Source organism: Bacillus rossius, chromosome 7, assembly GCF_032445375.1.
Source record: "Bacillus rossius redtenbacheri isolate Brsri chromosome 7, Brsri_v3, whole genome shotgun sequence".
Lineage (NCBI taxonomy): Eukaryota > Metazoa > Arthropoda > Insecta > Phasmatodea > Bacillidae > Bacillus > Bacillus rossius.
In genome coordinates this window covers 52,872,475-53,016,653 of record NC_086335.1, presented here as the reverse complement: position 1 = coordinate 53,016,653, position 144,179 = coordinate 52,872,475, and the positions used below count along the sequence as shown (strand labels likewise).

General features: G+C 40.4%; 2 protein-coding genes across 2 annotated transcripts; one reads left to right on the top strand and one right to left on the bottom strand.

The window, feature by feature from the left end:
• Positions 1–29,223: 29,223 nt before the first annotated feature.
• On the top strand, positions 29,224–80,889 carry LOC134534028 (tyrosine 3-monooxygenase). Its single transcript, XM_063371971.1, has 11 exons — positions 29,224–29,718; positions 58,068–58,179; positions 59,651–59,737; positions 61,414–61,554; positions 65,705–65,850; positions 66,074–66,417; positions 67,147–67,343; positions 68,012–68,147; positions 71,880–72,006; positions 77,938–78,167; positions 79,045–80,889. The coding sequence occupies exons 1-11, from the start codon at positions 29,650–29,652 to the stop codon at positions 79,223–79,225; spliced, it is 1,770 nt and encodes a 589-aa protein (XP_063228041.1). The 5' UTR covers positions 29,224–29,649; the 3' UTR covers positions 79,226–80,889.
• An 8,509-nt stretch (positions 80,890–89,398) lies between these two features.
• Positions 89,399–143,302, bottom strand: LOC134534026 (ras-related and estrogen-regulated growth inhibitor). The gene is made up of 6 exons (XM_063371970.1): positions 143,086–143,302; positions 132,235–132,417; positions 99,778–99,834; positions 96,934–97,007; positions 94,056–94,248; positions 89,399–89,853 (listed from the first exon to the last, which is right to left on the bottom strand). The coding sequence occupies exons 2-6, from the start codon at positions 132,329–132,331 to the stop codon at positions 89,633–89,635; spliced, it is 642 nt and encodes a 213-aa protein (XP_063228040.1). The 5' UTR covers positions 132,332–132,417; positions 143,086–143,302; the 3' UTR covers positions 89,399–89,632.
• Between the last annotated feature and the right edge of the window lie 877 nt (positions 143,303–144,179).

Genomic DNA, 144,179 nt, shown 5'->3' with positions numbered 1-144,179 from the left:
GAAATGGCGTCAGTGGTTACATCGTCAACTGCGGAGGAGCGAATAGCTGAGGTAGGTCGGAGAGATACATTCGGAGGGGATGGTGTAAGTTCGCTGAAAATTCTGTAGCCTACCGACCGTGCGGATTCGAGAAGAATTTTTTTGCAGGGATACGGTTGGGAAGTTTCTGGAGCAACCACCGTAAAGCCCGGACCTGACAACCTCCGATGAACACCTGTTTGGACCACGAAGAAGATCCCAGGCGGTGACAAGCCCAACTCTGGCGACGGACTCGAACGGGCCGCGAGAGAATGTGTCTCTTCTCGCAGCCGACGTAATTTACAGACTGGTCCATCGTTGGCACAAATGCTCGACATGCATGGAAGTTGTGTGGAAAAGTAATAAATGGTTAATACTTTCATTTGTTGCTCATATTGTCATTAATTGCTTTTTCTTTTTACATTATGTACGCTACTTATTGATACCGTCTCGTATTTATAACGAAAACTAAGGCTCAGCTTGTATTCAAACCTGGAGTAACGTTACTGCGTGCTTCCTTCTCGAAAAAAAAAAGGAAAATACTTTATCTAGCAAAGACAACAGCCAATTAACGGTTAACTCTCCGTCCAATTAATGGAGCTCTTGTAGCGTAACCCTTATTTACGCAAGAAAATGTTTGATGTAGCAGAGATTATACAACTCTCTCAAGGACGGACACTGTGTCGGTCTTTGTTACGAAATGATTCACGGCCAGGCTAATAATAAAAAAAAAATCGCAATTTCTGACTGTCGATGTTTCCGCCCGTCTTTTTCCTTACGCTTCCCATCCTTCACCACCGCTCGTGATCCAGTCTTTTTATTTATTTTTTCCTTCTAAATTGTGGTTTCTCACGGAACTACCGACGTCAATATTCTGGAACATTGTGGGTGGTTTTTTCTAAGAAAACGTGGTATTGGTCAGTCGTTCAAGAGGAAGGGGAATCTAATTTCGTTAAAAAACTACTTCTTTCCGAGCTCGTATAACTCTTGTGATTCTTTTCTTTCAACTTCCAACTTCTTACAAATTGGCATTGTTTATTTGTATTTAGCCAATGCGACGTGGTAAATACTTGCAAGATAATTTATGGCGAATGACAAAATGCATTAAGAAAAAAAATATATAGTTTGACTTTCTTTCATTTGCGAGACAATTCTTCAAGTTAAAACCAAATAGTCCAGTTAAAAAGTTTTTAAAAAAAATTCGACTCAAGTTTCTAATCTTAATAGCACAGTTAAAAATATTTAAAAAATTATTAATTGGTAACATAATGTTTTAAAAAGTATCCTGATAATAAAAATGAACAAGAAACCTTATAAAGTTACAAAAGTTGGTTATGAAGCAGTTCCTACATATTCTGATTTATTATTCAGAATTCTATATGCTCGTTGGTATAGTCTGTGTCACGTAACATGTATCAAATATGACAGCTCTCAAAAGTGCACGAACACACAGTACATGTGTGCATTGAATGATGTATCACGACGGGACTTTATTTATTTAATAGTAAAGTTTCTTTGTGAATATTGAAAATTCTAATTCTTTTTATGGTTGTTCCATAAATACTCATCTCGAAAAAAGTAATTCATGTACTCTAAAATGACCACAGTCACGTGTTGTTCAAAGTTACAATATAGTTCTTGTAGCATTACAACTTATTTATTGGAAACCTGTTTCCAAAGGAATATTTTTTTGAAAGTACAAATCTTTTTTTTTTAGTGTGTAAGCAACAGATTTTAGTTAAATTCTTTACTAAAATATATCCCCACGAGCTCTTCAAAGGCCAAACAAAGGTGCATGAAAGGAACTGGAGGCGAATCGTCCTTTCACGAAAGACTGTAATCGGTGATTATTCAAGGATCTTTACAACTGTTCGTAAGGTTCGCATAAACGGTTGACAACCTTTAAGATCCTTCAGGCTGGACGGTCCTGTAAGGAGGTGTTCGGAAATGGTTTTAAAGTCTTCAATCGGCACCCGTTTTATAGAGTACGTTTCTCGGGTCCACGCAGATCAAACCGTCCGTAAACGAAAATTTTACGGGACAAGGAAATACAGCGAGCGGTAAGGCGGCGTCGGTCGTCGCGGCGTTACGTAATCAGGAGAACACCTTCGTAGCTCCCGTGGGAAGGCGCGACCAATGGGGCTGCGTCCTTCGAGGCGCCGAGTTGTCTCTGGGACGCCGAGCGGTTCTCGGCGCGCGGTTGTTAAGTACCTAACGTAGGCACGCAACTGCAAGAGTGCGTGAACGCCACAGCTGCGCTTCGCAATTTGCTGTAATTATTTTCGCAGCGTTCCAGAAGGTCGCGAGAGAATCAATTAAGAGCCTAGCCTTAGACACTCGCGACGGTAACATGGGAGTTATTCGAGGCCGCACCTGGTCGCCACACCTGGGACAGTACTTATACTGTAAAAAAAAATGTACTCGCCAGAGATGTGTAACATCTAATCTCGGTATCGAGCAATAAATCCGTGTGATCTCATGTTGAAAATACGTTTATAATACGATACTCAAACACGAAAATTTAACGTAGAATTCTTGAAAAATTAATGCCGTACGTGATAAATATAAACGCAAATTTATTGACGCGAATCACACGTAGTTTCCGCACCCGCCGCTAGAATTCGCTGCCGCCGCACACTGGTCCCAAATCCCGAAAAGCTGGCCAAAAGTCGAGAAAAAAAAAAGTTCGTTCTAGGAACATTTGACTGTTTTAATAGTACTAGTGGTACGTCTAGCACGTATTAACACCATTAGGGATGGGTAAGGGTCCCTACCTGGCTCAGGAATTCAGTTTGTTTCGAAGCGTTTCGAGCTTGTTAGTGTGTGACGCACCCAAAAATTCCTCAAGTTCAAACACGTATAGAAAAGTGAAAAGTGAACCGATTAGGATTCTGCAAAATGTATTATTCTCCGGAACGTAAGTAAATTTCAGATGTGTTGCCCTTAATTATTATTATTCATTATATTAATAAAAAATCAATAATAAATGATAACTATATCACTTTTGAAGAAGTTTTTAATAAAAGGCATAAGTTAAAAGTCCCACAAGATCCCACTCTGAAACCAAATGGCATTTGTATATCATTAATATTTTTATAACATGTCAAAAAATTAGCTGCAGCTAGCTGCAGCTTTGGCTTCTGTTATGATTTTATACGATGATATGGATGCGCTTTTAAACCCGAATTTTTCACATTCAGTTTTATGTGGTTTGTATGAAATATTATTTACCATAAATTGGTAAAAATATTTTTAATAACTTTTAATTCTTAATTTTTAGAATCTGCAAACGAAACCAAAGAAATTTCTTGCACGAGAAAGAATTTTTTTTTTGTGAAAACTGTATTAAATGAAAATATTAACATGGTGAATTAAATTGTTGAAACAGAGGTATAGAAAAAGTTTAGACATAAATACATTTTGCCACAAAATTTAAAAGATGTCATTGCGAAATTGGTATCGAAGTTTAGAAAAAAGTGGAAACAGATTAATAGAATTGAAAGAAAATTCTTGGAAAAATTCGATATTTGGCTCAATATTCCTGTATATTTCACAGTTGAAAATAATAACGAATACATCGTCGAGTATGCGTTGCTACCTTTGTCAAGCTACATCCAAAAAATATAATGACATCGACAGTATTGTACAAAAACCCATCAATGAGGATCACTTCGAATTCGGAATATCGCCACTGCATGCTTAGATACGGTTTTTTGAATGTTGATTGCACGTGTTACAAATTATAAATAGAAAAGTGGCAAGGACGCAAGGACGATAAGGAAAGTGTTGAGAGAAGAAAAAAATACATACAACAAGGTTTTCGTGACAAATTAGAACTTATTGTTGATCAACCAAAACAAGGATATGGAAATTAAAGTGACGGAAATACAGCTCGGCGTTTTTTCGAAAATTCTAAAATTTCAGCTTCAATAACGGGAATTGATGAAGAATTGATAATCGATTTCATGTTATATTGCAAGCTATTTCTTGTGGTTTTGAAATCAGTGTACAAAAGTTTCAGAACTACACTGAAGATACTGCACGTAAATTTGTCGAACTCTATCCATGGTATTTTATGCCTACAACACTCCATAAAATTCTTATTCACGGTCACAAAATTATAGATTCTTTGATTATTCCTATCGGAAAAATGTCTGAAGAAGCTCAAGAGTCGTGTAACAAGTACATTAAAAGATTCAGAGAAGATTTTGCGCCAAAATGTGACCGAACCAAAAACATGGAAGACGTTTTTTGCAAGCTTTTGGTAACGTCAGATCCACTGAGCTTCAGTTTGCGGAAACTTTCTCCAAACAAACTTAAATCATTATCCCCACACGAAATTTAACTTTTGGATTCACCATCATTGGCAGAATAAAGTATTCATAGCGACGATGGTGATGGTGGTGATGAAAATGAATCTTTAAAACATTCGTCGGATAGCGACTGAGAAAAGGTAACATTTTAATGGAAATATTGTTAATTATCATTGTAATAGTTATTAGTTATTAATTACTTTATTCTAGTAATCTCTTTTCTCGACCTTAATATCTAAAGTATTACAATTTGCATTTATTTTACTAATTATCATATTTATCAAACGCATTTTATTATTTTTAAGTTCATTTTCGTTATCAGCAACCTTTGAACCTCTTACACACTGAATTTCTTGTCCAGAGAGTGACGTTTTTCCGAATTTTTTTGTCTATATAACGTTTGCTATTTTTTTTTTAAATTTATGATTCGTGTCAGCGACTCTTGACAATATATATATGTATGTATAATATTCATGTGAGAAACAATTTCTGAGCTATGATACAGTCGCCATTTTGATTTTTTTTCTTAATTCTACTTTGGATTTATAATCAGGACCTTTAAAACCCCCATATACGAATTATCATCGAAATTGATAAAGGCATTGACTTTTGGCCGGCATTTTAGGATTTGGGACCAGTGAGCGCCGTAGCAGCAACGTCGACTATCGAATCATTCGATTTGAAGACCGAGATTTTTAACTGTATAATGAAACGGCTCCGATAAAAGCGAAAAAGGCTTCAAAAAATACTATACCCCAGCTTTGAACCTGATAGAACTTCGGTTCGCGCCATCCACCACAGGTGGCAGCACCGCGGTTGTTCACACATTTCCGTTTCTAGACTTCCGTCGCGTTCACAAAATTACTCCTACCAAATGCCGTATACCGATAGAAACGTGTTACGAATCAAAAATTTGTTTGGTTACATACACATGGCTTTAGTAATTTTCATTTTTTTCTAGTTATTTTGAAAAAAATACATTTGGTGTAATTTTACACAAAAGTTTCTCGAAAACGGAATTGTGCTACAAGCTTCGAGAAAAATACACTAATGTTATTCTTGTATTACCATAACTTAAGTGTTAGATTACACATCTGGATGTATAGATGAAATTACACTTACATCAAGTGTTAAATTATTCAGTATTCTTTTTTTTTGTCTGTACACTGTACTTGTATGCACTCATATACGTCATTGTGAAAGTGAAAAATATTGGTCTGAATATATTTACTACTAACAAGGAACTGCAAAAAATATAATGTACTTTGCAGTCTATTCTGATAACACCCTTTTTAATTTACATTTTATTAAAAAGTGATATTCCTAATACTCTGTAAGTGTGCTCGGTGGTAAAGAGGTTAAGGCGGTCGTGAGTTTGATACCCCTCTGTTTCATTCACATTGATAGAAGTATTAACTTGAACAATTAATTGTGATAAATTTTAAACTCGTTCGAAAGTAAATATAATCAACAGCTATAAGCTACGTGCAATGAAAGTAGTACGAAAATAACTTATTCATAGTTAATGTGATTTTTCTCGCCAATGCAGTAAAATTAACTGACAGTTGTAGTAAAAAATACACATGCATGCATAAGTAGATTGAAATATCACATAGTAGAATCACACCAGCAGCCATGACATATTTATCGAAATATAGCAATAGTTAATAATGTTCGCAGGCTTTCACGGCCATTGTCCGAAGTAGCTTGGATTCTGGGTTGTAGCCGTGTCCTTGGCGAATAATTATTCGCCAAGGATACGGCTACAACCAAGAAGCCAAGCTACTTCATAGCAATAGTTGTACTTATGCATTTTTGATAGTAATTACTTTTACTTGAACACGAGAGTAAAAATGCACAAACATATGATGGTGTAAAATTACACCAACAATGGCAGAGACTCTGCTGGCAAAAATGCAGTTTTGTATAAAAACACTGAGTTTGTTTTTCAGTGTAGCTCTGGATTGTAGCATGACGTCACCGAGCGAACGATACAAGTGATTAGAAGCGCGAGTCACGCGCGCTAAACTGGATCACAGTCGGAGCGGCGCATTCCGTCATCGGGGCGAGCAGCTAGCTGCCTCTAGTCTCCGCGTCACAAATATGGACAAGCTCAGCGCTACCAGGTGTCCGGGAGCTCTCATTGGTGGCCTCGACGACCACCTGATCACCATGTTGTCTCACCTGCGCTGTTCCGGGGTCCGTTCACGGCGGGGATCAAACCCGGATCTCTCGCGAGTTAATTTAAAAAAAAAATGTCGAACGTTTCCGAGAACCGATTGGGTTTTTTTTTTCTGGGAGTCCTTCCGTTTCCACCCACCGCTCATCTGACTGAATTCTTGGCATATTAATTTCAAGCTGTGTGTTTTTTTTATATATATTTCTAAAAAAATTACGCCTCCATTTTAATGTCGTCTTCTCACTATTCACAGTTAAAATTGTTTGTTTCTTCCCGTTAGCAGAAGAATACAAAAAAAAATATCAGAAAGAAGAAACGAAGAAGGTATCTCATAGAGTTATTTTTTTTTTCTTCTAACCATGCGCTAACTACGAAACTTGTTCTGGTCAGTTATACATTTTGAATTATATCTGTTCTAATATTTGACGACAATCTTAAGTGAAAATTATTTGTATAGTTTAAGGATCGTTTTCATTAGATCTCGAGCTATTTTCCATGCCTTGAAGGACTAAAAGCCAATGGTAAACTCAATATATATTATATGTATATATATCAACAAATAATGTGCAATCCTGGGAGAAGATTAAATGTGGAAATTCTTCGACTGGATTAGGCACACGTTTGTGGATAGTAGCCTATGCAAGTCTGCGACAATGGTAGATGTTTTGCAATATTGGAAACTCGATGCAATTTTTTCTTGGATGAGAAATCAGCCTTCCTCATTCCATTCGCAGGAAATTAACCTTCCTGTGCAGCTTCTTCGCGTTTAACTGTCGGAGCCAGCAACGAGCTTATCTTGAGACGGAGGGGATTCGGGAAGCCTACAATTCACTCGTCCTTCTGGCAAGCATTCTTTCAACAGACGAGAGAGCCAAACTCCCGATCGTGAATATTCGTTTTTTTTTTTGTTTTTTTTTTGTTCCTTGTAAATAAATATAAAATTCATGATAACTAATGGTCAATTAGGTTAGGTTGGCTACATTATAAATACTTTAAAACATTGTGGACGGTTGATTTGGTTATCATAGCTACATTGAAGATACTGTGAAATCATGTAAACGGTTTCCCCCAAATAAATACACCTGTTGTGGTACCGAAAAAAAAAATCTAGCATGAACTTCAGGGAACTTCGGGTATGGCTCTCTCGTCTGTGAAAAGAAGGCTTGCCAACGTGAGTATTCGGGTATGTCCAGAAGGACGAGTGAATCGTAGGCTTCCCGAGGGGATTCACCACGACGTGCACGCACGCGCAGTGTGGGCAACCTTCCAGGAACAAGAGAGGAAGATACCAGTCCTTTTCCGCCCGGCCGCCTACGTTCACCTGTGCACCCGCATCATTTCTCCTCTTGCACATGTGGCCGCGAGACGAGGGTTGCTGTCATAACACAGAACAACACACACGATGAGAATGTTCCAATTTATGCCTGTTCTAAGTTGTGTGTTTGTACGTTATGTTTGAAAGTTATATGGTTCGGCATTTGTGTTTCTAAGTTGCGTGTTTATAATTTATGTGGTTCGGCATTGTGTGTTTCTAAGTTATGTGTTTCTAGATTATGAAAAAAATAAGTTTATTTTCCTAAGTTATGATTATTCTAAGTTGTTTGGTCCGGCTTTGTATGTTTACAAGTTACATGTTCCTAACTAATGACCGTTCTAATTTGTGTGTTTGTAAGTTGTGATATTTCTATGATATGTGTTTCTAAGTTCTGTGGTTTGACTTTGTACACTGGTCACAGAAATACTCATGTAAAATTACCGATACTTGTAAATATGTACATTTACTTGCAAACAACTGTATCACTACTAAATAGTGTTCACAGTGATACTGCGTTCGAATTATTCCCGGGAATTTATAATTTCAAATAAAATATAATATATGCGCCTGTATTCCATAAAGTATCCAATCCGAATTCCAGTAATGAAACAAATCGGCAACCGTTTTAATAAACGGTGCCCTGCGCGAGGCTATAAACTGGTTTCAACGCACCCTAGCGGACGTTTTGCAACCATCGATACAAATCTTACGGCTAAAATCCTAGAGATAGCAGCACCATAGCACAAAAATAGACACGTTATTTATAATTTTCTCTAGAATTGTTTAAAATTTAGATTATTTCTTGTTATGATCATTAAAGTGTACAAAATGTATTCAAAGACAAGTTTCGCTATCGCAAAGTAGGTATCATTCGCCACATCAACACGCTTGGTACGTCTGCCGATTATCACTAAAATAACTAAGTTACGAGTTAATGGCGCCGGACTAGGATACGACATCTGGACGAGATTAACGGGGGAAAAAAAAAGCGAGCTCTGCGCATGTGCGGAATTCTGGCAACAGATCGGCAACGTTCCCTAAAAAAAATTGGTTGTCTGTAAAGTCGTTTTACGGACGATAGTTTAACGTGACGTCATAACAAAACATTGATGAAATGATTGCATACTTTCATGAATAAAATTGAATCATTTTATTGAATTATCACTATTTTGTATGGATACAAAGAAGGAGTGAAATTAAATCTACAATTTAATTGATAAATTTACTTTTATTTGCACTCATTAATTCAAATATGTTTATTACTTTCACGAACAGATTATTTTAACTATAACTTTTATACATGTTTGCTATTTAACTCCTTCCAATCTGTGTTATTCTGTTAAGGATAGGACGATGATAGGAAAAGTAGGAAACGAATGGGAGTGTTTCAAGTTTAACGTGCCTCGATAAAGTCAAACCGATGGTTGTTCCAATCGAGTGGAAGAGAGATAGATGCGGCGCAAGCGTACAATGAGCGTAACACGGGACACAACGTAACGGGACAATGTGCGCAACGGGACACTTTTTTTCGTGCGTGTGCAGCCGGCGTTCATCGATTTATTAGACGTTGTCACGTCAAAAACAAAGAGACCGGCCGTGTCTGCTATCGTGCGCTGCTGCAGGTGCGCCTCAGCGGCCCACGACGGACGCCTCCGCCGACTCCTTGAACGTTGGGGGGGGGGGGGGGGGGGAGTTCAGACTCTCGACGAGGCTCTAATGGCGGCCACTCTGGGCAGGCGGCCGGCCTCCCGCGAGGGAGATTAATGCGGCGACCACCAGAGTGGCCGCTGTCCTCTGTCGACGGCCTGATTGATGGAGCCCGCGTGCTCGGGAATATTCACCCACGCAGAAAAAAAAAAAAAAAACCAGTTCTGTATTTCTAACAAAAGATTCCTTCGGAAATATCTTGTAAATACTCCAAGAAAAAAAAATACATATATAGTTAGAGACCTGTAAAATTCGCGGATTCATTTCGCGATGGGATAGGGTCCAAATACTTTTGGCATTATTTTGCTTCAGTGATCGGGCCACAGTTTATCTGAAGGACTCTGGGCCAATGAAAAATATTTAACAGAAGAATTAGCGAATCACGATCATTCCAGTCAACAGGTGTTACGAGTCGGTAACCAATCAGCAGATGTAATTTGCACGAGTGCATGTGTAGAGGATCATGGAGTCTATCCTTTAGGGATTTGAAATCGCGAATTTTACAGGTCTCTATATATGGTAAAGTTTTACGACACATGTCTGTGGTTATTTTTTTTGCATAGGCCTATAGTAATTACGTTTATCGGAATAATACCAGGTATTTGAAAGTGCGTACTTTTTGCACTCGCATGCATCTGTCCTCGGAACCTTGCACATTTGTGCACGTGTTTGCTGTCCCTCTGTCCATGAAGAGTCACTTCTAGCGCGCGTGAAAGCCATTTGTGTCTTGTTTGTTTTAGGAAGCAGCTATCGTCGGATGGACAGCGATTTTTTTGTCGTTTTTTGTTTTTGAGTTCCGGCAGGATCTCTGGGGCAACTCCGAGGTCGTTCACCCATGCAGAAAAAAAAGGGGTGGGTGTTGGTTGGTTGGGGGGGGGGGATAAGATGGTGGCCTTGGAATAACGATTGACCGTCGGTCAGTTTAACAATCTCCGGTGACTAAGAGCTCTCTTGGTCACGTTCTGAGCTCCCCGGCTGGCGAGCGTCCGTCTCAATGCTACCAAAACTTCCACTGCAATTATCGTATCGGGGAAGCTACGATTGTCGTACGGGTGTTCTCGTAGATACATGAATATTCAGTACAGCGTGTGTAAGTATAGGATGTTCATAAAATAATTTCACAGTTTTAATGGTATGAAATTTTAATTCAGACTACTTACAACAAATCATACATCAATTTAAAGGTTTCCTATCCTTGTTTTGCTTAAAAATGTTACAAATGTTCATCAAGTGCATTGTTAGTTATACGACATACATCCAAACTTAAGTCCCATTCTTCCCACACTTTGGTTAACAAGTACAGATTAATGGAAGCAATAGCCTCTTCAATTGTGTGTCTCAACTCTGGTAGCTGGGGAACGTTAACACGATACTTTATAAAGACCCAAAAGAAAAAAATTGCATGGTGCAAAACGCTTTACGCTTAGGAGTCGCCATTTTGCGTAAGTGGCGCTTCAAGCGAGAAAACAACAAAGCAGTACTCGCGTATGCGCTTGTCTAAAACTTTTTGATTTACTCTTTAATTGTGACCTTTAACCAACACTGTACAACGCTCACAGTTGATACTAATAAAATTTGTACCTGGGACATACCTTTATGGACATATACTGTATTACGTGATACGATAACAGTCTCTCAGTTGTACGCCGAGGCGCAAAGAGACAGGACTTCCATAGTCATAGCGGGCTCAGAATTTTTTTTGGCTTAACCGACACTATACTCCAGGCGCGTAGGAAGCAAATATTTAATGGGGGGGCAAAGGAGAGTATCATTATAAGTGGTGGATTTAACAGAGGGGGTGTCCGGGGGCTCGCCCCGGGAGAAAAAAAATTGCTTTCTAAGGAGAAAAATGGTGCTATTTAAGCATCTTTAGTACATAAAAATAGAATGTACTACTAGCAGACATTTAAACTTTTTTTATAACAAATTTACTTAAGGCTCGGCATCACAAAACAGTGTTCACTTTTCAGTTTTCGCCTCGTAGAATTCATTTTAAAGGCAATTTGTTGAATTTTCCCACTGCACAGAGTACATAAATTACAAGCACCTTCAAATTTAGTCCCCAGATATCATCAAGTTATCTAGAGCTGTAGAAAAGGCAAAGATGTATTTATAATTAAAAATATGTTTGACTAATTGCATAATAATTACATGACGGTGGTTGAAGATTAATATTTGTAGTGTGAGATAATATATTTTGCCAACTGTCTATAGCTATAGTTATATTTTCTTAATATGTGCTAACAAACAACTGAAATAATCAAAACAAGCTATAATCAAATATTTAAGTGAGGCTGAGCCTTGAGTAAACAATTTAACAAAGATGTCATTATCCCACTCATTGCCCACTCTTAAGTAAATTAATTTGCATATCAGGACAGGAGAACTCTTAATATTACAAACCTCTGATTAAATATTCTTAGATGATGCCAATATTCAGAATGTATTGACACAAGCATATGGTGTACCTAGTGTCCACTGAATATTAATTTAAAACGTGACAGAAAAACTGTTTTACCATTAATAAATCTCAAAATCTAAATATCTTATGATAAGTTATATGACAAAATAACACATTCAAATTGATAAAGTCGTTTTTTTATTATTTTAATTTTTACTGTCAGACTTCATAAATCAAGGTCAATACAGGAAAGGTCTATACATCAACCAAATGTGAATTAAGGCTGTAAAGTTTTGAAAATTTACTATTCGTTATATTTTTTATTGAAAGGAGTACTATAAAGTATTTACATTTTATTCAGAAAGGTCAAAATATTTTTTTTTAGCATTTAAAATTAAAAAGACACAAAATTAATTTTTCAAAAAATGCAGTTCAACTTTAAAAAATAAAAAATTAAAGATGGAAAAAAGTCTTTTGCAATAACACTCATATCATTTTATTCAGGAAAGTCGAAATTTTATTTTGGTATTAAAAATTAAAAAAGTCAATATTTTAATTTTTTTTTACTGTCAGACTCCCCTTAAGAATAAGTTAAAAATGCGAACCCCACAGAATAGGCGAGTGAAGATGCTTAAAAATAACTGCAAATCTGCTTGATAAATTCTTGTTCAATGATTTGTAGTTTCAAAGAAATTTTTTTATTACTCGATGGAATAATCACGAGCGACGAGCGAAAAAAAATAATGTACCGACATAAACTGCGCAAAAGTAATACCTGGGTTAAAGGAATCCAACTCTTATTTAGGATCTTTGTCTTCACAGGCATTACAGCCTAATGTGCATTGCTTTTTAGGCGGTGGTTGTGATGAACTGCAGGACTGTGCAGAACGGTTGTTGAAGAAAAAGTTGATGCTTTTCTGAGTCATTGTACGCCGAAAAATTAAAAAAAAATGTTATAAGTTTTCTCCTTAAACCCAAAATGTTTTTCATCACTGCCATTCCGCACTACTCACTCACGATACTACAGATAAATAAGTTTATTCTTAACAGTTCTGTAGTACGGCTCACAAAGTTTATTGGACTTAAAAGCAGACGTACAGCTGTTGAATGATGACTGATCTGGAAAGCTCTCTGCACGTCAGGTCGTTACCGTTAGGAAGAAACGAGGCGGGGTGAATGCAAGGGTCTGAAGGTCAGGTAGACGAGGGTGGACAAAAAAGGAGCGTAAGCTACTGCAACGAGCGGAAACATTTACTGGTCTTATATCCCACAATAATATTTCCGCTATCAGCACTGTGAAACGTGAATATTTAGAAGAAGTCGTATTTATTGTGCCTGAACACTTATTGAAAAGTCTTAATTTATTTAAAGAATAAAGTAAAGCACAGACAAGAAAATCCCACAACACCACTAAGCATTGCAATGAAGACAATGCCTCTTGTTCATCTGATGCAATGGCCGGGCAAAACCAACACTTTGCCCGGCCATGAAATGTTATGGCCGGGCAGTCGCCTGGGTCGCCCCCCCCCGGTTCCTACGCGCCTGCTATACTCGTAGATTTAACACTGTCTGGACTCGGCCCATGAAACCTCGGGTCATAAGCGCTCACGGTCATCTAAAACTATCCTTTCGACTAAACTGGAGGTGTCCATCAGTGGTTTTTAGACCGTGAGTGGGGCGCGTCCATAATCGCTACACGCCTAACCGGATTTGCAACGGCGCCTCGCTACCCCTCTCCCCACGAAATAATGTTTTTTTATGAACACTGTATTCTGACAGCATTGTGCTGTCGTTGCGCTGACAGCGTAATCTCACAACATTCTTCTCCTCGCTCCACCTCTTCCCCCACACAACCATAAACACTGTGGTCTGACCAAGATCATTATCCCCCCCCCCCCTTTTTTTCACGGACGTCCTGGAGAGGGAAAAACCAGAACAAAACACTCTGTGGCCCAACTGGAAGAAAACAACGACATCCTAGTGGCCGCACCTGGCGACAGCCGTCACTGACTTCATGAAAATGACCAGCACATTTCCACGGGGGGAAACCTGACAACTACTTCCACGACCAGCTGAACTCCCGAGCGAGTTCAGTTCTTCGAATGACGGCGCGGTCATTGGTGAAGAGACTGCGAGAAGAAAGGCTGCCTTAGGTATGATGATGGCAGTGGCGTAGCCAGGATTTGTGTATGGGGGGTGTTAAGAAGCATGGCCCCCCTGTATTAAAGCGGGGGACCCCGGAAAAATTTGGATTTTAGGGTGTAAAATAGTGCTATTTTAGCAGTTTTCGGTTCTTAAATTTAAATATTGTAATGGTAAAATTTTTATTTATTTTAATATGAAATTTGTTTGAGTGATGAATAAGAAATTAATTAAAGATTTCGTGCTAAGGGGGGGGGGGGGTTTGAACCCCTAACCCCCCCCCCCTGGCTGCGCCCCTGGATGATGGAATCGGAAGTACACGGGAAGAAGGCCTCAAGTAAAATGTGGAAAGAGCAGGCAGTGAACAGTATAGGAAAGGTCGCGTCGTTCACGTATGACAATAATACAAAACACGATCATCGATTTTAAACTACGTGATAGAATTTGATGGGGTTGTTTTTTTTCCGGCAAGATACTTTCATTAAGGAGACCTTACTGTACGGAAGTAGTCAATAGTGTAAAGCGTTAATAAAAAATAATTGTAAACTGTTTTTCATAAAATAAGGACTTGGAACCCAAAAATAAACAAACGTAAAAAAAACCTTGGCTTGAATATTATTAAAATAACAAAGAAAAGCCTCTATCAGAACCAAATCTAAAAAACGAAATATGTATATTAAAATTTCAAGCTAACTTTAAAATGTTTTATTTAAACATTATTTTATGCAATTGTAATGACGATTTGTTTATTATAGAGATTACAGCCAATTTTTTTTTCATATTTTTTTTTGGTTTCAAACCCTTATTTTATGAAAAACAGTTTGCATTTTTTTAAAGCTATACACTGTATTTACTATTTCTGTACCTTCAGGTCCACGCAATGAACATATCTAGCCTTCAAAACCAACCCCATCGAATTCTGTCAAGTCGCTCAGATTCTATTATTTTTTTTTATTCTCGTCATTCATGCACGATGAGACCTTTCCTATCATCTTTAAGTATGGAGAGAGGAAAAGTATTCAACCGACTGAAGGGGGAGGAATGGGGTAGGGATAGATGAAGATCGAGGCATTTTACTTTGTGGATCCGGCCGCAGGTTGTAAACAGGTGATGATGAATGATTCTTGTAATGGGGAAATTTGATTTAAAACCTTTTTTACATACGCTATTGCTAGTTTATACTGTAGCTATGTCACAGAAAAACCTCAAGAGTGTATAAAGGTATGACTACAACAGAGACTGTTAGAGCCGATGACGGGATATATCAGTTTCCGAAACGTCGCAGCTGTTTTGTCTTACGAACCCCTCTGTGTTCGACTGTGCTGACGTCAATGTGTTGTCCAGAATATCTGTTTAGTTTTATCGTTGGGTTCGTTTGTTTTTCACTGTGTTGTCCAAGATAAGTTTTTGTCTGTATTTACCCTCTTCGTTGTCACCCCACAGTGTTCGTATGTTCTGTGATATTTTCCTGACTAATTCCTTCAACGGAATTCTCTGTACTTTCTATGCATTCAACGTTTGACATCAGCTGAATTTGACTTGTATTTCTTTGTGTTTGTGTACTCAGCTCTTTATCCGTTCTTGAGGTTTCTATATTTCATAGAGTGTAAACCAGGATTGTAATACGTTCAAAAACCAATACGTTTTAACTCGTGTAAATTTCATTTTATAAAAAATCATTAGTGTTGATCAACTTTCAATCAGTGCAGGCCAATCAAAAATGTTTAAATATATTACCGGCTCAATTTTTACAATGTTAGCATGATCTTGATTGTGTTAACAATCAATAACACCCCTCCTTTCCTTTATGCTGATTGTAGGTCATTTTTGTTTGTGACAGACATGGCTGGGCTAAACCGGGAAAACCCAGTCCTTTTAGTTTTTAGTTTCGTTGACAACCACATGGGAGTTATTGGGAAAAGAAAATAATAATAATTTTTCCACCATGCAATTTAGAGTGATTCGTGTTAGAAAACTTTTTTTAAGATTTTAGAGCCTCATATAATGACACGATTTTACCGGAGTTTGAAAATCAGAGAATAATTTATCAGGAAAGAATACAAAAAAAAAATATCTTTTTAGATGAATGAGCGAAACCATTGTAAATATTTTAGTTCCAGATTTGCTTAAAAATACTTTTTTTGAAACAGTTTTGTTTTTCAAATTTTCCGGAGGAGAGCTTGGGAGATATAACATACCGCTCTCTTCAAAATATTATTATACTCCCGTAACAGCAAAGGGCCCATTGTCCTGCGAAGTCTACGAATGCTGATGATAGAGCAGCGGAGCATTTTATATCAATAAAACCACTGAACTTAGGTATATATAATGTAAAGTAAGGTTTGCAAATTACAATATAGGATGTTCATAAAAGAATATCCCATTTTCAGTGGTATATTATAAAAGTTTAATCTAAACCATCATCAAAACATCAAATCGAAGGTAAATTAACTTATTTTTTCTTACAAATGTCCAATACGCGCACCTTCAGTTGTATGGCACACATCCAATCTAAAGTCAAATTCTTCCCACACTTTGGTTAACACGTCCGGAGGTAATGGAAGCTTTAGCTTCTTCAGTTCTGTGTCACAGCGTAGACACGATCTCTTGTAAAGCCCCAAAAGGAGGGGGGGGGGGGGGGGGGAACGCATGGCGTTATGTCAGGTGAACGTGGAGGTCAGCGAAAAAAGAGCTCTATCATCGCGACCATATCAGCGGATGTTCTGGCCACATGGGGGATCACAATTAAACTTAAAACGAAACGCGTTGAACTGATATTACAGACGCACTCTTAGCAAATAGCAAAACACAAAATTCTTTACGCTCAAGGAGTCGCCATTTTGCGTAGTTAGCCCTTCAAGCGAAAAACAACAAAATGAGTACTCGCGATGCGCTTGTCTAAAACTTAATTTACTCTTCAACATTGTGACCTTGAACCAAAACTCTACAATGCTTACATTCATAACAGGGGCATTCTTTTATGGACATACTTTATATGTTAACACCGACAGGGGGACTGGTGGAGTCGGTAAAACGTTAGTCATGTGGAGTAGCAGCTCTGGATTTTCATGGAGCTTGATAACATTTTATTTAGCTGACGTAACAACGCGAGATTGACTTAAAGCACATCGATGTAGGTTAGTTTTTCTGCCGTTATGGGGTTGCACGCACAGAACATATCACATTTGCTCGGATTTCACAAAACAAATATTCCTGTAATTAAATAAATTTCGTTGCAGCAAACAAGCTATGTTGGTTTTGCCGGGTTTCAACATGTGCCACACTTGATAAAATATTAAAATAAAACACTGAATATCATTATTTAAAAAGATTAACAATTCGAGACTTTCATAAAGTTGAAAATAAGTAAAATAAATTTTAATGGAAAAATGTAAATTTTTACAGTGGCTTCAAAAGTTTATTTTTGTTTGCTTTTTGAGGTGGGATTCAGCGTATAGCGAATGGAAACAAACTGGCTTCGCATCATTGAGTGTCCACATACCAACATTAAATAAGTAAATTCGTCTCGGTGCAAAATTTTGTTTGTTTTTTTCTGGAAGAGAAATATTCATGTAAAAGTACAGATATTTGTAAACCGTTCCCTGAACAGCTTTCCAATATTAACTGCGCACATTAATAAGCATAATAAAAAAGTATAAGTTTCAATTTTGAATAATCGTTTAGCTTTTCCATAGTTAAAAGAATAACTCTTGAATGAAAAATTATTTAAAATATAAAATTATGGGACAATTTTCTTAATAAATACTCATTCTTATCTTGAAAAACCTTTTCCTTTATCTACAAAAATAACCGCAGCCATGTGTTGTTCAAAAACTACAATATATTTCTTGTAGTGTTACAAACTATTTCTAGGCAAGTGGTCTCCAAAGGAATATTTTATAAATGTAGATTAATTTTTTTTTCCTGTGCGATGGTCACTGCTGCTGCATAGTCGTGAGGGGGTGAATTAGGGTTTGGAAAGGGGGAAGGGTGGGTTCGGGAACACGTGTCGATCCGATGCGACGCACCCCGCTGGGGCACGAGTGTGCGGTCCCCCCCTCTCTTCATCGACGTCACCCGGCGTCGGGGCAGCCGTCACAACAATGACGCCGGACGTCCCGCCCTTCTGCCCGTGACGTATAGTGCCCCAACCCGTCCCCCAACCCGCCCCTGCGGTCCCCTCAAGGCCTCTTTTGTCTTCGCGCGCGACCCCGTGGTCTGATCTGTCTGTCCGCGTTGACGTGCCCGCTGCGCATGCGTCACCCCTTCTCTGTGCCTTAGTTCTGTGTGGCCTCTCGAGTCCAATGAGCACAATTACCTACTTCAGGGCACGACCTTTCGACTCGCTGCATAGAAATGGAAACGTTCCCTGTTTCGCTCCTCAATAGGCAATGATCAGAACACAACACATAACATTAACTCTTGGATTGCTCCAACTACAGGCGCAAATCTGTTAGATATTATTCGAAAGGAACTGCAAAGGAAGTGGGTGGGAGGAGTTAAGAGACTCAGCAGCACAGTGTTTTATTTTTTGCGTGTATTTAACAGACACAAGTCATCTCTGAATAGGGGAGCTTTTATGTTGTATAATGCCTTCATTTGAAAAAGAAATAATAATTCTCAAATGCATTGTGTTTACTTGTCAAAGAGTGCTTAGTAGTGTATTGTTACAAGTAGGGTTATTGGTATGGAAGGATAGCCAGAATAATTAACTTGTGTTTTATTTATTAATAACTACTAAGTACACTTTTTTCCTTATATTACAACAATCTAAGGGACTCTCCTCAAACTGATCACACTTAAATAAGTCCACTATTCACTCTCTTGCCACGCTCCTGGGTACAACACACAGCTTCGCTCTACACGTCCGCCGCGCCGTGACACCGTACCCGATGCTCAGATCTTCGCACACGAAGCACGTCGCTCGTCGCCCGCTATCGCTCGCCAAGGGATCACACTCACTCGATCTCTTCGCTTCACTCTTGTATCGCTCCGTGGGTTCGCCAGGTGTGGCCACCAGTCTCCGCAACACAGCCGCAGGTCGGCGTCGCCTCATGCAGCTCCGAGTCCCGCCCTGTTTAAGGTCTTTTAGTCCTCAGAATATTCGCGTCATCAAAGCCCACGACCTAACACTCGAAGCTTCCAGAACAATGGCGTCCTAGAGGGGCTCTCGGGACCCGTAGAACCCTCCAGAGGAGACATAACGTTGCCTGGACTCAGCGGGACAGAATGAGGCCCATTAATTGTAGAGGGGGGAGGGTAGTTCCATGTACTGGCATTGGAAGGGGGAGGGACGGACGTTACCTGTGTCGCGGTGGGGTTTCCCTAGAGCAGACATGGGCAAACTTTTTAAGCAGACGGCCAGATTTAAAAAAAATATATATATATCTAGGCGTGGCGAAAAATTTTTTTAACAAAACACATTTTTTTTAATCAATGACAAACTTTAATTTTGATTTTCGCATCACACACAACTTACATTATATGCTACATTGTTAAAAAAAACTTTGAAAAAAATATTGGTTGTCTGTAAAGTCGGTTTACGGACGATAGTTTAACGTAACAACGTCATAACAAAACATTGATGAAATGATTGCATACTTTTATGAATAAAATTGAATAATTTTTATTGAATTATCACTATTTTGTATGGATACAAAGAACGAGTGAAATAAAATCTACAATTTAATTGATGAATTTTCTTTTATTTGCACTCATTAATTAAAATATGTTTATTACTTTAACGAACAGATTATTTTAACTATAACTTTTATACGTGTTTGCTATTTAACTTCTTACAATCTGTGTTATTCTGTCAAGGATAGGACGATGATAGGAAAAGTAGGAAACGAATGGGTGTGTTTCAAGTTTAATGTACCTCGAAAAAGTCAAATCGATGGTTGTTACAATCGATAGGAAGAGAGATAGATGCGGCGCAAGCGTACAATGAGCGTAACGGGACAAAGCGTAACGGGAAAATGTGTGTAACGGAACAATGAGTCATCCTTTTTCGTGCGTGCAGCCGGCGTTCATCGATTTATTAGACGTCACGTCAAAAAAAATATCGGGGGGTGGCGAAAAAAAATTGATCAAAACACATTTTTTTTTATCAATCATAAACTTTCATTTTGATTTTCGCATCACACACTACTTATATTATATGCTACATTGTTAAAAACTTTGAAAAAAAAGGTTACAAAAATTAATTATTCTTTAGAAAGAGTGTGAAGGCGTGTGTGACAGATGACTGTGACTGAGCTTCTGAAAGTTGTTCATAATCTGGTGGAAACTGTGGAAACTGGGATGAGCTGATATACAACGGCACTACGCCCTACGTGAGGTTGCGTGCAATCTCAGTTAATATCAGATGCGATAATACCGTACTTAAAAACTCGATGAGAAGAAACCCGTTATTCTATTCTAGCTACGCAGAAAATACGTTTTGTCTAATATGTGATTGTAGGGATTTTCAAAACCATATCGTGGGCTGGATTGACTAGTCCGAAGGTCGCACTTTGCCCATGAATGCTTTAGAGACCAGCATGCTGCTCCAATCATCTCTGACAGCCTCATAACAATATGTTTTTTTTTATTATTAAAAATTAGTAGGGTCGTGCAGTTTTCGAGAAACGTTACAGATAAACTTGTAGACTTTTTCAATTGTTTAACTTTCACGAAATGAAAAATATATACAGCGCATACTTTTTGTATAATTAGCTGCCAAAGTTACATTTTTGACGTTTTTGGGTTGTACAAATAAGGAGAATTTAATTTATTGCAGAACTGAAACTTTTTTAGGTTTAACTGCAATGCCACTGGCTACTTGATGATATGATTTGCATTTCGATCAAAAAAACTAACTAGTTTCATGTTTCTCGGCTGTCAAAATTGTAACAAATTTGAGAATTTTGAAATGCCAGGTAAAATTAATTAGTATTTTCTGAAATTTTTTGGAGAAAATGAACAATTTTTTCACTCAGAAATTTTCCCGTCTAACTCATGTAAAATCGAGACTTCTCTGGAGGTCACCTGCTCCCTCTTGGTCTCCAACTTAACGAGTTAGACAGTAGCGTCACAAGAAAAATAAATATGACGATTGCTGAACTTACGCTAAGCAATTAGATATTACAAAATGAAACTGGATAGATTGATAAAAAAAATTATCACGTTAGAAGTTAGGATATTTTAGTCTGAAATTAGAGGATTTTAAAATATGTTTGGGGGGAAACAATTTCCTGCCAGTTGGCATCACTGGACCAGGCTTGTAGTAAGTCTGGTACTCCGGTGGGTACAGTGGGGAGGCGGGAACTAAGTCGATGAGCCTCGGGGGGTTTCGGGTTCGAATCCCTGACGGAAGCAGTTACGTCCGCGCGCTGCCCGTCGTGAGAGTCGCGAGGTGCTGTCGACGGCTGTCTTGAGCAGTTGGATGAGTGGGGGCGGGGGAAAGGAAGTGGGACGACGCACGCCCCGCCAGAACGGGAATGCGACACGACCTCCCAACGCCGACGGGGCCGATAAAGCCCGGCAGACGTCGACGCGCGCGCGAACCCCACGCGGCGAGGCGCAGAAGAATGTCCGCAATGAGTGGACAAGCGGCCGGGAACGTGAATCACTCCAGACGCGGCCTCGCTCCCAAGGACGAACTATCAGACCGAGAAAGATCGCCGGCGTGCAGTTTTTGGGCCGCTCTAGCAGTGAACTAGTTTCAGCTTCAACATTTTTTTGTTGGCGCACGTGACCACGCACATTTTCGGCCTCTTGTTGCCGCTTTTACGCACAGCAATCTCTCCGGCAGCACACAGAACAATTTTTGACGTGACAACGTCTAATAAATCGATGAACGCCGGCGGCACCCACGAAAAAGTGTCCCATTACGCACATTGTCCCGTTACGCTGTGTCCCATTACGCTCATTGTACGTGTGCGCCGCATCTATTTCTCTTCCACTCGATTGGAACAACCATGATTTGACTTTTTCGAGGCACATTAAACTTGAAACACTCCCATTCGTTTCTTACTTTTCCTATCAACGTCCTATCCTTAACAGAATAACACAGATTGGAAGAAGTTAAATAGCAAACATGTATAAAAGTTATAGTTAAAATAATCTCTTCGTTAAACTAATAAACATACTTGAATTAATGAGTGCAAATAAAAGTACATTTATCAATCAAATTGTAGATTTCATTTCACTCCTTCTTTGTATCCATACAAAATAGTAATAATTCAATAAAAATGATTCAATTTTATTCATAAAAGTATGCAATCATTTCAACATTTTTTGTTATGACGTCACATTAAACTATCGTCCGTAAACCGACTTTACAGACCTTTTTTTTTCTGTACTTTTATTACAGAAGTTTCCTTCGGAAACCACCTGTCTAGAAATAGTTTTATGTACTACAAGAAAGTTATCGTAACTTTGTTGAACACGTGGCTATGGTTATATTTTTGCATGTATGAAATTGTTTTTTTTCGAAATGATAATGAGTATTTCTTACGAAAATTGGCGTATAATTTTATATTTAAATTGCTGTTTCATTCAAACATATATATTTTTTAACCATGGAAAATATAATCGATAGGGGCAGGCATTTTTCGCGAAAAGATCTGAACACTTATTAGACTGCAACAAGGTACACCCGCACCTGTGGTTCCTTCCTTGTGATTGGCGGCCGTCTAGCGAGAGAAGTCGTTACCTTATTCGACCGAGCCACTCAGGACGGGTTTACTTGCGCACTGAATTACTTTGATTGGTTATGAAACGATCGACATAAATAGGAAATAAACTACCCAATCACGAAACACAGATGATGCTACAGTGTTTTAACTTTCAACTGGTCTCGAAATCTTTTCGCGAAATCTGCATGCCCCTATAATAATAGAATATTCAACATTTTGTTTTATTTTGTTGTATCGTCTTTATTATACTGGAGGGCTAGTCAGGGAGCGGTTTACAAATAACTTTAACTTTCGGAGTTACTGGGACAACACAAAGCATAAATGCCCGGGTAATAATCCGGACCCAGTATTACAGCGAACTCTTTTTTTGTAGTGATACAGTTTTTTTATGAAAATGTACAGATTTGCAAATATCTGTAATTTTACATTAGTTTTTCCGATCCATTTTTTAAAAAAAATTACCGTGCACTCTTCATAATGGGTGAGACACGAGATTCTCACCTTCGGGGTTTTCTTGACCGTAAAGGTAGACACTATTAGCATCAGTAAATGAATCTGTTGTGAAAATGCGGGCGTCAGCAACAGGACTGAGTTGAGTGTTGACCAAGACTTGGGAGCGCTTTGTTAACTCGCCACTCCATCAGAGATATGTATGTTTCACCGAGGACACGTAATTTTCGCGAGAAATGTTTCAAGATCAGCCTTGTGTTCAATACATACTCCGTAGCATTGCCTGTGTGTGTTTTCGTGATCGGCTGAGTTTTTTTTTAAGTCACGCATATCATGTCCCGCACACGAATCACAGAAAATTTTGCGCCCAAGCGAACGCCTGTACGAATAAACGAATGGCTTCTCTTGCAGTCGTCCACTTAGTCTTTTACAAATTAAGAAACCTTTGGCGCAGCATTCTTTATTGTAGTGTAATGGACGTTCTTATTTTGTTGTTGTTGTGAAAAATGATTGACTCTGCACTGTTAGAACTCACAGTAAATTTACGGACTTTTAAAAGAACAAATAACCTAAAATAAATGAATAGTTCTTCATAATAATCTGATAAATATGTATTCGTAGAAACAACGCATGAAAAAAATATGTTTTTTTGTAGACTCAACCAGGTTTGGAGTGTTTCATTAATATAAAAAGATTATTGTTGTTTTTTCATTTTAAAAGTAATTGAACTGAACGCCCTTAAACGTACCAAAAGATCCGCAAATTGGCGAAGATCCCTGGAACCATCGTTCTTCGTGAATTTAAGGTAAACATTTTTAAGAGTTAATAATTTTTTTGGGTTTTGAAATGCGCGTTTGGAGGTAAAAGTGGAATAGGGCGTATAAACAAGGTAACTCATTTCCGAAAGAAAGAAAAATGTGTTTGATCAGTTTAATTATTGTAGTATTGATTTATTTTCAACAATTATATGCTTTCTCACTTTGCCTGTCAGTGTAACTAGTGCTAAGACATCGTTCAGCAGCCTTCAACTTGTAAAATCATGGCAAATAACACGAATGGGATAGGTAAGGTTATGTGACTTGCGTCTGTTATTTGTCTACTGTGATATAAATGGTGACATGAAAGAGTTATAGAACGTATGAATAATGTATGCATATAATTTACATTTCACAGTTTCGATTTGGAAAGCAAAAGTGAGACCTTATCAGAGGGGGGCTTTTTTTCCAGAGTAGGGGGAATGTCTGGAACCTCAAATTTCCTTGGCATCTAGGTACATGCCTCGCAGTTTATTGTGCAGGTAGAATTGTATTTGCCCGGAATGTCTGCTAAACATAACTTTTATAATCAAAGTTATTTTTGATGAGTACAAAAACTGTATTATTTGTTTGACAGTGTCTATAGGTAATATGTAGAGACCTGCAAAATTCGCGGTTTATATGGCCTTCAGGATATACTGCACATACCCCTGTACACTCGGGTAAATAACGCAAGTTCATTGGCTGCCGACTTGTAAGTCGTCTCAGCTGGTTTGTCTGTGATTCGATATTTCTTTGGTTGAGGGTTTATAACTGGTTGAGATTCGTCCAGATGAACAGTAAGCCAATAGCACAATTATCTAAGAGGTATATGTGTTTGAATTCTAGCCTATCACCGAATGAATCCGCGAATTTTGCAGGTCTTTAGTAATGTGTTTCATTAAGAACAATTTTTTTTTACAGAGCCACTCTTCGCTAAAACCCAGTTACAATTCAACATTGAAATACAGCAGTCGCATCGGTAAAATAAAAGCTGGTTCGGTGTCAAAATAATAAAATTTTCAAAGATATTACCTTCGCTCGACCTACAATATGCCACTGCTAGAGTGAAAATTTACAACCGGCATGCCTTTGACGAAAGTTGGACAGCAGTTGCAACGCATGTTGAGTTGGACTTTGGAAATGGACATAGCCCAGCGTGACTCGAGCTCAGCGAGTGCATCTCTACGACCCTCGTCGACAAACACGCTTGGCTTATGTAAGAAGAACCTTCCCACGCGCATTTCGCAGGAGCTCTCCTTCCAGCGAGACCCACTGGTGTTTGTCCCGAAGACTGGCGGGGCAAAGGTCTTCAAACAGAAGCAGTGGCTCAAAGGCCCTGTCACGCTGTAAAATTTTCGTCTCATGCTGTATCTGACAACGAAGTTGGAGGGGTACAATGCTGCACGAAATACGGCGTTCAATTTCTCTATCAAATTAAGTTGGTCAAACACCTCAAACATGTTTTAAATTCTGTCAAGTCGCCAAAGTTTATTATTGGACTGATTTAGGCCAAATTTTTCAATTTTGATCAATTTTCTAAAATCATAAGGGGGGAAAAAAAAGCACCACACAATGGATGGAAAAATATTCCTTGTTCAAATATAAAGCGTTTGTTAACTTTTAAAATATGTGAAAAATTAAACCGTATAAATACTTAACGGTCACATGAAAAATTTCATGTTCTTTGTTTTTTAAGTTATTTATCAACACACATTTTTAATTTTTCAGGTAGATTTCTTTTTACTTTAGAAATTTATATTAAAATTATTTCAGTCATTTTATTTTCATAAGATCTTTAGTCACCCGCGAGTCTGCCATTTCCGATTGGCTCTTCCGTTAAACATGGAAGAAATCCTACAGCCAGTTCTGTATACAAAATATGTTCTGGAACTTGGCAAAAAAAACCACATGGATGCGCCACTAACGTATTCGGTGTAATCATAAAGCTCCAACAATGTTCGACCAACTTTATTAGAAAATGCGGGACGTGCAAGTTTGACAGTTAGACATTTAAGAGTGGTGTAAATGGACCACACAAAAATAACAAAATTAAATTGAGATCCGAGTTCCCACTTGTCATAAATGTAAAAATAGAGTTCTTTGCAAGCGACATCTTATAGAACAAGCAGATGGGTTCGAACGAAATGTTTTTTTATTCTCTTTAGGTTTTGTACGTTGTTAAAATGAAAGACGCTTGAAATTTGCCTTTCGGTGAAATTCATCAGAAGGGGCATGCATTTTTCCCAAAATAATCTCTCACTTATTAGACAGCAAAAATGTTTGCCCGTGCTAGCTGTTGTTTCCTTGTAACTGGCAGCCGTCTGCAAGAAAAGCCATTGCCCTTTTTGGAAGGCCATTCAGGACGCGTTTGCTTCCACAATGAATGACTGTGATTGGTTGCTGACAGTATACATGCACCTGGAAGAAACCCAGCCAACCACGCAACACAAAACAATGCAGTCACGTTTTTAACACGCACTTGTTCCGTAAATCTTTTCGCGAAAACAGCATGTCCCTATTCATCAGTAGGGACTGAAAAAATTCGCATTGTTCAATGACCGTCAGGATGGACTACAAAGTCCTCTGGGTACTCGAAAAATAACGCCAATTCATATGCTGCAAACCTGTGAGTGAGTCCGTCTTAACTGGTTTGCCTGTGATTCAATACTTCTTTGGTAGAAGGGTTCCCATTTATCTACAGTCCTCTAGATGAACAGTGAAGCGATAGTAAAAGCAGCTTACTTAACGGTGTATGTATGTGAATTTTAGTATATCATGAAATGAACCCGCGTTTTTTTTCGGTCTTAATTCATCAGTAGGAAAAAAAACTGCCAAAATTCGCATTTAATTTCATGGTGCCAGGTTAATATCCATAAACGTGTCCATAATCAAGTCGATGTCATGTGTTCATTAGCTGCTGCCTCAGTTCACTTTCTATCCGGGTCGCGCGTTATTCGTATAGACCGGAAAAATTTGCCTATTCATTTCGCGATAGGCTAGAATCCAAACTCTTTCACAATTAATGCTGCTTTAGTGATTGGACCACACTTTACCTGAAGGATGCTAGAAGTATCGAATCACAAGCACCCCGGTTAACAGGTGTCATGAGAACTAAGCAGCTGTTATTTTTTCAAGTACGTAACGATCGTGGAGTTTATCCTACAGATAATTGAAAATGCGAATTTTTCCAGACCCTAGTTATTCGGTAAGATGATTTCATGTGTGTATGTCGATGGTTTATAGTTCTCCGTGGCGTGGAAAATAACTCGTTATCCAACGACATGGGTACATCAAATGTTCAAACATTTGCAATATACTCTGTCGTAAAATTAAAAAGAAAAATAATAATTTTTTTTAAAGCTTTTATATCTGTAAATGCTATTTACAAAACAGTTCTCTTCTAAGCACTCATTGCAGAAAAATTTCTTCAAATATAAATACCGTGATGATGGTTGAACTTAAAGGTTCTAGAATGACATTTGTAATACCTATTTTACATTAGTTAGAATCCTCCCAAAACTGTCTCCAGCTCATAGTTCGCAGACTCGCCGTGCCTTAGGCACTGCAGGCAATAGAAATAACTGCACTAAGGATGCCGTCTAAAGTTGTTCACGTGTTTTCGTCACTAAGTGTGAAACCGAGTAACACTGTCGGCTTGCCTCTCAGAGACTTCGGAGCGGTGGCTCTAATAAAGTTGTAACGCATGTCACTCCGTGTTAAAAAAAAATGCTACACAGTCTTTTACCATTTCCCTCTAAAAAAAAAAAAAATTAACACACAAATACGAGTGGTACGAATAATGCCATCATTCTTACGCGGATCGCTAAACGGCATTCATTAATTAAAAATAAATAGTTCAACGTTCAAGATTTATAAATTACATCTTCTTTAGAAAAGCATAGACAATTTTTGACGTCAGAATGTTGTTTTTATTCGCATCTCTAATTTATTATGCAATTTGAGGAGACGAAAATGGCTAAAAAGGATGTTTTTAAAATACATGTTAGGTTGAACATCTTGAAAGCACCACAGAGACTTAAGACTACATCACTATCGTTAACTTTATTTCCTCGGCGTGAAAATTTCAAAACTTGCACCGCACCTTTTTTATTTAATTTATAATTACATGAAATATGCTTTAGAGGTCCCGTAGCCGACGCGACGCGACGGTCACGTCGGACTATCCCGGAGAACGTCGCACTCGTCATGTCGTCTCACCAACACCGAACGCACCACCGAGCCGTGAACCGGACAGCACTCGGAACCCTCAGCAATGCACGTGATCGTGTCCCCTTCCAGACGTCGCGCGGCGTCGTCTTCCCTTAGAGCATGCGGCTCCCCGTTCCTGCGGCGGCGGCTACGGCGCGTTCTCCCGACGCGACGAGGTGGCGGCGACCTGCCTCTCGGACGCCTCGGAGGAAACTCCGCGAAGGAGTCATGTTGGTTCGCCCCGCTTCCGCAAAGGCGGCTCGCGCGGGGGTCGACTGGAGGGGGAGGGTTTCGGAAAAATGTCCACGTGTACCGAGAAAAGAAAAAAAAAAACGAGAAATGACAATCCTGGAAGGAACGGGGTGTAAAAAGCGAGGGCGTGAGCGACACAACCTCCGGTTAGGCGCGCCAAGGTTCACCCCCTTACCCCCCTTCACCCCGGTGAGACGGGAGATTCCCGCGCCGCGCGCGCCGCCGGGTGACGGAGTGACGGGGAATTAGATTGGAACGCCGCGCGGGGCCGTTCGGAAAACCCGGCCTCTAAAACGAGTATTGTCCCTTTCCCTCCTCCTCTCCAACCCTACCCCCTTCCCCGCTCCCGCCGCGCTGAATCATGCGAAGTCCGCGTCTTCCACCTGCGGCCAAAGTGCACGCGCGCATGCGCCCCCGAAGCTTTCTGGTTCATTCTCGCAGCTGGGGCGCGTATCGCACCGTCTCTCTCCAGGCCCCCCTTCCCCTCCCGTCATTGGCCGCCCGCGGCGACCAATAGCGGCACATGGCGCGGACGGAACGTTGTCGGCCGGAGGAGGGGGGGACACGCGGACCTTTTTCCCTCCGGGCTGTCCGGGAGTCGAAGGAGGCTTCGGGCGCGCGCGATCAACTCTCGCGGTCGGCGGAGGGGGAAGGGGGGGGGGGGAATTTTTGCGCCAGGGCGCGCGCGCGTCGCGTGCGCGGGAAACACACGCGGTGGCTTGGGTGGGGGAAGGGGGAGTCACGGTGAGAGGGAGAACCCCTTCTCCCCCCCCTCCTCCGGCGGCAGGCCACGTCGAAAGGGAAGGAATGGCGCAGTCGGTATTAAAAGCCGCGGGTCCGCCGAGGCTGAGGTGCACTCGCTGGTCGGTCATCGTCGGCGGTCCTTCAGTCCCGAGGAGTTGAAGCCTAGGACTTGTGTGAGCGGCGGTTTTGAAGACATCGCAGCAGCGAAACTTTGCACACGGCGAACGATCGACTTCGCCAGGGAACCGCCGCGCATCTCGAGCTCAGGAGTTCAACTCGCTCCTCTCTGAACGCCCGCCGTCGTCGCGCCGCCCTGCGAAGACCGCCCACCCCCACTTGGTCGAGGTCCGTTGACGGAGACCCCCCCGCACAGCGCTGGAGTTCGCGGCGTTCGGCGTCCTCAGCCACAGCTACCGCAGCCAGCCGACAGCAGCTCCCGCCATGATGGCCGTGGCCGCAGCGCAGAAGAACCGCGAGATGTTCGCCATCAAGAAGTCGTACAGCATCGAGGTAAGCCCTCTTGCGCCGACCCCACGGTGTGCGACCGACCTCTTGACAAGCCGTTCCGCTGCATGCTCCAACAGCTCAGGTTAAAAAGGATAGGAAAGGTCGCATCGTGCATGAATGACGACAATAATTTCATTAGGTTTGTTTTGTCGTCTAGATATTTTCCATTAACGGAGACCTGTAATTACACTAATAGTCAATAGATTTTAATGTTGAAAAAAGCAAACAGTTTTTTTATAAATATAAAATAAAGGCTTGAAACTCAAAAATAAACAAATTTTAGAATATTTGGCAGTAAAATTATTAAATTTACATAGCCGTAGAGTACACCATAGACAAAGAGAAGGTTAAAGCTTATGCACACTAGGTCAAATAGGTTTTTATTTTCCAATTCTAGGCGATGGTTAATTCTGATACCAATTATGAGAAAGAATTAATGTGAGACATTTACCATGTTTCTGACACTTTATTTTCATGTTAGTTGATTGGAGACGTCGTTTTTGATTCCGAAATGCGAATGCAAAATAAAATAATGATTTTTTAAAGAATTATGTTGGTATATACCTACATATTTTTAAACAGTTCGTTCCTCGACGTTTCTAATTTACAGTAAGCATGCTTCATGCTGGTTGCTAAAGCGAACCTGTCGCCTCTTTGTAGGCACGGGATTGTAGTTGGCCACAAAAATTCGGGATTGCGCAGATCACTTCGCTCTCTTCCTCTATTTTCTCTCTACGGTCCGCGTCCTTTTTGTCGCGTTACAGTGTGCGACGGTCCTCGCTCTGCTACTCCAACAACCGCTAGATACTCCACGCGGCAGACTTCATTCACACCTATGCCACTCCACCTAAAAAAAAAATTTATCCGGCGCAGTTTCACGAGACGTATAATCGATAACAACGCAATGCTAAAAAACGCATTACGGGTTCATTTATGTGGTATTCTACTTTGCAAACCGATGCAGCCAACATAAAACCTGCGGTTTTTATCGACTTCTTACAATAAACCTTGATTTGGCTCGCATGGTGTGTCATATCCTTCGATTAAATCACAGTTTCTTTTAGCGCCGGTCTCTATTTTGACAGATTTATACACATATAGATTTGCAAAAAAAAAAAAAAAAACAGTGATCTCAAAAGTACGAAGTAAATACAAGCCTTTCAAAACTATGCGCGAGTTTTTTTTTTTTTTTTTTTTACCATTCGAAACTGTATCTTAAACGTAAAAATTGCATCAGTTTGCGTGATGGTATAAATAATGTTGCTGGTGTTATTAATTAGTTTCTGGTATGACAGTATTATTAATCGATTATGAAACGATGATATATCTTATATTACAAATGTTACGTTATTGTAGTACCTTTGAAACACTAATAGATCAAACTGTACCCTTATGAAAAAAGCACATTACTAGAAAGGATTTTTGATTCCTAAATATATTATTTTTAAAATATAATAATATAAGCAAATCATTTGCCTTGCTAAAGTCTATAGAAAAAATTCAAAAAAGTTAAAATTTCAAGTGATTTGTTTTATGATAAACTAAGCTGATGATTGCCCACAAAAAATTGTAAATATGTACTTATTCCTTAAGAACTATAAAGAGGGTTTTCAACTAATGTGGCACGTTTAAAAACAATAAATCAGCGCAATTTAACCAGCAGGCCTTACGTATCAATGACCTCGTTTTTGTGCTTCGGGCCCAACTAGCTCCCTAAAAAAAATATACGTTTTGAACCTATGACGTAATCGGTGCACACAACGTTTAACTTGGGTTCCATTCTAGGACCTCTCGTATGTTGAGAACCTTGAAACTTACCATGCCAGTGCAGTGTTTGATTTTACTTAATAGTTCTTTTTTTTAAATTTGATTACATGTATCCTGAGCGTGGTTAGATACTGTCGCAAATGTTTCTGGCTAGTCGGTGGATTCATGTCATATCGCCTGTGGCCAATCACAAGTGGATAGAGCAGCGAGAAGAAGAGTCGCCCAGAAGAATCATTATTGCCTGAGTCAAAGCCTTTTAACAAAACACAGCAAGTCTGCTACAGGCCATTTAAGCTAGAATCTTTCGATGCCGAGTGGCCAACTAAAAAAGCCCGGTTAGGTAAACACATTGTTAACAAACACCCTGCCAAAAATCATGTGATGACAACAAAGTAATCTTGAAGTCCAAAAAAAAATTTGTTATTGACAACAAAATTTTGCTATCAGTAATAAACCCCGTCGTGTGCACTTCAAATTTTTCTTGTAATCACAAAATATTTGGTAAGGTGTATACCGAATGCATTTTTTTTTACCCAGTTCTGGCGTGAATAAAAACTCACAAAAAAACTAATATTAAAATATTCCAGTATTTAAGTATGCCCTTCTTGTCAGCGTACACAAAACAATTTGTTTATATACTTTTACCAGAAAGTTCTTTAGAAACCTGTTGCCAAGCATAATTTTGTAATGCAATAAGTAAAATATTGTCAATTCGTATGATTCTTATCGCGCTTACAAACATTGGTGCATTGGTAATTTTTAAAATTTGATTGTTATTTTATACAAGGAAAAATAATCTTAACTAAAAAAAATTTGGACTATATTTTGTTTTGTTAGGCTTATTAAAGTTTACATTAATACTGGAAAGCCCTGTATTACAGCGGTACGGTATATTTGATATAAATTTCCAATATTACAGGTTTAGAAAATATTTCTTGGAATTACAAACGTCAGTAATTTTACGTGATTATTTAAGTTATAATTACAAAAAGGTTTTACTTTGTATATGATTTTTTATTTTTTTTTGACGTGACAACGTCTAATAAATCGATGAAATTGATGATAGATATTTCATTACCGTTTATTTATATGAAAACGCGTTCTTAATTATATTTAAACTTTATATCTAAACGCCAGTTTTTTAAATTAATTACAAGTCATTTACACGTGAACTGTTTCGTCGACTGTTTATAAAGTGAAGTGAAAAGTTAATGTGCTTTTCATTGCTTAATTACAACAACAATTTCGGCAATAAAGATTAATTATTCTTGCATTTTAAAAATCTGATTACTAGTATAATTTGAAGTAATTTTTCTTTTATTATTAAAATAAAAATGATTCAATGTTATTCATAAAAGTATGCAATCGTTTCATCAATGTTTTGTTGTGACGTTGTCACGTTAAACTATCGTCCGTAAACCGACTTTACAGACAACCAATTTTTTTTTAACGCGACTCTTCTACGTCCAACGTATTTAACTCCCCTGTCGATGGTTTCGAAAGCCATCGCGTTTCCACGGACCGTTTCAACACAGCCGGTCGTCCTTCCAGGCGCTCGCCGTCAGAGTGACAGACGTGGCAACAGCTGAGGCAGAGCTCCACATAACAGTTTACCGGTCAGAAATAAAACGCATTAGGCAAACGTGGAACGTGGAGGGGGCGCAACTCGTTTCTCTTGACCCACTGGTGCGCCTCATTCGAGATCTCTGATGAAAATAAATACATATTTGTTTTGTTTACGTCCTTCTTTAGTTTTTTCCCCCGTAAAATGTATTATTTTTTATAAAATAACAACGTTTAAATAATAAGTCGGCTCATTTTGGTTTTGGTAGAAAGAACCTTCATGACAGCCCCATTGCATTACAAAATAGTCAACTGTCAAATTTCTATATAAATAAACATTTATGTATAGAATCGTCATGTGATACAATCTCTGGAAGTATACAGTACCTACTAAAGTCCCTTACTACAGTATGATTTTAATTAATGAAACAGAGAATCAAAACACTACGTGTGATAAATAAAAAATCATTAAAAAGTTATTTTGTCAAAAATTTTATAATTCAAGCTAAATCCAAAATTTGAGTCAGAAATACTTATACTGCGAATAAAAAAATCTGCTTAGTTAAGGTAGAAGTTAAATAAATATATAAAATTAAAAAAACTTACCTCTCCTGAACAATTTAGTTTTTGTGACATATTGTCTTATACCTCTAATGTATGTATGTTAGTATAAATATGTATGAACTAACGATGCAATACGTTTATTGGTAAAATCCTTAGGCCGCGGCGTATTTTTTTTAGCTTAAAATTCTTTGGACCGCTTTTATAAGAGTAAACAATATAGGTCTCATACGAAAGCACTAATTAAATTCATCATAATCGAACATGTAAACAATGATCTAGAAGGAATCGCCAAGTCGAGACTGGTAACGGCTCTGGTTAAACCTCAGAGTGACACCGGCCTAAAAACTGTAGATATCTAAATATTAACCATCGTATCTTTTGGCGCATAAATTTTCATTCGGAACGAACGAGAAAGGTGAAACCACGAAAGAAAAAAAAAACCTGACGTACAGAAGAGCGTGGTTTCGAACATCAGACACGGCCATCGTTGAATGTCAGTTAATAAATTAACTCGCGTTCGTTAAATACAATCACGCCCCTAAAGTAAGTTTCAAACTCATTAGCCTAGGTTCAGAAACCATATTGGCCTACTCTGAACATTACTTCACGGAGAGCCTCAGGCGTTTGTGCAGAACAAAAAAAAAAAATAATTTGTTTAAAAAAAAACACGAAATTCAATCTGAAGTCAAACTAACTGCGGAATCTAATTTGTTAGGCGAGACTATAATTATTTCTCATTACACACAACAAATAAATACCGAAGGTTTCGTAAATTTGCATACCAATGGTCACATCGATAGAAAATCGTGGCCCTTAGAAAAATTCACCACAACTAATAAGTAATGCGTACTTACATTATCTTATCAGGATGATACACAAGTTTTACATTTTTTCTACTTTAAGGTAAATCAAGAAACATATTTAATTGATTTTTAAGTTTTGTTTCTAGTGCATGTGCGGGTGTAGACATATATTTATCTGCAACTCAAGGGTATAAAGAACTATGTCGTAAAAACCATATATTTTAAGAGAGCCTTTTAAATAATTCTAATTAATACCTCACTTATTTATTCAACTATTTTTTCACCCAAAAGTATCAGTTTAAGAAATATCCTGGATCTTCTAATTGTATGCCAGTAGAAAGAACGACAAATGGTGGTCAAGGTTATGGTTAATGTTTATATACATATGTATGTGTGTGTTGTTTATTGCATACTATCATAATTTCGCTCTGATTCCATACAAACTACGACGAGGTTGGCACAAAGGTTACTCGTCTGTCCCAGTGTGTCTAAAAACCTTGGTTCGAAACCACGCGCTGGTAAACAGAATAACTTTTCAGGCTGTAATCTCCTTGTGGTGTTTGTTGGTACTGACAGTTCTCGTGGTATACTTCCTCGTTCAACTCCTGGGGGTGACATTGGACATTTAATTTTTTAAGCCACGGTGAATTTCGTTTCCTCGTCTGAGGACTGGTTTATGTTTTTTTTTAATTCTTTGAACCTTGATTACCGCCGAGACGAGGACAAACCACTGCGGGTGCATCCAGCATCACTGGGCCCTGGACCCGCGCCACGCACGCCGTGGTCGGCGAGGTTAACGCGGCAACTGCGTCAGCAACGCCCTCCGTCTGTACGACTGCGACTTACCCAGTTTCGAATCTTTCGAAGGGCGAATGAAGGAGGAAATTGGGTGGCATGGAATATACATATCCCCGTTTAGCGAGAAACCCCCCAACAATTTGATAAAAAACCGCCTCTCAATGAAAGGCTATTTTAACTCCTTTCTAACATCTTTATATTTGCGGAAAAAACTTCGGGATAGGCTAGAATCCAAACTTGCTCACAACCATGTTGCTTCAGTGATTCGATAAAAATTTTCCTCGAAGGACTCTGAGCCAATGAAAAAAAAAAAAAATTAAAAGTAGTATCTAATCACAAGCATCCCGGAAAACAGGTGTCATTGAGTTAGCAGCCAATGAGCAGGCGTTTTTCCCCCAATTACAGGATCTTGGAGTCCATCCTAAAGATAATTGAAAACGTGAATTTTTCCATTCTCTTTTTTATAATTCATAGGGGCATGCATATTTCTCGAAAAGATTCCCAGACTAGCTGAAAGTTAAAATACTGTAGCTTCGTCTGTGGTTCGTTATTAGGTGAGTTTTTTTTTAAAGGTACGTGTCGATTGTTACAACACCAATCAAAGTAAGTCAGCCCGGAAGCAAACGCGTCCTTAGTGGCTCGGTCAAACAAGGCAACGACTTCTCTCGCAGACGGCCGCCAATCACAAGGAAGAAACCGCTGGAGCAGGTATACATTGTTGCAGTCTAATAGGCGTTCAGATATAGTTTTTTTGCGAAACACACCTGTCCCTAATAGTTCATTCTCGAAGATATTATCATGCGTATTTGTTTTTATCGCTACAGTTTGTTTTTACAGATGGGGGTTTATGCGGGGATAATGGGACATGATTTTCCTCCCATCACTTATTCGATAGACCCTGTGTCTGCAATTGCAGCCTAATTGAGTTGTGGTGTCTGAAATCCTTAAATTCTGCACCCGCCATGAAACCAGTTTCAACTCTTGTCCTCACCTACACTGTTTGTTCCAGTAAACAGCGGAAAAATTGTTTGGATTCTAGTCTATCACGAAATCAACCCGCTAATTTTTCCTGTCTCTATTTATGGGTGGTACGTATAAGAATACTTCCCAGTTAAATGAGGAAAGGAAAAATGTGAAAATTAACACCCCATTAGGTTATTTATACGCCTTTCTGACGTCTAGCCGAGTCTTTTTTTATTTAATATCGGTACAGCGGAGGTATAAGACACTTCATCCACTTTTGAAAAAAATGCACATTTAACCATAAACTTGACCACCTTTTGACGGTCTTTCTATTGGCATACAACACTATGATCCTACGATATGTCAAATATCCACATGTTTCGGGTATAAAATAGTTGAGTATGTAAGTGAGTTACTAATTAAAATTCTTTAAACTGCATCTCTTGAAAAATGTTGTTTTTGTGACATAGTGTATTATGCCTCCGAGGTGCAGATATATAGGGACCGGAAAAATTCGCGGTTTCAATGACCTCTAGGATAGACTCTACAGTCCTCTACACACTTGAGCAAACATCCCCTGCTTATTGGCTGCTGACTCGAGAGTTGTCTAGACTGGGTTACCCGTGATTAGACACTTCTTTGGCTGAGAGTCTCTCTCATTGGCCCAGAGTCTTCCAGGCGAACCGTGCGCCAACGGTAGAAGGATCGTAAACGTTTAAGTATTTGAATTTTAACCTATCGCGAAATGAACTTGCTAATTTTTCCGGTCTCTACAGATATATATCTCCAATATTTCGTTAGTTCTGGAGGGTTATGGAAAAAAGAGGGGGAAATAAGGGTGAGCGCTTCCACCCCCCACCCCACGTGACGCCGCTCTCGCCGCAGAAGAACCTACTAGGACGAACGGGCCTCTTGGCAAGCGCTGCGTCGCGTCAGAAGACACGTTTACGTAATCGCAGGCGTCATCAACGTGGAAGAAAGTGACCGTTTCGCCCAGCTGTTTCTCTCTATCTCCGTCTCTCTCTCTCTCTCTCTCTCTCTGCAAAAGCGACTGACCCCATACTCCGGCCTTGGCGCGGAACCTGTTCCGAATGCGAGCCACTTCTTCCCGCGCGGGGATCTTCCAGTCCCGCCGGATTCGCGCGTCTCCTGTCCTAGTTTCTCCGTCCGGGCGTCATCCGCGGAGATTGGCGATTCGTCCGCCGACGCACGAGTCGGCCTTGCGCCAGTGGCGGCCCTCTCCCCCCCCCCCCTCCCCCCCCACAATCCCGCCAAATATTTGCCATAAACCTCTAAGAACTTAAAAGAAAAGAAAAAAAAAACCTAATCCACTCTAGTCCGTACCTGAACTTTGAAGTCGGTTTATTTGTATTTGTAAAATTCATTATTTTACATGTTTAAACCTACTGTGGGCTTATAAAATATTTTTAATTAAAATTAAAAATTATATAATAACACAAATGAATTTTCAAGTAGTCAGAAACACGTTAAAAAAAACCTTTAAGGGAGTTTTTTTTTTTAAACTTTTCGACCACCTTTTCAACTCTAAATATATTTCATGCCACTAATCCTCCGTTCGTAAGTAGATACCGGAAAAATACGCGGATTCATTTCGCGGTATAGGCTAGAACCCAAACTCGTTCACATCCATGCTGCTTCAGTGATTGGGCCGAAATCCACCAGAAGGACCCTGAGCCAATGGAAAACCCTCAACGAAAGCGGTATCAAACCACCGAGCACGTCCGGTTATTCAGGAGCTGCGATGCAGTCAGTAGCCAACGAGCAGGTGTTGCTTGCCCGAGTGCGTGTATAGCATAATGGAGTCTATCCTGTAGGTCCACCGAAAAAAAAAAACGTGGATTTATCCGGTCCCTGGCCGTAAGTTTTTTTCCAAACTTCGGAAGTGGCCTCGCTTAGGCACTGCGGGAAGCCGATGCCCCGGCGAACAGACGAAGAGACGCATTAGCGCACGCGAGGGTGAGTGAAAACAAAAGGATAGGGAACCTCTCTTATCGCATGGAATCGTGACCTTCGTTGTGCTTCTCCTTTTTTTTTCGTCCGGCATTTGTTTTTGTTTGTACACACTGCGCAAAGGAAAAGGGGGGGGGGGGGGGGGGGGATAGAGAAAAGAAATTCACGACGCCGTCGCAACACGGGAAGCCTTTGTCGCACGATGCAACTCTGCGCGCGCTCAAATAAATGAGTAGGGACCGGAAAAATTCGCGGGTTCAATGACCTGCAGGATGAACTCCATAGTTCTACGTACACTCGCTCAAATGTCACCCACTCTTTGGCTGCTGTCGTGTGAGACGTCCCAACGTAGCAGCCTGTGATTCGATAAAGCTTTGGTTGGGTGTTTCTCATTAGCCCAGCGTCATCCAGGTGAGTTGTGAGCCAATAGCAGAGGCAGCACTGAGGTATAACTATTTGTATTTTAGCCTATCGCGAAATGAATTCGCGAATTTTTCCGGTCTCTATAAATGAGCAGAAGGAAGGATAGCAGAGGAGTTCTGTAACGGTTTTTACTAGCTGTAGCAGTCAACCAAACTTCAGTATGAGAAACATAACAATAACTCGCACACGGGACATTTTAAAACCACGGTTTATATAAGCGTTTGACTATCAACTTGAGCATGTGGCGAAGACTGCCCGGGCTATGAACTTTCTTTAACGCCCAATTTAATGTTAATAATTTTATTATAATATTTTTATATTGCATTATTTAAGATTGTATAGATTTAGTCATTATTTTTTAACGATAAATGTGTTAGACAGGCACATTTCGAGAGAATTTTGAACGCCCATTAAATTGAAATTTGGTATGCCCACTGTTTATTACTTGCAAATTGGCGGTCGTCTGCAAGAGGGGCCATTGCCTTATTAGGCCTTGTAATTCAAGACGCGTTTGTTTCCGCGCTGAATGGCTGTGATTCGGGTTTCAGCAATAAACATGTACCTGAAAGTAACTCGCCCCAAACACAAAACACACACGATGCTACAGTGTTTCAACTCTCAGTCTCGAAATCTTAATCGCCATAAAATACATGCCCCTGTGTATAACAATCCAAGTTCTGCGGTAACAGTTTCATGGTACCATATGCATGAGATTACTGTTCCTGGTTCATAAAACCATAGAGTTTTTCTCGATGCGCCTAGTGAACTCGTTGGAGAAAATTTTTATTTTGAGAATTTTTTATACTTTAACAAGATCCGTGACTATTACTGCCCATTCAAATTTACACTTAAAGGTTTCATTGGTAATGTCACAACTTTGTAGTTATCCTGCAAAAATAGTCAGTCAGCTTTACATTAGCCAATGTGCTGTTTTCTATACGATTTCAAAGCACCGTCACACAGCTCGAAGCAACAAATATCTCAGTGTTAAGTCAGTTATTTTTAGCATATTTTAATGATAAAACAAATTGTCTTTAAACTTTACATATCCAGTTAAAAACACATGAAGCGTGTGTGTGCATATGTGTGTGTGTGTGTGTGTGCAGTGCATTCAAGATGCCAGGGTTGAAACAGACTCCCGTTATTTACTCGTGTATAAATTCCACGGTCTTGAAAAACGGTGGGCTCATTACATGAAATAATTTTCTAACGATATTTTCCTTTTTTTCCGTCATGACCGCTATTTTCCTTTGTAAAAAATAGTCTAAATTGATACTATACAATTTTATTTAATTATCTTATCTATGTAGTCTAATGGTTTCTACCACATGCAGTATCCTAAATAATTATCTACAATAGAAGATGTTTTTCTACGCCAAAAAGTTATAACAACTGTTGTCTTTCATGAGGTTTTCTAGACAAAAATTAAACTGACTGTTTGATGACTTTAGCTCTTAACCTTAAAATAAGCTCTTGTCTTGGCCGACCAGATTTCTCATAAAGTTAACTTTCTCCTGTAATTAATGTCCGTTACTCGGCCGTCAGCTCTCTTGACGAACATTACGTACGTCTCGGCCCTGTCGCTTAGTCGGAGAAGACTCACCTCTCACTCTGATACACGTTACCCAGCTACACAGCAAAGTCCCAGCTTCTGTTTCAATTCCGAGCACCACCTCTTCCGCGTAGGAGGGTAAATGATACTGGAATTGTAACTTTCAGCAGACATACTTTCAATCAACGAAAGTTGTAGTTACTAGAAATATGTAGCGCCATGCGTATATCGCGAAAAGATTTCTAGAATAGTTATAAGTTCAAACACTGTAACATCGTCTGTGTATTGTGACAGTGTGTGAATCTTTCAGGTACGTGTCGCTTGTTACAAAAACACCAATAAAAGTAGTTCAGTGCGGAAGCAAACGCGTCCTGAGTGGTTCGGTCAAACAAGGCAACGACTCCTCTCGCAGACTGCCGCCAATCACGGGGAAGAGAAAGCGGTGCTGCAAGTATACCTTGTTGCAGTCTAACAGGCGTTCGGATTTATTCGCGAAAAAATGCCTACCCCTAGAAATGTGCAAATTTTGCATGGCGACAGTTTTAGATTGCAAATTCTTTGTAGCCATGAATAAGAGAGAACGGAGATTTAATTTGCTAGAGGGGGAGAGGGTTGTGACCCACTTTCCTCGCTGTTTGCTTTCAAATTCTTTAATTTTGTGGGTGTATCCTTGCGCATGGCACCTGCTGTCGATGGAGGACAATTTATTTGCCACATCCTGAAGGACTCGAAACAAGTGACAAAAAAAATTCTTATAGAACCATGTGCGACCCGGAGAGAAGGTGAAAAATGGCAGCAGCCAATGAACACTTCACATCGACTTGATTACGCACATGTTCATGGATTCTAACGTGGTACAAAAAATTTTTTTTCGCGGTATTTCTAATCATTATGGTCCAAAACAATTTCGCGGATTCATTTCGCGATAGGCAAAACTGCAAACTCGTTCACATTTATGCTGTCTTAGTGTTTGGACCAAAATTTACCCCAGTGACTCAGAGCCAATAAATAATCCTCGACAACAGAAAATATCGAATCACAAGTACACCCGGTTAACAGGCGTCGTGGGTTAGCAGCCAATGAGCAGGTGTTATTTACCCAAGAATGTAAAGAATCTTGGAGTCTATCCTAGAGATCGTTGAAACCGCGAAATTTTCCAATCCCAATGCATAGGGACCGAAAAAATTCGCGAATTCATTTCGTAATATGCTAAAATACAAGTGCGTATACCTTTATGCTTCTTTTGTTATTGGCTCACAGTTAGCATGGAGTACTCTGGGTGAATGAGAATAAGGAAATATGTGTACTTTTCCTACCCCTATATTTTGACAAGATTTAATGAGGTATTTTTATTTTTATTTTTTTCCTTCTCCAGAAAATGTATGGTATTTTAAAACCCGATATTGGAAAGAGAATTCATGAGGGATCTAACTTTCTATTTCTGTTACAACCGCGGAAGGTTTTCAAGGGAACAGTGTTTTCACGAGCATGACTTTCAAACCGGTTGCGCCTCATTCAAGTACACGCGAGTGTCGAAGCCTTTTTCTCTTCCCACGCAGTCGTCTACTAAATAATAATAATAATTGTAAGATTTTAACGTGGAAAATGAAAATGAGAATCTTAGCCAAACGTCAAAAAAATATATATACTTTTCTCAGTATCTAAGCTAGTCTATTGAAAGATTCGCTTTGAAAGGTCAACCGTAATCGAGCGTGGTATGAAAGTGTGAAATATTTATTACGTAGAGACCGTAAAAATCGCGTGTTCATTTCGCGATAGGCTAGAATCCAAACTTGTTCACATTCAAGCTGCTTTAGTTATTGGACCAAAATTCACCCAAAAGGATCCTGAGCCAATGAAAATAATACCTCAACTCTCTGATACCAGGGTTCATGAGTTAGTAGCAGGTATTATTTGTCCAAGTACGTATAGTATTGTGGAGTCAATCCTAGAGGTCACCTACACATTTACCTTCTTCTCCGGGTGGTACATGATTCGGTCTGGTGTTTTTTTTTAGGAGTTTCATTTCTTGTCCTTTGGGAGTTTTAAAATACTCGTGATCCAACATCTAGGGTCCTCCAAGCGTACCAACATTTGCAATCTAGACTGTCGCCAAATAGTGACGCGAATGCCGCGCGTCTCTGTGAACTAATTTAATGAAAGCCCCTACTTTTGTTCCACAAGAGTACCTCGTCACGAGGAACTGCGGAAAGAGACTGAAAGGGTTCGATGCTTGACTTGCTTATCGCCTGCCAAGCGAACGTCGATAGCTAATTAACGACCGCAACCCATCCCCCCGGTCCTAGAAGAGGCACTCGCTAAAATGTTGTGACGACACTTCATTAGTGCCGGGCAATCAGGCTGTCAGACATCGTGTGCGCCTCGCTGTTTCGGGCAAACCCCCCCCCCCCCCCCCCCCCCCCCCTTCTCTTCAACACGATGCTCTGGGCTACCGAAAACAAAAATTGCGGCATGATGCACCCCGGGATTCATTAGTTGGCCCTGCGGTGTGATATCTTTATTAAATAGCGTAAAAAAAAAAAAAAAAGTCGCTATCAGCTTCTGTCTGTTCGCTTACTTCTAAACTACACAGTGGATTTTGAGGCGGTTTTCACCATCAGTCAGAAGATTTCTTCCGAACGGTTTACGTGTGTAATGCATTCATATTTAATTTTAAGATAGTGGAGCAGTCTCGATGTTTGTAATCAAGTCGTAAACAGACGCTTTTAGGGCGTTTACATATCTTACGCTGACTTATGCATGACTGATACTGTGATACATCAAATTAATGTACTGCAGATTTGTAGGTCTCAAAAAGATCTATAGAAAAGTTCGCGGCAGCATATGTCTATCTTCTAAGGATGATTTACAATAACCATTTTTATATATTTAAAAATTTATACAAAAATAATGAGTTAATTTTGAAGCTATTTTGACCGACATAATATTAATTCTTAACCAAATTAATATGTTAGCTACCTCAGGCATTTAATTCAGATCAAATTTGGACTTACATTTCATATGCTACTCATAAGTACTTACTTATTAAATCTAAATGACGCTACATTAGTATATCGCAACCTTTCTAAGCCGTAGCGTGTTGGCCGCATTCCTAGAGATTCATTTCGCGATAGGCTAGAATCCAAACTCGTTCACATTCATGTTGCTTTAGTGATCGGACCAAAATTGACTTGGACTGTGAGCCAATCACAGGCATCCATGTCAACAGGTGTCACGAGTCAGTAGCCAACGAGCAGGTGTTCATTGGCCGAAGCACGTATAGGATCGCTGAGTCCATCCTAGAGGTCATTGAAAAAGGGAAGATATCATGCATGTAGTGCGACACCCGCCTTAGTTTGCAGCCGTCACAAGATAATTTATTCCTAGAGACCTGCAAAATTCGCGGATTCATTGACCTTTAGGATAGACTCCACAGTCCTTTAAATACTCGCAGAAATGACACCTGTTCATTGGCTACTGACGTGTGAGACGTCTCAACTAGGCTGTCCGTAATTCGGCACTTTCTTGATTTAGTGTTTCCCATTGGCTCACAGTTCCCCGGATAAAATGTGGGCCAATCGCCGAAGCGGTACGAAGGTATAGTTGTTTTGATGCTAGCCTATCGCGAAATGAATCCGCGAATTTTGCATGTCTCTATATTCCTCTCCTCCCCCCCCCCCCCAAAGCCATCACCACCGTACGCGAAAACATTTCTCGGCTGCGCGTCGAATGGGGCTAGTGTTGCGTCACGTCACGTGTCCCTCCTCGCTCCTGACATTTCCCCCTCCCTCTTCACGGTGCTTCCCCTTTTACCGCGCGCCTGTTGGCCCGCGATGGGCGCGCGCCTTGACGGATGGTTGCGCCACATGGCGCCACCCAGCACTGCCACCTGCGCTGGTGACGTCACGCCCCCCTCTCCCGTCGTACTTCCATTCCGAACAGCGCGGCGTGTTCTCGATGTCCCGGCAGCCCCAGTGCGCGGACTCTGACGGTGGATATGTATGAGCAGGCGATTTTCGCGAAAAAAAAAAACCCGAACGTCTATTAGACTGCAACAAGGTATACCCGCACCAGCGGTTTCTTCCTTGTGATTGGCGGCCGTCTGCGAGAGAGGTCGTCACCTTGTTTTACCGAGCCACTCAGGACGCGTTTGATTCCGCACTGACTTCATGTGATTGGTGTTGTCACAATCGACATGTGCTTGAAAGAAACTCACCCAGTCACGAAACACATACGATGCTACAGTGTTTTAACTTTCAGATGGTCTGGGAATCTTTTCGCGAAATATGCATGGCCCTAGGGATATGTGTGGATCGCGAACGTTCGCTGACAAATTAAAAAAAAGCGTCACGAGTCTTTTATTATTCGCCAGAGATGTGAACTTCGGCAACGTTCAAAATCCATGTGTTCTCGTGTTGCAAATTCACTGGCAATACGAAATTAAAAACAATGCCTGGCGTGATGGATGTACGCAAAAATTTGTGTTTTCGAGTACGTTTCTGGACGCGAATCACGCGTATTTTCCACTCCCACCGCTAGAGTTCACTGTCGGAATCGTAAAAGTGGCTTGCCACCATCACGCACAGAGAGCAGCACGTTCGCTATGTCGACAATAGAACCATTCGATTAGCATAAAGAAATTTTTTAACTGTTATGGAACGACTCCGATAAAAGCGAAAAAGACTTAAAAAAAATAAACCCTGGCTTTGGGAACCTAATTTTCGAAAAGGAATTACTTCCTATCTTGTTTAAATTCTTCAAACAGTTAATGCGATAATTTTTCCCTTTGTCAGTGGGAACTTTGGTTCGCGCCATAATTAAGTTGTCATGTGTTCATTTGGCTTCTACTACATTTCACATTCTATCCGGTCGCGCATTATTAGTAGGTCATACGTTGTTAATGGTGTTTTTCACTGGCTTCTAGTCCATCAAGGGATAAATCGTGATCTAACAAGAGTCATTCGTGTACAAAAACATTTTCAATCTAGAATGTCACAAATAATGCGAATTTTGCAGGTCTATACCTACATAGTGTACCTATTCCAGATACTCCGTACAGTTTGGAATTTTCTTCTGACAGTCATTCTTCCGTCAACCAAAATTTACAAAAAGCAACCCATAAGTAGCCTGTCACACGCCTGTTCCAACTGATGTCATGCTATGACAAGCCGTTTAACATCTTAACGCATTTCGTCTTGACAATAAGTTTAGGCTGTGTCCGAAGCCACAAGAAGTATACTGCCTATGCTTGTATGTACTTGTCCCCGGAAAGAAATATCTCGAGGGCTGCCCGAACTGGAAGATAATTATTAAGGAATATAAAGTAAACGAATGTGGGTACATCTTAGCGTATTTTCAGTTGAGGATGCATCTTTATTTTGAAGTGTAATATAAATTACATTTGATTAAACACTTAAGTTATTACATCATTCGTTGAATAATCTTCTCTTCATATCTTGTAAGAATCAAAGAAACTAAATACACAAACAAATATTTGTAACAAATTTATAAATAAGTTTCAACAGTTAAAGGCACATATACCCACCGTTCGCAACTCACGTAAAAACGTAGAAAATGAAGTATATTGTCATATTTTCACGAGCTTGTTATTAAGTGTAAAATTGTAAAAATTTCTGATGATTTATTTTTGTTGGGATGAATTTTATTTATTAAAAAATAATTATGTGTTTGGCTAGCTAATAAATACAATTTTGTAGCAGTCACGTAATATTGCACTATTTCAGTCCAAGGGAAAGTAAACAACTGTACGTTCAAGCACGTATACGTGTATTTTAATTCGGACACAGTAGAAAAAAAAATTTTTGATCAGATACCCTGGGATGCACCCGGCCAAGAGCCGGTGCCAACAAGCGGGATGCATCTTGGCGGCTGGACTGCATCGAGGGGCACGAGGGAGGGAGACGAGGAGACTGTCCCGTTCCTCGCTGGACATGGAGAGACGTGGAGAGACGTGGAGAGACGTGGAGAGACATGGAGAGAGACGGAGCGGCGGCCTTGGGCGCAGCGCCGTCACGCTGCACTGGGCCCGCCCGTCACACGCGCTCGCTCGCGGGGTTCGCCGCTTGAGCAAGCATCGAGCTCACCTTATCTACCTCCCGGTTGTTTTCTTTTTCTTTCTGTTCTTCGTCTTGCTACACCAACGCCTGCACCCCGGTCATGGCCAATTGAGCTTTTTTTTTTTTTTTTTTTTTGCGTTCCGTTGAACTCCGATGAAGTTTTTGCACGTAGACACGTGCGAAATCCACGTTATAAATTTGACGTCAGTCTGGATTGCAACTAATTTACACTTTATAGAATTTTTGTCACTCCCTGAAGGATTAGAATCCAATGAAAAAAAATCCTAAAAAAACGTCTGACTGAATTATTTGTTATCCGAGGAGAAGGCGAAGTGTTGCAACAGCAGATGAACACATGAAATAGACTCGATTACGAACAGACGACATCAGTTCGAGCGTGAAGACTGTGGTCACTGAACCCGCGAATTTTTCCTGTCTCTAGGCGCAGTTTGACAAACCATTTCCCTCTCCCTTTAAAAAAAAAGAAACATGGTTAATAACCGATATTCCTATGATCTAACCATCTGCTATATTGGAGAGAAGGTAAAATTTCGTAGCAATCAAAGAACAGACTGTACTGAATTGTTTGTGTACAAGTGCGCGGAGTCTAGCCTCGAGCAGGAAAATAGCGTGAGTTTTTATAGGTTTCTAGTCAAGACCGTTTCGTTCACGATCATTTATTTATTTACCTTGCGATCCACCGCGCAATGAGCTGTAAATGCCTCGCAATACCAGAAGGAAGCAAGTTTGTCGAGGCGCGGAAAGGTGTGTTGTTTTTGTGTGCGCGTGAAAGAACGGATGGGTTGGTTGGAGGGGGAGGGGGGGGGGGACAGGACGGGTTTGAAGGACGTCTCTTCCAGAGGATAAAAAAATAATACACACATATCTCGCCAAGCAGGCTAGCGTTGACGCGACGGAACAGACAAAGAAAAGAATAAAAAAAATAACACGTTCGTTCTTGCAGCCAATTACTTTAGTGGTTTCCCTTGCGAAGCCGTAAGGAGAACATGTGTTGGTAAACGGAGCTGAGCTGAAGGAGTTGGAGAGGGGTGGTAGGGGAAGGAAAAATAAAAAAAAAGGATTTCGGTATTTCCAAGGTTCTTCCGGCCTCGTTGCGCCGAAACCCAGCGCGTCGACCTCGTTGTTTGTTTTTACGTGTTCATTTGTTTTCCCCGTTCGCGGGCCGCCGGGCTACCCGCCTCGACGCGCTCGACCAATCACCGCCAAGGTAATTAACGGTCCGGTAACGATAGCGTTTGGGGAGAATTCGCCCAAGGTGATCAGACCCGCGGCGAAGTTTTTCAAACGCTGCGGGCAAAATAATAATAATAATAATAATAATACGCCATCTATGTTTCCACATTTTATTTTGGCATAAAAGTTTTCAACCTTTGAGTTTTTAAAATTTTGAATTTTTAAAGGCATAGTATAACATTTAGTGGAATACTTGTGGCTGGATGCTGCAAATTGTTTCTCCTGTGAAGGCACAAACATTTAGTATTTAATTAATTTGTAGTAATGACTCCTAGAAACTATGCTATGGTCTTTGAAAATATCTTAATGTGTCATCTATGTATGCTTGAAAAAAAAAGAGGCAAATTTTCAAAGCTAAACTAGAAAAAAATGGTTATGACATATAGAAAATTAAATCAATATGTAGGGCCATTTCTACTCTAATGTATATGTACACGTATACTTGTCAGCGCGCCGATAATAGCCATCCAGTGCGGAAGCTAACACGTCCTGAACGGCTCGGCCAAATAGGGCAAGACTTCTCTTGCAGACGGCCGCCAATTACAAGGAAACAGTCGCTAGAGCGGGCATTCATTTTTTTTTTTTTTTTTTAGCAGTGTAAGGATCGTTCAGATTTATTCCAGGGGACTACTGACCTCTACCAATATGGCATATTTCAGCTCTTATATCTCCCCCTTAAGACGTTTAATAGATGCACGTGTGGTTATTAACGGATGAATATCAGGGTAATAAAAGACGATGGGAGATGATGAGATGACAATTGTTCATTGGTAGGAGTACCCCGAGAAAAACCAAAGACTCACCGAAATTACTGTAATGTTTCCCTCATACGGAAAAAAAATTATGGGGTTGACGATAATCCTACAAATATTCTTACGTTGGCTGACTCTATATTTGAATCGCTCTGAGAGTTTCCGTTTTCTTCTTCTTTCGTTTACGCATTTTTCGTCGCGCTAATATGATGTCGCCTCGTCTGACGCTTCCGGCTGGACAGCTGATTGACTTCAGAAGCCGGGCGATTTTTATTTCGCGGGAGCGGCTCGCGTGACTTCAACGGGCCCACGTGACGTAGGCTGGCGGGAGGGGGGGGGGGAGGCGTGTAGCCAAAACCAGTCGCGAAGCAGCGGAAGTTTCGTATACATACGTCTCGCAGCTTGGCTACCTTGGCGCCGCGATAGAGAAGGGGGGGTGGGGGGGTGGAGGCGGAGAAGGACTTGCAACCTGTATGCCCACCTCGTCGAAAAAAAAAAAACTTGCACCCAAGGCCGCGCTCCCATCAGGAAGCCAGATTCTGGTTGCCATGATGAATCACCTTGTTAACTAGCGAAATCTAGTATATTTTTGAAAAAAATTTAGCGGGATTTTCTCTCGTCAAACGAAGACGTGCGGTGGTATTATCTATCCACGTGCGCCCCCTCCCCCCACCCTACTCCCAGGGCGACGAAATGTGTCCGATAAAAAAAAAACGGGAATCCTACGATTCATTGACCCTCGGTAAGTACCGAAGATGTGCGGAGTTCGCCAGCAGCAGCTTCGCGTTTTGACTTTTAAAAAAAAAATAATTTTAGACGATTTTATAGTATTTTTAATGTCGTTGACCCTACTTGCATTTAAGTTCAGTTTCGTTCATCTAGACGTGCGGAAACCCTTCCTGAAAAAAAAATAATGAATTAATTTTGCGATGATTAATTGCGCGGAGATTTATTTATGGACTCGAAGGTTGACGGTCTCGCCGAAATCCCAGGAAGGCGGACACCGGGGTCTAAGACGGGGCGTCGCGCCGTCGACGGAGTGTTGAACAACCCCCCGGGGGTGCCACTTGCCAGCCGCCTCACGCCCGACCTGGCGACACGGATATTCCATTTAGGAGTCCCCGCGCGCCGGTCCGTAAAAACAACTGAGGGGGAGGGATGACGTTAGAGCTCCACATTCCGCGAATATTTATCACCGGATATCCTGCGAGAGTGTGGCCTCGTCGATCATGCCCTCAGCTCGTAAAAAATGAAAAAAAAAAAAAAAAAAATCTTTCTCCCATAATTTTTTTGGACTCAGTAAAACTCTGGAATTGCTAGAACCGGGAATTTTTCTCCAGACAGGCTCGTGGTGCGTGGCGGGAATGTTAGGTTTGAGATGAATGTCGTGGGCGATGTTCCCAGCCATGGGGTCGACCACGCCTGCATTGCTACCAGGACACCGCGTGGAGACGCTTTTCGTCTGATGGTTGACGGTTCATTCCCGTGTCTGCGCAGCGCCCGCAAACATTGGGTGAGGCGGAGGTGTTTTTTCAATGTGTGAAACTGGTTTTAACGACGGACAATCCTGAAACATACTTGCAGCCCACCGTCGGGCGTGGTCGGGGCAACATTTATGCAAATGTTTTGGGTGTCGCAACACGGTAAAAAGTGACTTCAAACAAGAACCCGTCAATACTTTAGGTACCTTTTACGAAATTCGCATGAAACGTTCCTATCCTTAAACATTTTTTGCAATCTTTTGGAACACATCTTTCCACGGTTTTTTTCTTCAAGAAATTTTTATTTATAAATTTTAAATTTTAAAAATAGTTTTAATAGTTTACAGATATAAAATTTTGAAAGTTTTTCCAAAGTAGAATTTTGGTGCATTTAATTATGTGGAAAAATATGTACACACACAAATTTTTCTGTTACCTTGGCGTTATAAAACCCTCATGATATGTAATTCAACGAAAGATTAAAACAATGACGGCAAGATAAGCAAAGTACATTTTTTAAAAATAATTTTGAAATTTACTTTTGAGGAAAAATCAATCTTGAGAAACTACCAGCTTCCCTCTGCGATGACCCATATTTCTAAATGGAGAGAAGCGATGGCGCAATAAGGGTGTTAATTTTTATTGTTTCATTTCTGTGGCATGCTAAGCACGTACTTTTATCGACACAATCTTGAACGGCTTGTTTGCAAAAAAAAATTTGTTAGTAACTGATGTCATGTTGGCATTTTCATGTCAATGTAAAAATGCACTGTATGAAAATTGATACTTAAGGTTTAAGTGTTTTTTTTTTATAGGAAAAACACGGAATTTTTGACAATCATACTGCCAGATCCGTAAACCAATGACGGAGTCATGCGCAGCGAAAGGACAAAATCTGTCCACGCAGTCTTTGGTCACGGTCAGCTCAGGGCTCCCGCTGAAACCAGCCCGTGAGGTTTTCGACGGGGCAATATTTGCCCGGGAGGGAGTCACCTCGCGGATGTTTGCGCCCGGGTTGGGGCTTCCTGGAGTTGGTCAGTCGCTTCCCGTGAAGCCAGGGGGAGGGGGAGGGGGGCAGGGGTGCTGGTCCGAGTCTCCACTTCCATCGACCCCCCCTCCCTTCCCCCCCTTCCCCTTACCCCGCCACGTCACGTCACTTCTTTGAGATACGAACTTATGTCGACACGCTCTGCCCGGGAAAGCGATGTCAGGGATTTCCTCTATCTCCCCTCCCCCCTCCCCCTCCTCTCGCCAACCCACTGATGACTTAACGGTCGAAAAATCGATTATCGCGGAGCGCGATCGGTTATTCTCACGCGAAGCCAAGCACGTGTTGATTGCATTCAACCCTCGCCATGTGAGGACGGTAATTGAGTTACTTGCAAGTTAAGTTTTTGAAACTTAAACAGTAACGAATAATTTTTTTTTAAAGTATTCTTTAAAGTAAAGCTGCTTATTTGAAATTAATTTTATTGTTTGTTATGAAAATAAATAAATTTAATATTTTTTTGGACCTGCTATTATTATTTCTTAATTAAAAAAATAAAATTTTCAGCACTATTTCGCGTTTTAATGATCAAAAATAAAGGTTTTGAAATGATATTTCAAACAATAGGAGCTTAAAAATTTGTTTCATAAAAATAAACTAACGACTTTATCCCCACTACGCAGCTCCCTCATTATATTATGTAACTGTTTTTGAAAGGTACTAGTCAACGTAGTCTGTAATAGAATTCAAAGTTGCATATTTCTTTTTGCAAAACCCGTTTGTGGTCTTCAGAGCTTTCACGTCCTGCTGAGAAAGTAACCTCTGTAACATAGCGGTCCTGGGCACTTTTAACAATACCGCCTGTGATGAAACCGGTTATGCAACCTGCTATACGTACACGTAAAAATAGATGTCTAGACGACAGGGATATCAAGATCGACGTTTATCAAATATGTATATAAGCCAATTAAAGTTGTATTGACAAGCACGTTTATAAAATATATACTTAACTCTGAAATTTAATTTATTTACTAGACAGTGATAAAATGTTTATAATCGCATGTAAGCTCAAACATAGCTGTGTTACAGAATACCATTTTCACCTCCTTCCTGTTATTTGAAGGAAAAAAAAATGTATTTGGCTTTGTGAATAATATACTTAAATAACATTCGAATGTCATGAGTAACAAACAAATTTAATTTACTTGGATCTTTAGTACCTAACAATTCTATTGCCTAATGTGCAGGCAGCTCTGGTTAGGCTTTCATTGCCTAAGATTTATTTGCACAAACTTTATAATTATATTTAATTAATATCAGTGGTCGCTACTTCGTTCGAGTTGACCAAAAAATTCGCTTTGATATTAACATATAAAAGATCGACACTATTTTGTTTGTTTTTTTACTTAATATAATATTATATTATTTTGTATCAAATTAAAAATGGACGCAACATGTTTTAAAATAATGTGTTTATGAGCACACTCGCAAAGGAGTTATATATATTAAATAAAATGCAGTGAATTTATATTTCCACGTTGAAATGTTTAACTGAAATCAATTTTACGTTTATGATTATCATCATATTATCGGAACAGTTTGTTTTTTTACAGTAAAATAAAATGACTATTTAATCCTGTGCTTACCTTATAGAATTTGTTTGAATTTCAAGTCAGTAACATTAATAATTTGTGCGTTTAAAATTTTTCGTACGGACAGAAAAAAAAAAATTTGATTTTGTTTGCCTTTCTTATTTACCAAAAAGAAAGAAAAATATTTATTATGTAATAATTGTGTAATCGTGGGCACAAAAAAAATGGATTTCATTTATTTGTATTGACGTACTGCCTCTTGCAACAGCACCGCAGGGGCAAGTCTGAAAGAGGTTTAACTTCCTTGTAAAGCAATTACCCCCGCTGCTAATTCCTCCTTGCGTCCCTCGGTGGGAAGAAGGAGGGGGGGGGGGGTAGGTGGGTCACATGACGTGGCGGGCGCGCGGTAATTGGCTGGTGGGTTGCGCCGTGGGTGATAGGGGGCAGGGGAGGAGGGGAACGCTTCACAAAGACGCCGAGGGGTGACAGGGAGGGGAAGGAGAAAGAAGTGCACAAAGTGGCTACGGAAGTGCCCCCCCCCCCCCTCCTTTTCCACTTCAGATACGCCCAGCTCTCGGTTGGACGCGGGGAACTGGCAAAGTGCTGGTCGCCACTTCATTGTCGCACCAAGGCGGATGGCTTGGTCGATGGGAAAGGGAGGGGGGGGGGGGGGGGTAGCGCGACGAGTTCTGTCGCCGATGGAGTCGGCGGCGCTACGCTTGATTTCTCATCCATCCCGAAGTCATCCCCCCCCCCCTCGTGAAGTCTGAGAGGAGGCGGGAGTGAGGTTAGGATCGGCCATTTCCCCCACTTCGGTCCTCCTCGACAGAGGAACTATCTCTCTCGGGTGCCCGCCGAACAAATCGGCCCAAGAGCTGGAAATTCCAACGAGATATCGGAAAAATCGTAGAGGCGGCGGGAGGGGACGGACTTGAAAATGTCACGTTATTTCGCGGTGATAAAAAAAAAATATTCTTTAACCCTTCTCCAACTCCTTATTTTTTTTTAAAAAAATCCCTTTGACGTACTAACGTCCCGTGCCGTAAAAAAAAACCACACTCTGAAACTAAACCTGGAATACAATACTTAGTTTCCATCTAAATATCGATTCAATTAACGTCTGACTGAAGATGTCTTTTTTTTAACCTAGAATGATACGTAATTTTTTTTTAAAAATTACGTGTTAGTTATCTGACCCCAGTACGCCTAATTTATACGTCCAAATTAAATTTTATACATTTATATTTAAAAATTTATAAATATGTATATGAATCCATAATCAAGTATGTATTTATAGTTCAGATATGCACGCTTGAGTAGGTAAAAATGTTTGATTTTTTTATTTGTGAGTTTCTTGCATTTCTTTTAAATTAATTTTCAATGCAGTTCACGTGCTGTAGCGCTCTTAGTTATTCTTAGGAGCTGGTTTATCGGTAATAAATAAAACTGTTCACTAGACTGCAGTAAGGTATGCCTGCGCTAGCGATTGTTCCTTTGTAACCGGCGGCCGTCTGCAAGAGAAGCCAGTGTCATGTTCGACCTGGACATTCAGGACGCGCTTGCTTCTGCATTGGACAGTAGACACGCACCAGGAATAAACCCCAAGCCAACCACGAAACACAGACAAAGCTACAGCAGTTTGTCCGGACACGGCCCTAGATACCCGCCGTGAACGCCCAGCCTGTAGCAGTAGGAAAGAAGATGCGAGCCCACGTCATGTTTGCGCCGGTTCGACTAAGCTCTTCCTTCCTGAGGAGAGAAACCCGGAGGGGCTATAAATCGTGTGTGACGGGGCCTGGAGAGTAACCTCCCCGCTCGAAGCGCTATCTGGGCGGCGGGTCTCGGGGATGCGATTGTCTTTTGTTTCCATAGCCCCAGCATCCGCCCCGGGACGACGGAGGAGATAGGTCACACACGCCGTCGATCGTCCCGTTGAGCCCGCGAGAGAACATATCAACAGCCTTAGCTCGGGAACTACAATCGCTAGTGATTGGAGAGAGAAGCCACGCTTGATCTTGTTCCCGCGTCTCAATACGAATTTTTTTTTCTCTCAAATATTTTATTCTCACGGCTTATATAATACATTTCCTACAAACATATTATGAAAATAAGTTTCGGACTCTTGCTGTTTAGGGCCCCGCCTGCCCGGGCACACACACGGTGTGCTGAGAATCAGAAGGAAAAAAAAACCACGCGATTTGAAAACTACTCAAGATACATGAGTACCAAAAACATTTTTGGAATTCGCTGAGGGCCGATAAGAAGTTTTGTTCCCGAATTAAGTTTTTAAACATAGTTAAAATGGCTAAAAGGCGTGTTTTCAGAGTAATTTCTAGGCATCAAACAACCGGCTCAGAGTCTTTGAAAACATCACACCTTCATCTTCGTTTCTCCGCCGTATGATGTTATAGTCACCGCCCGGACTTTAGAGGCGCTTAGAGGCCATGAGGCGTGTGATGTGCGAGCCAGTGTCGTCCTTAGCGCCGCCGCGCCCGGCCGGGCGACCGCCGCAAGCCGATGTCGGCTCCACGGGCGGAAGACGGGAACCTGTCTGCATCATGACCCGGGGCTCGCACGGCAAGGGCTAGGAACCTCGGAGAGAGAGAGAGAGAGAGAGAGAGGGAGAGAGAGAGGGAGAGAGAGAGTCTCGGCAAGGAAATGAGAACGCGCCAACCTGCCAGATGCAAGAAGCAGGGCGCGAGCGTCGCCTTGGCTTGTCTCGCGAACGCCGACACCCCTCCAGCCCCGCCCTTCATGTCCGCGGGGGAGGTGAACGAGTTTCCGCCAAATAATGGGACCGAGTAAACACATAGACAGAAATTAATAAATAAATATCTGGATATCAGAGTCAAAGGGATAAGTTTCCGTGGGTGCCGACGGGATTATAGCGCGCTTGAATGAACTCTTTTCCTTCCATCGAGTTTCCCCACTCAGTATTGTGACGTGCTGGGAAATTAAATAATTTATTTTGTCATTAAAATAATACTTTTAAAACTATTTAAAAAATATTAATAAAACTCTGTGGGAACGATTCAAATCAGATTTTAAAAGCCATAAATGTTACTACCATTGTGATAGAATTTACATGATGTTATGACAAACTAACAGACGAACGAATAATTCTCAAAGTTGTTGTTTTGGCCTTTATATTACTTTTTAAAAGAAATCTACCATTATTTCGGTAATATTTGTACACAATTTGCAGACATGGTTTGTTAAATGTACAGGTAAAAGTATTCGTACCAAATGAACATTAAAATCCAGCAACTGTCATTTTGGTGCAGGATTGCACGATTGCAACTCCAGTTGTGAAACGTCCCGTAAGATGTACGAACGCGGAATAGTGTGGAGTCTGACTCGGGGTATGTGAGTAACGTGGGTTGTGTTGGGATTGAGGAGGGTGAACGAGGATTGGGGGCAATGGAGGAGGAGAGGGGAGGACGATGCACGAGCAGTAATCTGGAGAAGCGGCCCTCGGGACGGGATCAGGGTCTGTCGGTTCTCTTCTGGCAGTGCAGGCGCGCCCTCTCCGCTTCATCATCGCTAACTCCCCGCGGCGCGCCCGTCCGGGTAGGCTATCCTCTTCGCGCGCACCTGCCGGCTCTGCAACCACGCCGTCTCCCACTGGTCCAAGTAGCCTATCAACAGGCGTTTTCATTGCCCTTCTAGGATACCCTCCGCGGTCTTATAAGTGATTGGTAGAGACCGGAAAAATTCGCGAATTCATTTCGCGATAGGCTAAAATACAAACCGTTATACCTCAGTGCTGCCTCTGCTATTGGTTCACAACTCACCTGGATGACTCTGGGCCAATGAGAAACACCCAACCTAAGCTTTATCGAATCACACAGGCTGCTACGCTGGAACGTCTCACAATACAGCAGCCAATGAGTGGGTGGCATTTTATCGAGTGTACGTAGAAATATGGAGTTCATCCTACAGGTCATTCAACCCGCGAATTTTTCCGGTCCCTAGTGATTGGTAGAGACCTGTAAAATTCGTGATTTCAAATCCCTAAAAGATAGGCTCCATGATCCTCTATGCACTCGTGCAAATTACATCTGCTGATTGGTTACCGACTCGTAACACCTGTAGACTGGAATTATTGTGATTCGATAATTCTTCTGTTAAAGATTTTTCATTGGCCCAGAGTCCTTCAGATAAACTGTGGCCCAATCACCGAAGCAAAATAATGTCAAAAGTATTTGGACTCTATTCTACCGCGAAATGAATCCGTAAATTTTACAGGTCTCTAGTGATTGGGCAAATAACACCTTCTCACTGGCTACCAAGTACCAACTCGTGACACCTGTCAACCGGGGTGCTTGTGACTCGATGCTTCTTTTGTTGAGGGTTTTTCCATTGGCTCAGAGTCATCCGGGTGTATTTTGGTCCGGTGACTAAAGCGTTTGGATTCTAGCCTATCGCGAAATGTTCCGCGAATTTTTTTTCCGGTCTCCATCAATCAATATGTACTATAGTTATTCTCCCGACTTGATGGATCACATTTGTAACATTCAAAGATACCACAAATAATTTTACGTAAAACTTTCGTGTGTCGGCATGAACTAAACTTAACAATCGTACTCTCATATCAGTTGCAAAGTATCTTCGTAACACATTGGAATTATTGCTAATGGTTTTATATCAATTAAAAATGAGCTTAAATATTAGGGAAAAATCACCTGTATATAGATGTGTAACATCTTAGCTCTCGTTATACGGCATTTGGTAGGATTCGTGAATAGAATGGAAGTCGGGAGTGTGTAACCACGGCGCTGCCATCTGTGGCGGACTGCGCGAAACAATGTTCATAAAGCAAAAGGGAAACTTTAACTGTTTAATGAATTTTAACAAGATGGACAGTACTTTAGTGAAATTCCTTGTCGAAAATCAGGTCCAAAGCTGAGGTTTAGCATTTTTTCCAAGTCTGTTTCGCTTTTATTGGAGCTGTTTTCATTACACAGTTTAAAATTTCGCTCTGCAAATTGAATGATTTAATGGTCAAAGTCGCGGGTGTGGAAACTACGTGATGTTCACGTCCAGAAAAAATGTAGTTGAAAGCACAAACATATACGCTCGCCGTTATTATTTTAATAATTATACGTTAAAATTTTGTGTCCGAGTTTCGTATTTTAAGGGTATTTGCAAAATAAGTACACATGAATTTGCTCGTTACCGAGGTTAGATGTTACACGTCTCTGGCGAGTGCTGAAAGTGTTAATTTTTTTGACGTGACAACGTCTAATAAATCGATAAACGCCGGCTGCACGCATGAAAAAGTGTCCCGTAACACACATTGTCCCGTTACGCTGTGTCCCGTTACGCTCATTGTACGCTTGCGCCGCATCTATATCTCTTCCACTCGATTGGAACAACCATCGATTTTACTTTTTCGAGGCACATTAAACTTGTAACACTCCCATTCGTTTCCTACTTTTCCTATCATCGTCCTATCCTTAACAGAATAACACAGATTGTAAGAAGTTAAATAGCAAACATGTATAAAAGTTATAGTTAAAATAATATGTTCGTAAAGTAATAAACATTTTTGATTTAATGAGTGCAAATAAAAGTAAATTTATCAATTAAATTGTAGATTTCATTTCACTCCTTTGTATCCATACAAAATAGTGATAATTCGATAAAAATGATTCAATTTTATTCATAAACGTATGCAATCATTTCATCGATGTTTTGTTATGACGTTGTCACGTTAAACTATCGTCCGTAAACCGACTTTACAGGCAACCAACTTTTTTTAATGGTGACTTATGTTTGGTTGTTTTTGCTCGGTGTTGCAGAACGGGTACCCCGCCCGCAGGAGGTCGCTGGTGGACGACGCGCGCTTCGAGACCCTGGTGGTCAAGCAGACCAAGCAGTGCGTGCTGGAGGAGGCCCGCCAGAGGTCCAACGGTGAGTCTCTCCCCGCCAGCCTCCGCGGTCGATCGATCCCAATCGAGAGTCGCTGCACAGATCGATCGACCTCACGACGCAGGATCGAAACTCCTGCTGCTTTCTAAGGTGCTTTCCGAACAGCAAGGATGTGTCAGTTACAAACGCAGCCCTTAGCAAAGGATCCAAGAGTTTCAAGACCGCATTCTGCGGGAAACTAGCTGTTAAGTTATATCCTTCTCTCCCCGTGAGCCTCCGCGGTCGATCCATTCCAATCGAGAGTCGCTGCAGAGATCGACCTTACGACGCAGGATCGAAACTCATGCTTTCTAAGGTGCTTTCCGAACAGCAAGGATGTGTCAGTTACAAACGCAGCCCTTAGCAAAGGATCCAAGAGTTTCAAGACCGCATTCTGCGGGAAACTAGCTGTTAAGTTATATCCTTCTCTCCCCGTGAGCCTCCGCGGTCGATCCATTCCAATCGAGAGTCGCTGCAGAGATCGACCTTACGACGCAGGATCGAAACTCATGCTTTCTAAGGTGCTTTCCGAACAGCAAGGATGTGTCCGTTACAAACGCAGCCCTTAACAAACGATCCAAGAGTTTCAAGACTGCATTCTGCGGGAAACTAGCTGTTAAAGGATATCCTTATTCTTTCGACGCTTACATAACCTAGTGTAAAAAATAATAGCTTTTATTACATACATTTGTTTACAAAATTTTTCTTGCTTTATTTTCAGGCAATTTTAAATTTTTACACTTGCAAGTTAAACATCGTAGGGTAAAAGAGAAACATTAAATTATGTAGATAGCAGTTAAATGTCTAAACAACATTACATTTTTACTAAAACCACAATGATGCATTAAGAACGTAAGTGGTCCTTTCACGAAAGGCTGGATCGTTGTTTCTGTAGTAATCCTTGCAACTATTTGTAAGGTAAAAAAATGCTTACCTTTTAACATGGATTTTTCAATAACCGTTTAGGTTAAAAGGGTCTTTCAAGGAGGTATTTGGAAACAGCCGTAATTTATTTTTTCATTTGTCAAGGTTTATTTTTAGTTTGTTTTCTCCAGTTATTATTAATAGTTTTAGTTAAAACTTTTTTTATAAACACGAGACCAGTTTTAAAATAATGGTGCATGTTCTTAAAATAGCACAGTTTATCAGTTGTTAATTGTTTTAATGTCTGGAATTTTTCCCTGACCTACAGTAAGAATTTGCCATTACTAAATTTCGTCCGCTGTTCAATAGGCTGCCGAATACAAATTATTCTGGCCAAATGTCATGAAATATTAACATTTTTTTACTCAAATCAAGGAGCGTTTTGCAAGTAAGTAACCAAAATTTTATTTTGTGTTCTACCCCAGCGCATTTCCCTCTTAGCATGTTTATGTGCCAATAAGCTGTAGAGCTTTTGTTATTGTACTTGTGTTGTAGTTGATGTGGTAGTTGTGGCATGCAGCATGTGTGGTTTATGTCGTGTGTGGCACAGATGTGGCAGTTGAAGATAAGGTACCCGAGAATCTGCCCGCACCTGTTTTGGAGGTCAAGGTCACGCCACAGGAAGAAGTTTTTACAGGTAAAAATTTGTATTTTCGTGGTCTTTTAAAATGCATGATACCTCCGCTCTACGTTAGTGGACAAGCACGGCAATATCTTGCATTTAGTTGAAAATACATCTGATTTTCTACGCTATCTTCCCTGTCAGTATTTATCTCCCGTTCATGTTTTAAAATAACAAGATAGCTTTAGCAACTTAATGTTGTTTGAAATAGGTGCATCTGTTTCATATTAAATGTTGAGTCACTAGCATATTTCCGGTGTTCGTTTAGCATTAATGTGTTGATTCCACTAGGGATTTTAAATAATTGTTTTGTTAGAACTATTTCAGCATATTTCATTAAAATTTGACGTCAATAAAGGGAATTATCAAGTCTCTAGACATAAGAATGCAAAGTATCCTAATTTTTTAAAATTGCCTTAAAATTATAATATAGAAAATGCTTAATCTGACATATTTTACTGTAACCACCCTATATGCGTTTCAGAATGTATAAATAAATTTATAGCATAATTTAAAACCATTACAACACATAGTCTTTTAAAGCAATACTAAAAAAAAAGGCTACACAGGGTCTTGAGAAAAAGCGTACATTTGGTTAGAATTATCTGCACCTCAAAAAGACTGGTGAAAAAACATTTATAAAGACGTGAGAGTCACACTTAAGTATTTTTCTTCCACTTAAAGAAACACATTACGACATTTTCTGCTAAGCGATTTTTTTCTTAACTGTTTAAAAAGTTAGCTTTTGGGCCGAGTGAACATAAACGCTTCTCAAGGCGGAAAATTCACGAAATTTGCCTAGTTGCGTTAACATACTCGATATGGATTCTGCTCTATCACGAAATGTATTTAAAACCTAATGGACAATCGTTAAGTTCAGATTTAAAAACCACCGGTTTACCTCCAGCAGTAGCTTTGAATGATCAATCAGAAATTTTACAAAAAAATTCTTGTGGAGTAAATATAATTTGGAATATTAAAATTATTTATGTTTATAAATGTGTAACGCTGCTGAATGAACAAGGAGGAACGCGAGCGCGCTGGTAGAACATTTAAAATTCAAGGCACTTACAGCTGACTGTATAGGATACTTATATCGATTTTCCGAAACATTCGCATGCGCACCCCCTTTGCCTTATTCTTTCGTTCACCTCTCTCTCGGTTCTATTTTTTTGGAGGGACGGGGTGGGGGACGAATTATCGCACAAAGAGGAGAACGAAAACGAGCACAGCAATGTATATGGCATAGTTAGAGACCGGAAAAATTCGCGGGTTCAATAACCTTCAGGATAGACTCCAATATCCACTACACACTCGGGAAAATGCCAACTGTCCATTGGCTGCTGACTTGTGAGTCGTCTCGACCGGGTGGCCGGCGATTCGACACGTCTATGAGTGAGGGTCTCTAATTGGCCCCCCAGTCCTCCAGATTAACAGTGGACCAATGGCAGAAGCAGCTCTAAGGTGTAATTATTTGAAATTCAGCATAACACGAAATGAATCCGCGAATTATTCAGGTCTCTAGGCATAGTGCATCCCTGCCCTTTCCGCGTCAGAAACGTTTCGCGACGACCGGACGGAACACCTCTCCTGCTGCGCATGCATGATGCTGTGTCACGTAGTCGTAGTTCACTGCCGCTAGCGGAATGGCTTCGGTGTGTCCTGCACGCGTGTTGTTGCTGTCGGAACAGACTCTCGCACGGTGACCGTGAACGGCCACGACGACGCCCAAGCGACGGACGAGGTCGACGACCACTCCGGTTCCGACGTGGACGACGACGTGTTGGCCGGGGACGAACAGCTGACCAACGGCCACGAAGAGTCCGATGAAGGTCAGTGTTTCCCTCCCACTCAGCTGTCGACCCATCAGCAGGCTGCTTCAACTATCAGCCATCCTTTGGGGATTTTTGGAAGACGTACCCTCTGCGTATAAGTACGCTGTTGGATATTACAGTATACTAGCTGCAGTACCCGGCGTTGCCCGGGCTGAACACACGGAGCTTTAATTGTCTGCGAGTTAAAGCAAACTGGATAGCGCTATATTTATGACAGTGTGTTGGACGTAGAGAAATGTCACACAATTACTGTTTGTATGTTTATGATCTATGATTTTTTTGTTTACCCATGGCGATCGGTTATTTATTATTTATTATTAATTATAAATTATTAATACCATTAATTGAAATAAAAACTATCCTATCTCTCAAGTTGGAAAAAAATTACACATAAATGCCAATTTTCATCGAAATCGGTTGACTTGGTGAAGAGTTCACTGGAAACAAATATCAGGACACTGGATTTATATATCACAGTATATATTTACGGACTTTTCAACGAAGAATAATTCAAATCGGATAAACGAAGAGTTGTTCGTGTTTTCGACTTCCGAGTTGTACGTTTCGTTCTAAACAAAGTCAAACACACGCGTGGACAAAATAAGAGTGTTCTTACTGTAGACTTCCACAGTTGGTGAAGGTTTTGTTAAAATTCCAAGGATATTCTTTTGACTCATGTTCAAAGTAAATGAAGTCAGTGTCCATCAATTTACGAAGATAGCCGTAAATTTATGAAGAACCCTGGATAATTTGTAACTAGAGTTCTTTGTATATTTAAGGTGAAAATGTTTTAACTTTGTAGTTTCTTTTATCGTCATCTTCATTATAATATTCTTCATTATTATTTCGGTGTACTTAATTTAATCAATTTCAGTCGAATTTTTGCTAATGTTGTTCAACGAATCAGTTTCGTCTTGAAAGCGCATTCGCATGTTACGCTTTATATGTTCTTTTCTGACCAACTTTTAGCTCAGCAATATACCCATACGGTAAGTCCGACTTTCTTACCACCACCCGCAAGGTAGCCTCGAGAAATGTAGATGTTAAGGACGTGTCTGTTTTATTTAATCATCCAAGGATAAATGACTGTGGTTATTACTTATTTTTACTCAACATTCAGTTATTAATTTAATTCTTTACTCAGGCATGAACCAAACTAACTAAAGCCATTTTTTTTTCATAGATGGTTTATTAACATGCATGCTTTAAAACACACGAAGTAACAAGGCAAAATTGTTTATGTACATGACGCCACTAAACATATTTACCAAAAAAAAATATTTTATTAGTAATAGTGAGACTAGCGTGCTGAAATGCGGCAATGTAAGAAATCAAATCGTATTATGAAGGGAAAGTTCGCAGTCTTTTTTCTTCGTTTTTTTTTCAAGTAATTTTCGAAGATCAATCGAGGAGTGGATGTAAAAGGCTCTCTCGCTGAGAATGCTTCCCTCTTCTAGTTCAGAAGTGGCGACCCCCGCCTTTCTCGACCCTTTCCACCCACGTCACCTTTTAGCCGCATTTTCTCGCTCCTCCGCTGTCGAAAGGAGAATTACCGCCCACCGCTGTTCTTTGAGAGACACTTCGCGCAATTAGAGAGGGTGAGTTGCGAGTGTGTCGACTTTGGGGGGGGGGGGGGGGGCGCACTACCATTGTGCGCTGCGCCCACCTTAATTGCACTGCGCGGATTTTTAATTCGAAAATTTACACCTTACGGTAATCGCATCCTATGCGTTCAGTGTAAGACATTTTTGGGTAGGAAATGGAAGCATCTAACATATGGGAAACTTACAATTCAAATATAGTACATTTCCCATGCATTTAACCTTCTTCTCAATAACTATACTAGAGATGACTTTATTTTATCGTGACTTTGAAAATCCTGTATCACTTAATTACTTAATATAGTAAGGGTGATATCGCTAGTCCGCATAAAAAACAAAAATAAGGGATTATGGAGCGCCAAGTTAAGCGGAGAAATGTCCAGGACATGATAAAAATTTTACGGCACATTTTCCATGCGATTGTGAAGGTTAAAATAATACGGTACATATTCATGAACATTATAGAAAAAAAAATTATAAAGTGTAGGAATTTTTTTTTTTCAGTGTCATAGACCTCTGTGCTAGACTAAACACGCTATAGCATACTCGGGACAATATTTTCTGTTTGTAAACTGTCTACCAGTACAAAGTATGGTACTTCATCAGTTGAGGGTCTGTTTTCGGCTCATGGCCCTGAAAGTAGTAGGTACTGTGTAGCTCGAGGATAGATGAAGCAGCTCGAATATTCAAGTGCTTGGAGTTCATGTCGTTTGTGAAAATTCATTCGTGAAATTCTACTGTCCCTGCCTAAATGGCGAGGTATAAAACGACATAAAAAAATTTATAATCTCGAGTACAGCTTGTAGGATTCACAGACATTCGTGGACATGAAACAAGCCCTTGTAAAAAAGCAGTGACGGAGCTCAGGTGGAGTGAACGAGAGAACCCAACTGGTAGTAACCACAGCCATACAGTTTTCCCCACAATCCATAAACAGAGTTTCTCCCCACCGATAACTGAGCTTGGTTTTCCGAGGTGGGAAGTGAGTTCCAGTGATATGAGCTTCTTGTGTACCCCCCTAAAACATTTTGCCACACATGCACGTTCGTGTGATAATGAAAATACGACAGTTACCGTAATGTTGAATTAATTTTTTATGTCATTAAATTCAGAAATTTTTTAATCATTATTTGCAGTGACGTAACATTTGAGCAACGCCGTAGAATTGGGCCAGATTCCTTAAAAGTCCTTTTCGGAAGGTTGGAAGACCGAACGAGGTAAAGTAAATACAATGCTTGGATGAGAGAAGACGAGGAAAAAAAATAATTCGCTATCTGGATCCATCTGTCTGGCGACCAACTCGATTTGTGCGCAAAGCGTCCCCCGAATCCACTTTTCTGAACAAAGTTACCCGGGACACTCAACGATCCCTTCCAGCCTGATTCACTTTGGAAGTCTGTGAAAAAAAGATAGCAAGAGAATGTGACACTAGATACGTCGATGTTCTAAAATGTCGTTCTCTTTGTACACATTCGAAAAATGTATATGCATTTAAAACTGACTAACACACAGCTGCTGTTCGAACACAGATGTTTCTGCAATTAGATTGTTCTGACCCGATACCTCTTAAAGATGTCCTTGGTAAAACCTTAAGCAAAGCAAGCACAATATGTGTAACTTATCTCCATTTTCGCTATGTTGTTTTCCATAAACGTCCTTCGATATTGAAGTTTAAGACATTTTAGATTAAAGCTGATGTTTATAGCCGTTGAAAAATCGTGTTCAACTACAGAATTGCTTTTCATTTTCTTCAGCTTAGTAAAATCATAAATTTTCCTATAGAAAATTTGCTTCTAAAAGCATAATCTGTAATGTTAATGTGATACTGTTAAACCCTTTTGTGAAGACTGACACCTAACGTAACATTTTGTGATCATTTGTGTCTGATCAAACAAATTTTCTGATCGGTTCCGGCGAATCTCTCATTCGGTGGTTGGAGATCTGCGATTTGACATATTTTCGGTCATCTGGTCTTTTGCGTTTTCGAACTTTGGTCCAGGTACTTGGTCTACATAGGGTTCACCTTGGTCATTGTTGTTCGTTTGGTGCGTGCCAAACTTCTTGAACATGCCCCGGAATTCGATGGCGTGCAGCGGGAGAAGTTGAGTCTTCCGACTGGGAGAGGACATCGCTCCTTCCAGTAGCCGCGTCGGGCATTAGGACCATTCACAGTTCTCTCAGCTTGGCGTAGGTTCGAACCTGCGCAACCCAACCGACAAGTTGTTTCGGGCCGAAGCCCGGCTGAGCCTCACCACCTCCTCCTCCTGGAACTGAACCCGTTTGGGTATACCAGGAGCACTACTTTGTTTGTTCGTCCAGATGTCAACCGATGGTTTGCTGGCATCTGGACGATTGGCCTCAGTTGTGCCATATGCCAATATTTAGAATGGTATGAACCATTCTTTTGCCTCGACCAGAAACAACTTATCCATTCTGTTTTAGCCGCCGTGCCTGCAGCCAGAATATAGCTTTGTCAAATTTTAAGGTTTTCCTTGTCCAAGCGACAGTCGGGTTCTGACGGGGAGGGCGCCGCCTCGCTGTTGCAGACGCGGGGATGACGGAGGAGGAGGTGATCCTGGCGAACGCGGCTGCCGAGAGCCCTGAGGCCGAGGAGTCCGTCCAGAAGGCGGTGCTCGTTCTGCGCATGCGCGAGGGAGTCGGCTCCTTGGCGAGGATGTTGAAGACCATCGAGGTGAGTCCTTGGAAATTACGTTGGAAACTTCATTGTTTAATCATATTCATTCGTATCACGTTAATAATCTTTTTAAAATATTAAAAAGAAAAAAATATATATATTTCCTAGAGACCAGTAGCACTCTACGCAAAAGCTTTCTTGTGTGAAATTGTGTCAAAATGGAACGTAGATGATATCGTGTAGTTATTATAAAGAGCTGTGTGTGTGTGTGTGGCGGCAGAACTTCAGGGGCGCCGTGACGCACCTGGAGACGCGGCCGTCCAAGCAGGCGGGCTCGCAGCTGGACGCCATGGTGAAGGTGGACATGCCCCGCCGCGCCCTGCTGCTGCTGGTCAAGTCCCTGCGCCAGAGCGCCGCGCTGGGGGGGATCACCTTGCTCGCGGAGCAGGACAGCGTGAGCGTGAAGGACCCCTGGTTCCCGCGCCACGCCTCCGAGCTCGACAACTGCAACCACCTCATGACCAAGTACGAGCCCGAGCTCGACATGAACCACCCGGGCTTCGCCGACAAGGTGTACCGCCAGCGGCGCAAGGAGATCGCCAGCATCGCCTTCTCCTACAAGTAGTGAGTGCTCTCCTTCTCTTACAAGTAGTGAGTGCTCGCCTTCTCTTACAAGTAGTGAGTGCTCTCCTTCTCCTACAAGTAGTGAGTGCTCTCCTTCTCCTACAAGTAGTGAGTGCTCTCCTTCTCCTACAAGTAGTGAGTGCTCTCCTTCTCTAGCAAGTAGCGGGTGTTCGCCCGTTTCGGACGTAGTCCTCTTTGGTCCACGCCAGCGAACCGCAATGCTGGCATACGAATTATTAATAGCCGTGTTCAAGAGTCAGCAAAATTCAGAAACGATTGTACACTGCAATTGAGAGATTTCATTTCTGGTGGTTCTACATTTTTTTTTTTTTTTTGCCATTTTTCCCCCAGGGTTACGCACTGAATCGCCCACGAGTTTTATTTTCATTTCCAAGAAATAATTTCAATATTTTTAATACTACAGAGAAATATATATAATATATATTAAATAGATAAATTTAGACATGTATCTAGTTGAAACCGAGGTCATTGTAGAAATGGTGAAGTGGAGAAGCAACTGAATTGAAGGTCAGGGGAAACAAAAGTACTCCGAGAAAACTTAAACGGCCTACTGCAACATTCTAACATGTTTCCTAGAGCGGAGTAATCTGACCAGTCTAAATTGTGTAGTGGTGGAAGGCAGGTGATCTGGCCAGTCTAAATTGTGGAGTGGTGGGAGGCAGATGATCGGGCGAGTCTAAACGGTGCCACGTTGTTTGTTTTTCTCAGCGGAGACCCCATCCCGCGCATCGACTACACGGAGAGCGAGGTGTCCACCTGGTCGGCCGTGTTCAACACTGTGTTGGAGCTGTGCCCCAAGCACGCATGCGTTGAGTACCAGCGCGTGTTCACGCTGCTCCAGAAGGAGGGCATCTTCCGGCCGGACTGCATCCCGCAGCTCGAGGACATGTCCAACTTCATGAGGAGTGAGTGGTTCTACTGTGCCTTGTGTCACTCTGTCCCTAACTGGTTCCTGTTTCTTAGTTCAACACGTTACAAGCGAACATTCTGGTGTTAGCATTTCTTTAACTAGTGTCATATCTACTAATACACACTGGTTGTTTCGCCCAAATTCATAAGAGTGAATGGTTTTTGCTGTTAATACCTATAAATTTGATAATTTTTTTCTGTACTAACTCTATTAGTTTATTTGGTTTTAAACATTTCATTACTTTTTATTAAATTGTATTGTATTCTAGTTATGAACATATGTCCGATATCTGGCGCATAGGTTAACAAATTAAAAATTTCTGTACCTCGGAGGCATAAGACACTGTGTCCACTTTTGGGCAAAATACACTTTTAACCAGAAACTTAATCACCGTTTGACAGTTCTTCTGGTGGCATACAACACAAATATCTACGATACGTCAAAAACTCAGATATTTTGGATTATAACATAGTTGAGTTATATAAGTGAAGTTCAAACTGATCTCATGAAAAAATGTGGTTGTTGTGCCTTCAAGGTAAGAGGTTTAGCAAGTGGTGACAGTGTATTATGCCTTGGAGGTAAGTGCAGTAAAGCCCAAGTGATGACGCGGGAGGAGCCTAGAAAGGGTTGTGACCGAGCTCTTTGTTTCGCGTGCCCGCGCAGAGCACACCGGCTTCACGCTGCGCCCGGCGGCCGGACTCCTCACCGCCAGGGACTTCCTGGCGAGCCTCGCCTTCAGAGTGTTCCAGAGCACGCAGTACGTGCGCCACACCTCATCGCCCTACCACACGCCCGAGCCGTGAGTACCGCACACACCCACACACGCATGCACGATGGTCCAGGTCACGTGGTGTAGCTTTGTCTCCCGGATCTGGGGGGGTCCTCGAGTGCCACCACCCTGTTAGTGCCTGTGGTTCCTTCAACACTGGTTGCGGACAGACCACGTGCGGTGTTTTGGGGGAACTGAGTCAATGGCGAATCCAGAGGTGCAGATGCCCCACTTCCTTTCGCATTTAAACACGAGCAAATATGTAACTTATTCTCACACAATATTGCGCTAGAGAATATTAATTCTACCTCTGCAAATAATGAATACGATTCTCAAGGGGAAAAAAATCGGTACATTTGCTTTACTGTTGGCTAAGACTCAAAGTTCTGAATCACAAAACTATCTTCCTGAAAACTTAATTTGTAAATTGTACTTAATAACCATAAATTAATGCTCTATATAAGATACAATTGCATCGTGTTAGTATGAACTTAATCTAATGTTTAATTATATTATAGCATTGGCACCGCAGACCCTCCTCCCCCCCCCCCCCCCCAATGAAAGAAGTTGAATCACCCAAGCTCAGTTTTGAGCTAGATACACGTTCGATGCAACTTGGTGCAGCATACTTTTTGTGAACTGTCAGTTTTGAGACAAGACTACAGCTAGCAAATATGATGTAGAGGAAAAAAAATCTGTTGAAGTACTGGAACCGTTATTTCCTTTTTTTTTCTTTTTTTTGCAATGCTAGTTCAGTGGTGCTGACCGCCGGCTTTCGATGCGAAGGGATCAGGGTTTCGAGTACCGGAAGTCACGTAGACAGAGAAGTTTAAAATTACAATTTTATGTCAATTTTGTCAAGAATTAGTTATAGAAAATACACTGAGCTTCCCATCAAGGCGACACGGAATCTATTCTCGGCGAGGTCAAGCCCGGAATTTTTTTCCTCCCAAATGTGGGACCCTGACGGACGTTGCCATGAGCCGGTTGGTTTTCTTGGGGTTTTTTTCCGTTTCCCCCACCTATGAATTCCGCCACTGTTCCATTCTCTTCTCATAACTTATCGCCGTCTCTTACGAACCCGAGGTGGAACAGACGTTAAGCCATAAGTTATTCATTTAATAATTCATTAAACGTCTATTTCTCGTACCAATTGTTTAAAAGGGATCCAATATTCCCTTTTTTCAAGGTCCAAAGAAATTTTTTTTAACACATCATATATATTTTTATTTACATTTAAACATCACTCTTAGGTTTTAGAGCTGCATAATTCTAACAGTTGTCTCATAATCTTCGAAAAATTTATTGAATATATAATGAGTTTTTTCAATGGATGTCGTTTATACAAAAGTAATTGCTCGCATCAGAATTACTCTTTTAAACCCTAGTGGTTCAAAAAAATTACTGTAATAATATTATAGAAAAGACTAAACTGAAATTTCTATTAACTCAGTGTTGACATCCAATTTAAAAAAGCATTAAAAAAAAATTAGGTACCTCTTTATCATAGAATGAATGCCTAGTAATTTTAAAAAAATAAAAGTGTCTAAAGACAAAAAAAGTAAACCTTGAATAAGAACTTATATGCATATGCACTTATATGTATAGGTTATAAGAGCGCTATAATTTTCACGGAGGAGACTGTACCTGATCTTAGGAGCTACTGTCGAATCGACGGCAAATTAAAAACTGATGTCCTTCGATTCCTACGTATTTATGTTCATACCTTTACCCCTCTCCCACTTCATCCTTTCCATAACGGAATGTAATCCGGTAGGAGCCTTCAGGAGGCTGAAGAGCTTAATCCTCTTTCTTAATTTACCTGTCCCCTGGGACACGGAAACCACACTCTTCGGAGCAGAATCTCATTTCCAAGAGTACAGGCAGTAACACAACCACAATGCAACCAAACGGCGATAACTTTATACTCGCATTCTCATGGACCCAGGCTGGAATCAGAAATAACTCCAGCATTGACCCCAATAAAAGTTATCACGCCACACAATTATTCTGTTCTGCCATTCACTTACACAAAGCAAATCAGTCCATATAGGTAACTATTTAGATGATGATATTTTTGCAGGTGCACGACTCACGTTTGGCCATCTTTTTTTTTTTTTTTAGCTAATTACAAGCAATCATAGGTAGGCATATAGTTCTGAAATACTTGCAAAACCTGTTTAGTTTGAATGAGAAATAATCCCGATCGGAACATGTTGAGAATACATGTAACCAATTGTTGAGTTCAACATATTCCAATGAAGTATGTATCACTACAAAATAGTGTCCGTAGTAATATACTTGGTTTGGATTCTTACCTGGGCTTTTATGCTTTGTGTTGTCCCAGTACCTCCAATAGTCATAGTTAAATCGTTCCCTGAACATCTTTCAGTATTAACCGCGCAAATAATAGGCTTGTTATAATAAAATGAAGTCAAATTGTTGAATATTCGATTATCATTTTTTTATTGTTTGAACAAGTTATGCTTGATAATAATCAGTTTTATCTCGAAGAACGTATTTCATAATGCAAAAATAACCATAGCCCATGTGTCGCACAAAGTTACATTATCTTTCTTGGCAACTTGTTTCCAGTGGCGGATCCAAGATTTTGGTTTGGGAGGGGCTTGACCCAGCTGAGGCTAGGCTTTATCAAGGCAAACACTAAAACAATAGTGGACCCAGATGCTTTTGGAGGGGGCTTGAGCCCCTTAGCCCCCCCTCTGGATCCGTTACTGCTTGTTTCCAAAGGAATCTTGTGGAAGAAAAGGTTGTCGTGTGCGCGTGGCGATCGCCTCGCCGCCTCGTCGGCGTGGCCTCGCCTGACCGGCGCCCATCACACAGCCCGGGCTAAGTTAGTTAGCGCCGTCATAACAGGCAATATGCCAGCCCCTGCCCCGTCGAACCCCCTGACGCGGCTCGATTAGCGAGCAAGCTCCCCCGAGCTAACGTCGTTAGTCGGCAGTCTCCCTTGCCCCGGCAGTCGGGACGACGACGAAACAAGGAACGAGGGGAGAGGAAACAATTTTTTTTTTAAGTTTAAGAGGAAGGGTCCATGATGTGTCGCAAACGAAAATTATTCCTGTGCTTTCAATCCTGTGTTAATTTCTTTCTCGCCTGTTGATGTTCCACTATCAAAAAAAAAATCACCCAATTCAGCCCAGCGAAGAGTTCGTAAAAACTTCACTTCATTGCAGTCGTCGTGCACCAGAACAAATTTCGTTAATGCGTTGGCTTTTAACAGCTGACCATAGTTCGAAATACTGCTCGATTACACTCCATATGTGCCTTTAGCCGCAAAGTTGCGCCACCTGTGTCTTTACAGAAGTTGCTTCTTGCAAGCGGCATATGTCTCTGTCGTAAATTTTGGTGTTTTACCAAGACCTGTTTTTTCGAACACCTGGTTTCGTTACGAGAATATGATATTTCTCCTTAATCTATAAGTGTTCCTCACTAACGACTCTTAGTTCAAGCTGTTGACAGCTGACAGCATGTGAAGTAATCGCTTCAGTAGCTTACTTCCCCGATTTTCTTCAAATCCTCTCCTTCTCCTTGGTTGCCTGCTTGGATAAATAATTGTTAAGGAACTCACTCAAACTCTTCAGTTTGTTACCTATTTCTAAATTAACCTTCATAAAATCGATCACTTCCTGATACTGGGTAGTTGTGTGTGTGTTGTGGCGTTAATTTGAAGTGTATGGTCACGATATGAATTGTACTTCAAGGGTGTCCATTTCTAATTCAATTTTTTTTTGTTTGCAGGGATTGCATCCACGAACTTCTTGGACACATGCCACTCCTCGCTGACCCCAGCTTCGCCCAGTTCTCCCAGGAGATCGGCCTGGCTTCTCTGGGAGCTTCTGACGACGAGATCGAGAAACTGTCAACTGTAAGCATATCAGCATGTTCTGGCACCGAGCACGCTCGTATGTCTGTGATCGATCAACTGTGGGTGAAAATGTTAACTAGCTCAATTTACGGGATGGCTGAGATAAAGATAAATAGACTTGGAAGATATTTCCCCACCTATACTTAAAATAATGCCAGGATTTTTAACTTAGAGGGACTTTAAATAGGTTTTCAGAGAGGTAGGCCCAAATTTAAAAGTGAAAAAAAAAATCCTGGTTTTCAATCTGCCTTTGGGATCGACATATTCATGGAAATTAAAAAAGTTCCTCGTCTTCTTAAAATAAAAAAAAAGAGCTGATATTGTTAATTCAGGATTTTAAAAGCTCAGTTGATGCACGCAAACATTTCAAACAATAAATTCATCAATCTATGTCCTCGTAAAATGGTTGGCCGTAAGTTGCTGTGTCAAAGCAAAGAATATATTTGACTGGAATGCCTGAAGTAACTGGTTGCTACACTTAGTTTCCCTTGTGAATTTATCTGTGTTTAAAATCGAATGAAATTTTTGGGGAACTACTACATTCTAATAATTTTGTCAAGAGATACTGTGTTATGGTACCTGAAAAATCTCTGCCTTAATGAAAGCAAAATTTACATATGTTAAAAAATGATTATAGCATGAGAATTGTCAAAACAATTATGGCGCCTTTCAGTTTTTATCCCTCCTCGTTCACCCCATGTCGCACAAGATCTTCTGGATACACTTCATAAATGTCACGTTAACTATACGAAAAATTGTAATGCTAAGAGTGACAGAGAATACCATAGTTGTTGACATCGAGCACATGGGATATTGCAGGCGTACTGATTCACATAAATATGTCTGAAACGTTTGTGCTGTTTGGCTTAGCGGAATAATCGTGACCTGCTGGATTAAAGCGTCAGATTTTGTACAGCTCATATATACACTTGGTACTACCAAACTATGTGGTGGTGCCCGATTTTTGGGTCCGCCATCTTGAAATACGACGCCATTTTGGTTTTATCCCAAATTTTTCGTCACTCGTTAAAAAACTGCTGAATATCGCCCTAACTGTCGGGTTTTTGGCAAAACATGTAGGCATATGTATTATTAACAATTCAATTTGATACAATTTGAGCCCAAGAACGTCTATGTAGGTTGAATATTTGGCGACAAATAAATTGTTTAACTTTAATTTAGTTTTAAAATTTTTGTCATTCGTCCAAAAATAGCTGTATAGCACCCAAACTGTTGGGTTTATGGCAAAATGTGTAAGCATATGTTTTTATTAACAATTAAATTTGCTGCAATATGAGTCCACTACCATTTTTGTAGGTTGAATAGTTTGTGAGTAACAAATTTTCAAACTTTTATTTCATTGTCAGTTTTTTTACTTGCACCGAAAAATAACACCAACAGTTCATGGTACTAACAACTTTTTAATTTTGATTAAATATTCAAAATTGATGTGTTTAATTGCTTATAATATTTAAAATTTTCAATACTTTCTTAAAATTTTGCGCTAAACATTTTGTAAGATACAAGTTTCTAATAAAAATGTCTAATACTGACTGTCTTTTTTGTAAGTGTCCCATACAACATCTATTCTGGAACAGTCATTAAGTTGATTATGGATCCATGGTAAGAATACGATATCACAATAGTCTCCAAAAGTATTTGCCTCATATCTAGGAAGTGCATTTAAAATGCAAGGTCCATAAAATATTTTGACATCAAACTTAGGTGGTTCAAGATTTTTGCTAGGAGGAAGGCAAGACAGCAAATCTGACTTATCGCTTGTAAGTCTCAAATTTCCATGTTTACTTATAGATGGAGGCCATGAGTGGTTTTCGTGAGAAAAGAACTCGGAAAGATCACTTTGACGCACTTGGCATTCTACAAACAGTTGAGCGAAAAGTCCATAGTCACTTTTCAAGTCAGTGCTCAGATCACATCTATTTCGTTGTGCACTACGTCCAGGTTGCTGAAAGAGTGTTACATGATTCTTTTTAAGTGGTCTGTTTATTGAAACTATCCTATCGATGATAACATCTTTTACATATGCTGAATATTGGTTTGTTGCAGTATACAGCATTGTGCGTAGCTCGCTTACCATTTCCTTTCCGACACAGTCGTAAATGTTGATTAGTTCGTCACATTCAAGGAAGGGGTTGATTTTTGATGTGATACATTCAACTAAATTGTTGACTTGAACTTTGACTGTCTTTTGTGTAGAAAAGCCCTGTTCATGATTTTTATCATCGGTGTTGGACTCTTCTGTGATGTCTTCAAATTCATTCAAAATATGTGACATTTCAGGACCCGAAACCATCCACCTTCTAAAAGCATCTCGATTCTCCATCAGGCCAACTGCACCACCTGCAACTTTGACCATCTTGTTATTTTGTTCGTGTGCCTGGTCCAAAGGCATGCTTGAAAATGCCCTGCTGGTCTTCGGAAAAGACCAACAGCTATGAAACTGATCTTTGATGACATCTGGAATATACTTCATATCTCTAATGTGAATGGGAAGCCAACGGGCATAATTTATGTGATATAAAATGAAAAACCAAGGGACTAATTGTTCCATAACTTCAACATAAAGAGGGAAGTTTCTCTGATGGTGTGAACGTACAAACATCAAAACTTTGAGTTCTAGTTCCAAAATCAGATTCCAGAACTCAAATGTAGGGTTTCTTCCAATCATGTCTTTCTTCCACTGTACAAAAGCCTCGTCATCATGTGGTCCAGGTAAAGATTTGAATGCTTTGTCCTGAAGCACTGCCAAGAAAAGAGCTGTTACTTGATGTGCGTGTCTTGTTCTAGTAAGATGCGATGTCGTTAAGAAAGAATTGGTCATTCCGGATGATGCAAATTTGGCTTCAGTAAGAAATTCTATCCATCCAGAATCCTGCAGCAGATCACCAACCATACTCCACATAGCCATCTCAATATGAAGCCCACCCATCATTACAACATACTTATCTTCTCCATACATTTCTGGCCAACGCCACTGAACATACTTAGCTAAGGCGAATAGTGGTTGATCGACGGCAATGACTGGAACCTGGCTCGGATTGCAGCTTTCGGTAATAGCTCTAACAATATCCATGCCGTGTTTTACCATGGTTATGCTTGCAGCTTTTTCTTCGAACAAAGGTAAAAGGGATGTTATACCAGGTATAACATTAGCCTCAGTTTGACGAGATGCTTGATAAGCATCCCAGGCCACTTCATCATCAGTTTCTGTCTTTACTTTCTGGAGGATGGGAATACTATTTTTGATCCACTGTAGTTCCTTTTTCATAGCCTTTTCACACTGTTCTTCCATATTCGGCATGGGCATGTCTGGTACTTTTAGGCTTCCTGTATGGCAAACCACAGCTGGAACAATATGGTAGCTATCGGGTAGTGTTGGCTTCGTGTGGCATTCAGCAACTGGAACAATAATCTTAGGTCTTGGTATGCCAGGGTTCATAACACTTGAAAACTGAAACATACTTATGATGGTTCCATGAAAAGACCCTATAGAAGATGTTGAAGAAGGGTTATGGTCAATATTGTCCAGAGCACCTACTGTAAATATTTACTTACGGAGTTGAGTGGGACACACTAAATCATCATCCTTGTAACGTTGGCAGGCAGATGTTGTGAGCAAGTCCTGAACTTCTAACACCCGGTCGTAGCTGCCACTAATCCCAAATTCATAAAGTTGTGTTACCAGTGCCTTGTTTCTTGTGTGAGCATGGACATAAAGGCCTAAATATAATTGCAGAGGAGGTTCTTTAGACTTTGTGTGTCGCATATGTTGTGTAGATGCTGGTGTCCTAACCTTGCTATTGAACACTATCAACTGACATATGGTAAGGCATGCTTTACTAACTTTAATACTCTCTTCTTTTATATTTGGCTCATATAGAAGCATCGATACAAAAAATGTTTAAGTTTGCTGGCATTGAGTGCTCTTGACAGTTTGGCACAAAAGAACCTACGAATTTAGGAATGACTGCATTAGAAATTTCTGTTCGCAGTAATTTGGAAACCCGAGCCATCGATAGGGCTTCTTGGTCAAAATCGTGTGAAAGCATAGCATCTTTCAGTAGTTTCTGGAGACCTTCATTGAAAACCAGAAGTACGTATTTACCATCAGATTGCTCTTGACAGTCACCAAGAAAGTGTTCAAGTAGCTTTTTCTTGAGTCTTGATTTGTTGACTTTCTTCGGAAAGCCCATAACCCTTAGCCGATTTTCATATAAAATATGTAAATCAGAGAGTTTGAAAATGTAATTGCCTTCTTCCACAGATGATTCTAAATGAAGGACAAGCTCCACAAACACCCGGGATTCTGCCATTGTGTCAATATAACTGTTATCAGACGACACAGAGTTTATTCTTTTCTCCATACTTCTGTGGCGATTTTTGAAATATGTTAAACATTTATTGTGATACTTTGCTTCTATGGATATCAAATCTCCACCAGTGATTCGTGATAATAGTTCTGTATCTTGTAATTCGCAAGCCATGTTTCTCACACTCCTGTCAAGAGTTAACGTTGAACAATTATGAAGAACACCTTTCATACAGAATATGCACGTTTCGTCATTTTTCCTTTGTGACGATGGCAGCATCGTTGACTGACGTGTGAACTTTCGGCCATGATCATTCAACTCATGTTTACGCCTACGTTTTTTTTCAGTCGCTCTTTTGTTCGGTCGAGTTTTGACTGAGAAAACATTAGTCTGCACTGTTTGTGCCACTTGGCACTGTTTTCCAATAAAGTATTGGTATTACCACATTCTATAAACTCATATGGCGAACACTCGAGTTCTTCAAAATCCGCTACAAGTTGTAAAAAGTCGTCATACCTTTTCCTTGCTTCTTCGGGCAATATATGACATGGACACCACAAGTCTCCACCTTCATTATGGCAAATAATACACTTGTTCCAAGCCATTATGTTTCTCATTTTTTCCTTTTATCAAAAATCTGATACAAACAAATAAAGTTTCTTAAAAGACCTTTCCAAAAAGATTACATATTAGACATTTTTACTAGAAACTTGTATCTTACAAAATGTTAAGCGCAAAATTTTAAGAAAGGATTGGAAATTTTAAATATTATAAGCAATTAAACACATCAATTTTGAATATTTAATCAAAATTAAAAAGTTGTTATTACCATGAACTGTTGGTGTTATTTTTCGGTGCAAGTAAAAAAAAAAAAAATACTGACAATGAAATAAAAGTTTGAAAATTTGTTTCTCACAAACTATTCAACCTAAAAAGATGGTAGTGGACTCATATTGCAGCAAATGTAATTGGTAATAAAACACATGCTTACACGTTTTGCCATAAACCCAAAAGTTTGGGTGCTATACAGCTATTTTTGGACGAATGACAAAAATTTTAAAACTAAATTAAAGTTAAAAAATTTATTTGTCGCCAAATATTCAACCTAGAAAGACGTTCTTGGGCTCAAATTGTAGCAAATTGAATTGTTAATAAAACATATGCCTACATGTTTTGCCAAAAACCCGACAGTTAGGGCGATATTCAGCAGTTTTTTAACGAGTGACGAAAAATTTGGGATAAAACCAAAATGACGTCGTATTTCAAGATGACGGACCCAAAAATCGGGCACCACCACATAGTTTGATAGTACCAAGTGTATATATGAGCTGTACAAAATCTGACGCTTTAATCCAGCAGGTCACGATTCTGCCTAATATTGGCTCTAAGCCACCACACTATTACTGAGGGTTAAGAGTGGTGAGGAATCTCGTGGTTGCTGACATCTAACATGTGGGATATTGTAGGCGCAGTGGTTCACATAAATACGTCTGAAACGTTTGTGCTGTTTGGGACTTAATGAGGGCGGAGAGTGATGGATAGAGAATCCCGTGATTGCCGACGACGATCACATACATGGACGATCACGTGGATGTTGCAGGTGTACTGGTTCACTGTGGAGTTTGGCCTGTGCAAGGAGCACGGGGAGGTGAAGGCCTACGGCGCCGGCCTGCTGTCCAGCTACGGCGAGCTGCTGCACGCCATCTCCGACAAGCCGGAGCTCAGGCCCTTCGAGCCGGCCTCCACGGCGGTGCAGCCCTACCAGGACCAGGAGTACCAGCCCATCTACTACGTGGCCGAGAGCTTCGAGGACGCCAAGGAGAAGTTCAGGTAAGGACACCGTGCGAGCATCGACTCTGCTCGTCATCGGCATTGTGTAATGTTAGCAGCCTGACATGATTCGAGAAATCCTTTACCTCGGTGCTCGACCAGTATTAACCTCATACTGTCCATTCCTCAACTGATGTGAGAGCAAAGAGGAAAGTGAGGACCAAGGGAGTTTATTACCAGGTGGCATCAGCTCCTGCTGTGTCCCCCGTCATATGTTTATACTTATCTGAAATAGATTCAAAGCATTAATTTTAGTTGGAATGTTATATACCTATATTAGTCTCACCATCGAACTATAGAGACTTATGGAGTGGTATTATGTGCACAGAAAAGGAACCAAGTAAAATCTATGGATAGATATCAGGTGTTTCAGCAACATTTTTTTCACAATAGGGTTATAATATTAGTCAATGTTGGATTATTTTTTGACTACTTAGTTTACGAGCTTTAAAATGCAGAAATAAATTTAATGTTTGCTTATTAAGAATATATAAAATACTGAATCCTCTGCAATTCAGCACGAAACTTAATTAGTGACTATTAATATTCTCTGCGTGTTCATAATTCGCATATTTATTTTACAGTCTGCTTTGAGTTTTGTGAACATTCTGGTCATGTTCAGCTGTGGCCATTAAACACAGTCTAATATCGTTCTCATTTCACAATTTCCTCTTCTTTGTAGAAGTAAAACAATGCTCGCTTTTAAGGTATGGTCCATGGGATTTAATTACCCATGATTTACATTCAGCACACACTGTGCTATGTGACTGTGATACTTGTGACTATGGCTCAAAGGGACTTTCATATTTGAAGCTTCATCTAAATGTTTCCCTTGGAACCAACAAGTGTTACGAACACGGCGGACTCTGGTTTGCAGGAAGTGGGTGTCAGCGGGGATGAAGCGGCCCTACGAGGTCCGGTACAACCCGCACACGCAGAGGGTCGAGGTGCTGGACTCGGTGGAGCGACTGGAGAACGCGCTCAGCCAGCTCAACCTCGAGATGATGCACCTCACCAACGCGCTGCTCAAGATGCGGTCAAAGCACTCGTCGTCCTAAAACCCTGCCCACACTCTTTGGCTTTGTGTTTTCACCCAAATAATTTTTTTTCCACCGCCGCTCGCTCGGTAAGCCTGACGCGCGCTGCCTGCTCCTACTCAATTTTTTGGGGGGACTGTGTCCGTCTTTTTGGAGCGCCGCGCAGGAAGTCCTCGCATCCTCAGGGTCCCTTCCTCCCCGAACCGGGAGGACGACTTGACTTTCGGACGAGGTGTTCCGCGCGGCTCGCCAAAGACACTGATAACCCCCGCGGCGAGTCCCCGTGTGCCCCTGGTCACCAACCAGCGTGTGGAGACCGGCGACCCGATTCTGTCCATGTGCCCGGATGGTAGCAGGCCCCCGAAGGGAAAAAAAAGGGGCACCAACCGGCACGCGACTTAGCGGATGCCCATATTGTCCACGCGCTCGATGGTAGAGCGTCCGGTGCGCGCAGGGGCGAGCCCCGGGACCCACAGAAGGCAGTGCCCCTGGTAATTCTGGGTGGGCACTTCGCATCCACTCTCCGCCTCGAGAATCTTTGCACTTGGGACGCACTCCTTGATGATTAGGTCTACAAACCATTGGCGTACGAAAAGGGAAGGGATCGATGGGCCAGAACCCCCTTACTTTCTCTACTTAAATTTGATCAAACATGAATTATAATACTCCGGGAAAATACATACCTACCTTCATTTCAGCACACGATTGTGAAACTTATTTAAATATTAATTACATTCAACTATATAAATTATTAATTAAAATTCCTCTTTAGGTAAATGTTACGTACGCCACTTCCATAAACTATCTCCTATAATTTTCTAATACTGTTCGGAATATCAAATCATGAAGAAAAAAAAGGTTTGTTGCTTGCCTAATCAGCAAGGACTCTTAAGCACCTGTGTATACTATTCCTAAGCTATGAGTGTGAGTATGTATGAGTACATTTAAGATGTGTTCCTCACGTGAAATTCTCATACCAAATAGTTGTTACGTCTTCTAATTTAAAAGTATTTCGCTAGTTTTGTCCAAAAATGAAATAATCTTCTCTTCGACTACTGACTGAAAGTATGTGATATGTTTGTGAATAAGTGTAACTTTTATTGTAGCGCTAGTTAATTATTTTTTATATTGTTATGATATGTACAGTATCTGTATCGTTCGTCCACTTTGTCAGTAGTGTGGGTTGGTTGACGACGCACAGGCATCGGATTGTCCATGTGTGATCTTTAGCATAGAAATGATGTCGACTCGATGTCGAAAAATGTCGACGTGACAGGGTCGATAGATCTAAGCGATGATGTTTCCAAAGACATAGAAATGACTTAAAGTGCAGTTGGCATTTTGTTCTGAATGCGAATAGTGATGAAGCAATACTACTTTGTCCTTCATTTAATGTATGTTGAAATGTTGTTTAAACTTTGTTGGGATACAAGGGGATTACTTTCATAATTGTTTTGTGTATTTATATAGACATTCCACCAAAGTAGATTATCTTTAAAATGGTTAAATTTATATTTAATTCCATATGATTATGACAATTGTCAAATTCACTGCTGTTTATTTTTTTTCCTACACTACTCAAATGTATGTATCAATAAAACAAAATATTGTAACTTTAAATTATATAAAAATCCAGCTATGTACATTGAAAAATGAAAAATACAAAAACAACTGCACTGAAAATATATATTATTGTTTTATTTACAACCCACTTAAACCTTCTGCGAATCACTACAGACTAGTTAAAAATGCTCTTCTGAAATAATTTAATTAAAAATTTGTTAAATTATTCTGTAACAAAACCTCACTCATTTAAAGTGATAAACACAGATTATTATTGGATTTATGAACTTTTGTCTCTTGTTCTTACCTCATATCACTTGATCACTAGTCGGTAGCAGCCTATTAACTTTATTTTAACTGGAAAAAAAAAGTGTTGCAATGATTGAATCTCTACAATCATGTTTTTATATGGGCACGAGCTTATTTTAATTTGATGTGTAAATAAAAAAAATATGACAATGAATACTTCCTACGTGATGAGTTGACCTGAATGTGAATAGATGATTCATTTGATAACTCATTTACTTGTTTAATTTTCTGAACAGTTACTAAAATAAAACGTACAGATTAAATCACTCTTTGAAAGGAAAAAAAAGGATGAAAGTTTAAAATTGTGAAACTAACACTCCAATTTATCCATCATTCACATGCACTTAATGCAAAGAATTGTAAGTGTTGAAGTAGCTTAGTTTCTGTATTGTAGCCGTGTCTAAGGCGAATATATCACCGACGTTTCGGTCGACATTTCAGTCGCCATCATCAAGGTAGAGTTACCTAATGAGGTTATTACAAGTTCTTCCACCTTTAATATTCTCGCCTGAGAGTAGTGTTTCCCGATTGGCTGCAGCTGTGGACCAATCACAGCCTTCCTTTCGTCTATTTGGCCTGTATGTACATAGGATGTGATTGGCCCAAAGCTGCAGAACATGCTTGAATCGAGATCAATATCACAAACTTTAATCACGATCAATATCATAAGCTTGCACAGCATGTGCTGAATGGGAAGAATCCTTGAATACATATTTATGTTAACAGAAGCCAACTCTGATGACAAGTATTAGGAGAAAGTGCTTTTTCCATATGATAGATGTCATGCTAGAATCAATAAATTTATATTATTGGAGAGAGAATGTTGCAGTTTTAAACTAACATGCACTTTTCATTATTTTTCTAAACATGCCATAAACTAATAGATTAACTGTGACTTTTGGGAATATAAGTAGATATAGGAAATGTTTAAATCTTTTATTAATTTTAAATGTAAACAAATTTTTGAATCCCAATGTTTTCAAAGGAAAATTGCAGGTAACTTCTATCAGTTTCAGGCATTACACTAAATAATGTGAAATTTTTTTAAAGAAAACAAATAATTTCTTCTCACCCTTTCAAACGTTGTGTATGTTTCATGGAGAATACTTGATCCGATAGTGCCACACAAGGATTAATTTTAATGTGTCAATTGATAATCAGTTTAAACCATTTTTGTGAGAGATATCCATTACACAATTTAGGGCGATAACTCCAAAGTACCCATATAATCTGCTAATGAAAAAAAAATGTTTTTAGCTATTAAATTTTGTCACAGTTACTAAAAAATATAAAACAGGTTTTTTTTTGGTATAAAATAGTTTTTAAAATATTAAAATAAATGTATTTTTGTATCACTTGTTTGAAGAGCGTGTAACACTTCAAATATACTTTTTATGATCGTTTATCGTTTATATTTTCTCTATCATTCATTAAGTAAATTCACCTTACAAATTTTTTTATCATGTGATCAGAGATCATCTGTAATCCAGAAAAATTATTTTAATACTGTAACAATACTGAAGATAGAACTAATGCCATTACTATAAAATAAAAGAAATATATAAAACCATGAAAAATAATAATGTATTACTGTTAGTTACTAAGAGTAGTACATCGTACATTATTAAAGTAGTTTGAAATGAAGTTAAGATAAGAAAAAAAGTTTTTTTAATGTTACGTAAATAAATAAACTTAAATACCTGAGCAAAATTATTATTTATGAAAATATTAAAATCAAAAATAGCATTAAGATGTTTCGTGAGAGTGCAGTTGTTTAAAATGGTTATTCAGCTGTAAAAAAAAAAAAAAAAAATGCTTAAAATTATTTGTTAACTAATTTAATTTTTTTTAACCAACATAAACTCCCACTGTTATAAATTATAGTTCACTTAAGCCCTTCCTAATAAAAAAATCAGTCTCTATAGTAGAAGTTATAAATATTCAAGTTCGTACCACTCACAAAATTTGCTATAAACGACAGTATCGCCTAAGACATTAAAAAGGTTTCATGAATGTACATGTATTATTCAAAATAGTTTTATAAATTTTCTATCGTATATGTTTTTATTGCATAGTTTGACAATTTTCACTGTGTGTTTCATTTAAATCACTTGTTAATTTAAAAAAAATGAAATTAAAAATTCTAAATTAAATTGTTTGTAAAAACATAACTGATGAAATCTTTATTTTAATTCTTATTAAATTTGTTATCAAAAATGTCCCACATAAAGTTGAGCTGCAGTACAATATAGGGTAGTAGACTGAACACATCACACTCGCTCAAAACAAAGGGAATAAATACAAACAAACGGAATGTAATACTATTATCAAAAATTATGTTTTTTTAATAAGCACGTGAAGATTAATAATGGGAATCAAGCTAAATACATTAGCAATGTGTTCAATACACTTTTTCTCATATCCTAATTTCGTATTCGATTTTTTTTAAATGCCTTAAATACGAGTATATATTTCCAGAGTCAGAAATAAAATAATAGATGAGCAAAAAACAGTTATCTAAGTTTTGAAAAGTAAACAAACATATTAAAATTTATATTTTTAAAATTAATAAAGTACACTGATATGTTTAGGATACAGACAATTTCTTTTTGTGTTAAAAATATTTCCTGAAATGCATTACTATAAACATTTCCAGACAACGTAGATGATGGCTACAGTGCAAACATTTCTTTAATTGCTTGTGGTAGTTTAATTTCTGAATTCTCATTTCATGAATATTTTCCTTTAAATATTTTACCCTAAACATAAAATAATTCAAACTATAAATATAAAATTAACCAAACGTCTCCAACTTTACAACCACATAATTAATAAATCAATAACTTAAAAATAAAAAAAGTAATTTTATATAACTTGAAGCTGCAAAAAATTATTTTAATTGTTTATTATTAAATATTAAGTAAAATTATATTTAACATTATTTGCTTAAAAATTACATACATTTGAAGATTCAGTCGTTTATTTTTGACAAATATTTAGAACTTTGATGAAGACCACAAGTTTAAAAACAATTTTTTGTTTCATGATAACAATAACATACGAATTTGAACTTATGAAATAAATCCCTCTATCCAAGATATTTTAAATAGCAGTTATTTCAATCGTTTCACATTCGTGCATTTTTTTTTGTTTTGGACAAAACACCTTTCAATAAATACAAAAAAATAGATAAAAAAAACTTGTATTTCAAAAAATACACAATTTTCCAACTTTCTTCAAAACCACTGACACAATAATCTTGCAAATCATACAAAATTATCATGATAATCGGTTTAATCAAATACAAAATATCAGCACTGAATCAAAGAAAATTTGCCACAACTCAGTTTCAGCAGGACAATAGCGTTACAAAAACTTATGCAAATATTCCTTGACCAAAAGTCTTAGATATATGTAACTTGACGGATAGTACACATCTTCAAAATCTTAAGTGTGGCGAGTTTCATGGGAAAGTTCGTTACTGTACAGAAAACAAATAAAATCTCAATTTCAGCAATATACACCTTCGAAAACAGGCTGCAGTACATTACAATGATTTTTGAAACTCCAAGAAAAGATTATTCGTATAAAATTTATATGAAACTAGCAGAACACAACAGACGTTGCCCTGCCAGTGTTTTTATTTATTTACCTCTATCTTATATATCTCAAATGTATGATTTGTATGTAATCTAGAATCTATAAGTGTTTGAAATGGTATTAAATTTTTATTTCACTCGCCCAATACTAATCACAGTCACAATCACTATTTTTTTTTATTGAGGATTAAGGAAAGTAAAAATCACAATATGCCAAATATGTACGCGGTTATACGAACAATGAACCCTTTCTATCAGTTCAGTCAGTAAAATATTTAAGCTATAACAACGTACTCTTCGTCCACAAATGTTAAGGCATGTTCACCATGGGTATTTGTAATTTGGCTAGGACTGTTCAAAGGAGTCTTTCAATGATGGAAGTTGCATGATGCTGTAGTGTAGGCTTGTAACTTGATAGTGCACTGGAAGGGGAGAGAGAATGTCCATGTCACAGCACCACAAGAAACTTGATTCAGCTTTGACAAAGGTGCTTGAGTTCATGTTCATTACAAGCAGCATCGAGATTTTCCGTGCGTCAATCTGGTCACACCGGTCCAATAGAAGTCAGAAGATATCTGCAGTAACATCATCGTATGCATTTGTATAAAATATACGATGCCAAAATTATGGTAGTCTAAACACTGTTATGTACTTCTGAAACTTGATGGCAGGTGAAGAACAATTCTGACACGTCGCACTGGAATGCGATATCAATTTAACCTCGTTTAGGCAGTGAAATGGAACTGCTATTTCGTCACGATAGATTCATTTTATGGGTACCGAGAACAGTCTTACGACAAGCCTTGAATAAAAAAATAACGTCAGTCACAAATCTATCCCGAAACTTACTAACAAATACGAGCAAGTATTCATAAATGTCGAAAGGATGGTTCACATGGACCTACTGGATGGAGAAACTAAATACTTATCGCCATTTGCCACGATTACTTCTTCTGAAGTCCTAGCAGTTTTTTTTTAATCTGTGTATCGCGATTCATTATTTTCACACAAAATGTTCCAATACCGCCTGCCATTCGCCCAAGGCTATATAATCTTAGATTCACAACCTCTCCCAAAACCTCCCGTCTCCTGAAAGCCTATAAACGTTCACGTCTTCGCCTCAGAAAGAAACAAAAATCAGATAACCGCCTTCTTTCTGGTCAATCACTGGAGCCACCACAATATGATTCGAAAAGTCGTAATACTGGGCAATTCAAGAGAAATTACCGCCACTCATAGGACATATTCCTCATATCATTTGGAGCAAAATATGGGATATGAATGGGTGTCATATTCTCAATGTTGGAGAAGTTATTTCACCAAGTTGTAAATGCCTCACATTGCGTATGGGGATAGGAGGCCGTACTAACGCGTACCGTATATGCGGCTACATTAATCGAAAACAGTCGAGTGCATCCACGTAAGGCAACACTTGCGATACACGCGAATCCGGCCAAGTGTGTATAAGTAGACAGAAACATTTTCTAACATAATTTTTTAAAATCTTGTTATGCGTAATTGTGATGTAAAAATTACCATCTTATAAAACACAACTCAGTTCACTTTGAACTTGGTTATTATTGTAATTCACAATTTCGATTTTGTTTCCAATTGGAAATACAGCCTACATTTAGCTATAAATGATGCAAGGAATACGCGAGAGATACGCGAGAAACGCGAAAACGCATCACGTAACACGTTTTCACTTGCCGAACTATCACACAGTGAAAGAATATGGCAGAATTAGATTAAAAAATATTAATATTATCTCACATTTACGTGGTTGAGGAGGGGGAAATTAGTTGTGAAAAGAAGGATCATGGAAAGAGATTTCGATTTGTAACTTGCGTGTTGTTGCACTCATGCATTTATTGTCAAGTTTACGAGCCGGAACCAGGTCGTGGGAGTAGCGGCGACTCCTCGTGGATCAGCCCGTGACGGTTACGGCAGTCCGAGGTGGGGTCGTGGGAGCGGCGGCGACTCCTCGTGGATCAGCCCGTGACGGTTACGGCAGTCCGAGGTGGGGTCGTGGGAGTGGCGGCGACTCCTCGTGGATCAGCCCGTGACGGTTACGGCAGTCCGAGGTGGGGTCGTGGGAGTGGCGGCGACTCCTCGTGGATCAGCCCGTGACGGTTACGGCAGTCCGAGGTGGGGTCGTGGGAGCGGCGGCGACTCCTCGTGGATCAGCCCGTGACAGTTACGGCAGTCCGAGGTGGGGTCGTGGGAGCGGCGGCGACTCCTCGTGGATCAGCCCGTGACGGTTACGGCAGTCCGAGGTGGGGTCGTGGGAGTGGCGGCGACTCCTCGTGGATCAGCCCGTGACGGTTACGGCAGTCCGAGGTGGGGTCGTGGGAGCGGCGGCGACTCCTCGTGGATCAGCCCGTGACGGTTACGGCAGTCCGAGGTGGGGTCGTGGGAGCGGCGGCGACTCCTCGTGGATCAGCCCGTGACGGTTACGGCAGTCCGAGGTGGGGTCGTGGGAGTAGCGGCGACTCCTCGTGGATCAGCCCGTGACGGTTACGGCAGTCCGAGGTGGGGTCGTGGGAGCGGCGGCGACTCCTCGTGGATCAGCCCGTGACGGTTACGGCAGTCCGAGGTGGGGTCGTGGGAGTGGCGGCGACTCCTCGTGGATCAGCCCGTGACGGTTACGGCAGTCCGAGGTGGGGTCGTGGGAGTGGCGGCGACTCCTCGTGGATCAGGCTGTGACGGTTACGGCAGTCCGAGGTGGGGTCGTGGGAGCGGCGGCGACTCCTCGTGGATCAGCCCGTGACGGTTACGGCAGTCCGAGGTGGGGTCGTGGGAGCGGCGGCGACTCCTCGTGGATCAGCCCGTGACGGCTACGGCAGTCCGAGGTGGGGTCGTGGGAGCGGCGGCGACTCCTCGTGGATCAGCCCGTGACGGTTACGGCAGTCCGAGGTGGGGTCGTGGGAGCGGCGGCGACTCCTCGTGGATCAGCCCGTGACGGCTACGGCAGTCCGAGGTGGGGTCGTGGGAGCGGCGGCGACTCCCTGTGGATCAGCCCGTGACGGTTACGGCAGTCCGAGGTGGGGTCGTGGGAGCGGCGGCGACTCCTCGTGGATCAGCCCGTGACGGTTACGGCAGTCCGAGGTGGGGTCGTGGGAGCGGCGGCGACTCCTCGTGGATCAGCCCGTGACGGTTACGGCAGTCCGAGGTGGGGTCGTGGGAGTGGCGGCGACTCCTCGTGGATCAGCCCGTGACGGTTACGGCAGTCCGAGGTGGGGTCGTGGGAGTGGCAGCGACTCCTCGTGGATCAGCCCGTGACGGTTACGGCAGTCCGAGGTGGGGTCGTGGGAGTGGCGGCGACTCCTCGTGGATCAGCCCGTGACGGTTACGGCAGTCCGAGGTGGGGTCGTGGGAGCGGCGGCGACTCCTCGTGGATCAGCCCGTGACGGTTACGGCAGTCCGAGGTGGGGTCGTGGGAGCGGCGGCGACTCCTCGTGGATCAGCCCGTGACGGTTACGGCAGTCCGAGGTGGGGTCGTGGGAGTAGCGGAGACTCCTCGTGGATCAGCCCGTGACGGTTACGGCAGTCCGAGGTGGGATCGTGGGAGCGGCGGCGACTCCTCGTGGATTAGCCCGTGACGGTTACGGCAGTCCGAGGTGGGGTCGTGGGAGTAGCGGAGACTCCTCGTGGATCAGCCCGTGACGGTTACGGCAGTCCGAGGTGGGATCGTGGGAGCGGCGGCGACTCCTCGTGGATCAGCCCGTGACGGTTACGGCAGTCCGAGGAGGGGTCGTGGGAGCGGCGGCGACTCCTCGTGGCTCAGCCCGTGATGGTTACGGCAGTCCGAGGTGGGGTCGTGGGAGCGGCGGCGACTCCTCGTGGATCAGCCCGTGACGGTTACGGCAGTCCGAGGTGGGATCGTGGGAGCGGCGGCGACTCCTCGTGGATCAGCCCGTGACGGTTACGGCAGTCCGAGGAGGGGTCGTGGGAGCGGCGGCGACTCCTCGTGGCTCAGCCCGTGATGGTTACGGCAGTCCGAGGTGGGGTCGTGGGAGCGGCGGCGACTCCTCGTGGATCAGCCCGTGACGGTTACGGCAGTCCGAGGTGGGGTCGTGGGAGCGGCGGCGACTCCTCGTGGATCAGCCCGTGACGGTTACGGCAGTCCGAGGTGGGGTCGTGGGAGCGGCGGCGACTCCTAGTGGATCAGCCCGTGACGGTTACGGCAGTCCGAGGTGGGGTCGTGGGAGCGGCGGCGACTCCTCGTGGATCAGCCCGTGACGGTTACGGCAGTCCGAGGTGGGGTCGTGGGAGCGGCGGCGACTCCTCGTGGATCAGCCCGTGACGGTTACGGCAGTCCGAGGTGGGGTCGTGGGAGTGGCGGCGACTCCTCGTGGCTCAGCCCGTGATGGTTACGGCAGTCCGAGGTGGGGTCGTGGGAGCGGCGGCGACTCCTCGTGGATCAGCCCGTGACGGTTACGGCAGTCCGAGGTGGGGTCGTGGGAGCGGCGGCGACTCCTCGTGGATCAGCCCGTGACGGTTACGGCAGTCCGAGGTGGGGTCGTGGGAGCGGCGGCGACTCCTAGTGGATCAGCCCGTGACGGTTACGGCAGTCCGAGGTGGGGTCGTGGGAGCGGCGGCGACTCCTCGTGGATCAGCCCGTGACGGTTACGGCAGTCCGAGGTGGGGTCGTGGGAGCGGCGGCGACTCCTCGTGGATCAGCCCGTGACGGTTACGGCAGTCCGAGGTGGGGTCGTGGGAGTGGCGGCGACTCCTCGTGGATCAGCCCGTGACGGTTACGGCAGTCCGAGGTGGGGTCGAGGGAGTGGTGGCGACTCCTCGCGGATCAGGCTGTGACGGTTACGGCAGTCCGAGGTGGGGTCGTGGGAGCGGCGGCGACTCCTCGTGGATCAGCCCGTGACGGTTACGGCAGTCCGAGGTGGGGTCGAGGGAGTGGTGGCGACTCCTCGCGGATCAGCCCGAGGCGGGGATCGCGCTAGTCCTTGGGCAGCGCGCTGTCGCTCTTGCCGCGCGAGTAGGCGCGGGCCGCGGCGCCCTTGCTGCCCAGCATGCGGTCCAGCAGGGACTGCTTGTTGCGGCGGCGCGCGCCCAGCACCTCGCGGCACAGCTCGTGGAAGGCCTCTGCCACCTGGGCCACCTGCTCGGCGGCCGCCACCTCGTTGAACCAGCACTCGTAGTCCTTGGCCAGGATCTCGCCTGCGCACACCACCCGCACGCTCGTCGGCGCTCGCCCCGGGCCGTAGGCTCGGGAGTGTTACACAACTCGAGTGCAAGGCGAGCTCTATGTTCTTAACCATTAATTGGGGGTCACACACAGGGGCACAACAACAAGGGGGGGAAGGGTATTTGCCCCCCCCCCTCTGAAACCTTTAAGTGGGGGCAAACAGGGGGCAAAGAAAGTGCTGTGTAATCAATTTTCAGATAATAAAACTGCTTAAATAGCACCATTTTCCACCTTGAAATACAAATTTTCCCGGGGGAGGACCCCTGGACCTCCCCGCTTCAATAGGGAGGGGATCGATGATTCTTTATAAAATGGTAAATTGCCCCCCCCCCCCCCCTCCCTTTGGAAATCTAATTGTTGCTTTCCTGGTCACACAACGTGAGATTATTATGGACCGGAAAAAATCGCGGATTCAATCACCTCTAGGATAGCCTCCATTATCCTCTGCACTTCTCAAAGTAAACGCGCGTGTTCATCGGTTACTAAATTGTGAGTCGTCTCCACTGGAAAGCTTGTGATTTCGACGCTTCTTTGGTCGATAGTCTCTCATTGGCCCAGAGAGCTCCAGTGAAACCGCGAGCCAATAGCAGAACCAGCAGAATTATACACATGTTTGAATTTCAGCCTATCACTAAATGAATCCGCGAATTTTTCCGGTCTATAGAGATTATATACATAGATTAATAAATTATTATTTTTAGAAAAATTAAATAATACATTTTTTAAATAAAAAACATACCTCAAATAATTTTCGTGTTCCATCGAAACAAATGACACATAAAAATTACATATAATATGATTTTTTTAATTAATTAAGATTTTAATAATGATTTCTTTAATGAAAGGATAAGAACAATAAATATACTAAACTGTTACTATCGAGCACGTTATTGAATTTTTTTTTTAAAGAAATTAATACACGACGTCACTCAGCATGCCCCTCCAGAAGTACCCGAAAATTAAATTAAATACAATGAAATTCTCCTCAGTGGCTTAGCGGTCAGATCACTTGCCTTCGCATTAAGGCCACCGGGGCGTGTTAGATACCAGGACTCTACCCGAGCAGGCTGTGTGTTCTCTCTCGGGCTATGCCCGTTCCACCCAGAGTTCCATTCCGTCGCTACTCCAAATCCACTGTTACACCTCCTGAATCGCCTCTGACGGTCTCCAAGTCTTGGCGCGTTAAGGTGGTGTTTCACACGCCATGTTGATTTTTTTTTTTTAATTTTCTGTCAATTTAATACTAAAACCTATTTTCATTGGTTTTTTCTGTTACAAATTTTTTCCTTAGATATTTTCTAAGTGTTGTACATGATTTCCATAACAAAATGTCATAGTTTCAATGGTAGAACCCTTCTCTGAATAGCTTTCCAGTATTAACTGCTTACATAAATAAGCATAATAAAACCAAATAAAGTCCAACTATTAATATTCTATTGACTTTTCCGTTATATTCTTTTTTAATGAAACATCAAATTATATATTAAATTATGTGCCAATTTTCGTAAGAAATACTCGGTATTATCTCAAAAAACGTACTTTATATATGCAAAAAATTCCTAGCAATGTGCTGTGCAAAGTGACATAATCTTTCTTGTAGTAGGTATTACAAACTATTTCTCGGAAACTGGTTTTCAAAGGCATACTTTGTAAAAGTACAGAAAAATTTTATTTCTGTGTATGAATAAATATAAAAATCCTTACAACAATTTTTAATGTCATGTTTTTTTTCCTCGTGTGAAGACGCGCTTTGAGATCATGAAACGGTGACCGAAGAATGACTGCTAGTTGTTCACGGTTGGTTTGATAGTTTCCTATAGATCGCTGGAGGTTCGTTGTGAAAATAATTTCAACTAAAGTTTCGGCTCGCAAATCTATAAGCACTTTTACCCGTAAGAAATATCTGTGAAAAATATTTGTGATAGAACAACAAATACAAACTAATTATAATGTTAATTTTAATTAAGTAGTCCTTAACAAGTGGTAATGACGAAAAAACAATTATTTTGTACACCCGACGATTTTAGTTATCACATTTCCATGATATTTTACCTAGGACACATTCTACTGATGTTTCACCATATAAGAGTTGCATTTTGTTGTATATGACATGTTGTGTGGCAAAAATATACGCTGCTTGTAATTTGCTATTTGTAAAAAATTACTAACTAACCTGAGAAATTTCGCCGTTGTCGCTCAAAGCCATTTTTTTTTTTTTTCTGATTTTTTCCACAGCTTTGTAATACAAACAAAATTACTTCTGTAAACTCATTTAATAAATATTTATTCATAATAATGATACTTAGAAAAAAAATTCAACATGGTGACTGGAGTAAAACCTTAAACATTAACACATAAACTGATAATCCTAGCCTGGGCTGCTTCTAACTCCTCGCTAAGATATTAGAAAATTATGCACATGGAAAAATTTATGCCTGACGCTAAGCCGCTCTTTTTCGACAAGGTTTCCTAGTACTAAAATTGCAATCGTTTGTTTACAACTGTTTGAGCTGTTTCGCCCTTTTTTTATCTTATAATTTTTGTGATTAATGATCTTCACAACTAAATTGAACATAAAATGTATATTTTCAAAAATTATTTTTTTTGTATTGATAAGATCTAAAATACACATTGAAGAGCTCGAAATACACCGATGTTACCGCAGTCCAGAACACACCGTCAAAAAGTTTCAGCCTTCAATTTACGAAGAACGCTGTTTACAAATTATCCAGAGATTTTCGTACATTTACAGTTACCTTCATAGATTTACAGACACTGAGTTTACTTACTTTGAACACGATTTCGAAACAATATTATTCGTACAATAACAAAACATTCAAAAACTGGTTACGTCTACAGTAAGAACATTACTTTTGTCCAAGTGAGTGTTCACCGTTGTAACGAAACATACAACTCGGAAGTCGTAAAAAGGGCGTATTTTCTGCGAAGATTCAATTATTTGAAATTACGAAACACTCTTCATTTATTTGAGTTAAATTCTTCGTTAAGAATACCGTAAATTTACTGTAATTTCTAACAGAGCAGCTTCACGACTGTAAACAAACGATTTTTTTTTCTGATATCGGCATCTTGTTAACTCATTTCCTCTTGAAACCCAGTTGACACATTCAAAACTGGAAACACTGTTCACTCATTCCCCTTGTACACCCTATGCACTCGTTTCCCCTGGACACCCTGTTCACTCAGTCCACTGTATACCCATTTCACTCACATCCCCTGGGTCACCCTGTTCACTCAAACCAAACTAGACAACCTGTTCAGTCATTCTTCTTGGACAATGTTAACTCACTAACCCTGAAAACATGGTTCAATTATTCTCCCTGAACACCATGTTTAGTTGTTATTTCCCCAGTAGACCTTCGTCACTCATTTCCCCTGGACACCCTATTCACTGATTCCCCTCAGGACCCATGCTCATTTACTACCCATGGACACTATATTCACCGATTCCCGCAGGACCCATTATAATTTACTACCAATGGCCTCCCTATTCGCCGATACCCGCAGGACACTTGTTAATTTACTACCCATTGCCACCCTATTCACTGCTCACTCATCACTAGAGACCGGAAAAATTCGCGGGTTCAATGACCTTCAGGATTGACTCCAATATCCACTACACACTCGGGCAAATGCCAACTGTTCATTGGCTGCTGACTTGTGAGTCGTCTCGACTGGGCGGCCTGTGATTCGACACGTCTATGAGTGAGAGTCTCTAATTGGCCCTCAGTCCTCCAGTTTAACAGGGAATAAATGGCAGAAGCAGCTCTAAGGTATAATTATTTGAATTTTTAGCATAACACGAAATGAATCCCCGAATTTTTCAGGTCTCTACTCATCAATAGAGACCTATAAAATCCGCGGATACATTTCTCGATATGATAGAGTCCAAATACTTTTGACATTATTTTGCTTCAGTGATTAGGCCACAGTTTATCTGAAGGACTCTGGGCCATTGAAAAATCTTTAACGGAAGAATTAGCGAATCACGATCATTCCAGTCAACAGGTGTTACGAGTCGGTAACCAATCAGCAGATGTAGTTAGCACAAGTGCATAGAAGATCATGGAGTCTATACTTTAGGGATATGAAATCGCGAATTTTTTCACGTCTCTACGTCGTCACACACGAGCACATCACCCAGGTGCCTGACCTTCCTCCGTGCTGACCTGGCGCAGGTGCACCATGTCGCCCTTGTTGCCGACCAGCGCGAGCGGCACGTCGGCGGCCAGCGCCTGCTTGACGCGCCGCACGTAGTTGAAGGTGCGGCGGTCCGTGATGGCGTACACGAGCAGCAGGCCGTCCGCCCAGCCCAGGGTGTCGCTGCTCGGCAGGTCGTCCACCGTCTGCGCCCATCACACTCGTGCTCTCGACCCGACCGCAGCGCCACTTCCCTCCTGTCTGTTCGTGGGACGCATGGATTCATCCACACACCTCCGTGCTCTCGACCTGACCGCAGCGCTACAGCGAACCAACCACGCCCGGCCGGGAGGGAAGCAAGCGAACTACGAGGAAAAAAAATACTACTTATGACTAGGGACACCTGTATCTCGCGATTTCATTTCATGTCAATGTATTTCACAAAACACTGTAGCTTTTTCTAAGAGTTATGGCTAGAGACCTTTAAATTTCGCGGATTATTTCGGTGATAGGCTAGAATTCAAACACATATACCTCTTAGATAATTTTGCAATTGGCTTACTGTTCATTTGGACGAATCTCAACCAGTTATAAACCCTCAAACAAAGAAGGATCGAATCACAGACAAACCAGCTAAGACGCCTTACAAGTCGGCAGCCAATGAACTTGCGTTATTTGCCCGAGTGTACAGGGGTATGTGCATTCTATCCTGAAGGCCATCGAAACCGCGAATTTTGCAGGTCTCTAGTCATGGAAAATTGTGAGGGTGCAGCAGTACGGTGACCACATTCTCATTGGCCCCGTCAAGAGCGGGACGACACCTCTCACCGACCTCAGCCAATAACCACAGGAGAAAAGCTACAGTATTTTGTGAAATACCTTGACACAAAATGTATTCGCGGAATACTGGTGTACCTACTTATGACAGTTGTTCCCAAAAATTTTCAGCTGGCGACCCACCTTTCCTTATAGGAATACCTCCACCGTCTATCGGTCCATGGTGGAGTAAAAAACCTTATTTGTATCGTATCCCTTCCTTATGTATATATAATTTACCATCAAATATTGCAAATATTTATATATGTGCTTTTTTTAAGATACCGATTGATTGTTGATAGACAATTTGTGTTCTGATTTGAAAAATGGTTGACAAAATATACATAAGCACTTTGCAGCAAAACAGTTATTTATTTAACAAAAGATATGTGTTTTCACACAATTCGATTTGTTTCGATTTTTCTTATCTTTTCTGATGGTTTATTCGATGGTTTCTGATAGTTTTAGGACCCACCTGTAACCTTTCCGCGACCCACTAGTGGTTTGGGAACTTATGGGGGAAGAAACGAACATTAGTAGAGAAAAAACACAACCCAAACAAATTCGCCAAATTTCCGGTCTGCTAAGGGTCCTAACACGCCCTGAGCTAGAGACCAGGAAATTTTGGCGAATTCGTTTGGCCTCAGGGTATAATTTAAAATCGTAGGTGCGCTCAACCCATGTTTTGCTTTCCCGTTGGTTGATTGTGTAGCGAGAACAATGGCAATTCCTACTCGCTTTCGCCGGGCATCGTTCGTTAGAGGGGCGTGTCCAAATAGCTGCGGTCCAATTATGAACACGGTGCGAGAGCGTGGAGGTTTTCATTCTAACTTCCGAGTAAATGAATGCGCGAAATTTTCATATCTGCATCCTGAGCCAAGTTATAAACAAGGAGGAGAAGTGGTTACCCAATCACATCTAACCTGTCAAACGTTGTGACCTGGTTATCGACCAATGAGCTTTCTTGAGGCTTGATCACGCATATGTAAGTTGAGTCTAGCCTGGAGTAAGATGAATCCATGATATAACTGTGGCTCAAGTACGACCCGGGGAACTTTTAAAACTTTTGAAATGCGCATTTAGTAATGCATAAATCTTCTACATTATAACTGCAATAAATAACGTGTACGTATAGAGGTAAAAACGTTTCAAATTGCACAACACACAATTAATTCCACTTGGCATGAAAATAGTATGAATTTATTTATATTAACACTTCACAAAAACGTAGGTTCAAACTTAGTCCGCTCATCCTGATCCAAGTTTTCTATGGATTTCCCGAAATTCCCTCCAAGCGAAGACTGGGATAGTTCCCAACCTAGGCCGATTAGTTCCTCAGTTTCCTCTTGCTGTGTTGTTGGTTGTGTCTGTCTCTTGTAAGGTTAGTACGGAAAAGTGGTGTCTGTTCAGAACTACCCCCCTGGTTTCACCTAATACTAGACTCCTTTTATGTAGGGACCGGAAAAATTCGCGGATTCATTTCGCGATGGGATAAAATGAGCCCAAAACCCGATATTCAAAGACAGTTTATAGGGAACACTCCTTGGCCAATGAGGGGACCTCAACCAGAAGATTTACCGAATCATTAGAGACCGGAAAAATTCACGGGTTCAATGACCTTCAGGATAGACTCCAATATCCACTACACACTCGGGCAAATGCCAACTGCTCATTGGCTGCTGACTTGTGAGTCGTCTCGACTGGGTGGCCTGTGATTCGACACGTCTATGAGTAATGGTCTCTAATTGGCCCTCAGTCCTCCAGATCAACAGTGAACCAATGGCAGAAGCAGCTCTAAGGTATAATTATTTGAATTTTAGCATAGCACGAAATGAATCCACGAATTTTTCAGGTCTCTACGAATCATAGGCTACCAAGATGAGGCGTATCACAACAACAGTCGACAGCCAACGAACAGATGGCATGAGCCAGAATATACAGAGAAGTGATCGGAGAGGAAAAATCGAAAACGCGAATTGTTGCGGTCTCCGCACGCGTGTGTTCCGAAATGTGATCGCGCCGTCATTGTGCCGCCGCCTGAGCGGACCAGGAATAGCGGCCGTCTTTATATTTACCTTCGGGCAGGTGTCCAGGATTTCGAAAAGCACCGGCTCGCCGTCCACCAGCACTTCATGCTTGTAGCGGTTCTCTGTAAACAAGCAAGCCGTCACCACCAAACAGTGCGCGCGCTCTTCCGCCGTGTGACATCGCCTTCTCGCCCGACGGTAAACACTGCCCCCTGCTGAACTTGGCGAGTGCACGCGGTAGCTCATCCCGAAGAACGCCGATGCCATTAACAAAGCGCCCCCCGAAGCGCAGCAAATTCCCGGAACAGCTTTCGCCTTTGGACTACTTCAGTGGAATGTGTTTGAACTCAGCAACTGGTTGTATGTTTCCTAAGCATGCTTCAATCTGAGCTATGAGAAGTCATGCTGAACTTGGCGAATGCACGCGGTAGCTCATCCCAAAGAACGCCGATGCCGTTAACGAAGCGCCCCCAGAAGCGCAGCAAATTCCCGGAACAGCTTTCGCCTTTGAACTACTTCGGTAAAATGTGTTTGAACTCAGCAACTGGTTGTATGTTTCCTAAGCATGCTTCAACCTAGGCTATTTTTTTTTTCATTATAACTAAAAATGATTCCCAGACACTTATGTCATATCTTATATGCTTGCTTGTGATCGGCTGGCTTAAAGTCAACAAACGATGGCTAAAAGAAAAAAAAAGGACAAACCCGAGTAATGCAGCAGAATAAAATCAACAAGTACATAACATTTTTTTGGTCTGATTTTATTTTTTGTGAAAGTGAATAGAAGAACAGAACAATGGTGATGGCTTTAAGCATCTTAAGCTGTTAACAATCGCTTCTCGTGAAACCTGACAAGAACCTTCTTATCAATAAAGTTGGACTAGTTTAGACGTGTCGTGTAATCGTTCTCTTAAAGTGTTATTAATTTAGTTAAATTAGTCTTGGACTTTCTGCCTCAAACCTTTAATGGTGTAAGAAATTCTGTTATTTCATTACAGGTTAAATGTGTTCAGTAATAGCTTAGTTTTTTTAAACTGTGTAACCATCAGTTTAACCTAATTATGTGTAATTAACGTACTCATAATTAACGTGAATTTTTAATGAGGGATAAAGACGTTTCAAAACCGATTAGTCATTAATCTTCGTAACGGAGACCAGCTCTGAACATAAAATGACTTGCTATTCTTTAAATAATATCTGTTGATGAAAGCTATTAGACATTGCTTATTAGACACGCGTGTAATCGTGCACGAAAACTAAGTACGATTAAATAAAAGTTTCATTATTTTAAGGTTACAGTTTAACTTACTTATCAACTACGGATCTACTAAGGTACATGCTCTTTATAACTCGAACTATTCAACAAGTGTTTACTTTATATGTTTCTCATAATTTTTTTTCCCGTCAAGCATTGCTTCCGGAAGTTTGTAAATCTAGTTAAGGTACATATCTTGTGATTCACGTGGACAATTAAGAGATCTCTGTAAATATATGCAGTTTAGTGGCAGACTTCCGGTGATATGGTCTTGCGGGAGATCAAATAACGAAAGTGTGATAACTATGATATACTTAATTGCTATACTTAATTGCAGACATTTAATTATTTTTCACTTAAAATGAGTGTCTTAAAATAAGAGTCGTAACGTGTCATAAAAATAGTTTTAAAATTTTTAATTAAATACGTAATTCAGGCATAATACGGTGACAAATATTTAATGATTTTTTTTGTCATTTCTCTAACTTAGGACACTACGTCCTAAAAAGAGAACAGAAACACTGCCTCATGCCACGAATATTTTTAAAAATCTTATTTCCAATAATTTCCACATACTTTGCTTCTTACTGGACTAAGAACTGGTCAGACAAATTAGCTTCATCGCTATTAAATTATCATTTAGTAGCACAATAGTGACTTAAAATTAACTTTCAGCTTAAAGTTCTAGTGTGTGTATATATATGATAAAAGGCTGATTTAAAAACTACCTTAAGTGTATTACAATAAACCTGAATATTTTATAATAAAAATTTACAATCAAACCTGTCAATAACTGGAAAAAGTTTAACTTGAACATGGTCTGTTAAACGCCTTTTCCAGCTGATAACGTGTTGTGACTAGTAAAAAACACCTAGCAAAAGTTCAAAAGTGTTGGATCAGATAAAATACATTGTATTAGTTAATGGTATTCATGAAACTACATTACCTACATTAGGTAAACATATTATTTTGTAAACCGTTCATTGAATAGCTTTCCATTATCAACTACACGCATTAAAAAGCATAATAAAACAATCTAAACTCCAATTGTTAAATACTAGGTTATTTCTCCATAGTTTAAAAATGTATGCTTATATCATAATCATTGTTCAAGAAGAATAGTTCCAATTGCAATTCAAACTCGTCCCAGAGAAATAGTAAGGCAGGGGGTGAAGCTCCCTCTCATTCAAAAGGGTCCATGGGCTAGGTTGTATTAAAGCTCTATGAAGCCCTCCTACAATTAGGGGGAGAGGAGATATCCTACAAATGGGAAAATTGGATTTAGAATAATTTCGCAGCCGGTATGGATTGTGGATTGTCCTTAGTTGTGGCATAGCAAGCATAGTAAACCTTTTAAGTTTACCGTAAACGCGGTGTACCGCTGATCCGTTGCCTGGTAAAACATCAGTCAAATTGGAAACTATGCGCCAGTTTTCGTAAACGCGACAAGAAGTATTCAGTATTGTTTTTTAAAAAAAAAGTATTTCATAATTGCAAAACCAACCAGAACAATGTGTTGTAAAAATTTACAATAATTTTCTTGTAGTATTACAAACTATTAAACTATTACTTTGCAACTGGTCTACAACGAAATCTTTTGTAAAAGTACAAAAACACGCGAAATGCTTAAGTCTCACCTGCTTGGTGATCGTATTCGCCTATGTATCTCCTGGTCAAGAAGCGAACCGTCAGAGCTGAAACACACAAACATCGAAACGCATTAGAGATCAGCACATCGATATAGCTTTAGCAAAATTAAATCACTCACCAACGTAATTTTCGTCAGGTTGTGTCCAACGAAACGCAAATATATTTAGGCAAATCCAAACGATTTTCCTTCTGTTCTAAGATGAGTTCCCACCACTTTTAGTCAAGAGGTTTGAACAGGTCTATGGACACTTCCAAATCATCACACGTAGCAGTGCCATTAGCTAAATTTAGAATAGTGATCGCTAAATCAGAAAGCAGCCCTGAAAATCACACCAGAGTGTTTATCGTCACGAAGTCAAGTAAAGAGAGATAAAATTGTTCCTCGTACTAATAAGAGAAATAAATCCTTGCAGTATGCTCATTGAGCCAGTATGCATGTAAGGATATCAGCATGAAGGCTGGCTTGATCCTACCAACAGCTGGAATCAGTCCGCTATTATTCAAAGCTCTAGTAGTAGAGGTACGGAAATTCGGCAAATTTATTTGGCCGCAAGTTAGAATGCAAAACTTTATACTCTTCCACGTCGTTAATGATTGGACCGCAGGTATTTGGACACGCCCCTCTGCGACCGCGAACCAAAGATGACCAACTAGGACAGAAGTAAGCGAAACAGGTAGTGCCTATAAATAAGAACAAAAAATTGTTACCGCTTAAAAATCAGCCAATGAAAATGCAAAAGTTGGTAGAGCAAACATAAGGCTTTGAATTTGAGCATGAAGCCAAACAAATTCGCGGTATTTCCGGATCCCTACCAAGTGGTATCGTGACAGAACATTACCACGTGACACTAGGAACCAACACAGCATCGAGAAGGCGAGCTAATCTAGGAGTTTGGTGGAATAGGGTAACCAGTTTCTTTTCCACCTTAGTAGCTGACGTTGGCTGTTGCTGAGACTTTTCATTAATCAGTAAAAGTGTGCACAGCAAAATTTATCTTCCTGTCATCACTGACAAGCTGACAGTTGTTGATCATTTTGTATTTGATTGAAGGTGGTCCAATCACTAAAGCAGAATGAATGTGAACGAGTTTAGATTCCAGCCTATCGCGAAATAAACCCGCTAATTATTCCCTTCTCTAATGATTGGACCAAAATTTACCCGAAGGGCTCTGAGTAAATGAAAAAACCCCAACAAAAGAAAGGCCGAATCACAAGAATCCTGATAAACATAGTAGCCAATGAGCAGGTGATATTTGCCCAAGTATTTATGGGATCGTGGAGTCCATCCTAGAGGTCACTGAAAACGCGAATTTCTCCAGTCCCTAGGGATAGCTTGTGGCGAATCAAATGGGAATGATCACTGTAACTGCGTGCTGAGTGCTGATAAGTGTGTGGGTTCGCCGCCAGGCAAACTGGATCAAAACTCAGAATATCTGCTTGCCTGCTCAATGTCGAGCAGAGCTACCACCGCGCCATTTTGGACCCCGAGGACCGAATGCCAGGACAGGGGCATCGAACCCCGGGGTCCACCAGCTCCAGAGAAGAAATTTAAATATTTAGGTGGTGATGTTTTAATAAAAAAGAATGCTAGCTGGCTTAGCAGATTATGTGAAATAAATTATGAGTTTAATAAACAATTTCAGTCTATTGGTCCACTGTTGAGTACAATTTATATCCCAAATGATAAATTGAGCTTATGAAGACTTGGGTCATAGTGTACATTATATTTGACATCGTCCTTTACTGTTGTTATAGCAAATGTAATAATTTGCCATGTTATGATAATGTTGTTGTATGAAATTTTTTTAAAATATTAGCTGTAAAAAAATTAAGTTTTAAGGTTAGGAAATGATAGTGTGGCTGAAAGGGTTAGAGCCATTAAAGTTTGAGTATAAAAATTGAGTGTGTGGTAATTTAAATATTTTGATTATTATATGTTTTAGTTGGGGATGAGAGAGAATTAGAGGGGGGGGGGGGGGAGAGAGAGAGAGTGTGCTTCTGAAGCGGTGTGACCAATAAGCGGCTGGCCCCACCACGACGTGTCTCGAATTCCTCACTGATTGACAGTTTCCCCTCTTTCCCCCCCCCCCCCAAAAAAAACTCCTTTTTTTTTTACGCTCCGTCAACATCTGGGCGCCTTCCCAAGACACGAGTCTCTCTCCACCGCCGCGCCGACCACCCTGGCGGCGGAGTCCTGAAACAACACCGGGAGAACATCTCTCCCCCCCCCCCCCTTCCACCGCCCATCACCGCCTGGGCACTCGGCCCCTTTTTTTTAGCCTCGCTCGTCATTTCGAAACTTCGCGTCGCCTAAACTGGTCCAAGGCCGCCAGAAGAAGATCGCCCCGCGCGCGACAATGGACTCCTGCGAGACGCATCGTCGTCCCTGACGGCTAGTCGCTGTTCTTCCGCGCCGCTGCGGCCCTGGCGGGGTGGAGGGGCAACGCCATTCACCACTATACACGCTATTAGCCAGCCGAACAAAAAGTTTTGATGATATTTTTGTTTTGACGTGACGTCTTATATATCGATGAACGCCGGCTGCACGCACAAAAAAGTGTCCCGTTACGCACATTGTCCCGTTACGCTGTGTCCCGTTACGCTCATTGTACGCTTGCGCCGCATCCATCTCTCTTCCACTCGATTGGAACAACCATCGATTTGACTTTTTCGAGGCACATTAAACTTGAAACACTCCCATTCGTTTCATACTTTTCCTATCATCGTCCTATCCTTAACAGAATAACACAGATTGGAAGGAGTTAAATGGCAAACATGTATAAAAGTTATAGTTAAAATAATCTCTTCGTTAAAGTAATAAACATATTTGAATTAATGAGTGCAAATAAAAGTAAATTTATCAATTAAATTGTAGATTTCATTTCACTCCTTTGTATCCATACAAAGTAGTGATAATTCAATAAAAATGATTCAATTTTATTCATAAACGTATGCAATCATTTCATCGATGTTTTGTTATGACGTCACGTTAAACTATCGTCCGTAAACTGACTTTACAGACAACCAATTTTTCCCAATAAATAAAGACGACGGACAGGAGCAGTTTTTCTCTTACCACCGAGAAACGCGCGAATAGTTTAGGTTAGCGAGCAAAAGCTTGTAATATAACATTTGCAGAGATGCCGATTCTAGTTCAAGTTGGTAAAATTGCTATCAAATAAGCTTACAGAGTCGTATACTGTCACATTTTTGTCCAAAAAAAATTGTGCGCGAAAACGAAATGAAATAGTGGATTGGATTTTGAATGTCTCGTGGGGGCAAGCGCTGGGAGTGAAACGGGAGTAACCCGAGAAAACCCACCCGGAAAAAAAATCCTCTGCCCCGTTTCCTACTCGTGCGGGAGTGTTTCGTCAACCATCTAATTCTTGGCTTATGGGACGGATCTGCGCTTCCCTTCGACTGTGGCAGAAACTGAGATTAGCGCCTCCCCTTATTATTTTCCTTCACCAACATTAATAAACGTATGTAGGGGCGTGCATCTTTAGCGAAAAGATCCCGAGAGTAGCTGAAAGTAAAAACACTGTAGCATCGTATGTGATTTCGTGATTGGGAGTTTCTTTCACGTACGTATGTCTATTGTCGCATCACCAATCACAGCAATTCAATGCGGAAGCAAACGTGTCCTGAGTGGCTCGGTGAAATAAGGTAAAGACTTCTCTCGCAATACGGCCGCCAATCACAAGGAAGAAACCGCTGGTGCGGGTACACCTTGCTGCAGTCTAATAGGCGTTCAGATTTTTTTTTTCGCGAAAAATGCCTGCCTTTACGTATTAGTAGAGACCCGGAAATTTCGCGGATTCTTCTGGCCTCAGGATAGAATTCAAAGTTATAGTTGTGCTCGACCCATGTTTACTTTCTCATTGTTTGATTTCTTAGCAAGAACATTTTTATCCTTGTTATTTGGCACTACCTGATTCGCTTACTTCTCTCCTAGCTGGGCATCATTGGCTCACGGTCGTAGAGGGGCGTGTCCAAACAACTGCGGGCCAATCATGAACACGGTGCGAGAGTGTGAAGGTTTTCATTCTAGCTTGCGACTAAATGAATCCGCGAAATTTCCGGGTCTCTACATATTAGGCATAGGGTCGTGTGGGTTTGATGTCTGAACTCCGAATAACCTGCCACTATACGCAATCTAGCCTGAGCACGTCCACCCCGCTTCTTTCATCCGCATTCCACACATGGCCTCTACGCAGGCAAACTCACTACACATTGAGTAATATATTTCTCCAGTGAAAAAAAAAATTATAAAAATCATTATGTTAGTAGATATTGTAAGGTTTTTTTAATTCGTCTTTAAATTTTTACTTTTATTTTTGTAATCTGCGATACCGGTGGGGGTCCCCCCCCCTATTCCCGTTACTGCTTGGCTTATGGATTGAGCGTAGAAACGATTGACGTATCTCCCGCCGTTTTGCAGCCATCTGCAAGGACGATCAACATCTGAAGGCCTGGTGTAATTGAGCAGTAGTCACTGTTCATTACAGAACTGTGATTGGTTTCTGTTTGTATGGCCATTTGCGAAGGAAAGAATGGCCAATCACGACAGGTTCTGAAAAGTAGGGTGCAGCAGCCTTGCCTGAGGCTAATTCTTGGACGATGACCGTGCGTGATTGTGGCTAAACAAACATACCGCACATATTACTCAACCTATAACCATCTTATCTGTTGATGATATCATTCTAACTGCTGTGAAGAAAAAAAATTGCAGTTGACTGCTTGCGTCGTGTACGTCATAGCACGAACTCTCAATTGTGAAACTTGCCTCAGAGTACCCGCGCTTACCATTTCTTTTTTTTTAAGAATTGCAATGATTATAACTTATAACTAGGGCCATGTATATTTCGCGAAAAGATTTCTAGACTAGTTATAAGTTAAAATACTGTAACATCGTCTGTGTATTGTGACTGGGTGTAAAATCTTTCAGGTACATGTTGCTTGTTACAACACCAATAACAGTTGTTCAGTGCGGAAGCAAACGCGTCCTGAGTGGCTCGGTCAAACAAGGCAACGACTCCTCTCGCAGACTGCCACCAATTACGGGTATACCTTATTGCAGTCTAACAGGCGTTCAGATTTATTCACGAAAAATGCCTGCCCCTAATTATAACGTGAATCACCTGAGAAATTCAGCCAATGTCACACGCATGCTCTGACCAGTCCGGTGCTAAAGCGAGCTTCCGTCTGTAAAACGAGTTCTGCGTGTAGCGTCCGTAAATATATCCAAGTTGGCAACGTACCATCTCCCCTCAAAATAAAACAGTATTTTGGGTTTGGAAAAGTTCGTTGTCTCATCTCCTTTGTTTCCCCAGCTCTGGCCGTGCATGCCAAGACGTTTTTTTCTCTGTCCTTAGCGGTTCGCAGATGTTCGGTACCTAAGCGGGCGGAATCATAAATTCTTCTTCTTATGCTTCTATTATTTCGTGTTTTCCTCACGTATACATTATTAAATTATCAAAATTGAAAATTTTTGTCATTTTTAAAAGTATTTATTTAATATATTTTACAAAATTAATAGCCTATTTAGCTTTAAACTCTAGCTTGAAAATGAGCGTGAATTCGGGTGGTACATAATTCTTAATTGAACCTTCGTATTTAGCCTTTGTCGTAACACTCTTAATGTTTATAAAATTATTAAAAAGTCTCCTAAAAAATCTAGAAATCTCGATATTTTTATTGTTTTGGGAAAACCTATTTTTTCCTTGATTAATGGATGATATCTTAAACATTAAGAATTTTACAAAAAGGCTATAGGTATAAAAGGTGAATTGAAAACTGTAAAATATACTATTTTACGCTCTTAATTCATTCTATGGTGGAAACATAAAGCATCTTTTAATGTTTTATAACCATTAAATAAACCATTATTAATAGATGAAAAAACCTGTTATGAACACTCTAGTATAGTTATATTATGAATTAATATATATTTAAATAATGAGATATGAGAAATGATAGAAACAAAATAACTTAGGATGGCTGCAGCACCAGACTTCCAAAATATAGTGGGCGATACGTCCCCGAAGAAAAAAATTTGTCGTCACGACACACCGGTGAAACACCGACAGACTGATAAGTCTGAGCTATCTTAAGTCTGCAATCCGTAGCCTCAAAGTAAGTGGAAAAATTAAATGTACGATTAACGTTGAGCAATATATAATGGAGGCGGTTGCATTTCAAACACGTACCAGACATTAAAATTCATTTACTTTTTTTTTAAATATTTTATAATGACCGTCAGAAACTTTTTTTTTCATGGATTCTTTAAGAAATATCTTAGCTCATGTATACACTTCATAAACGAAGTTCAATACATATCTAGACATTGTGACAAATGAAGCTCAAAAACGAACCTTGGAAACAAATTTGTATAGGATGTTCAAAGACCAATGATAAATCTTTCAAAATTTACCCACGTGACAACTATGAGATTTTAGTGGAAACCATAACATTATATGGCGGAGAAATGAGGATAAAGTTGTAATGCAAGGCCCTTGGGTGCTTTCAAGAATCTCTACCGGCTGATTCATGTCCAAAAATTACTTACGAAATTTTGCTGTACCTATTCTATAACATAAATACATTTGAATTTGATTATCCGTGAATTTTGCTTATCAGTGCTGACCTTCCCCCATTCCCTTCCCAAAATAAACCAGTTAATCTATATACCTATATGAACCTTTTTTCCCGTACCTACTCGCCCGAGATGTGTAGCATCTAACGTCGGTAACGATGAAATTCGTGTTCTCATGTTGCAAATACGCTTATAACACGAAAAGCGGACACGAAATTTAACGTAGAATCTTAAAAAATAATGCCGAGCGTGATAAATATACGCAAATTGTGTTTTCAACTAAATTTAAGGACACGAATCACACGTAGTTTCCACACCCGCCGCTAGAATTCGATGCCGGAGCAGCTACGTCGACTATTGAATAATTTGATTAGCAGAGCGACATTTTAAATTATACAATTAAACGGCTCCGATAAAAAAAGGGGGGAAAAAACTTGAAAAAATTCTGTATCCCGGCTTTAGCCCTGATTTTCGTTCAGGAATTTTTATTGTAATACTGCTCACCTTGTAAAAATTCACTTAACAGTTAATACTATAAAGTTTCCCTTAGACTTTTTTAACTTTGGTTGTGGCCATCCGCCACAGATGGCAGTACTGTGGTTACACATTTCCGTTTAATGCAACTTCCGTTCGATTCACGAATAAAAAATCCTACCAAATGCCGTATACCGAGAGCTAAGATGTTAAGTCTGAACGCAACGATGTCGCCTCCTACCCAAGGCAGTGACGCCGGCCAAGCGGAGATGTTTTCCCGAGAAACCACGTTATCCTTAAGGTGGCTGGTGTATCGCATGAGTAGAAACCCGTAAATTTCGCGGATTCGTCTGGCTTCAGGGTAGAATTCACAGTCATAGGTGATCTCAACCCATGTTTGCTTTCATATTGGTTGACTTTTTTTATCGAGAACATTTTTATCCTTGTTAATTGGCACTACCTGATTCACTTACTTCTCTCCTAGCCGGACATCTAGGTCTGGCTGTCTTGGAGGGGCGTGTCCAAATAACTACGGTCAAATATTGTAATAGGATAATATGGGAAACAGACAAAAAAAATGCGAGACATGTTGTTCAGCGAACCTGGCGGCGTGGACTGAACCTACGCTTTGGAAACGGCGGTAAAAGGCCATGAAGTGTGTTTGGTGCTATAAGATGATGGTTCTATTTGCGAATAAATAAACACATTATTATGTGAACAGTAATTCAGAATGGCCGGAAATATTTGTGCGGTGTTTGGCTGCAAAAATTACAACGTTACTAACTGCTCAAAGTCTTTTTTCAGATTTCCAGCGGACCCAACGCAGTAAGTGTTTCGCGTTTCGCGCATTCACAATTTTAACCCCTTTGTTTTATATTTTTGTCTCTTATTATAAAGTAATTATTTATTATAATTCCTTACCATTCTTGTAACATGATTTGTTTGCAGTAGTTTCTCCCGGTTTAATTAAGGATTTTTATTTAAAATGCAGTCACATTTTCAGGTGAGAAATTAATTGCATACATACAATTTACTTCCGTTACTAAAACTAGTTGTTCTTGTTTCCTTAAAAAAAACAGCTGGAAAACCAATTAGATACTACATACTACTTGTTCAGTTATTTTGATAGATTATATTTTGCACATAATTACATATCTATCTTTGACACATACCTTTAAATAAAGCCTGAGAACAGTTCTGTATGAATAATAGCATTAAATTTGTTTGAATTTCTAGTTTTGGTAAAAACAGCACTTATTGTGTAAACATGTTGCCTTTAATATGCACGTAAAATTGAATTACGCGGGGCTTTCTTCAGTCCACGCCGCTAGAATGCGCTGCAGTCTGGTGTCTCGCGCTTCGCCAATGCTAATTGGCCGGAGTTTCCCATATTATCCTATTACAATATTTTCTACGGTCCAATCATGAGCACAGTGCGAGGGTGTGAAGGTTTTGAAATCTAACTCGCGACTTAACGAATGCGCGAAATTTCCGTATCTCTACGCATGAGGTTGCTGCCGTAACATATGAACACTCAACTCAGAAACACATAGCTTAGAAACACACATGATAGAATTGCCTAAGTTATGCCAGTTGTAGGTCATATGGTTATTATAGCTTGTGATAGTTCTAAGTTGTGTATGGTTTTGGCGTTGTGTTTTTCTGACTTTATGACAGTTATAATTTGTGTGCTTATATGTAATTTATGATAGTTATTATTTTTTGTTTCTAAGTTGTGAGGTTATTGTTTTTTCCTGTTGTGTTCGTTTCTCATTTATGTGTTTCTAGGTTACGATAAAGTTTGGAATTTTTAAAAGTTATTTTGTGTCTGGCGCGTGTGTGTTTCTAAGTTATGATCGTTCTAAGCTGGGACAGTTGTAGGGTATGAGGAATTTTTTTCGAGAGTTCTAAGCAGTGGCTCTCTGGGGAGTTATCTATGGATCCGGGGCGCGGGGGCACCGCCTTTGTCCGCGAGTCCAGCCCCCCCCCCCCCCCCCTTCCAAAACTGAAACAAGCGGACTCTCAGCGGTGGTTTATCAAACAGCGCATTCTTGACCGCGGGCCAACGTTGTTCGAACACGAAACCGAGCACGCAGTAGGAGGTATCTCCCCCACCCCCTCCTTCCCCCGGATCCTTCCGCGACGCCTAACCAGACGTGAACCGTTATTCCCTCGTTCCGACGGCCAGGAATAAATTTATCACGCGGTCGCTTAACCTTCGCGACTTGACGAAGGGTTGCTGAAGGCCCATGTCACACTGGCAAATTTTCGCTTCCGACAACCTCCCAATGTGTTTTGTCAAAGTTGGGAGGGTTACGACGTCACAGAAAACGTACCACTTGCGCAGCTATGTTTGATTGACCAGTTGGATAACGTCGAGTTTCCATCAAATATTTTTGCATGTAGGACGGGTTCTGAAAAAAAAATTAGCGAAAATATAAATGTGCATCGGTTTCCTTCTCAACGATTCCTTAAACTGACGAAAAGCACATGGACGATTAAAGAGGTTAAAAGAGTTAAATAACTAAAAAAAAGTCGGTTTACGGACGATAGTTTAACGTGACGTCATAACAAAACATTGATGAAATGATTGCATACTTTTATGAATAAAATTGAATCATTTTTATTGAATTATCACTATTTTGTATGGATACAAAGGAGTGAAATGAAATCTACAATTTAATTCATAAATTTACTTTTATTTGCACTCATAATTCAAATATGTTTATTACTTTAACGAAGAGATTATTTTAACTATAACTTTTATACATGTTTTCTATTTAACCTCTTCCAATCTGTGTTATTCTGTTAAGGATAGGACGATGATAGGAAAAGTAGGAAACGAATGGGAGTGTTTGAAGTTTAATGTGCCTCGATAAAGTCAAATCGATGGTTGTTCCAATCGAGTGCAAGAGAGATAGATGCGACGCAAGCGTACAATGAGCGTAACGGGACAACGCGCAACGGGACAATGTGCGTAACGAGACAATGAGTCATCCTTTTTCGTGCGCGCAGCCGGCGTTCATCGATTTATTAGACGTTGCCACGTCAAAAATAATGTTAATATGAATTAGTATGCGAAAATATTGTATGCGTAAAAATGAAATTATTTTTCTATAACTTAAAAAAAAACTCTTAAAATTGATTTCATTACTAAACAAATATTATTGTGTAGTAAATTTTTTCATATTCAAAAAAATTAAAAATGCACAAACATTACAAAAAGTTAATAAAATTCCGTCCAGCACTATGATGCATTATTTAATTTTAATATTTAGAAAAAAAAATAGTTGGGAGATAGATCCGACCAAAAATTAACTTTAATAGTGTGACATGATTTAAAACCTATTTGAGGTTATCTGTCCAAATATATTGGAAGCCATTATCCGTCCAGTACTTCCCCTCCAACTCTGTTGTCAAATATATTGGCGGCAAATGTTTGACAGTGTGTCAGGGCCTTAAGAGACGCATGTAAGTCAGGGCTGTAGTTGTGTTGCTGAATAAGTGTCGCGTGGCGCGACCTCCCCTACTCTCCCGCCCAAGCGGGGTTGCCAGCTCGCATTGCAGTGTTGTGTTTCGGTGTTTGTACATCCTAAGTTGAGCTAAATTCTGGACGAATTGATGCCGCATTGTAGTCTGGGAGCGGCATCTGTACCGTTGCAGTGGTACATAGCTACTAAAATTATATTACCGCTGGTTTGTTTACATTTTGCCGAGACTGTCGTTAGGGTCACCTGCAGACAATAACTTTTATGTTTTTTTTTGTGTTTTATATATTATTCGGCATGCATTTCAAGGCATTGCCAGTGAACGTTTTTCAATAACAAACTTTTATTTTTTTATTTTTTTTAAGAGCGTTTTGAAACGGCCATTTGTGATTGGCCGGAGTTTCTCAGTGATGCGGCCGTTTCGAACCTTTGGGGGTTAAGGCGCCCGGCGCTGAGGATTCTGGCGAAAAGAAGGTTTTCGGGGTCCAGCTTGTGAATGCTGGGTTTCTCCGTTAGGACTTGCCCCAAGGGAAACAAACGTGGTGTAAAATCCGTCCGCCTGCATAAATTATACGTGCACAACACGTATGCACCGTGTGGCCTGTCTGATTCACGAGATTTGTGATGTGAATCGCTGCCGAGGCGGTATTTTGCCATGAATAATAGTGCGCCCGTGTCAACGATACTGAGGTACGCTTTGTTGGCCCATAGTAACTGACGCCACTCATGATAACTTTTATTTATTTAATTCCCGAGCGTTTTAAAGGAAAAATAACGCACATTTTTACAAGTTTTATTTAAAATACAATGACAACCAGGTCCAGTAGTCTAAAAGATGATTTTTTTTGCTCCCCACCTGAATATCCAGCAAATAAAAATAAATCTATATCATTAATTGTGAACATTGAATGAACTGTTGCACAGTCGTGTGCATCATATCTGGCAATGATAGATTAGGATATTTTCTTACATTTTATTGGACAAAGTGGTGGAATGGTCTTTAGTTTATCCGTCAAGTAATAATTTGGTGTTTTGTTTATAGTAAATTCTATTTGTGTCTTGTTAATGTAATTAGTTTAATGCAGTCAGATATTTTTACTGTTTATGTATATTATTCACTCGGACAACTTCCTAATTTTCCTAAATCAGCTGTGGACGGTAATATTCCTCTTATTTTGAACGTCAGTTGCTACGTCAAGATTGAAATAAATCACTTATGGTTTGGCATCTCTTAGACAGCGCAGTAATCACTGATGGACGAAGGCGTGTAACGGAGAAATGGAGTTAGGAGCGGAATGGATTGATGAGGGAAATGGAAGCAACCCTAAAGAAAATATTATTAAAAAAAAACACTAGTTCATGAAAGCGTCCGCCACCTTTTCCACACTGCGAAAACTTCCTTGCCGAAAGTCAAACCCAACTTTACTCAAATTAACACAACCCGCACCGATCAGTCAAGTCCACATCCAATTCAAGACGGTTGACTCAACTCAGAATAGGGTGCGAGCTGTTCTGAACTCAGTTATATGCTATAAAATATATACTCAGTACCGTAATTATGGTATTAATGGAAATAAATTATAGTACGCTAAAGGGAATGATGATGAAAATTATTATACGTTGTATATGTGTGTAAGGGAAAAATGATAGTACACTGAGTAGGGTGAAGTGAAAAAATATATAGTATGTGGAAAGAGTTTGTAGGGAAAATTACGATACCTCAATGTGTGTGTGTTGAAGAGAAAGTGACTTAAATAATGCTGAGTTATCTGATCCGGTCCAAAGTAATTACTCAAGATTGGAGCCCAGCGTAATCTCGGTAGTTTCATCGGAACGTACACGAGGCGGAAGCCATCAAGACGACAACGAGACAAGGCCGAACGGGAGCGAAAACTGTTTTAGTAGCTGCGATAACAAGCAGCAGAGCACCGCCAACAAACAAGCCAGTCGCAGCCCACATGCGCCACCGGCTCGCTAATAAAAGACACACGGGGGTTAAAGTTAGGGCCGCGACTGTTAGCGGGGACGATAAACAAGGTACCAAATATCTCCTCCTCCCCCCCCCTTTTTTTTCAAGAAAAGGGAGTGGGAGGGGACTAATTCTGTCCCGTGCTACGTAGTGCCGAAAAGGCAGCTAGTGAGCAATCGCTAGAGACCTGTAAAATTCGGGATTTCAAATCCCTAAAGGATAGACTCCGTGATTCTCTATGCACTCGTGCAAATTACATCTGCTGATTGGTTACCGACTCGTAACACCTGTTGACTGGAATGATCGTGATTCGCTAATTCTTCTGTTAAAGATTTTTCATTGGCCCAGAGTCCTTCAGATAAACTGTGGCCCAATCACTGAAGCAAAATAATGTCAAAAGTATTTGGACTCTATCCTATCGCGAAATGAATCCACGAATTTTACAGGTCTCTAGCAATCGCAGAGAATCTGTGCTGTACCGTGTACACCCTCGCTCTCACACAAAGCTGTGTATTTGAAACATTTCCTAAAAGCTGCCAACCTTATTGGGTGTACACTAAATTGCGGCACATGTTCTTTTTTCTTGCATTTCAGTAGTATGAAAAAGAAATTATCTGGCCCTGGGCTCTGCGTGAGGATCCAGGGAGCCAGAAGCATCTTGCATGAATTTGACCTTTGGCCTTGGGCCTAGACTGTCATAAAGGAATTTTTGATGTGACGGCCACCATGTTGTATTCCACCGTCGTGGAATCGCCGTCTGGTATTGTTCTCGTAACATTGATGTTCGTGAGGCAAGTGTTGCGAATATGCCACGATGAATGTGTGAGGTTATGTTGTTTTAAAATAACATGCAATATTATTGAAATTAATTTCTGACAGTGTGTCATGCCACGAGAAAACAACGCGTGGGTTTTATTTGAACAAAAGGTGTTGGCTAACGTGACAGCCAAAAAAAAAAAAAAAAAAAGACGTAGTTGAGTTATCCTGTGACACAAAACGTGAACCCAGCTAGGTCCACCGAAATGGATTCTGCGTTTTATACATCAAAGAAAAAATTTAAACTATATTTTATCTGTATGCGCTTGGCTATTTTTCTCTCTCTTTGGATATGCATCAAAATTTGTTTACGTGGAACTAGCCTCGACTGGCGCCGGGCCGACTAGTGTTGGCAGTCCATGCATCTCACTTTAGACTTTAAAAAAAATAATAATAAATTTAAAAACTTTAAGTTTCGAAAAGAAAAATGATTCTGGAAGAGTAAAGCTAGCTACAGTTAATCTCTCGCATCTGGAGGTCACGAATGCTAATCGGAGACCCAGGCAATGTGTCACCCTAATCGTTGACAGAATTCTTCCACTCGGGGATCCCAAGGTGGACGGCTATTGGATCCTAATGAGCTCGTCCTCAGAGCTTATGTTAATTTCTTCCTCCTTAAGTAATGGGACAGCCAGGATCGGGGAAGTTATCTCGCGAGGAATTTATCGCTCAGGTCAGACGACGCACGTGCTTTCGTTGTTACATCAGCCACGTGACGATTTATTTATATAGTCACCACCTTCGACAAACTTAAATGAGTGAGTTTTTGCAGCCCTTCACAAAGACTCCAACACAAGTAAGATTAAAAAATATTTAATTTGAAACCCCATTCTGTCGTAAACAAAACAAATGTGTAATGCTTTTGGACATGTATTTGTGTGAAATAATCTGATCGCAAAAACATTTGCCCGCGATAGCTATTGTTTACTTGTAATTGGTGGCTGTTTGATGCAACGGCCATTCAGGACGCGTTTTCTTCCGCACTGGATACATCTGATTGATGTTCTGACAACAGACTTGTGCCTGAAATAAACCCAACCAATCATGAAACACAGACAACGCTACAAGTTTTTTTACACACAGCTGGTCTGGAAACTCTTTTCCCGAAAACTGCCTAGCCATAGTAATGACGTCATTAAAACTGACGTGTACGAAAATGCATTAGTAGGGAGCTGCCAGGTAGAGATGTGAGAAGGAAAATTTTCTAAGGAAAATCTTTACTTGGTTGATGGGTGTTTGATATCAGTTGTCTTTAATTTTCTATCACTAATAACTATTCGTTAGGATATAGTCATTATGAAAATGAAAGAAGTGAGCACCCAACGCTTTTTATTTCATAAAAATTAATGGTTTTGTTTATTACTTGATTCTTATTTTATGTGTAATAACAAAATACGTTATACACAGTTCCAGTTCTTGCTATAACTGTTGAACAAATTACTTAAATCTAAAGATTTTTTTTTACTTTCCAGTTCATGCAATAAAAAAATCCTTTGTTAATTTTTTTAATATAATATTTTTTTTAATCTTTAGTTAATATTGACTATATAAGCTCGCGGCTGCTAGCGAACTAAAGGCGCTAATAACAGTTTAGGTTAGAACTGCGTCAAAAAATGGTGTTGCCTTGAATTTGTAACGCGCTATCGTTTGGTGCATCCGTCGGGAGTGCGTTGTTTGCCCTACAGGCGTTTGCCCTAAACGCATTTTCGAAGCATATTCTCGCATTCCTCATTCCAAACAGGCGTTTGCCCTAAAAGCGTTTGCCCTAAAAGCATTTGTCCTAAAGTAGTTTGCCCTACAGGCGTTTGCCCTACAGGCGTTTGCCCTACAGGCGTTTGCCCTAAAGGCGTTTGCACAAAATGTTTGATAATCACATTCGGACCAAGCTCCGGCATTTGCCCTAAAGGCGTTTGCCCTAAAAGAAGTTTTTCGACAGTCGTTTGCCCTACAGGCATTTGCCCTAAAGGCGTTTGCCCTAAAAGTTTACGAATTTTCAATAATCCGAAAATGAATGCTTTCCGGCGTTTGCCCTACAGTCGTTTGCCCTAAAGGCATTTGCCCTAAAGTCATTTGCCCTACAGGCGTTTGCCCTACGAACCTTTTCGAAGATAGATGTTCTTACGTGTGTCGCCCCTGTTGACAAATGTTGGAACCATTCTCCAAATGAGTACAAAGTACAAAATTCACAAATTAGATGGCAGCACATACGGTTTGCTTTTCCAACGTTGAAGTCTAAGAATGCAGCTGGTAATTGAACCTTACAACAGATGGTGCACCAATCTCAATGACTGGATTGTATTTTTTAAATCATTTTTTAACAGAGAGGTTGATGATGTAATATTTTCCAAGGCGGAGAGGGGTTAAATAGCGTACGAAGTAACTTAATTTAATATTGCTGCTATATATAAAAACAAGCGTGAACAAAAGGAGCTTACAAAATTTTATTATCCTTGCCTGCTGGAATTTTCACTTAAAGTCGTCCTAAAAACGATGACCCTAAAATAATTTAAGGCAGAAGATTATACATATGCATTTATAAAAACATTTTCAGTGTTTAAAAGTTACTGTTAAAATAGCCTCCGAGACCTTCATGCTTATTTTCAATTTTTATATAACATGTGCCCAACTGAATCTGTCGATTTATTAATATGTTTGCAGAATGCGGTGAAAATACTTTCATCGAGAGTGTGCATGTTTTGCTAATTCGCCCAGACCATCTATAGCTTAACCCCTAATAAGTTTTATGGGAACAAGTGAACTATAATATAAGACTGATTTTATGTGTGACAGCCAATGAAATGTACAACTTTTCAAAATGCATTTAATCATATCATCCATATTGCCCCAATATTTGAACGAATGTCATAGGTATGAGTGTAAACTAGGAACTATTTGGATATGTCGTGGTATGTACAATAATGAATTACGTAAAAGTATAATACACAAAGAAATATCATTAAATATGACTGTTTCAAATGCTAATGAATCAGCAAAAAAAAAGTGCAATTTTAGTTAATATATTTTCAAAACAATTTAGTTTCAATATTGCTATGATCTTGTTTTTAAACACTGAATCAACTTCTCTATATATTTTTTGCAAGTGAAGCTTAGAAAATAAATATTTAAAAAAATAATTCACCGAATTGCATAATTTTCAAAATAAACCGTTGCAATTTTATTTAGTTAATTACATATTTGTCACATGCCCACAAACAGTCTTACAACTTTAACAGTGGGCACGATATATATATACACATATATATACCTATATATATACCTATATTTATTCAGTATTTGGTTAAATGTACGCAATAGGTTTATCCAACCCGACTTGCTTGCTTTGGTCGGCAAATATGTTGGCTGTTTTCTTTGTTAGAACTCTGGGTATCGTGTGTATGGAGTAATGAATTCTTTCTTCACTTCTGCTAATGAAATTTTTATACCCATGGTTATAATAGAATATAAAGCAGAAATTGGGCGTCGTGTGGGGCGGGCTTACAGGACAGCAAACCATAACAAAAACTGTTAGCATAATAATCATGTATCAAAAATAGTATCAGTTGTGCACGTGCAGTTCATCTCCACAAATTAAGTTTGTACGTGACTATAATTTTTTTTTCTCCTGAGATCGTTTTTAGGTAGATTTCGCAGAGCGACTTACAGAAAATTACACGATTTTTCCTCCGATCTAGGTCCTATGAATTTCAGAATTTCTAATTCAGGTAAATATGAATGTCTAATGTATTGTTGGATTGGATTTATATCCCATACATATTGTTGAGCCAACAATTAATTTGCAATTTATTGTTACATTGGATATTCTAGAAATATTCATTAGATTTTACATAGTCATTGAAACTTCTGGAATTTTTCAGAAAGTTTATTTTTATATTGGTAGGCTAAGCCGCACGGCGAAATTTACCTTTCCGACTGGCTGCCATCGGGGATTTTTCATTTATAATTATGGGATGTATGATTTCACACTATTATGCACACAGACGCTACATATCTAAAACAATCTTGTTCAAACGAAAGGTTTTTAATTTTTTAATAAGACATTTTTTTTTGTGACAGATATCTCAAAGAAAACAAAACCAGTAATTCTGCAGAATTCTATACGAGCCTCGTTGCCAAATTTAATGAACGCAAAATAATAAATTACCTACACACAGACACAGCGAGGCTCTTTTCAGCGTAAATGTTACATGGCAGGACAAGATTCAAGAAAGGTTTAGCTTGTGAGAAGAGTCCTTTCAAAAAATGTCAGGTAGGAGCCCTGGTCCAATAAACAAGAAAATCATTCGTAAAAAGATTCGACACGGCACAACTCAGCGTAAACTGGCTTACCAAGAAGATAGGTAGTCGGTTGAAACTAAAACGGCGTGAACTCCAATCGACTAAACCAAATGTTGACTATGGATCCTCATCAGGGCAGGTTACTGATGTACAAGGGTGTGATCTTCCTGAAAATGAACTATTAAGTAAGTGTGAACATTACATCGCGCCACTACAAGTCACTTTGGAAAAAGGAAGGAATATTGTGGAACAAACAAATATGCATACAATCCCGCAAGGAAAGTCGTTCTGTGTGCGGTGGGCTAAAGTCACATTATTATTATTATTGAGAAATACCATTACGTATCTTCATTATTTTATTTTGGGAATATAAGTGGTATCCACTATGGAAATATGGGTAATAATATGGATATATTTAAATATATATTATATTACGGATATAGCCTATTTTGAGAATCATGCCAACTAATGACTATTATCGGCCAACTCTTATAACTGAACGTCAAAATGATCTAACACAAACATTACAAACTAAATGCAAATTATGGAAAACCCAGAACAAAACGAACTGGAATACTTCTTCATTGTGTACTTCAGCTGTATGTTGTGTATACATTCCAGAATAAAATAGTATGAACAATATGTAGGAGTTTAACCGCATTAGTACTATTATGCTAATTAAGAAAATGTTTAAAGGCTAGTATTCGCATTATTTACCTATATGCTCGTAATATTTTAAGTAATCATAGCGTAATGCGCGTCTGACAGCTGAAATTGAAATAAGCAAATCCCCGGAAAAAAAAGTTGAACCTTTTTCCAGCGATATTTTTGTTAAATCGCCAATACTGTTTTTTTATTATACGACTTTTTTTTGGTCGAAGACCTTACATCACCTAATGTTCCGAAATATTTTACAGAAAAAAATATTTGATAACATTGAACTTAGCGCAGGGAACCATCTGCTGGTGAATCTAGGAAGTTCATACCACATGAATTCCCACCAAACCTCGATATAGGCTTACATAAGTGCCATCTAGCGACGGTTTTGTAAACTTTGCATTTAGAGGGAAAACATTTATTTAGGTACTGCCACCTGCGGAGGAAATATAAACTACAAGAACACTGTTTGAATCGATACATAATTGAAAAAACCTACATTACCCAAAATAACCTAAACTTCGTTTACCCTAAATGCATTTGCCCTACAGGCGTTTGCCCTAAAGGCATTTGCCCTACAGGCGTTTTGCCTACAGGCGTTTTGCCTACAGGCATTTGCCCTAAAGGCGTTTGCACAAAATGTTTGATAATCCCATTCGGACCAAGCTCCGGCATTTGCCCTAAAGGCGTTTGCCCTAAAATAAGTTTTTCGACAGTCGTTTGCCCTACAGGCATTTGCCCTACAGGCGTCTGCCCTAAAAGTTGGCGTGGTTTCGTTAATCCAAAACATAAGTGCTTGCCGGCGTTTTCCCTACAGTCGTTTGCACTAAACGGCATTTGCCCTACAGTCGTTTGCCCTACAAGCATTTGCCCTACGTTTAGGGCAAACGCCTGTAGGGCAAACGATGTGTACCCCATCCGTCAAGTCTTGTCTCGAGGTTACCTGCCGTCCCACAAAACTAAACTGAAGAATTATTACGTCCTGGTTTTGCTGATGCGTAGCCTCGATGCACCGAGATTATGAATCAACTGGACTTTAAAATCAACATTTCCCGTTTTTCAAATGTATGTCCTACTGACTTGAAACATTGTAGTGATGTTCCTTATGTTATTATGTGTTTAGCCCGGGCAACAACCGGTACTTCAGCTAGTTAATTTATGAATTTCTAAGAAAAACCTATATGTAGCCGAATTTCCGAATAGATTATGTTTCAATTCGGCAAAAAAAATATTTTTTAAACATTTATGAATCAACTAGTGACCCTAATAACGCTTTTAATTGTGAATTTTCAAAAATGTAAAATTTAAAAAATATAGAAAAAAATATAGTTTTATAATAATTTGTATTGAAAATATGACACAAAATTGCCAACAAAAAAAATCTATTGATCAATTCGCTACCAAACTTCACAGGATCACCCGCTGGGCTAATCTGAAGATTGCCTGAAAATTTCATCAAAATCGGTCAGGTCGGTTTGGAGTCCATAGGGAACATACATAAACACATCAAATTATATATATATATATATATATATATATATATATATATATATATATATAGAGCCAAAGATCGACAAATTCACGACAAAGCCTACACGCAAAATATTTATAGAAATCTGTTTCCCGCATTGAATAATTGATCTCAGCCAATGCTAGAGTTGAAATATAAAGAAGTCTTTAAGTTTATTCAAATTATTGATTAAGCACTTACTAAGTCGGTAACTAGGAACATGCAATAACATGAAGCAGTTATAAATAACATCAATTCAATTTAATGAACGGGCGAAATACGTAAATGTATACATCAAATAATTTACGTTAACTTCACCCTTAAGCTCCCGTGGAAAACCGCGGTGACGTAAATCTCCACGTATATTATCGTTAGGATTTTATCAGGATTTAATAATTAGGATACTTGTTATTATTTGCACGAACACCGAAGTCACTTTCTGGACGGTTGTCGAGGAGAAGAGATGGCAATGAGCCAGTGGAAGCAGTATTTTAAGAAGGTTTAGGTTGATGAGAGAGAATGGTGGTAGAGGAGGAGGGGGGGGCACCCTAGTTGTCCGTCACTCGAAAGGCACGCGCAGTCTCGGCGTCGTAAATAACCGGGGCCACTTATCCCCCACCTTTTTTTTTACAAATTCGCAAGTCGCGGCGGGCCCAAGGACGTGCGAGCTGACAGGCACTCGACGGTCGAACTTGGCCCCGTTCTTGCAGCCCCGCCGTAGGGCCCGAGACGCAGGCGCAGGGGGGAATATAGGCCATGCCCCGAGGCGCGGCGCCTGACGAGACTCCACTCCTGCCCTCCCACACGAGATGCGCGCCGTTCATTGGCTGTTTGCTTGCTCTGGACGGCTAGGCCTCTGGCGCCCCGGCACAGCGCGGGTTCGAGTCCTGACTGCAACCCCGCCAAACCACCCAACTCACAACGCCTCAGGGTCACCAAACGTCCGTTATCTACATCACCATTAAAACCTAACATCTATTTTCACAACTAGAGTTAGCGGGGCGGCAACCCGTGGCCTGGAACTCTACCCGGGGCCCGCGGTTCGATGCCCGGATCTTGCACTCGGACCTCGAGGCCCGCATGTGGCTGTGATGACAGTACAGTTGCAGCTTACCCTGCGGCGGTATTGCCTGATTAAGCAACAAGTCTGAGCCTCTGGCGCCCCGGCGGGAAACGACAAAAGTCGCCCCCCGAAAAAACCAAGAGCCCCCCCAAACCCAATGCGGACATAAAGTCCAAGCGCTCAAGCCCCGCACGGTAGACTCTTTTCTACTCTGTCGGACTCTTCTTCCAGATCCATCCTTCTGTTTTCCGCAACCAACTTGCTTGATATTAATGCATGAAATGTTTGCATCCCTCACATTAAGTGTCCAGGGTTTTCCCTGTTGTCCACGCAGGTTATACCTGGGCTCAACTTATCTAGTTTTAGTCTAGTACAGTCAGTGAGGGGAGTTGAGTCATGCGCCAAACGCTGCCATGGCTGGCCAAAAAACCCTCCTAGCACATGATACATGCTACTGCCTCTCCTGCATGGCTAACAACCTGCATGATTAGAGCATATGTGCTTCGGCCTGAGACCCACTTAGTCTCCCTCCCTAACTCTGAACCATCCCAAATTTTTAGTTAGGTTAGGAAAGAAAAATCTACCGGACCACGGGTTCACTGGGTGACTGAGGGGTCCTAGCGTGACGTGGTAGATCGGAGTAGGCGCCAGCGCTCTGATGGACACAGCCGACTGACTGGTTAGCTGAGTGAGGCAAGGGGCCGAGGTGGTGAATATACTGGGATGGGTAGCCTCAGCCTCTGATCATAGCTGTAGCTCTAACATCTTCCCCAATTCGCATGTACGGCGTATTCCGTATCCTCGCCCAAGGGGGCCCCAGACCGGTAGGGCTAATGCTAAGAGGGCTGAGAAAACATTCCAAGTGCATGTGCATCAGCCCCCACCCCCCCACCCCCTCCTTTCCCAACATCGGTGGGGGCTTCTTAGTTCCAAGGATTTAGGTGTTGCATATGCTACACCTGTACCCTAACCACATTTTCTATTGCACGATAGTACACGACCAGTCCCTTATTTTTAGGCAACGGATATTGGTGACCTATTTGTTGTCGTTCAGTTGCCCATATTCCAACGCATGCGCAGAGCTCACTTTTTAGTTGATTTCGTCCAGATGGCTGAACCGCATCTGGCACCATTAACTGGTATATAGTAGTATATTGTGATCATCCCGGGAATTACCAAGCGCGTTGGTGTGCCAAATGAAACTTTATGACAGCGTAACTATCCTGGAATACATTTTTAAGTATGTAAATGTTCCTCCTGAAACCGGCTTCTGGCTGTGGAGCCGTGAGCTGAACCACCATCTTGGATTGTGACGTCACGGCGGCCATTTTGGACTCAAAAATTCCTCAAAATTCTTCAAAAAAGACTCAAAATGACTCAAAAATTCCCGTTTTGAGGAAAAATGTCTCGTTTTCTTCCACAAAAATTCGAAAAACCTCAAAAGTCTTTTGCCTTAGAAAGAACACAAATTCCTCAAAGAAGCTTAATCATCCTTGTCTACAGCCCCCAATAAGCCTCTTTAGGATTATGACGTCACCGTTGCAATTTTCGTTACGTCCGCAATCTTGAAAATATTTATTATGTTAGAAAAACGGGAAAAAATTTAAAAATTGTTAAAAAAATTAATTAATCGAATCGAATAAAAATAAATTAATAAAATGTTACTTAAAAACCACTGTTGCACTTATCATTACGGTCGCCATCTTGGATTATATAAATGTTGCATGTTTCGTTAAGCCCGCCATATTGGTTGAGTACGATGTCATCGTTACACTTTACGTTACGATCGCCATATTGGATCCCATTAATGTTGCGTGTTTATTTACGGCCGCCATCTTGAAAATCCGTAATTTCAATGCTAGAAATTCCGAAAAAAATTCCAAAATATATTTTAAAAATTGCGTACTTCAAATGATTAGTTATTTAGACGATTTAGGTCCTCGGTTCGATTCCAGGCGAGAGTAAACCAGTAATTTTTTAATATACTTAAAAAATTCTGCACAGGTAACATCGTGAGTTTTGTGACTGGGTGTGAATCTTTCAGGCACATGTCGCTTGTTACAACACCAATAACAGTAGTTCAGTGCGGAAGCAAACGAGTCCTGAGTGGCTCGGTCATATAAAACCCAACGACTCCTCTCGCAGACTGCCGCCAATCACAGGGAAGAAAGCGGTGCTGCAATTATACCTTGTTGCAGTCTAATAGACGTTCAGATTTATTTGCGAAATATGCATGGCCCTACCTATCAGGGATTGGGTTTGGACACGTTCTGGAATACTACGGCCTGCGATTCAGGTCACGGTTGTATCTCCCAACGAGGCAGTGCCTACCCGAGCGAGTTGGAATGCCGCCCTTATGGAGCTCGCGGCCGCACGTGTTCGCGACCAGACGCCAGCGGGGGGGTGACGGAATGGTCACACTTGGCAGTCTTCGCGCCGCAGAACTGGAGCTCTTTGCGTCTCGTCCCGTCCCGTCCCAGATGCACGTGCCGACTGGAATGCGCCCGCAGGTGGCTGCTGGGTGCCCTGGGATAAAATAGAAGATGACGCCCGGGAGACAAGGCGGCCAAAGAGGCGAAGAGTTCTCTCTCCTCTCAGCTCTGTCGAGATACCCATCTGGTTAGGGGTTAAACGGGCTGATGAGTGCGTCGCTCTCTGGTGCTTCTACACAGAGAAGAAACAAATTCTACACTTTTACAAACGATTCCTTTGGAAACAAGTTTGCCAAGATAGATTGTGAAAACTACGAGAAAGATGTTGCAACCCTGTACAACACACAGCTGTGGTTAGAGATACGTAGAGACCTGAAAAATTCGCGGGTTCATTTCGTGTTATGCTAAAATTCAAATAATTATACCTTAGTGCTGCTTCTGCCATTGGTTCACTGTTAATCTGGAGGACTGAGGGCCAATTAGAGACCCTCACTCATAGAAGTGTCGAATCACAGGCCATCCAGTCTAGACGACTCACAAGTCTGCAGCCAATGAACAGTTGACATTTGCCCGAGTGTGTAGAGGATATTGGAGTCTATCCTGTAGGTCATTGAACCCGCGAATTTTTCCGGTCTCTAGAGATACGGAAATTTCGCGCATTCGTTAAGTCGCAAGTTAGATTTCAAACCTTCACACTCGCGCACCGTGTTCATGATTGGACCGTAGTTATTTGGACACGCCCCTCCACGACAGCCAGACCTAGATGCCCGGCTAGGAGAGAAGTAAGTGAATTAGATAGTGCCAATTCACAAGGATAAAAATGTTCTCGATAAAAAAATCAACCAATAGGAAAGAAAACATGGGTGGAGAGCACCTATGTCTGTGAATTCTACCCTGAAGCCAGACGTATCCGCGAAATTTACGGGTTTCTAGCTATGGTTATTTTTGCATATATGAAATAGAGATAATATTGAGTATTTCTTGCAAGAATTGTCGCATAATTTCATATTTTCATTGAGGTTTCATTCAGGCATATATTATTATTTTTTTTAACTATGGAATGATAATCTAATATACATAGAGACTGGAAAAAATCTCGGATTCGTTTCGTGATAGGCTAGAATCCAAACTCGTTCACCTTCATGCTGATTTAAGAGATTGAACAAAAATATACCCGAAAGACTCTGAGCCAATGAAAAACACTCAACAAAATACGTATCGAATCACAATCACCCTGGTTAACAGGTGTCATGAGTTTAGTAGCCAATGAGTAGGTGTTACTTGCTGAAAGTACGTATAGGATCGTAGAGTCTATCTTATAGTTAATTTAAAACGCAATTTTTTTTTTCAAATTTTTACTTATACCATGTATTCTTTTCTGTTGCATTTTAATAAGCATTTACTCTGTCTTTCCAAAGCACGATTTCTTCCATTAGCATTGTTCTTGTTTCTGTGTGTTTTCTGTTGCCATACATAGAGCATAGAGCACAACAGTTTTAGAAACATCTTTAAAATGGAAGAGTTTTTATTTAATTTTTCTGATATGATGTCAATTTTAAATAAAAAATTTGAAATTAGAATTTTAGAAATATAATTTTTTGTTGTATTTCAACAAGAAAATCACGTGATAATAATCAATATTTATTTTTAAGAAGACATTATTTGACATACGCCGTAATGATTTCAACGAATTTTTTTCTATATTTTTTTTTATAAAATTAAATTTTAAAAATTCTGGCTCTGTTTGAGCATAGCACGTAATTTAATGTCATGCCTTGTTATCTGTAGTGACTGACTGTGTCAAATAGTTTCTCCTGTGAAATAGTAGTTGGAGTTATTTTTTTCTTTCTGAATGACAAACATACTGTCAAAGGACACTATTTAATGGTCTTAAAAAACTGACATCAAAATTTAAAAAAAAAATTGATTTTAATTAATGGTAGCATACAAAATAATATGTTATAAGTTAACAAGCCGGCAACAGCGAACGCCATTTACTCTGATTGCAATCTAAGCTTGAGACACATTATAACCAGTAAAATAAAAAAAAGGTCGTGAAATGGAAAGCAAGTTACAAATTTAAAAAAAATACGTGGTCGATGTCTGCGGTGTCCCAAACAAAAAAAAAATAAAAAATTAATCTGGTTTTAATACTGAGCCATGCATATTTCGCGAAAATATTCCGAGACTATCTGAAAGTTAAAAAAAAAAAAAAAAAAAAAAAACACTATGGCTATTCAATATTTTTGTGCTGTCATCATTTGTGGGGGTTTTTTGGTTTCTTCCGTTTTTGAAAACTATTGTGTTTGTTTCGTCTTTTCGTTTTGTCGTGTTTTTGTCTCGTTTCAACTGTTGTGCTGAATTATTTTGGGTTCAATATTTTTGTGCCGTCATCATTTGTGGGTTTTTTTTTGTTCTGTTAGTTCATTTTTCTTTGTTTGTTGACCATATTTCTGTTATGGAATATTATGTGGTGTTTATATCCTGTTGACAACATAAATTTTTTGCTTAATTTGTGTTTTTGTCTTTTGGTTTTTTTTTTTGTAGTTTTCTTCTACATACATACATGTGCTTAGCAATGGCGTATGTCCAAAAGCTTACATCAAATCACAACAACTCTGTGCGGAAGCAAACGCGCACTGAGTTGGCTCGGTCAAAATCAAGGAATTGACTTCTCGCGCAAGACAGCCGCTAATCACAGTATAATAGGCGTTCGGATTTCCCCCCCCCCCCCTCCTCGCCGCGAAAAATGCTTGCTTCTGTGGACCGCCCTCGTCAGTTTCCCGAAGAGCGCTCCTCCAGCCAAGGGGTCGTACATTGAGGCTTATCGGCAGGTCTAGCTCGTGAACACCCGGCCCCCCGCAGGCAGGTCTGCCCCTCGCGTGTAAACACGCGCGTTCATCTGCTGGGGCACGTGGGTGGGCGGTAAACACTCCCTCCCCCCCCTCCCACGAGCAGGGCGCCGGCTGGCGCTCAGCGGGACCTTTGAATATATATACTGTATAGAAGTCGCGAGTGGATAGGATTTACTCTACGTTTTTCATAAGCGTATGATGAGCAGCTTGGGAACTTCACCGCTGCAGTGCGCTGCCGTAGCGCCCTGTATCGTCTTAGGTTGTTATTTACCCGTTAGGGCGCAGCACTGTCGCCCGCTGTCATTCCCCGCACCTCCCACCTATCATTCACTGCAGCTCAAGGTCGTTCAACGGGAGGGGGAAGGGGTGTTTGAAGAGTTCGACACTTGTCCGCTAGGGACCACCACAAGTCGATGCCCTAGAGATGGTGACGATTGCGGTGGTGAATTAACTAACTACCTCAAACCGTATTATAAATTTTAACCTGGGCTGGCGACTTCTATACAGTATATATATTCAAAGGCGGGACGAAGGGGGACGCACCACAACGCCGAAATACCACAACGCCGAAATGACAAATTGACCACAACGCCGACAGCTAGAAAAACTGCTGTGTACCACAATGCCGAATTACCACAACGCCGAAATACACTAACGCCGAAAAATGTCATTGCACGACTGCCACAAAGGTTAGGTTAGGTAAGGTAAGGTTAGGTTTGATTGTGGTATTTCGGCGTTAAGGTACATTTAAGAAAACACACACACAAATTCATTCAGTTGTTATTTGGGCGTTGTGGTACACAGCAGTTTTCTAGTTGTCGGCGTTGTGGTCAATTTTGACATTCGGCGTTATGGTATTTCTGCGTTGTGGTAACGACCCGGGACGGAGTCGCCAACACTCCCCCCCCCCCCCTTTTTTTTTCACCCCGTGACCGCCCTCCAATCAGCGCGAACAATGTAACACAAATATTCCAGTCAAATATCTGATGTTTGTACAATTGTACGTTCACGTGAAAAAAAAAAAAAAAACAACTGTATCACCACCAAAACAGTGTTCGGCAGTAACACTGGGTTCGGATTCTCACCAGGTCATTTTATGCTTTGAGTTGTCCCAGTTGCTTGAAAACCGTTCCCCAAATAGCTTTCCAGTATTAACTGCGTACATAAATAAGTATAATAAAACAAAATAAAGTCCAATTATTGAAAATTCGATTATCTTTTTCCGTGATTTAAAAAAAAAAAATCGCAACCAATGGGTTGAGCACACATACGACTTTTAATCCTAACACGAGGCCAAACGAATCCGCGAAATTTCCGGGTCTCTACAGTAATGAAGGCAACAGAAGGACGCGGTTGAAGGGTTAGTCAAACGGGGCGAAACAAACAACATTACGGAGCGCAGTTCTAGGGAGGGCACAACAAATATACTACTTTTTGTGCGATTTTGCAATTTTCCCGGGTGCAATTTTCATGCATTCGTGACATTAACGCCTGTAAGACTGTCCCGCCCACTCTCCCCTTCTTCTTTTTTCTCTCTCTCTTTTCTTCTAACAGCCTTGAGACGGGACAATGTGTATGGGAAGCCAGACTATGGCAGGAAATACATAAACTGCGGGCTTAGGCCGGGGAAGTGACGGTGGGTGGGGGGGGGGGGGAGGAGATAAATATTTGGTGGGGAGATGAGCTACGGACTTCCGCTCCAGTACCGTCGACCTCACCCCGCGCCGTGTCGAGAGGATGACGTAGCGAGGCGCTGCGTCCGTCCACTTCGAGGCTTGGAGAGACCAGCCGCGCTATCCTGGCCCGCGATATGTGACGCTATTTATACCACACTTCATGCCGAACCTGACGGTCCAATCGTTTTAGAAGTGAAACTTGATTTACAGCCGGCGAGAGATGACTCGCCGGGGCTCGGGAGTGGTGCCTTTGAATATATATACTGTATAGAAGTCCCGAGTGGATAGGATTAACTCTACGTTTTTCAGAAGCGTATGATGAGCAGCTTGGGAACTTCACCGCTGCAGTGCGCTGCCGTAGCGCCCTGTATCGTCTTAGTTGTTATTTACACGTTAGAGCGCAGCACTGTCGCCCGCTGTCATTCCCCGCAACCCCCCCTCCCCATCAATCATTCACTGCAGCTCAAGGTCGTTCAACGGGAGGGGGAAGGGGTGTTTGAAGAGTTCGACACTTGTCCGCTAGGGACCACCACAAGTCGATGGCCCTAGAGATGGTGGCGATTACGGCGGTGAATTAACCAACTACCTCAAAACCGTATTAGAAATTTTAACCTGGGATGGCGACTCTATACAGTATATAAATTCAAAGGTGGTGCGCTCGATGGCGGAGAGGGGAAGGGGTAATATTGAGTGCCCCACTCCTGGCTCTCGGGCAAGCCTCACACTGCAACATGACGCGTCCTGCAGACCGCCGCTCCGTGCTGGAAACACGGCGACAGACATGCTCATGCGGTCTCCCAGATGCGCATTTCCTAGACATGTTATTTATGTACTTTAATGTTAGTTTTATTATTGAATTGAACTGTTACTGTTGTAGTTCTATAATTCTAACATTTATTTTTATTTCATAACAAAATTATTATCTTGTCTTATTAAGAATCCGCCTTCGTTAAGCCAGAGTGTACTTTTTCAGGGCTCCCAACAAGTATGACTACTGATCTTTTTTTTTTCCCCCTACAGTTGTGGACATTCATTAAAATTGACTAAATTTTGAACCACCGCCTATTTTACACGAAAATATATTTGTTTAAGCCAACAATTCTTGTCTTCAGGCATTCTATTAACTAGAGCACTATGTTTTAATAATGCACAGTTTTCAATAAAATAATAAAATAAATAATATGACAAGACCAAAAATCTTTTGAATCCTTGGTGGCGTCTTCCCACTTACACCCACTCTCCTGAACTGACTAAATTATCCACTCATCAGTATAGAGATAGAGAGCTCGCGGATTTATTCCCACCAGGCAAAAGCTCACCTTGATTTGCTTCACGAATCTTTGGAACACTGCAGATGCAAACATCTTGTAAACACAAGTAGGTAATTATAGTATGTGTATATTGCTAACGTATTTTTGATGTAGAAACATTTTAAGTTTTATTGAGACAAAGTCACATTTCTGTAATGTTGTAGAGTACATTATGTTTTGTTGTTGTTGTTTACTTGTTGTGAAGTTTTTAGAAAGATTGCCAGTTTTAGGTGTCGGTTTTATGTATCTGAAACGTCGCAGGAACTTTGCGGTTTTTCAGTAAAGTATCGTTACGTTGCTGGAATGTTCGTGAAACTTGGCGTGCCGCGGGATCAGCCGCTCACCCGTCTTGTAGACGATGCGCAGCCCCGTTGTTCTGGTCCGCTAAGATGGAGTAATAAAATTATCATTATTAAAACCATCGCATCCACAACGATAGTATTGATGACATATATATATATATATTAGTTAAAACCTATAAATGATTATGTCTTTAAGAAAAAATGGTAACAGCAATTAAATGGCTGTGGATTTTTTGAAGTTATACTTCTTTAGGCGCGTTATGAAAAAATGACGAGAGTGAAATTTTAAGATGCGCGCGCATCACTGTAACACAAAATTAACAGGTTGAAGCTGCCCGCTAAACCACTCATGAAGTCTAAAAAAAAGCTACCAACAAAATATAAATAGAACCTCTTTTAGTCGCGCATGTTGGCACGCTCGTCGCCTCTGATCACTGTTTTCATATTTATAATATTTATCCACATGTTTCTAGTTTATAGATTCACAACACGTGTTTTAGTTTCATACAAGTGCGAATTATATATGTGCTAATAAATTATATTCAGTAGTGATTTAAAATGAATATTTTGATTAATATTATTTACTATTCGTAAATATTAGTAAAAAACATTGTGCCTTTACACTTTTTTAAGTGCTCCAATATAATTAAGGTTATCCATCCGTAAGTATTATTTATTGATATAAATTAAAATATTATTATTTAATATAATTAATACTACATATTATTAAATTACCAATGTTAAATATTTTTTATTGTTATTTAAAATTTACAAAATAAAGAAATAATTTTAATAAAACAATTAATAAAAAATTTGTGAAAAAAATTAAAATCGAACATCAAATAAAAATATTAATTTTTAATATTTATTATTAAATTGAATAAATAATAAATATTTATAAAAAATGAACAAATTTAATGAAAATTTTTTGATAAAAATTAAAAGTGAATATTATATTAAGAAAATAATAAATATTAAAAAAATTAATAAACATAAATTAAATTTTTGAATTAATTATTAAATTTATTTATTTTCTTTTAAAATATTAAATAATCTATAATAAATATTTAAAATTAAGAATATGATAATATTTAGTACAAATGATGTCATATATAATTATTATTCTCTAAATTTTATTTATTTAATTTTTTCAATTTTAACTGAACTTTATTGACTGTGTTGACTATATTTTTCCAGTTTTTTATTATTTTATTGTAATTAATTATTTGCATGCAATTAAAAACTATTTTTAATGATGCCAAAGAAGTATAACTTCTCACGCGCGTACATAAGTAAACGCATCAATTTTTTTTTAATTGTTTGTCCATAAGGCTCAAACAACTCTGTTGGGAAATATAAACACACCCCTACATACAGAACAAAATTTGTGAATTTTTTGGTCTATTAGGGTCATAACAAAACTGGCAGGAAATATTAACTCGTCCTTACATACACTAACATACTTTAGAAACCTACACCCGATGACGACATCCATCAGATGAAATCGAGAAGGTGGTCTCCACTAAACCAGATGGCTGCCTCCAGCAGACTATAATGTATGGGTAGGAGTGAGGAGCTTGATGATGATGGCATCGTAACGAAAAGTGCAACTCACAGGAGTGAGGAGCTCAATGACGAAGTCATCAAGTTTTAAATTAAAATTTTATTAATATTTTTTTATAAATTTTTTCCCGATTTTCTAAGTTAATATTTGAGGATTTTCAAGACAGTGGATGTTCTATAAGAACAAAATGGTGAAATACTCTAGAATAACAAAATGGTGGAATGTTCTAGAAAACAAAATGGCCACCAGGGTCCAAGGTCAAGGTCAAATCCAAGATGGCCACCAGAAGTGACGAAATCCAAGATGGCCGCCGGAAGTGACAAAATCCAAGATGCCCGCATCGAATCCCTGAATCCCGCGCCATGAGCCACTGCACCAGAACATACTATAATTACCTACTAACACACGAAGAAAACCACACTAGGTTATACATTCTCGGTCTTGGGTGGGCTAATGTGTGAATCAGTCGACATGCAATAGGGAAATAAATGTATAATAACATTTCCTTCATCTTAGATATTGTTTTATTCTTCCATGCTTCACTTTACGGATTACTAAAAATCAAAGCTCGTGTTGGCATATAGAAATTTAACGAGGGTTTAGTTTACCTACTGGTACATATTTCTCGCATGAGATAATAGTAATTTGAAATAATTTATTACATTTGATTATGATTAAATAGCAACGAAATTAAATGGTATATGAACGATAGAATACAAACCAAAATTTGCAAAATTATATGTATCCTAATGGAGCTTTTTTTTCTGAACAAGGCTATATAATTAAGTTATGAAAAAAAAGATTGGGGCAAGATTATAAAGGATTCTTAGTGATTGAAAAGGGTGAAGAGAAGGGGGTGGGAGGCGAGATAGACAATATGCCTCAGTTGGTGAGGGCGTTCACCTCCTAGTCCACACCCGTTTCTATTGTTAGAAGAGTCATTAAACTCACTTAAGGACGCTCGGGAAGTCCTTCCCCCTCCTCCACCATATTCTTCCTCTACATCACTCCCCTCTCTCCTATCCCCCGACATAAACGTATTCCAGGAGTTCTCTCCCCTTTGCTCTTAGCACGAATACTTACCGCTAGAGACCCATAAGTAGAGACCCGGAAAATTCGCGGGTTCAATGACCTCCAGGATAGACTCTAATATCCTCTTCACACTCGGGCAAATGCCAACTGTTCATTGGCTGCTGACTTGTGATTCGTCTCGACTGGGCGGCCTGTGATTCGACACTTCTATGAGTGACGGGTCTCTTATTGGCCCTCAGTCCTCCAGATTAACAGTGAACCAACGACAGAAGCAGCACTAAGTTATAGTTATTTGAATTTTAACATAACACGAAATGAACCCGCGAATTTTTCCGTGTCTCTAGTTATGAGACAGGGATGTTTTCCTTGGAGGCCCGCGGGGTTAGTAGTGGTGGATCCACTCACCGCTCTTGCCGACAGCCGGAGCGCCGACCACGGCCACCTTCACCTCGGACAAGGAGGACTTCTTGCGGCGGATCCCCCGGATGGCGTTGGAGCTCATGGTCGCCGGGTCGCCTCATGTGGCTCGGCCGGAGCCCTCCGCCCCCCGACGACTCGCAGTCGACCCTCGGACCACCAGCGGCGACGCTGCGAACACGGTCACAGCACGCGTGGACGACACTCACAGACCTACCAGTACCAGAGACCTGACAAGTTCGTGGACTCGTTTCGGCGACTGGCTAGAATCCAAACTCCGTGCTGCTTCAGCGATTTGGACCACAGTTTACCCGTAAGGACCCTTGAGCCAAACGAAAATCACCTCAACAAAAGAAACATCGGAACCACAAGCAACATCAGTTAACAGGTGACATGATTTAGAAGCCAGTGAGCGGGTGTCATTTGTCCAAGTACGTCTATCCTAGAGGTCATTGAAACTGCGGTTTTTTTTCCCGATCCCTACATACCAGACTCCCTTCGACGGTACATATATTAAAAAAACACAATAGAGTGCACAAAAATAAATAAAAGTTATTTAGGAAATGGCATTGATAAGAGCACGAATTGTTTGCGAAAAAAATATTATGCTTATATGAATAAAAAATACATGTATATATATATTTTTTCTATTTTTTTTAAGCAAATAATTTGAAACTTTTCAAGAAAACCAGCCATCGTGGAATTGACCCGTAATTTTATCTTTTTATTATTATTTTCATTTTCGCGTGTCCGTTGGAATGCCTTTCGTAGATTTAAAAAAAAACACGTCTCTCTAATTATTTGCAAACAAACGCTTATGTCGATGTTTACAACATCTGATTTGGACGGTTCTGGTGGCAAATCGTAATCCAAAGTTAGCCTCACAAGAATCAATCTACATTCACGTCTTATAGTTCACGGCTGTGCGACACTTTCGGACCGGAGTGGTTGGGGGGGGGGGGGAGGGAGAGAGAGAGAGAGAGAGAGAGGGTTCCGACGTGACCCCTGCACCCCCTCCTCCATCACGACCACCGCGAGCCGGACGCAAGCACTTCTCGTCTTCCCACGTGACGCCGCTGCCAGCGGCCGCTTGGCGTTCGCCGACTGCCGTGTCCCCCGTCCTTCTCCTTTCGCCTTCTCCCTTCTCCAGGAGTCGTTTTATAGCTCCCGCAGAGACATCTCACTAACGGCCGGTCCTAGTAATCTTGTCCACCGACTTACAACAAGAAAAATAAGTAGCACCTAATAGTAATAGTTAGGGACCGGAAAAATTCGCGGGTTGAATGACCTGCAGGATGAACTCCATAGTTATACGCACACTCGATCAAATGCCACCCACTCATTGGCTGCTGTCTCTTGTGAGACGTTCCAGCGTAGCAGCCTGAGATTCGATAAAGCTTTGGTTGGGTGTTTCTCATTGGCTCAGAGTCATCCAGGTGAGTTGTGAACCAATAGCAGAGGCAGCACTGAGGTATAAAGATTTTTTTTTTTGGCTATCGCGAAATGAATTCGCGAATTTTTCCGGTCTCTAGTAATAGTAAAGAGAGCGCTCTACAGAAAATAAAGTGTTTATAGAAGTATCTAGGCTTTCGTTCACATGGGGCAAAAAAAAATTTTCTCCCCCTCCTTTTTTTTACACACTCACAAAATAAGCAATAAACAATCAAGGCAAATTTGTTTCGCATATGTGTACTTTGTACACAGAATTTTAAGTTTAATTCCACGACCTCTGCGCAAGCACGCACGTGGACTCATCTCAAAGACAGGCTGGAATTTAAATAGTTAATACCTTAGAGCGTCTTCTGCTGATGGCTCGCAGCTCGCCTGGAGGACTCTGGTGCCCAATGGAGAAGCACTCAACCAAAGCTGTTATCGAATCACAGGCTGCGACGTTGGGACGTTGGGACGTCCTACAAGACAGCAGCCAAACGAGCGGTTCAACGTTTGCCCCCCCCCCCCCCACCCGGGGGGATGTGTATGACTGTGAAGTCCATCCTAGAGGTCAGTGGGCCCGCGAATTACTCCAGTCCCTTCGTGTGTGTGTGCATGTGTACAAGCGCGACAGCTAAGAAGTTCTGTCGACGCCCGCCAGGTCGCAGGGTCGACGGACTGACGAGGCCACGAGGGCTTGCGGGCCAGCTCTGGCTGGGTTCCAGTGTCGCCGCGCGCCCACGAACACCCTTCCCCCTCCACCCCCTCCCCGGCAGGCCGTCTGCTGATGACGCCCCCACTGCTGCAAGCGTGCGAGGCACTTGCTGCCGAGGCAATGAGAACGGAACGATTCAAAAACTCCCAAACTTAACAACACTCACCTCAACTCGCACAAATCCTACCGACCATCATCTGTTGCGACGTGCACATAAGGGACAGGAAAAAAAAATTCACGTTTTTTTTAAAGACCTCCAAGATAGACCCCCCCCCCCCCCCATGTTACTATACGTTCTTGGGCAGAAATAACGCCTACTCATTGGCATGACACCTTTATAACCTGTCTTCTTCTATTTTTACCGGTACCTATTTTTTTTAGTTTTTTTTTATTTGACTCAAGTGCCTTTCCGGTAAATTTTGGTCCAAAAACTAAAGCAGCGTGAATGTGAACGAGTTTGTACTCTGGCCTATCGCGAAATGAATCCGTGAATTTTTCCGGTCTCTACTTATGAATACTCGTGCAAAAGGTTAAACGAGTTTATATATATATATATAATTTTAGACAAATCCAGGCTGTTTCTGGTGGAAGATAAAACTTACTTAAAACTATGTTAACACTAATTATTAAACGCATATATATATATGTATAAAAACAAAACTCTGAAACTTACAAATCAGTCTTAAACTTTCAAACTAGAAACCTCTGATAATGTAACTTCAAGCTCGGTTTCACTCACCGAGTTCATTTTGTTGTGTTTAAGGGGCACGCCTAGTCAGGGTTGCATCTGTGTTAGTGAGGCGGGATGATAAGTGCGACGCACGCTGGTGTTTCTAGCGCGGTATCGCCTCTAAGTGCAAAGTTCTGAACTGGCGCGCAGTCCTCTCGTCGTGCATGGGACAGTCATGAAATTTGAGCGATGACTGTAACATTATATGAATATAGACGTGTAATGCGAATCTTAAGTGCTTTCAATATTCTGTACTGGTTGTTTTGTGCCTAAAAAGATTACTCTGAAAACACGCCTTTAGCCATTTTAACTCTAAATATACCAGAAACAAAACTACTTATCAGCCCTCAACGAATTGTAAATTGCTTTCCGTAAGCAGCTCCTCCCCCCCCCCCCCCAGCCCTGACATCTTGAGAGGTTTTCGAATTGCGTTGTTTACCCTGAAGCTCTGGACACCGTGGCGTGTGTATGCCTGGGTAGGCGGGGCCCTTAATGTCATTACTATTATTTGAGGGTTATTTTGTCAAAATTTATTAAACTAGCGCTTTGCGTGTATTTTATCCCAAAATTTTGTCATTTAGATATTCACCAAGGATTATATAATAGCGGTAAAATAAATCACACAAGTGTCCATAATTATAATCACTTGCGTAACCTTTTATGCTTGATTCGTTCAGACGTTGTTTTTGGAAGTTTTTCACTAATGGCCACTAGTCCATCAGGGCGAGGCCAATAATTCATGGTCCAACGACAAGGGTCCTTCAAGTGTACAATCATTTTAAAACTAAAATATCGCCAAATATTAGACGCAAATATTTCGCTTCCTTACAGTACTACGTTATGTAAGTCAGTCCGTGGCTATCCTCACAATCATGGCCTATTTTCCGAGGGTGGATGAATGATGATAACCCAGGACGTATGTCATCTCTGAATTTCCAAGAATTCTCCGACGCTTGCCAAGGAATGTCGTCTTGGCAGATGACAAAAGATCTTGAAGGCAGCTCGACTCTTGCCACGCATTCTTTTGTCCAGGCGGGTATTTGCGTACCGGCGAGACTTTTGACATACAACACATTTCTTTAACTTGCACTACAAAAAATAAATTTAAAAAAAACACCATTCCGTGCATTTACGTAAAAGTAATAATAAAGCGAAAAAGAAAACAACAACAAAAAATTCTGGGTAGGCTGTATTTTGGACTCTAGCCGCCAGAGGTTTGTTTCGTGAATTTCCATCGCGCCGAACGGGAACTTTGTGCGTAAAATAAATAAAATAATATAACAAAACTCGTGTCGCTTTAATTTTTTGACGTGAATTCGATGAACGTCTCTACTTGACGGTCGGGCGACCACGCCCAAAAAATTGCGTTACCAAAAAAAAATTGGTTGTCTGTAAAATCGGTTTACGGACGATAGCTTAACGTGACAACGTCATAACAAAACATTGATGAAATAATTGCATATTTTTATGAATAAAATTGAATCATTTTTATTGAATTATCACTATTTTGTATGAATACAAAGACGGAGTGAAATGAAATGTACAATTTAATTGATGAATTTACTTTTATTTGCACTCATTAATTCAAATATGTTTATTACTTTCACGAAGAGATTATTTTAACTATAACTTTTGTACATGTTTGCTATTTAACTTCTTCCAATCTGTGTTATTCTGTTAAGAATAGGACGATGATAGGAAAAGTAGGAAACGAATGGGAGTGTTTCAAGTTTAATGTGCCTCGAAAAAGTCAAATCGATGGTTGTTCCAATCGAGTGGAAGAGAGATATATGCGGCGCAAGCGTACAATGAGCGTAACGGGACACATCGTAACGGGACAATGTGCGTTACGGGACACTTTTTCGTGCGTTCAGCCGGCGTTCATCGATTTATTAGACGTTGTCACGTCAAAAAAAAACGGACTATCAAAGTTTACTGCTACTCGGAATGCTCTAGCCGCGACATGTTCGTCACATCGTTCACAACCGCTGGCTCAACTGACTACACATATCAACATCAGAATCATCAGAGAGCATATCCACGTCAATTATCAAACAATCAACTGCAATTCCCCGTCGCTTCTCGCGAGGTGGACGGCTGAGGCTCGCTCTAGCGCAAATTTCGCGCCTCGTTCGGGGGGCTCGTTTGCCCCACTGGCCCATTTCTCTCGGCCACGTTTTGCCTCATTCGCTACCTGCGACACTTCTCTGCATTTTTAATTGCTTCTGCCTGGGGCGATTTCGCTTGTTTTCTTTCATTTCTGCAACATAATCTGTTTCGCTTAAGGCATTTTGTGATTAATGGCTCCAAAACCAAAGTTAGTAACTTTATAGTTATCCCACTCAACTAGCACCACTCAGTGCTCACTCACTCATAACCACTTCTGCTCGTTTACAACGGGCTAAGGGTTCCCAAGGGCTTTTCAATAGCACTGTAGTCAAGTCATCAACGTGAAGTAGATGTAGCTACGCGTGCTTAAATTCTACTGCGATTACCAATGAAATTCGTGAAATAATCGTGGTTTCAGTAATAAATAGCCGGGCACGTTACTTAAATGATACAAAAGAAGGGACTTGTGACTGACAGGGTTTTTGCCCGTTATAAGCTATGTATTTTCAATCTAGTGAAGGATTTCATGAAAGTGGGTCTATATTTAAAATAAAAACTTATTTATAGAGTACCTTTCTAAATAATTGAATGGAAATATATTATTAACTATTTGTCTCAAATACTTTGGAGACATTAATATTTCTAAACATTAATTTTAACCATACTGGTAGTTGGCGAAGTTTAATTCACGCAAATCGGTGTATTACTGTCGGAGTCACAGCTCTCACTGACTTCAATTCCACGCTCCCCACCAATGCTCATTACGTCATCACTGCAAATAGACCGGTGTCTCAGATGTAACGACCACGAGAAAAGTTTGCTCTACTAAGGTGTATTTACTTAAACTCTGTAGCTTTCATAGTTTACGGACTTTAAGCGGTGTCGTATCCTCAGCTTAAGTGACACCTAACCCGACATTAAAGACATTCATATTTTATGCTGGAAATTCATGTCAAAAAAATTCGTTCCCTAATGTTTAAAGCCAATACTATTTTGCAGATTCACAGAGCCCGAAAAAAAAATCGCGTATTCATTATTCTAGAGGCTAGAATCCAAACATGTTTGCCTTCATACTGCTTCAGTGTTTGGGCTCAAATTTACCCGAAGGAATCTGAGTCAGTGGAAAATCCCCAACAAAATAATTATCGAACCACAAGCATCCCGGTTAACAGTTAGTAGCCGGCAATGAGCCGGTGGGATTCGCCCAAAAACATAGAGGATCGTGGATTTTATCCTATAAGTCATTGAAACAGAGAAATTGTTTCACTGCCTACGGATTCATTGATAACAAAGTAGACTTGACGCACATATATTCTACTCTTGGTTCACGTCGATGATTGGACTACAGTTATCTTGACACGCTCTAGAAGGCCGCGAGCCAGTTTTAAACAATAAGAAGTGGCTATAAAACTAAAAAAAAAAAAAAAAAAAAAAAAAAAAAAATTCTAACTGAAACTTGATTCTAAAAAGGAAAAATTAACCGTTTAGTGAGGAGGGAAAATGTGAAGTAAAAATTTGAACATACAGAGTTATTGACTCACCTAATGCAGCCTTTAAATTTGAAGGCTCCTGGGTTTTGTTTCCCGCCTGGCTGGGCCTCCAGACGGTGTGCGGAGCTTCAGGTGTTTATGCGCCATTTACAAACCGCTCAAAGTTCTTTGAAAATGTCAAATTACGAATATCATTCAAGAGCCATTTCAGTTGCCCCAAGCTTCGTTTCGTGGTTTCGTCTTTTGGTGCTAAGATAATTTTAATACGACCACGTTATTAGTGCAAGGGATGAACAATTGTTTTTGAAAGTAAAAAAAAAATGAATATTTACCTTATTTGGCATAATATGTAATTCTTTATAAGCTATTCAATGATGGATGCGTTGAGTTAAAAACATTCATGTTTTCGCTGCATGGAAAATGAGAAAATGTTTAATCGATCATTTTGTAAGATTGGAGTACATAAATATGTTATGTACATTCAAAGTAATCGTTTATCGAGAAAACTTATTTTTTTTTATTTTTTATTAGGCCTAGTTGAATTTTTTTATGCTCTGAACCCCTCTTCACCAATTACGTTACTTCTGATAGCTCCCAGGCATCAGACATGAGACTTCAATAAACTGTAATAACAAGTATTCCCTGGTCTTGCATGTTTTTTCAACTTCTTGATACCCACCGTCTGGCCAGTCATAGCCCAGGCAGTTAAATTCGTGTTTAGCCTTCCCTCTCCCCCCAGATCGTTGATGGTGCATCATCAACTGGAGGAGTTGATAAACAACACCAGGAATATTTCTGGCACGATCTGCCGTCCTTCTGGGCCAGGGGATTTCAAAGGTATTTAGCCAGCGGCATCAGCGTAAGTCTGTAAACAAGACCAGTAGGTACTTAGCGCAGATCTTGTTTGGTATCCCCATCCCCCCCCTCCCCCCCGCAGTGGATGTACACTATCCGATCATTGCTCTTGAAACTATCATTGGTCGGGTCACTTGACTGGCAAAGTCGGAGGGCTAGCCTTCGATTCACGGGTGGTGGGATATTTCCCGTAAATCGAAACATTTATTTCCCAAATTAACAGACACTCCTTTGTTTAAAATCCAGTGCGGAATCACCACCGAGATGAGGACTTCACCATTTTCGTAATCATCGTCTGCATCACCACTTTCATCTTCATAAGCTTCATCGTCGTCATTTTCTTCATCTCTTCTCCAAACTCTGAATTAATGAGGACATGCGAAATTCGCGTCGTTACTTGACGAAAGTCTAGATTGCAAATGTTTGTACACTTGAAGGACCCTCGTCGTTGGGTCGCGAGACATTTGCCACGGCCTGAAGGACTGAAATCTAGTGACAAACTCCTTAAAAAAAATCTGACCGATTGAACCCATAATCACATGAGATTGACTTGATTACGCACACGTTTATGAATACTAACAAAGCACTAGGAAAACTGAATTTTGCAGGTTTCAGGTCATTGTAGGGACAAGCATTTTTCGCGAAAAAAATCTGAACGCCTATTCAACTGCAACAATGTATGCCCACACCAGCGGTTTCTTCCTTGTGATTGGTGACCGACTGCGATATAAGTCATTGTCTTATTTGATCCAGCCACTCAGGACGCGTTTGCTTCTGCACTGAATTACTGTGATTGGTGTTGTTATAATCGACATGACATGAAAGAAACTCACCCAATCACGAAACACAGACGATGGTACATTGTTTTAAATTTCAGCTACTCTCGAAATCTTTTCGCGAAATATTTACACCCCTAATCATTAGTAATTAATTATCATCGTAATCTTCATCATTTTGTCTATCACTTTCTTTATATTTTCCAAAATAAGTTTGAGTATTAAACTCAATAAAAAAATTAGTTAAATCGTAGTTACGAAAATAGTTGCAAAATTCATTTTGTTAGCTCTTGCACTGTGCAACTTAAAAGTTACACTTCAAAATTTATTTGATTCTTCCATGTATTTTTATAACAATTTAAAATATTTTTGAAGCTCCTTTATGCAAGTCTGTTGGCTAATTCACACTAGTTTCGGGTTCGGCTCAATTCTGTGTTAAAATCATAAACGCATTTTATTATTCATTTATTTCAAAACAAACAAAAACCATAATTATACCAATTCTTGTAGTTTTTTTTTAACATAACTTATTGTATATCAACGCAAGTGTGAACTGCCAAAAGTTGAATACTTTGATCACAAAATTATAATTAAAAATAATACGTACACTGGCTAAATGCGGATACATAATTGACTTCTGGGAGGGGCACATGGCGCCTGAATACCCCCTCCCCCAATAAAATCGAGGAAACGATACTTAATATTAAGATACTAATAACTAATAACTGAATTTAGATGTTGGATCCAGCCAAATCAATTATAGTTACATACCCGTCTTTAGTAAGTGTTAAATATAAAAGTAAACCCAAAATTTATTTCAGAAGTCTTTTTAGCCATTACACCTTTTATCCTATTTTGAAAATTGAGGGGGCACGTGCCCCTGAGACACCACCCAATTTTTTCAGACGATTACTACAGTTAAAACATATTCAAATAAAAAAAATGTTTATATTTGACTCGTCTCGCGTGAAGACGAAAAATGTTTCACACCGTTAACAATAGGTTCACAGTCAATATAACAATTCTGCAAGGCCCACACAATAAAAAGAGCCTCTGGCAAATGACAATGACCGAAAACATTTTGTTTTCTATCCACGAGACAGTTAAGTGAAGCTAGAAACATTTAGGGGAAAAAATGTCATTTTCGTTAATTGTTCACCAAATGCACAGCTCACAAATTAAATGAAAATTGAACTGATTGTCCGTTTAAACTAAACGAAAGTTCATATGAGCGTAGACATGTAAATTGTTATTCGTACAAGCAAATGTTTAAAAATGTGCTCAAGGAGACAGAATATTTTCAAGCGCTCTTGTCGGAATGCAAGTAACAGGGGTGGAAATCTGAAGGAGGGGGGAATATGGGGGATATCTACGTCGTCATCCCTCCCCCGGATCAACAGCGAAGTTATGAAAAAATTGGTTGTCTGTAAAGTCTGTTTACGGACGATAGTTTAACGTGACGTCATAACAAAACATTGATGAAATGATTGCATACTTTTATGAATAAAATTGAATCATTTTTATTCAATTATCACTATGTTGTATGGATACAAAGAAGGAGTGAAATGAAATATACAATTTAATTCATAAATTTACTTTTATTTGCACTCATTAATTCAAATATGTTTATTACTTTAACGAACAGATTATTTTAACTATAACTTTTATACATGTTTGCTATTTAACTTCTTCCATTTATGTTATTCTGTTAAGGATAGGACGATTATAGGAAAAGTAGGAAACGAATGGGAGTGTTTGAAGTTTAATGTGCCTCGAAAAAGTCAAATCGATGGTTGTTCCAATCGAGTGTAAGAGAGATAGATAGATGCGGCGCAAGCGTACAATGAGCGTAACGGGACACAGCGTAACGGGACAATGTGTGTTACGGGACACTTTTCCGTGCGTGCAGCCGGCGTTCATCGATTTATTAGATGTTGTCACGTTAAAAATTGTTTAATATCAGTAAAGACAGTACGTTAAGTCACGTCACCTACGGCTACTACAGTAGAACCATATGTCAATGTATAAGTGTCAATAGTATGTAAGAATAGTTTGCATATTTTGCATTCAAATTTACATTTTTTTCCCTAAATTTTTCTTTCAAAATCCCCTCCCGAAAAATATGTCTGTATCAACCACTGGAAAGTAATATTACTAAACATTATTTTTAAGAAAACATTTACCATTAAACAGACAATTCTTATAGACTATTGGTTTTCTCGGAAACGGCTGTAACGATTTAGATTTAATTTACAGAATAACTGTCAACGTGGGATGAAAAATCAATTAACTTGGGTTTCAACTGTAGGAAAATTAGTTCTAGATATATATTTTTTTTTTCATATTTAAAAACATCCAACAATAAATACGCACTACATCATAGAGATGTAGAAAATATGAATGTGTATTTTATTGTACAAACGTAACAGTGAACATGTATTAAACCATAGAGACCTCAACATAGTGAAAATGTCAATAATAACGCCTATTTTAATTAACTTTCTTACTATCATTTTTTTTGTAAACAAAGTTTCACTTCCTCCGAAGGAAGGTCGGTCACCCATATATTTTTAAATAAATAAATAATAATAAAAAACAGGAAACATTAACTGACTTGTTCTAGAGAAAGACTAGCTTTTGTTCCGTTTCAGGAGTCAAGAGAAGGAAGTGCCTGATTCGTCTCCATCGGCAAGCCGAACCACGTGCTTCGTCGCAAAAGGGTTGTTTATTTACCTTCAGAGAAGTCGACGCGTGTTCTCCGGCAGTCAAAGTGTCATGGCCGCCGAGCTGCAGGCTTTTGTTGTCACGTGGCGCACGCGTTGTTCGCACACGACGCCAGGCGTGCCACAACTTTAGTTTCGGGAAACAAAAAAACCAGCCACGAGGAAGAATATTGTTATTTTGAAAAATGGAAGTCTTGAGAGCAGAGAATGCGGGCTGAACACGTCCACGCGGCGTCAGGCCTGGCAAGCGACTGGGGCGCCCAACCGCCGCTCTAAAAATAACCGCCGGCTCGCCCAAGAGAAACTCTTCCTGTCTCTCTCGCTCTGCCTCTTCGGTCTGTTGCGTGGAGGGGGGGAGATGGTATGCGGGAATATCTTCCCCTCCTCCGCGTCAAGCATCACTCATAAGACGAACCGGCAACACACTTACACACTTCTTCTCCTCCCCTCCCCTTATACGCAATTCTGCCAGGGAAAATTTTGGGCGGGCGGGGGCACGATGCCACATATCCCCACGCCATCTCAATTCTCCAAAAAAGTGAAAAATAAATTTTGTGTGTGCGCGTTAGAAGTTATACTTGGCGTAGTATAAAAACTAATTTTAGTTTTGCATGCAAATAATTAACAGAAATAAAACAATAAGTGTACTGGAGTGATATTATAAATACGTTTGGTAAAGAATAAATTAAAAAAAAAATCAAAACGTTTAAATACAACTCGGTATTTAATATTATTATAAAATTTAGTATAAAATTAATTATTTAATTTAGTAAATTAATTGAGATAAATTTTAATGAGTAATGAAAATCAATAAATAAGCTGTATTTTGTTCTACTTGATTAATTTAAATTATTTATTAAATAATAATACAATAATTTATAATGGAAATAAATAATTCATACGGGAACATAATTTCACAAACACTCCCTTAAAACGGCCAGGAGACTATTAAACCTTCCACAGACACTCACTGCCAGCGACAATGATAGCTTACAAGCTACCTGACATCATTATACATACGAGAACATAACCTCACTTTAAACAAATGTAAATGTGTGTTGCGACAAATTGTGTCTGTACCAGCGCGTTTATGTTGTTTCAAGT

Bases quoted from the DNA above. Each gene is read 5' to 3' on its own strand.
- LOC134534028 (XM_063371971.1), top strand. From the start codon at position 29,650: ATGATGGCCGTGGCCGCAGCGCAGAAGAACCGCGAGATGTTCGCCATC. The intron at 59,738-61,413 runs GTAAAAATTTGT...CTGTCGGAACAG, and splicing joins ACAGGAAGAAGTTTTTACAG to ACTCTCGCACGGTGACCGTG. The intron at 66,418-67,146 runs GTGAGTGCTCTC...TGTTTTTCTCAG, and splicing joins ATCGCCTTCTCCTACAAGTA to CGGAGACCCCATCCCGCGCA.
- LOC134534026 (XM_063371970.1), bottom strand. From the start codon at position 132,331: ATGAGCTCCAACGCCATCCGGGGGATCCGCCGCAAGAAGTCCTCCTTG. The intron at 99,835-132,234 runs GTGAGTGGATCC...TGTGTGTTTCAG, and splicing joins TCCGGCTGTCGGCAAGAGCG to CTCTGACGGTTCGCTTCTTG. The intron at 94,249-96,933 runs GTAAATATAAAG...TGATGGGCGCAG, and splicing joins TCCTGGACACCTGCCCGAAG to ACGGTGGACGACCTGCCGAG.